Source organism: Thamnophis sirtalis, unplaced genomic scaffold (assembly GCF_051295495.1).
Source record: "Thamnophis sirtalis isolate CommonGarterSnake01/CBP01778 unplaced genomic scaffold, rThaSir2_p1.2 scaffold_3, whole genome shotgun sequence".
NCBI lineage: Eukaryota > Metazoa > Chordata > Lepidosauria > Squamata > Natricidae > Thamnophis > Thamnophis sirtalis.
In genome coordinates this window covers 169,475,868-169,620,046 of record NW_028261383.1, presented here as the reverse complement: position 1 = coordinate 169,620,046, position 144,179 = coordinate 169,475,868, and the positions used below count along the sequence as shown (strand labels likewise).

Genomic DNA, 144,179 nt, shown 5'->3' with positions numbered 1-144,179 from the left:
ATTGGGAAAGTTTATAATCTCCCCATTGACCCTGAAAAGGGCAAGAGTTACAGTTTGATTGCTCCACTTGGTCACTATGAACTCAAGAATTCATAGCCTTGTATTGGTTCTGGGAAGTCAGGGTGGGGGAAGGTTGGGGGGGTTGGGGGGGGGAGGGAGTGGAGTTTACTAAGTTGGAGTAGGGGTGTTGGATTTTAAGGTATTATGATTGTACATGTATACTGCTACTTTTTCTTTTATATATATATTGAAATGGAATTATAAATGCCATCAACACAAAAGGGAGTTTGCTCAGAAGCTGAAATACACCAAGTGAATTAGAGGAAGACTGGGAAGCAGAGGAGAGAAGAAAGATAGGAAGAGAGGGACAGGAGAGAGGGTGAGGGGGGAAGATGAGGTGTATAAGGAGGAGTTGTAAGGGGAGAGAGGAGAAGGAGAAAGGAAGGGGAAGTAGAGTAGAAAATGATGGAGGGAAGACAGGATGTAGAAAGGGGGAGGAGAGAGGGGGAAGAAAGTGTCGGATAAGGTATAAATGTGGTGTATGGAGAGCAGAAGAGCCAATAATTGGTGGGGTTTTTTTTTTCCTTTGGTAGTTGATGGTAAGATGAATTGATGTATTTACTTAATAATACAACATGATATTCACTATGTAATAGTATACATGTGATTATATGCTATGAAAATGGAAAATAAAAACTTTCTATGTGAAAAAAGAAGAAGTCTTTGACTTAATCTTGATGTCCCCAATATTCTTGCCTTGGGGTGACTCATTTGCGCAAGAAGGGGGTGAGAAGGCCAACGGATGAGAAATGTGGAAACCCAGGGTAGAAATTCGGAGACCAGAAATAAGTAATAGGAAATGGGGTTGCGAGGTGGATGATAAGTTGCCACCGAGGGAACCATAACCGGAGCTGTTTGAGTGCTGTCTTGGTTGATAAAGGCTTGGCACAGAACCTCTGTTGGTTTTAATACTGTTTGTACCAAATAAGGCAACAATATTGATATCAGAAAAACAACCATCGCATGTTAAATGGGTGAAACTAGCCTTACCATACATACACAGCTGAGCACGCATATTCTGAAGTCAGCATGCTTGAGTTTATGCCATTGCCAGAGAGCATTATGTATGCGTGCACACTGGTTGGTATTTCTATATGGGTGTTTTCAGATTGCAACTTAGGCGAAAGACTTTTATTTATTCATTCAATTTACATTCCATCTTCTCACAAAATAGTACTCTGGGAATCTACAAAAAAAACCCTTCTATGGTGCCCCTATTAGATTACAGTGCTTCTCAACCTTGGCCACTTGAAGATGGGAAGACATCAACTCCCGAGGTGGCACAGTGGTTAGAATGCATCACTGCAGCCACTTCAGCTGACTGCTAACTGCAGTTCGGCGGTTCAAATCTCACCGGCTCAAGGTTGACTCAGCCTTCCATCCTTCCGAGGTGGGTGAAATGAGGACCCAGACTTTAGGGGCGATATGCTGACTCTGTAAACCGCTTAGAGAGGGCTGAAAGCCCTATGAAGCCGTATATAAGTCTAACTGCTATTGCTATTGCTAACTCCCAGAATTCCCCAGCCAGGCAAGCTGTTTGAGGATTTCTGGGAGTTGAAGTCCACCCATCTTCAAGGGACCAAGCTTGAGAAACATTGGACTAGACCAGTGTTTCTCAACCTTGGCAACTTGAAGATGTCCAGACTTCAGCTCCCAGAATTCCTCAGCTAGCAAATGCTGGCTGGAGAATTCTGGGAGTTGAAGTCCAGACATCTTCAAGTTGCCACAGTTGAGAAACACTGGACTAGACTCTAGAGAAACCCATGGTCTGGTTCTGAATGAAGCAGCTTCCTAACTGAGTGTGTGATAAATGCACTCAATTCCAATGGACTGTGGCAGGATACGTCATCCCATTAAGTTATCTAGTTATCTGTGCAGTGATGGGCTGCACATACTTTAACGACTGGTTCGCTGAAAATGTGCGCCCATTTGAGCTAGCGCGCAACACCCAAAACAAGGCTTTTTTGATGGGGGCTACCTGCACATCTCTGAGGACAGCAACTGTTAGTAGAATGGGAGAGGCGCACAACTCAGCTAGGCTGTGCGGTGGGGAGCACAAGCAGGAAAGTAAGATATCTAGGACCGAATAGCGTTGGGTGGGCGGGGATAGTGCTCGGAGCTACCGGTTCGGCCAAACAGGTCCGAACCGGCAGCAACCCATCACTGTATCTGTGGCTCATCCTGACATCCCATTAACCACGGCAAAAAGAGGGTCTCTACCTCTTTTTTTAGAAGACATATCCCTAGTCAGCTACTACAGAATCAGTTAAATCCATCTTTACCTGTTGCGACAATCCTTCCAGGGGGTGCCACCTCCAATTAGAGACTGGGCAAGGTAGTAAATTAACCCAGCTCCACCCAGGACAGACTTCCCGGGAACTGGGGATACACGGATGGTGGCGGATAGCAAAGGTGACACCAGGTAAGGTGGCCACCTTCAACTGATGGTTTTCTGAATGCTCCCGAAAGGCCAGAAGAGCAGAAAAGTTCAGATCCTGGGGCAGGAACTGCAAGGAGCAGAACAGCCCAGCTCCCTTCATTTCAACCCATGGGACAACTGCTCTGTGGAGGTGGACCAGCCCTGTCAGTTCAGTTCCATGAATAGGATGGTGTTATAGCAATAGCAATAGCAGTTAGACTTATATACCCCTTCATAGGGCTTTCAGCCCTCTCTAAGCGGTTTACAGAGTCAACATATTGCCCCCAACAATCCGGGTCCTCATTTTACCCACCTCGGAAGGATGGAAGGCTGAGTCAACCTTGAGCCGGTGAGATTAGAACCGCTGAACTGCAGATAACAGTCAGCTGAAGTGGCCTGCAGTACTGCACCCTAACCACTGCGCCACCTCGGCTCTATCTACATCAAGCACCCAGATCCCTTGGATGAGAAGACTCCAGTCTACAGACCTTCTTCCTCGACATTGGGAAAGTTTATAATCTCCCCATTGACCCTGAAAAGGGCAAGAGTTACAGTTTGATCCATCTTTACCTGTTCCTGTTTTAAAGTAGTGTTTCCCCCGCCATCCTCTGACATATCACACCATAGAAATGAACGATAACAGCTCATTAATGATGCTGAAGATGACGTAGTCAGCAGCTGGGATCTGCCCTGTCATTTTAGGCTGTGGCAAGTATGTTCCCTTTCTTTCTGCTAGACGGCCACTGCTCTCCATGGCCATGTTAGTTCATGCTGCCTGAGAGACCAGGCACCCAGTTGCCCGCATAATGTGTCTCTCAATATTACCCAGGTTCCTTAGAGGCACGATTTCACTGCCCTTCTGCAAAAGCACTAGTCCTGGCTTCACAAACACACTAATACAAGAACATTTAATTTAAACACTTACTTGAAATCAGTCAGATTTAAAGTAGGAGAGGGTGATAGATTCTGCCAAGCGTTTATTGATATTTCTTAATGAATATACTTGCCAGTTTCCCACTGCTTCTTTCTGGCTGTACTATCTATTGATTACCAGTGGCTGATGTCATTTTTTCTTAAAATTCCCATGCCGTTTGGGCTGCTACCCAGGCTACATCCTGATGCTGGTTATCCCAGCCACTCGCTGGCAGATTGCCATTTTCTTGCCGTACTTAACAAGTAGTCCTAGCTTACCAATTCTCTCATTTAACTCATTTAATTCAGAGTTATAATAATGTGAAAGAACACCCATTTGCAACCAATCCTTGCATTTAAAACCATCGCAATGTCCCGTGGTCACCTAATCACCATTTGCTTCACAACCAACTTACAACAAGCAGAATTAATATTATTATTATTTATTAAATTTATATGCCGCCCAATCCCGAAGGACTCCGGGCGGCTTACAAAAGAAGAAAGAAAAGAAAGGAAAATAAGAAAAGGATAGTTTAAAATTCACAAAACACACATTCATTCTAATCGGGGCTGGACCTCAACAATGAGGTCAACAGCCCCAGGCCTGCCGGAACAGCCAGGTTTTAACAGCTTTCCTGAAGGCCATGAGAGTGGGGAAGGTCTGGATCTCTGGGGGTAGCTGATTCCAAAGGGTCGGAGCAGCCACAGAGAAGGCTCTCCTCCGGGGGCCCGCCAGCCGACACTGTCTGGCTGACGGCATCTGAAGGAGGCCCAATCTGTGGGATCTTACCGGCCGTTGGGAGGTATGTGGCAGCAGGCGGTCTTGCAGATACGCTGGCCCTAAGCCATGTAGGGCTTTAAAGGTAATAACCAACACCTTGAATTGCGTCCGGAGACCAATTGGTAGCCAGTGCAGCTCATGGAGGATAGGTGTAATATGAGTGTATCTCGGTACACCCAATATCGCTCGCGCAGCTGCATTCTGGACTAGCTGTAGTCTCCGAACGCTTTTCAAGGGTAGTCCCATGTAGAGCGCGTTGCAATAATCCAGCCTTGAGGTGACAAGGGATAGATAGAGAATAGAGAATGCAAAAGTAAAATTGCAAGTCGCAGTCATACAATCTCTCGCTTAATGACTGAATGGGAAGGGACATCATGTGATCTTCTGAGACTGGGGAACCTAGCTATAGAATTGCCAATTGTGAGGACTTCCCCGTATTTATTTGGAAGACATGGGAACAGGGTTGAAAACTCTACCTTGGCCTAGGTCTGTGATGACATACCTATGACATACATGTTAGAGGTGGCACACAGAGCCCTCTCTGAGGGCATACGCGCACTAGCCACCTGGTCTTTGGTGCTCTGGCATGTGCGAATACCAGCTGGCCAGCATGCATGCACCTGCCATAAACTCAAAGACCAACTGGCTGGTGCGCATATGATCAGTGATTTCAGCAACCGGTCAGAGAACCCGTTGCTGAAATTTTTGAAGCCCACCCTTGCTTACAGCCATTCAACTAATGACAGTTTGAAGTTATGACAGCACTGGAAAAAAGTAACTTACTACCAGCCCTCACACTTATGACCGTTGCAGTGTCCTTCTGGTCACATAATCAAAATTTGGCAACCAGCATGGATTTACAAGGGTTGTGGTGTCCTGGAGTCACGGGATCGGCATTGGTGACTTCCAGCAAGCATAGTCAATGAGGACAGCTGGATTTGTTCAGTGACTCTGTGATTTGGTTAATAAATGCTGCCACTTGTTTAACAATAGCAGCAAATTAAAATCAGGCCCAACTCACTTAATGACCAACTAGCCAGCAATGGATGTTCTGGTCCCAACAGCGGTTGTAAATTGAGGACTACCTGCAGTGCAGGGGTGGGTTTCTCGCCCCGTTCCAACCGGTTCGGTTGGAATGGGGCCGGCGGCGTCCTCGTGCACGCGCGCGGTGCACGCATGCGTACTAGCGTCTGCGCGATGCTCCAGCTGCTCCTGGACGATCGCGCAGGCGCTGTATGCGTCCTGCGCATGCGTGGAAGCGCAGAACTCGTCAAAACCGGGTAAGGACGGCGGGCGGGCGCGCCCTTCGCCGTTCCCGGAAGTTACTTACTTCTGGGTTCGCCGACCAACCGGTTCGCAGGGACCGCCGCGAACCGGTTGAAACCCACCCCTGCTGCAGTGGCAATATGTTAATACGGATATCACAGGCGAAGTAACTGAGCTAGAGTTATTTGCCCCAAGGCTGTCAAGAATTCCATAGTTAAACGGGGTTCTGAATCTCAGACTCTTAAGCCAGTGTTTTTCAACCTTGTCAACTTGAAGATGTCTGGACTTCAACTCCCAGAATTCCCCAGCCAGCGAATGCTGGCTGGGGAATTCTGGGAGTTGAAGTCCAGACATCTTCAAGTTGACAAGGTTGAAAAACACTGGCTTAAGCTGTATATCCAACTGAAGGCTTAATATTTTACCAGTCAGTTTAAAGGAATGTAGGCATTCAAGAGCGTAAATGGTAGGAAGTGTGATTGGTAACATTCTTTGCCATCACCAGCATGACCATATTTGCACGCTGGGAATGGCTCGAAGAATGTTTTAGGGTCACACTGGCAGACTTTACTGTAGTCCCACATTACTGCCGACATAAATCACTTTGGGATGGCTGGCCTGAGTCATTCGGCTTAAGCTACCCTTAAGCTTTTCTCCGTGTCACAGCCAGTTTGGGAATGGAGAGGATGGCCCCAGAGGAGGAAAGGAGAAAAAAGGAGGCTATATTTGAGAGATGAATGCCCAGTTCAGCTAAGTGATGTTCTACACCCAAATTGCTTTCTTTTTGGAATTATAGAAATGTGTTCTGACCACACACCCCTCCTTCACTCGTTCAAAGACGACAGGCAGACAGACTTAAAAGGAAAGAACTTTATCAGTCCTCGGCTCCCGCTGGCTGCGAGCCCAAAATAAACATAAATAAAGTCTCTGGCAAGAAGATAACAGAATGCAAAAACAAAGATCTCTTACGGCACAACCAGGTGTACAGAAAGAAAGCAAATCACTTCTCCAAGTGTCTCTTTGAATCAGGGTTACAGAAAGCAAATCACTTATCCAAGTGCCTCTCACAAAGAAGCCACGACCGATGAACCACGAAGCACGAACAAATGATGAAGGTTGACTTCTGCAACCAGGGCGCGGCACCATCAGTCCTTTTATCCCCAGAAGACGACACTAACGAGCCCCAGCTGCATTGTTATTCCTGCACCCCAACTCAACTCACAGCAAACTTCTGCTGAGTCACAACAGAAATGATTTAAAGATAATCACCTATTTTCCTTCTGGATAAAAGCAGCAAAGAATTCAATGCAGCGGCAGCAACTGAAAAACTCCTATTTTTCACAGCGGTGAGCATAAACCCCCAAACATCGATTTTCCCTGGCTCGAGGTGACTCCATCCTTCCAAGGTCGGTAAAAGGAGGACCCAGATTGTTGGGGGCAATATGCTGACTTTGAGAGGGCCATAAAGCACTAGGAAGCGATATACAAGTCTAAGTGCTATTGCTATTGCTAAACTGTGTCTTGGTCATCCATACCCCCCTGAAATCCCCTCATACATTCTTCTAGTATAGGTAGACAGTAAAGACATTGCAGCAAAGCTGCCAGCTTGACATTTCTAAATGAGGATTTGGGGACAGCTTAGCATCTATCTGAGCCCAGCTTTCATCCCACTGAGAATGCGAATCGGGCTGTTCTGCGTCATTTAACAACCATTTAAATAGGAGCCAGCAGTGTGCAGCAGCTGCCAACAAAGCCAGCACAGTTCTGGGCTGCATAAACAGAGGGATAGAATCAAGATCAAGCGAAGTGTTAATACCACTTTATAATGCCTTGGTAAGGCCACACTTGGAATACTGCATCCAGTTTTGGTCGCCACGATGTAAAAAAGATAGTTGAGACTCTAGAAAGAGTGCAGAGAAGAGCAACCAAGATGATTAGGGGACTGGAGGGTAAAACATATGAAGAACGGTTGCAGGAACTGGGTATGTCTAGTTTAATGAAAAGAAGGACTAGGGGAGACATGATAGCAGTCTTCCAATATCTCAGGGGCTGCCACAAAGAAGAGGGAGTCAAGCTATTCTCCAAAGCACCTGAGGGCAGAACAAGAAGCAATGGGTGGAAACTAATTAAGGAGAGAAGCAACCTAGAACTAAGGAGAAATTTTCTGACAGTTAGAACAATGAATCAGTGGAACAACTTGCCTCTAGAAGTTGTAAATGCTCCAACACTGGAAATTTTTAAGAAGATGTTGGATAACCATTTGTCTGAAGTGGTGTAGGGTTTCCTGCCTAAGTAGTGGGATGGACTAGAAGACCTCCAAGGTCCCTTCCAACTCTGTTAGTATATATGCTACCTCTATACATCAGAGCCTGAAGAAATACACGAATAGGGCTTCTCCAAGTTTCATACTTGATATCTTTTAGTAAAATAGGAAGGGCTCCATTTTGGCAATGAGAAGGGAAAAAAAGGAATGTTTAAGTGAGGAATTTCAGGTTAACTTCCAGAACTATTAAGGGAAACAACCCAGCCCTCCACACCCCTTCTAATAATCTAGAGTGGGGACTGGAGGTGTAGTTAGTATATTGTGACCCGAATGGAAAAGAGGCAGAAATTCATGGTGTGGGGAAAGATCTTATACCTTCATTTCTCTGCTACATCAAGTTTTATAACCGTAGCGCAATTGTGTCGGCCTGTCATTATTTCACATTGTGGCCTGCTAACAGCTACTTTATTTGTCCTGGGCTGGGCCAAAGGCAATAGTTTATGTCAGAGGTCTTCAAATTTGGCAACTTTTAAGACTTGTGGACTTCAACTCCCAGAATTCTCCAGCCAGCTGGCTGGAGAATTCTGGGAGTTGAACTCCACATGTCTTAAAGTTGCCAAGTTTGGAGACCCCGCTGGCTAGGGAATTCTGGGAGTTGAAGTCCACATGTCTTAAAGTTGCCAAGTTTGGAGACCCAGCTGGCTGAGGAATTCTGGGAGTTGAAGTCCACATGTCTTAAAGTAGCCAAGTTTGGAGACCCAGCTGGCTGGGGAATTCTGGGAGTTGAAGTCCACATGTCTTAAAGTAGCCAAGTTTGGAGACCCAGCTGGCTGGGGAATTCTGGGAGTTGAAGTCCACATGTCTTAAAGTAGCCAAGTTTGGAGACCCAGCTGGCTAGGGAATTCTGGGAGTTGAAGTCCACATGTCTTAAATTAGCCAAGTTTGGAGATCCAGCTGGCTGGGGAATTCTGGGAGTTGAAGTCCACATGTCTTAAATTAGCCAAGTTTGGAGATCCAGCTGGCTGGGGAATTCTGGGAGTTGAACTCCACATGTCTTAAAGTTGCCAAGTTTGGAGACTCAGCTGGCTAGGGAATTCTGGGAGTTGAACTCCACATGTTTTAAAGTAGCCAAGTTTGGAGACCCAGCTGGCTGGGGAATTCTGGGAGTTGAACTCCACACGTCTTAAAGTTGCCAAGTTTGGAGACCCAGCTGGCTGGGGAATTCTGGGAGTTGAACCCCACATGTCTTAAAGTTGCCAAGTTTGGAGACCCAGCTGGCTGGGGAATTCTGGGAGTTGAAGTCCACATGTCTTAAAGTAGCCAAGTTTGGAGACCCAGCTGGCTGGGGAATTCTGGGAGGTTTATGTACTTGACAGCTCCATGGAATAAGACACTGAGAGGAGAGGAGAGCAAGTAAAGGCTGATGGATCATATTCAGACTGTATCCCTTGTGCATAAGTCAACTTTCTTCCCGTGCACACAGAGTTAGATCCCTAACTTAAAATGCTTGGAGAGGGGCGGGGGTGGGTGGGAGCCAGTCAAACCTTAAGCCTCTGCAGGGATGGCCTTAACTGCCTGGGAAACTGCCAAGGGTATTCGGCCCAGCAGAGGGAACACTGCCAGTAGTTTTCGCCCCAAACCTACAGCCTTTTAAGGTGTGTGGAAGAAATTAGAGAAGAATCTCCATAGAAAGAGAATGACCTAAAATTAACTAACCAACCAAGTGCACAGAATTGTGGCCAAGCCTTCAAGGCCTCCAGAGTCCACAATTTTACACAAAGGATAGGGTGTGGTTAGGGGGGGTGAGACTTGCCTTGATATTCTGCTGTGGATCTTGATCTCGTCTTGCTGAATCACAAAGCAATCAAAAACGAATAAAGTGACTTTACAGTGGTAGAGACTAACTTGATTCTGCACCTAATAACTGCAGCAAGACTGTTGGTGGCGCAATACTGGAAGAAGGAAGACTTGCCTACAATCCAAGAATGGACATTGAAAGTCACAAACTTAGCCGAGATGGCTAAAATATCGGCATATGTTAAAGATCACTCAAACGAGAGATATAATAAACGAGACTGGAAAAAATGGATTGACTACATACAAAATAAATACGGGACCAAGAAATTCCAGTTAGCCTATGCTTAAGATCAGAAATGATTTAAACTGTTAAAAGTTAGTTCAGTAAGAAGAAGCTAAGGTCAATGTAGAATGTCATTGATTTCTTTATTTCTTTTTTTCTCAATAGATTTTAGACTGTGTTAGTTAAAAATCCATACCGTGTACGGGTTCTGGGAAGTCGAGGGGGGGGAAAGGAGGAGGGGGGTTGGGGGTGTGTGGAGGGAGGGAGGGAGGGGCATACAAAAAAAATTGTACTTCAATGTTTTAATGATTGACGAATGATGAAATATTTGTGTTTTTTAAAAGAAATAAAACCTTTTTCTTAAAAAACAACAACGAATAAAGTGAAAAGCATATAAAAAAACACAAAAGAATAGCACAATTCTGTCAGTTACCGACCTGCTGGCGTGATTTGCTGCTGTCAATGTGCAGTATCCTTTTTTTTTTCTGGATTGCCAATATGTAACACAAGAGTGAATCACTATTTTGAGGCCGAGGGACTTGTTCATGGGTGCTTTGTGCCAGGAACAGTTCTCTGGGGCAGGATCAGGAAGAAAAGCCAGTAGACCAGAGAAAAGTGGAAGCTAATCAGTTGGGATTTATTCAGAAAAAAACCCCATGACTTAATGAAATACGTGAAGCCAAAAAAAAACTTTTTTGCTGGTTCCCCCCCCCCCCTGTGATGCAATTGCGGTATTTACCTTGATGCCAAATGAAGGATGCTGCAGTTACTGCTTTTCACTTTTAATTTCCTATTCCTTCTTGCTATTTCTTCTGTGGATTTCTGCTTTCCACCAACCCAGAACTGATGGGCTTCAGCTACTTCTGCAAAAAAAAGAGAAAAAGTTATAGTCAAAATAATTCCATCTACTTTATTTCTTCTTTTTCGCTGTAGGGTTGGGTGTTAGCCGCCAACCGAGGAGCGTTGTTCCCCTTGTCACACGGCAGAAACTTTTAGAAACTTTTCTCAAACTTTCTCCGTCTGTTTTTATTTCTCACATTCATTATTTTGATGAATATCTCAAGGTGGCTCACATAACTAATATGAGTCTTTCTAACTAGTGAGCCTTTCTCCTCCTATTTTCCCTACAACAATAATCCTGTAAGGTGAGTTGGGCTGAGAGAAAGTAACCAGCTCAAAGTCACCCGGATTTCATACCTAAGACAGAACTAGAATACACCGTCTCCCAGTTTTTCTAGCCTGGTGCCTTAATCACCAGACCAAACAGGTTCTCTTCATGCCTCCAGATCAGAGGTGGGTTCCTACCAGTTCGCACCTATTCGGTAGAACTGGTTCGTCAAATCTACCGAACCGGTTAGAAGAGGTTCCACCAGTGGACCCGGAAAGCAGGCCACACCTACAGAAGAGGTTCCCAATTTTTTTGAAACCCACCACTGCTCCTTGGATATGATTATTCTACACTTTCATGCTCCTATTTATAAAACTCAGTGCCTCTGTGAAAGGTAAGGATGACTACTGCGTTTGTGGGGCAATCAGAACATTGCGTGTGTTGAAGTTGTTTTAACGCAAACCAAAGATGCCTTTTGAAAAACAAGTTTACATCCTATTCTTATGCAGGCCAGTGCTGTGTGTGAGGAAATTTAAGGTGGTTCTGACAAGTGTCGTCGGCATCTTCGTATCCGGTCACATGGGCGGCAAGCCACTCCCATCCGGTCACATGGGCGGCAAGCCACTCCCACAAAGGAAGCCACACCCACAGAGTAGGTTCGAACAATTTTTGAAACCCACCACTGCTCCAGATGTATATTAGATTTATGTCTCACCTTTCATCTAAGAAATAAGGACCCTTTCTATAAGAGTTCTAACAGATGTTTAGAGGCTTCAATGGGAACTCTAGATAGAAGGGAAAGCCAAATATTGCCCAGTGAGAGGCTGCAAATACAGAATTACAACTGCAGGACCTGTTTGCAATATTATAATTGCACCCATATGGCCGCCCACGGGATGGCCAGTAATGGTCAAAATTGTATTTTTGCCATCTAGCAGGAAAAAAAACCCCAATACCAACATAGATCTAGTTTCTTCTCTCATTGAATTTGACATTAGGCGTCTCTACAGGTAGTCCTCAATTTACAACGACAATTGAGCTCCAAATTTATGTTCCTAAGTGAGAAATTTGTTAAGTTAGTTTTGCCCCATTTCCAGATTTTTCTTGCCATGTTTGTTAAGTGCGTGACCCGACAAAAGCGCGTCGCTAAAACCGTGATGTAATCAATGCGGCAACAACAGCGTGGCGACAACAGCGCGGCGACAGAAGGGCGGTTTAAGTTAAGGTAAGGGTTAGGTTTAGGGTTAGGGTTAGGTTTAGGGTTAGGTTTAGGTTTAGGGTTAGGGTTAGGGTTAGGGTTAGGGTTAGGTTTAGGTCTAGGGTTAGGTTTAGGGTTAGGTTTAGGTTTAGGGTTAGGGTTAGGGTTAGGGTTAGGGTTAGGTCTAGGGTTAGGTTTAGGGTTAGGTTTAGGGTTAGGGTTAGGGTTAGCGTTATGTTTAGGGTTAGGTTAAGGTTTAGGTTTAGTTTTACAGCGCGCTTCTGTCGCCGCGCTGTTGTCGGCGCGATTCAGCGCTCATTCGTCGGAGCACTTTAGAACTCGCGGTTTTGTCACCACGATTTAGTCGGGCGCGGTTTTGTCGTTCGCCCTTTTGTCGGTGAACCTGTTAAGTGAGTCACTGCAGTTGTTGAGTCAGTAACACGGTTGTTAAGTGAATCTGGCTTCTCCATTGCCCTGGCTTGTCTGAATGTCTCCAAAGGGGATTATATGACCCAGAGGCCAGGCAAGCAACATAAATGTGAGTCAGTTATGAGGCATCTGAATGTAAATCATGGGGGTATTGCATCAACCCTAAGTGTGAAAAATGGTCATAAGTCACTTTTTTCAGGGCTGTTGTAACTTTTAATAGTCCCTAAGCGAACTGTTGTAAGTTGAGGACCACCTGTATTTCATTCCAAGTGTTATTCCTTAATTCCCCTTCATTTATAATTTAATACTATATTATCCATGTTTCAACCAAGCTGATTTCCAAGATGATAAAAACTTAAAACGGTTTTTAAACGTTTCTCATTTTTTTGGACATAGTAGTGCATGTGTTCTTTTTGTTTTTTCGTAACTTAAAACATTGATTTTACTATTGTTTTCAGTAAAGTGGTGGTGATCCTTTCATACTGCTAACACAGCAAAGCAGTGGGCAATCAGCGAATGCTAAAAGAGCTTAACACAGCTAGCAGTCTGTGATGTAAGCCTTGCATAATCACATTGCATGGTACTAACTGCACACTGTGGAATGATTAAGGGCCGTCAATTTCCCCCCACTATTATTAGGTACATTTTAAGATACGTACAAACTTAAGGTCATTCAGTTAAACGGTGTCATGTCGTGCCTCTTAGCCGAGTTCAGGTCCTGGTTACTAGTTACTCATAAAGACATCCATGCGATGGAAATGTCTGACCTTTGCTTTTTTTGATATATATTTTTTCCCTAAATTATACTGCTTAATCTATGACCTTGGTGGTGATCCCATGGTCTCTCATTGATAACTCCATTCCTTCATAGTTGTTTTTTTTTTTAATGAGAACTGAAATTGAAAATTGAAATTTAATGAATTTATATGCCGCCCAATCCCAAAGGACTCCGGGCGGCTTACCGAATAGAACTTTAATAGCAGTAGACTTATATACCGCTTCATAGGCCTTTCAGGCCTCTCTAAGCGGTTTACAGAGAGTCAGCATATTGCCCCCCAACAATCTGGGTCCTCATTTTACCCACCTCGGAAGGATGGAAGGCTGAGTCAACCCTGAGCCGGTGGGATTTGAACCGCTGACCTGCTGATCTAGCAGTAGCCTGCAGTGCTGCATTTAACCACTGCGCCACCTTGGCTCTTTAAAAAAGAATAAAAATTAAAAACAGAGAAGAAGAAACAGATTTAAAAGAAACACGTCATACACTCAATGTAGGCGGGGCTGGACCTCATTCATGAGGTCGACAGCCCCAGGCCTGCCGGAATAGCCAGGTTTTAGTGGCCTTTCGGAAGGCCGAGAGAGCGGGAAGGGTCTGGATCTCTGGGGGTAGTCAAGAATAGTCAATGTTGGGTAAGTGTCGCTGGGTCTATGCAGTAGATGATCATCAGAAGCCATTAGCAAATGGCTGGGTTCACCCACGTTATACGTTATATGTTTGGGTTTTATTTAGCATGAGAACACACTGCCGTTGAGATTTTCAACCATGCTAGAATTTGTTGGATTTTTTTTTTAAAGGGGTATATATTAGGCTAGACAAGAATTTGGTGGTAAACTAGAATTATTTTGACATACAAAAAAGTGTACTTCTTTTTTTTTTTTTTTAAATATATTTTATTCATTTTTCACATTCCATTTGCAATCACTTATATACAGGGTATTTACTATAAGAAAAGAAAAAAAAAGAAAAAGGGAATAAAACGAACAAATAAAAAGGAAACACAACTCATCATTCACAACCCCACCTAACCCTTCCATCCTCCATACACCCCATCTACCCCCTCCAACTTTCCTTTCTCCCTCTAACACTCCCCTCCTACTTCCCTTTCCCCTTCAATGTCTTACTGATTGAGGAATGATGAAATGTTTGCCTTAAAAGAAATAAAACTTTTGAAATGGGAAAAAAAAACCCTCAACTTTCAGAGCTGTGGATTTGTGGCCAAACTTGTAGTATCACCAGGAACAGATTTATTTATTTTTTTTAGCCAGTTTGGTCTGGGGGTTCAATATCAAGGTTAGGATAATTTTGCTTCTTATTTTTGACTCCCCAAAGGTCAAAATTACTTGGCCCATTAATCTGTAGTTCTGCTGCAGAATTAAGGAAATGCAGCCTGGAAGAATGAGACCTATAAAACTAATTAATATCCCACCTCACTGTATTCATTATTTATTTATTTGGAAAAATTTATATTGCCACCTACTCGCTCACGGAGACTACAGGAAATAAAAATACAATGTAAAAGAAATAAAAAGAATGAAAAATAATAATAATTATAACCTGCCTGCCCCGGCCACAACACACACTCATACCAGCCATTTAATGGACTCCATGTCGCTCTGGGTTCCCCAGGTCCGCTTAAGGGCCTTCCAAAAGAGTGTCAGAGTGTGGGCCAGTCTAATTTCCAGAGGGATGATGTTCCAGAGGGAGGGAGCCACCACCGAGAAGGCTCTTCTTCTGGGTCTCGCCAGATGTATCTCCTTAGGGGGTGGGACCTGCGACATTCCTTGCCTCCCCCCGCTCTAGTGGGTCAGGTGGATGTGGCCCAGCAAGAGACGGTCCTTCAGATAATGCAATGCATCCCATTGTGTGAACCCGGCCCATTGTAATCTACTCAGCAACCCACGGAAAGAAAACAATAGCTTGCTTCAATGAATTTAACTGGTTTGGCATTATGGTGCATTAAGATCAATGTTACATGACTTTGGCGACTTCTAGTCCGTGATGGCGACCTGTGGCACGCGGGACACATAGCAATAGCAGTTAGACTTATATACCGCTTCATAGGGCTTTCAGCCCTCTCTAAGCGGATTACAGAGTCAGCATATCGCCCCCAACAACCATCCAGGTCCTCATTTTATCCACCTCGGAAGGATGGGAGGCTGAGTCAACCCTGAGCCGGTGAGATTTGAACCGCTGAACTGCAGCTAACAGTCAGCTGAAGTGGCTGCAGTACAGCACTCTAACCACTGTGCCACCTCGGCTCTTGAGAAGCCATATTTGCTGGCATGGCAGCCCTCGGCAGCCCTGAGCTGCAGCTGATTTTAGGATTTCCGATGGGGTGAGGGAGGCTGTTTTCGCCCTCCCCTGGCTTCAGGAAAGCCTCCAGAGCCTAGAGAAGGCGAAAAACAGGCCCAACGGATCAACCGGAAGTTTGTTGCCGAACTTCCAGTTGCCCCGTTGGGCCTGTGTCTTGCCCTCCCAGGCTCCTGAGGCTTTCCTGAAGCCTAGGGAGGGCGAAAATGGACACCCCCGGGCCAGGGGAGACCACTTTTGCCCTCCCCAGGCATCAGGGAAGCCTCAGGAGCCTGGGGAGGGTTAAAATCCCACCCGCATGAGGGGGTCGCTCGCACATCTGCAAGTGGAGGTTGCTCGCGCATGCGCAGGTGTGTGGGCACGCCCACACACACGATAGTGCACATGCACATACTTTTGGCACACCTTTAGAAAAAGGTTAGCCATCCCTGTTTTAGGTGTATGACTTCAACTCCCAGAATTATCATCTATGGCAGCAATGGTGAACCCTTTTTTTGGTTCGCGTGCCATAAATGGCGGGAGAGCAGGGGGGGTTGTGCGCGGGCATGCCACACCCATAATGCAATGCGCGACACCCCGCCAATGCACATGCGTGCATGAGAAGCGCTCCCCCCATTTTTTTGCATGCTTTTTTCGCCCTCCGCAGGCTCCAGAGCCTCCCCTGCCCCCCCCGGAGGCCCTCCGGAGGCTTCAGGGACCTTCGGGAGTCTTCCCTGAAGCCTCCGGAGGACTAAAAAGGACCCTATGAGCAAACTGGAAGTCAATTCCTGTTTGCTCATAGGGCCGGTTTAGGTCCCTGAAGCCTCCGGAGGGCTTAAACCGACCCTACGAGCAAACCGGAGGTCCGTTCCCGAACTTCTGGTTTTCCCATAGGGCCGTTTTTTTGCGCTCCGTAGGCTTCAGGGAAGCTCCCAGAGGGCTCCGGGGAGGGGCGGGGGAGGCTCCTTTGGCCCTCCCAAGAGTCCTATAAAGCCTCCGGAGCCTGGGAAGGGCGAAAAATGCCTTTGAAAAAGGCTGAACTCCGCATGCACGCGCTGGCCAGCTGACAGGGCAACGCCTCGCGCGCCGTGACAAACGGCTCCGCGTGCCACAGGTTCGCCATCCCGGATCTATGGCCACGACGGCTATGGAATTCCGGGACAGGAAGTCCACAAAATTTGAGAATTGCCAAGGTTGGGAAAACAGTGGTTTAGATCAGTGGTTCCCAAACTTGGCAACTTTAAGACTTGTGGACTTCAACTCCCAGAATTCTCCAGCCAGCAGAGCTGGCTGGAGAATTCTGGGAATTGAAGTCCACAAGTCTTAACAGAGCTGGCTGGAGAATTCTGGGAGTTGAAGTCCACAAGTCTTAACAGAGCTGGCTGGAGAATTCTGGGAGTTGAAGTCCACAAGTCTTAACAGAGCTGGCTGGAGAATTCTGGGAGTTGAAGTCCACAAGTCTTAACAGAGCTGGCTGGAGAATTCTGGGAGTTGAAGTCCACAAGTCTTAACAGAGCTGGCTGGAGAATTCTGGGAGTTGAAGTCCACAAGTCTTAACAGAGCTGGCTGGAGAATTCTGGGAGTTGAAGTCCACAAGTCTTAAAGTTGCCAAGTTTGGGAACCCCTGGTTTAGATGATTCTGAAAATAAGAATAAAAACCAATCCAGCCAATTCCAGCGGAAGGTCAACCCACCCCCCCCCCCCAACGGCTGTTAAATAATCTCCCTTTGAGCCTAGCCATATAGCGATCCTTTGGGTTTGTGTCTCAATCCTTGGAGGCCCTGCGTCCTTCCTTTCTCTGACTCGGGAGAATATTTGTTAACCGCAGGGCTAGGGAGGGAGGGAAAGAGTCTGTTTGTACCCCATGTCCGGACAGGATGCCTTGTTAAAGAGACGTGTCACACAATAAGGCTGACCTGCGGTTGAATGTCTAGATCGAGAGGCTAAAAAAAAATAATGTTCCTTGCCCTGAAGGAAGCAGATTGCAAGGAGTGGGAGGGTGAAGTGGGGAAGGAGAAGTCCGGGGCACACCCTGCTGCAGCTGACGGAGAGAAACAGACATTTTCTGCGTGCACCCCTATTGCTCCCTGCCCCACTCCCAATCCTGCAGCCTCTGCCATTACAAATGGCCGAAGCGCCTTCTTTCTCTCTTATTGGAGGTTGGGTTCCAGCTTTCCATACAGGCAGGGCCGGATTTAGATGAAAAGAGGCCCTAGGCTATTCCACTTATGAGGCCCTTTCACCTCCCATTTTTAAGTTTGTAAATTGCATGAGAGACAATAAAATACATCATTACTGTGATAGATATCAATATATATATATCAATATATATAGCTGGCCTCCCGACGGAGGGCGGCTCTGCTCTGCGGCAAAGGCAGCGAGGCCAGCCGCCTCCCCTGCTGCGCTCAGCTGCCCGGCTCGGCCCCCCCTCGCCCTCACCTGCCTGGCCGCTGGTGGGCTCCGCGTCGACGGGGCGGCTACTGGGAGCTGCCGCACCTCTCGCCCGACCGCCGGTGCCGGGAACGTGGGCGGGCTCCCCAACTGCCGCGGCGCTGGAACGATCTTAACCAATACATTTTTATGTTTGTTTATTAGTCATATGCGTAGAATTTCTCCTTATTTTCGGTTCAGTGTTTTAGTGTTCACTGTTTTTAGAATAGTGTAATTTTAATGTTGCTAAGAATTTGAATGTAGGCCCCTCTTGATCTTGAGGCCCTAGGCTGAAGCCTAGTTAGCCTATAGGAAAATCCGGCCCTGGGACTAGTACAGAGGGGGGATTCAGCAGGTTCTCACCAGTTCTGGAGAACCGGTAGCAGAAATTTTGAGTAGTTTGGAGAACCGGTATAAATGCCACCTCTGACTGGCGCCGCCCCTGAGTCCCAGCTGATCGGGAGGAAACGGGGATTGTGCAGTAACCTTCCCCTGGAGTGGGGAAGGAATGGAGATTTTACAATATCCTTCCCCTGCCATGCCCACCAAGCAAGCCATACCCACAGAACCGGTAATAAATTTATATGTTCACTGTTTTTAGAAGAGTGTAATTTTAATTTTGCTAACAATTTGAATGTAGGCCCCTCTTGATCTTGAGGCCCTAGGCTGAAGCCTAGTTAGCCTATAGGAAAATCCGGCACTGCATACAGGTCTTGTGGCTGGAGGCCCCGTACAGAGCAGCCCAAAGAGGCTGGGGAGTTCGCCGCGTGACCTACAGACGGCTGTACTTTCCAGCCAAGTTCATCAGGGTTGAAGGGGACTGGAAAAATGGGCTGACTCCGGCGCTACTTACAGCGGCAGTGACGCTGCAAGAGCCGAGTTCTCAATTTGAGCAGACAGCAATGCTTTCCGTTTCTCGTCACCAGCCTTTGGTAACCAGCGGGCTCTCAAGGCGGCCAGCTCATCATCTTAGAAAGGCTGGAAATTGACTCACTTGAATGGTGGGAGGGGCCCGTCTCTTTTTTTTTGCTCATTTTGCTGCTGCCTTAGGCGATAGGAATCATGCTTTCCTTGGCCCTGCCTATTCCTTGCATCAAACTAGCCATGGCCTTATTTGACTTACACCCTGGTTACAGTTGTGGTTCACCTTTTCTCCAGAAGTTTAACCCGGCATTCGTGGTCTTCCTCTTTTCTCATCTGCATTTTAATTTCACGGCAAGCCGGAGAGATCGGGCCCCTGCGTTTTCTTCACTGGTGTAGGGCGTGCCCCGACAGATGTTGCTGCTTTTTCTACAAATGGCAGTTCTGGCCGTGGGGGAATTGGATCATTATTTATTTATTTATTTATTTATTTATTTATTTATTTATTGAATTTATAGGTCGCCCAATCCCAAAGGACTCCGGGCGGCTTACAAGAGGAAGAAAAAAAAAGAAAGAAAAGTAAAAAGAATAATTTAAAAATCACAACACGCATTCGTTCTAATCGGGGCTGGACCTTAACACTAAGGTCAACAGCCCCAGGCCTGCCGGAATAGCCAGGTTTTAACAGCTTTCCTGAAGGCCATGAGAGTGGGTGAGGTCCGGACCTCTGGGGGTAGCTGGTTCCAAAGGGTCGGAGCAGCCACAGAGAAGGCTCTCCTCCGGGCTCCCGCCAGCCGACATTGTCTGGCTGACGGCATCCGAAGAAGGCCCAATCTGTGGGATCTTATTGGCCGTTGCGAGGTGTGTGGCAGTAGGCGGTCTCGCAGATACGCTGGTCCTAAGCCATGTAGGGCTTTAAAGGTAATAACCAAAGGCCCTTGAGCAAGGAGGCCCACTGAAAAATGTTAAGGGTGAGGGAAGGAAAGAGGGAAGGAAGGAGAGAAGGAGAGAAGAAAGGAGGGAATATAGGAGAGAAGGAAGGAGGGAAGGAAGGAGAGGAGGAGAGAAGAAAGGAGGGAAGGAAGCAGGGAAGGAGGAGGGAAGGAGAGAAGGAGAGAAGAAAGGGGGGAGGGAAGGGGGGAAGGGGGAAGCAGGGAGGGTAGGAAGGAGGGAAGGAAGGAGAGTAGGAGAGAAGAAAGGAGGGAAGGAAGGAGGGAAGGAGAGAAGAAAGGGGGGAGGGAAGGAGGGAAGGGGGAAGGAGGGAGAGAAGGAAGGAGGGAAGGAAGGAGAGTAGGAGAGAAGAAAGGAGGGAAGGAGGAGGGAAGGAGAGAAGGAGAGAAGAAAGGGGGAGGGAAGGAGGGAAGGGGGAAGGAGGAAGGGAAGGAAGGAGGGAAGGAAGGAGAGGAGGAGAGAAGAAAGGAGGGAAGGAAGGAGGGAAGGAAGGAAGGAAGAAGAAGTAGGAATGTTGTAAGATAAGATGGATTTATGGGATGGTAAGAAAGCAATTTCAAATATATTGTCAACTGTAGGGGAAAAATTGTTATAAATACATATTATTAATAACAGTTATGAGATCATATAATTGTGAATGTATATATGAAATTAATAAAATTTTCAAAAAAAAGAAAAAAGAAAAATGTTAAGGAACAGCTAGACAAGGCAGGGAATTCTAGAGAACGACAGCCCTTGTAGAGCAGGCAGAATGTTGGTGATTAATAAATGCTGGTTTAGCGAGTGGTACAGCTTGGCTAGCTTGCACGAGTAACCTGAGTAGGAAATTCTGAAGAAAAAGGAACAGTTTGCTGCCCTTGAGGCTTACAATTGACCTGTTCTCCTGTCGGTTCCTAGAACTGTGAAGGAGAGGAGGTGCTTCAGACAGGCCTCCAACGAGTTGGCCAAAGCAAGTTTGAACAACAGCCCTTCTTAAGAGCCGAGGTGGCGCAGTGGTTAGGGTGCAGTACTGAAGGCCACTACAGCTGACTGTTATCTGCAGTTCAGCGGTTCTAATCTCACCGGCTCAAGGTTGACTCTGCCTTCCATCCTTCCGAGGTGGGTGAAATGAGGACCCAGACTGGTGGGGGCGATATGCTGACTCTGTAAACCGCTTAGAGAGGGCTGAAAGCCCTATGAAGTGGCATATAAGTCTAACTGCTATTGCTATTAAGTGCAATTGTAAGAAAGGGAAGTGGATTCCTCCGAGTGAAAGGAGAGGCTGGAGAGCATCAACAGGCTCCGTTTCCCCCCCCCTCGAGTTCTGCTTCACCGCGAATGCAGATCCCGCTGAGCGGCTTGAAGAGCGGTTGGGTCTCTTGCAAGCCTAGGGCGTTGGCTTTTGGCCCAGAGGAACTGAGAGCCGGATGCTGAAGACCAAGCTTGGCTTATTGCCGGATGATGATAGCAACAACGGGGGTGAGGAGGGCAGCCTGGCCCTCCCACTCCCCCCCCCCCCGCCTCCCACCCAGAGCCATTACCTCAGCCCCTCAGGAATCTGGCCTTGCAAGGATGAAAGCTGGGGGCGGGAGGCGGGGTGGGGTGGGTGGGGGAAATGAGAGATTGGGAGAGAGAAGGATGGAGATAGACCCAAGAGTCCTTGAGAATTCCCAGCTGGGTGGGAGATGGCGCCTCTCCCTTAGAACGGGAGGCTCGCGATACGACGCAACTTCTGGGCCCGTCCTCTAGGTCTGCTGGGGTGAGGGAGGATACAGCGGGGTGGTCTTGTTGAAGTAAAGTTGGGGTGGGGGGGGGTTGGTTGGCTGGCTAGACTTCAAGATTTCTTTCCCCTTATTGCAGAGAGAGCGATAGATCAAAGCCAACAGAAGCAGCACTTCTGGCTTTGGGAAGGAAGGCAAGCGAGCGTGACTTCAGGGACAGATGTATTTGTTGAGAATGCCTGCCAACTCCTCTTGTCCCTGAATGGCTTTCTTTCTTTGCTCGGGAAGATTGCAGCATCAATAGGAGAGACTTCCTATTAATGGGATGGGTTGTTGCCTTGGGGGGGTCAACGAAGGGTGGTTGAGCAATGGGCACTTGGAAGGGAAGGGCGGAGCAGGAGAGTCAGCTGTGCTTCAGCTCTTGCTTGCTTTCGTGATGGGGTTAGAGATCCTAAACCAGTGTTTCTCAACCTTGGCAACTTGAAGATGTCCGGACTTCAACTCCCAGAATTCCCCAGCCAGCATTCGCTGGCTGGGGAATTCTGGGAGTTGAAATCCGGACATCTTCAAGTTGCCAAGGTTGAGAAACACTGCCCTAGACCCTTAGCTGGTATTCAAAAATACAGCAAAACTAGGAAGAAATAAATAGCCATAAATCGTACACAACCAAGGGAGTTAAAAGCCTTTTAGTTACTGAAATATACTTTTTTATTTTCCATTTTCATAACATACAATCACGTGTACTATTACATAGCCAATATCCTATTGTATTAAGTAGTAATTACATCAGTTCCTCTTGCCATCAACGCCCAGAAAGATAAAAACCCATTATTAGCTCTTCTGCTCTCCATACACCTCTTTCTTCTGCCTCTCTCCTACCTCCTTTCTTCCCTCCATCATCCTTTCCTACACTACTTCCCCTTCCTTTCTCCTTCTCCTCTCTCTTCGTTCCACTCCTCCTTATCCTCCTCATCTTCCCCCCTTACCCTCTCTCCTATCCCTCTCTTCCTATCTTTCTTCTCTCCTTTCTGCCTCTCCTACCTCCTTTCTTCCCTCCACCATCCTTTCCTACTCTACTTCCCCTTTCTTTCTCCTTCTCCTCTTTCATTCCACTCCTCCTTATCCTCCTCATCTTCCCCCCTTACCCTCTCTCCTATCCCTCTCTTCCTATCTTTCTTCTCTCCTCTGCTTCCCTCTCTTCCTCTCATTCATTTGGTGTATTTCAGCTTCTGAGCAAACTCCATTCTATGTTGATGGTATTTATGCTTCCATATCAATATACTTAACATATCTTAGTTTTAAAGAAAAAAAATAAGAGAAGACAGTATACATGTGCAATCATATTACATTAAAATCTAACACCCCTCGTCAAACGTAATATAGATCCCTCTCTCCCTCTCTCCCACCCTCCCCCAACCCCCCTCCAGCCTTCCCTCCCCCTAAAGCCTTTTAATTATCAGTTACACATAGACCTGCCTCCTACACAAGGGGGCCTAATTGCCTAATTCCTGGTTTTACAGAAAAGGGAGGGAGGTAGGCTCCCCCCCCCCAACCCCAATAGCTCTTAAGATAGGAACAGGAGTGTGAAGCCAGAATGGGGGCGGGGTAAGTCCAGATCTATTCAGGCCTGTTCCTGGCTGATGGAAGCAGGGAGGGAGGGCACTGGAATCTCTCCCCTATAAGGCAGCCACTTCACTTTAGGGCTGTGTTTATACCCAGCCTAGGTGACTCAGCTCCAGGCCCGCATTCCTGAACTCTTAAATGGGGTGGATGAGATGAGGAAGTCTTGAGTTGAAAAGCTTTAAAGGGAATCACAGGAGTGGGCTTCCAAAAACAGTCAACCCCCATTGTTTTATTTTTTATTTTAGGGAGAGACAAAGAATGAAGAGCCAAGGAGAAATCTCATAACTTGCTGACCTAGGAAAGAGTTCAGGGTACAAGGGATATTTATACTGCATTAAGTTGCAACGCAAAACGAATTCTCAGTGTCTCGGCGCCCTCTGCTGGCTCAACCTGAGCAGTTGCTTTCCTTGTTGCTTCTATTGAACGATAAGATAGAAACTACATTCCTATCTGATGCGTCAGTTTCAGATTTTCTGAAAGACAGTCTATTGTTTCACAAAGATTTTTTTAAAGTGCAATTGTACTGCGTTTTATATTCATGGTTATGCTTTGTGTTTGTATTATTTCACCCCTTTTTTTTTATAACACTTAACTTTGAGGCTATATTTGGCATTTACTCTATCCAAAACAACACAAGATATTTGCTTATAGCAAACAATTATTGCATAGGCTTGTTGAAAGAAATGTCCTTCTGGGTTCAGCTCCAAGTGGGGAAAAAGACACTGGAGACACGGAGGCTGCTTGGAAAGATGGTTTATTGGTGGACAGGGCCACATGGCTTGAGCCCGGAACAGAAAAGGTGTTCACATGCTTCAATGTTGGTGGAGAGGAAGAGAAGGGCTGAGGGAGGGGCTTGCTAGGCTTTTTATAACCTGTTCAGTCCCACCTCTCTGTTTCCTGTTCCTGTGTAAGAAATGTATTCTGATTGGTTGTCAGACTCCCATGGTGCCATGCAGGGGGCTACTCTCTAGGCCAGTGATGGCGAACCTATGACACGCGTGTCAGTGCTGACACGCGTAGCCATTTGGGGTGACACGCACAGGATTTCATGCGATTCATCCTCGGCTCCTGCACGGCCGCCGAGGATGAAAGAATCTGTGCTGGAGGAATGGGGGGGGCGGGACGTGTGATCTCCCCCGCCCACACTCACTTACTGTATCGCCGCCGCCCCTTTCTGAGCGCAGGGGCTGCTGGTAAGGCGTGCGTGCCGTGCACACACACGTCATCAGCGTGGCGAGGGAGGACCCGCAGGAGAGGAGCGCGGGAACAGTGCGCGCCTCTCTCCAGTCAGGCCGGCACAGAGAGTCTACTCCTGGGACTGTCGGTTACGACCGCACCACACTTATCTCAGTTCATGGCAGGGCTGTGGAGTCTGCTGCTTCCAGCTCCACGTCCTCATCAACATGCCGCTCTGGCCCGCCCCCACTATGAATATTCATATTCTTCGCCCTTGCGTCACTAGGAATATTCATAGCAGGGGCGGGCTGGAGCAGCATGTTGATGAGGACGTGGAGCTGGAAGCAGCCGACTCCACAGCCCTGGTTCACGGTACCCCAAACAAGTTCAATAATATCAAGGGCAACATACGAAATTGACTGATGAACAAAGAAGTTACTAAGCAGGTATGATTTGTTTTTGGTTTATTAAATACAATTATATATTGCAATTATACATTTTTGTAGTTTAAACTATAAATTGCGCAAAATTATGTTTTTGTCGAAGTGACACACAATGCGAGTTATGCTCGATTTTTTGCCGATTTTTGACACACCATGCCAAAAAGGTTGCCCATCACTGCTCTAGGCTGTGATGAGTTCTCAGTTGCCTTATGGTCAGTTGAGTAATATCCCTTCCCCCTACAGCTGCAGTCTTTATTATGTAAAGTGGGCTAGCCTGGCCATCTTAATGGCCCATTAGCTGGGGATGGGCAGAAAGATATAGGCAACTATTCTGTCTTTTGAAACATGTTTCTTTTCACATCCAGAGAAATATTCTGCCTTTTCAATATTTCCTAGGATATTTCATTTTTCTGGGAGAGGGCTGGATGATAACTTCCCACGGGCTTAAAAAAAAACAAAAAAACACTGGAGAAAGTGTGAAATAAGCCACCATTTGAATCCTATTGTTCATTCATAACACACCAAATTAAGACGACGGCCCATCCGTTCTTCCTCAATGAGACCATTAGGTAAAAGGGCATACATATAAACAAAACCATACCATTCCCCATATTTCAGATTTTTAAATTAAGATTTTTTAAATTATGTCCATTCCTTCTTTTCTGGAGTTGGTGGGATTCTACCTTGGAAAACGCTGTGCCAAATGAGATATGTATATAGATGTGTGAAATTTATATTCTGCAAGTATTAGTGTACACAGCACACATTGCTTGTAAGTAGAGGATTCTTATAAACCCTGACCCTAAATATTTTCCCCACACCCAGGAGTACTTCTCCACATTCCTCCACACCCAATTATTCATTCCCGTGATTTCCTTCCTATGCTGGAATTTTAGCCACTAATACGGTGTAGGAAGTTATCATCCAGCCCTCTCCCAGAAAAATGAAATATCCTAGGAAATATTGAAAAGGCAGAATATTTCTCTGGATGTGAAACAAAGAAACATGTTTTAAAAGACAGAATAGTTGCCTGTAGCTTTCGGCACATCCCCAGTTAATGGGCCATTAAGAAGGCCAGGCTAGCCCACTTTACATAATAAAGACTTCTCTGCTGCAGCTGTAGGGGGAAGGGATATTACTCAACTCTCCACATGGCATCTGAGAACTCATCACAGCCTAGAGAGTAGCCCCCTGCATGGCCCCATGGGAGTCTGACAACCAATCAGAATACATTTCTTACACAGGAACAGGAAACAGAGAGGTGGGACTAAACAGGGTATAAAAAGCCTAGCAAGCCCCTCCCTCAGCCCTTCTCTTCTTCTCCACCAACATTGAAGCATGTGATCCCCTTTTCTGCTCAGGGCTCAAGCCATGTGGTCCTGTCCACCAATAAACCATCTTTCCAAGCAGCCTCCATGTCTCCAATGTCTTCTTCCCCACTTGGAGCTGAACCCAGAAGGACATTTCTTTCAACAACGGAAAACATTTTACATCTAGCACATTTTGATTATAAACTTTCATCCTTAGAATGTTCTATGTCTTAAACTAACAGTCCACAATCTTTGCAGCTTGGTGGCCCAGCTGGGGGGAGGGAAATCGGGCCAGGCAAGTGGTGGGCCAGGACACATGCACACACACACAAACTCGGCTGCAAGTTCAGCTGTGCGCACAGGGACATGTGTGCCAGCCTACCACTTGCATGAGTTGAGCTGCGTGCACACAGACCTGCCGCTTGCCGGACTTGAGTTGTGTGTGCATGCGTGTGCATTGGTCCACACGCGATGCCATTCATAAGATTTTTCTGAAAAGTTTTCTACTTTGTTAAACTGCAAAGTTACAGCAGTACGAATATACAATCGTCCTGTATACACCCAACCAACCAAAAATATTGCTTCTAAATGTTCTCTAGCTAGAAAAAATTACCCTGCCAGCTAGGCGAACACCGCCCGCCCCCCCTCATTATAATATTGAATTAATTCTGGAAAATTTAAAGATGAATTATAACAACCTAACAAATCCCAGCCTCACCCCATCCCCCAAGATCCAGTAACTCATTGTCCAAATCGGTACCCATATTATTCAATTAACAATCCTGTTCTTGAGGAGTACTCTGTAGTATGTGGAGCATTTAAAATCTTAAAGGTAAAGTCATGTCTGCATGAGTCAGAATATATCAGTAAGATGATGACCATTCATGGCAAACAAGAGTAAGGATATATTGGTGATATTTTTTATGTGAGGTATTACACGGCCATTTTCCTTAGCAGGAAGAATACTTTGAAGCAGGAGATTGTACAGCATCTGCACACTCCCTGTAGCCTATTGATTGCAGAAAATGTATTCAAAAGTCATGATTCCTTTAATGGGAAAAAAAAATCCTAGAGGCTGACAGTTGCTATGAGATAAGATAAAAAGCAGCAACCTACATTTAGGGAGGGCAGTATGGAAGCCATGACACGTTTTCACTGCATCTCTTTATGGACATTCTATAAAATGAAAATATAAACAGTATCACACCACTGAAGGCTTCTTAAAGACTAGCATATGTCAAAAATCTTAAGATCATTTTCCTCTTGCATAAAGTGTTTCTAAACCACACCACCAATTTGTCGGCCCTCTTCCAGCTGCATTTAAACCAAGATTTATAAACCATGTTTACAATTCCAAGACGGATACAATTCAAAACAAATTGCTTAGAAAAACGAACTCCAAATATGCTCTATTCTTCGGTTGAGCAAGCTAAAACATTCATAAAAATTAGAATTTTAGAGGCTTTCTACAATTAACTTTAGCCCTTTAATCACCTAGAGCAGGGATGTAGGTGTGTCATGTCCTGGCCATGCCCACCCCTGGTTTAGTAAAGGGGAAAAAGTCACAATAATCATGTGATGGCAATGAGACATCTCAAGTTTAACACCCCTGACCTAGAACAATGCCACTAGCCTGATATATTGATAGGAAAGAAAAAGAATAGAGCAACAATTTATTGTCCTCTCCCATTCAAATGGGCTCTGCGTTTGATCACATTGGCTCCATGATATTCACCATCCTTCGAGTCATTTACCCAAATGCTTCATTGCTCTAAGTCTAGATCACAGAAAACTCACAGGGAACTCTCATCCACTCAAGAGAAGGCAATTAGGAGCAATTATGTCAATTGTCCAAGTAATCTCCCTATTCTACAATTCAACTGGAGTTTCAACAGAATTGTACTTCAGAAGCAGGAAAATTCTCCAGAGATATTTGAAATGCTGTTCAATCCATTAACTGCACTGTTTTCATCCTGCAAAGTATTCAACAAATCAAAACATTAGGAGGTAATGATCTCTTTAGAGTAGATTGGGAATTCTAAAAAAAATGTCCTTCAAGGGATTCGGCAAAAAAAAAAAAAAAAAAAAAGGGTCTTCAGCCATACGGAAATACCTGGCATGTAGTTTTAAAGAGAGAGAGATAGGAAGTCTATTCCACAAGATGCTAGATATAGGGATGGAAATGTAGAAAAAAGGGAGAAGTGCCTTTCTGATCCAACTTGTGCTATTTGGAAACTAGAAATTAAAAGGAGATTTAAACTTGTTGAAAAGTTTAAGAGGGAAAAAACAACAAGAACCAAGAAGTGTGAGCGAGAATATTCATGCTAAAGGACTTTATTTTTTTACATTTTCACAGACGACTTCAGAAAATATATTTACATTTGGGAAAAATAATAATAAATCAGGTTCTCATGTACATCCCAGGAAGAAGCATCATTGCCTTCATCCAAAAATAATTTACAATTTGCAGTCCTTTCATCTTTAGGATCTCTGGCAGCCCTTAAGGGTGGCATGGATGGTTTTGTATTTCTGCTGCAATTCTTCAAGCTTTGAGGCTGAAAAAGTAAAAGATCAGTTTGTGAAGGTGACTTGAGAGCCTTTTGGCCTTTCATCAACATGCTCAAGCTAAACCGAAATCCTCTCTACACATTTACATGTCCTTCTCTCCTAGCTGCTCATCATCCCTAAACTTCACTCCCTGAAGAAAAGACCTCCCCCACCCCCAGGATTAAGGTAGGTCACTTAAGAAAGCCCGCAACTCATAAATCAGAAAAACCAGATGCTCTCTGAACATCTGCCTCACTAATTTTCCTCTGACTGATGAAGTTGCTGGGATGAGCAACTAAACGCCTCAAGATAAAGGAAGTTCCGGTCCAGTTGCCATTACTCAACATTTAAACGCCAGAAAGGGGAGTTTCGCAAAAAGCAGTGTAGGAAAGAGGAGCTGAGGTTTGTAGGAATTCAATTTCAATTTAATAAAATTTGTATGCCGCCCACTCCCTTGGGACTCTGGGCGGCTTACAGGCAAGATAAAAAGCATTTAAAAATTTAAAAATAAAAGACACGATTATTAAAATTACACGCCATCCATTCTGTCTAAGTGGGGCTGGATATCGATCAACAGCCCCAGGCCTGCCGGAACAGCCAGGTCTTGGTGGCTTTACGGAAGGCCGGGAGAGTGGGAAGGGTCCGGATCTCCTCGGGCAGATCGTTCCACAGGGCCGGCCCAGCTACAGAGAAGACCCTCCCCTGGGGGGCCGCCAGCCGACATTGTCCGGTCAACGGCACCCGGAGGAGGCCCAACCTGTGCGATCTTGTTGGTCGTTGGGAGGTAAGTGGCAGGAGGGGGTCTCTCAGGTAGCCAGGTCCTAAACCATGTAGGGCTTTAAAAGTAACGACTAGCACCTTGAAGCGCGGCCGGAGACCAATGGGGAGCCCGTGCAGCTCGCGGAGGATGGGTGTAACATGGGTGTATCTAGCTACACCCAATATCGCTCGCGCGGCTGCATTCTGGACCAACTGCAGTCTTCGAAGACTCTTCAGGGGCAGCCCCATGTAGAGCGCGTTACAGTAATAGACCAGGCCCAAAAGACCAGGCCAAAAAGACTGGTTCCACCACAAACCCGCGGTAGACTAAAGCGCGCTCGACGAAAGCGCGTACGTGATGTCATCACAGCGCGACGAAAACAGCATGCTGTGATCGGTAAACTTAAAATTAAAGCGTAAATCTAAACCTAACCCCCCCAAACCTAACCCTAAACCTAACCCTATACCTAACCCTTAACCTAACGCTAAACCTAACGCTAACCCTTAACCTAACCCTAAACCTAATCCTAACGCTTAACGTAACCCTAAACCTAATCCTAACCCTTAACCTAACCCTAACCCTAACCCTTACCTTTATGTGAATCGGCTTGCTTTAAAAGCGCTTTTTAAAGCGCCCTTTTTTCTCCGCGGTCGTATTTGTCGCGCTGCTGATGACGTCACGTACGCGCTTTCATCGGGCGCGCTTTAGTGGACCGCGTTTTTGACGGGTCACAAAAAGACTTACGTAACGTGGCCAGAGCGCTTTCCTTCCAGAACATTTTCTGTTCATGTCTCTGTTGCACCGTCGCCGTAATGCATTCGGTGGTTTCTGTAACCTGGGCCAGGCCTTGTAGCTCCTGCAAACGAGAATATTCATAAAACAAATGCTCCTTTAGTGCATCTTATCATCCCCCACTCTTCAAGACTTTGTGCTTCAGATGTTAATAGCTGTGAAGAGGTGGGGCAGGAAAGAGGGGAGTGAAAAGCCCATTCTGGAGGATATCTTTTTTAAAAGTTAAAAATAGGGGGGGAATTGTGTAATTAAAAACAAAACCACGAAGGACCGGAAAGCTAATAAATATATTGTAGCACAGGTTTCATGGACTATAAGACATTTCTATTCGATGGCAACTCAGTGTGCCAGAGGGCAGATTTACGTAGGAAAAATGTTGAATGTTTATTGCATTTGTATGCCACCCTATCCCGAGAGACTCAGGGCGGCTAACAAGCAAGGGGGAAGGGAAATACAAACAAAAGACAAAACAGGCAAGTTAAAAACAGAGCAACAATCACAACAGTTTCAATGGGGCTGGGAACTCATCAGCCCCAGGCCTGCCGGAACAGCCAGGTCTTAGTGGCTTTGCGGAAAGCCGGAAGGGTGGTGAGGGTCCGGATCTCCACGGGGAGATCGTTCCAGAGGGCCGGAGCAGCCACAGAGATAAGAAATAAATTCCTGAGCCTAGCAACCTGACTGCTGCCTCTTGCATTTTACAGACATTTTTGTGGTTCACTGTACACATCGTTTCATATTTGTGTGAACGCACAACCTAACCCTAAACCTAACCCTTACCTTAAGTTAAATCGGCTTTCTTTCTTTTACTAAAAATGGGTTCTAAGTCTCAAGCATTTTTGCCACAAAAGCCAAATACCCCGTTTCCCTGAAAATAAGACCTCCTCGTGTAATAAGCTCAATCGGGCTTTTGAGCGCATGCGCTAAAGTACGCCCTCTCCCCCAAAATAAGCCGCCCTTGAAAATATTTCAATACAGCAGCAGCCATGAGGTGACCATGCTTGCCGTCCCCTGCACCTCAAAAATAATAAGCCCTCCCTGAAAATAAGGCCAAGCGGTTATTTCTGGGCGCAAAAGAAAATAAGACCCTGTCTTATTTTCGGGGAAACGCAGTATATCAAAAATGTCACGTTTAAAGAAAGCTATTCTAGTTGGTAAAACACACAGGCGCAGCCAGCTACCATTATTAGAATTCCATCTGAATGTGAACATTTCGAAATATGAACCCTGCTATTTCGCATGAAACTGAGGCTCTACTTGTTCATAACGTAAAGGTTTCCTCTGTCCTTTCGTGTCCGACCCTACGGCAATGCTCATCTCCGTTTCTTAGTAGAGAGCCTTCTCTGTGGCAGCTCCGACCCTCTGGAACGAGCTCCCCGTGGAGATTCGAACCCTCACCACCCTCCAGGCCTTCTGCAAAGCCCTTAAAAACTGGCTGTTCCGACAGGCCTGGGGCTAAAGAACTTTTGCCCCCCTCCTCGAATGGTATGGTTGTTGTGTGCTTTTAAATTGTGTATTGTTATGTTTCGTCTTTTTATCCCCTGTCTGTACCCCCTTCCCTGACCGAATTGTGAGCCGCCCTGAGTCCCCTTCGGGGAAAAGGGCGGCATATAAATGAAATAAATCCTAATCCTAATCCTAGAGGGAGACAGAGTTGTCTGAAGACGCCTCATGGCCAGCATGACTATTATATGCTGAGGCAGACGGAATGCTCTGCATAATCTGCAGTTCAGCGGTTCTAATCTCACTGGCTCAAGGTTGACTCAGCCTTCCATCCTTCCAAGGTGGGTGAAATGAGGACCCAGACTGTGGGGGCGATATGCTGACCCTGTAAACCGCTTAGAGAGGGCTGAAAGCCCTATGAAGCGGTATATAAGTCTAGCTGCTATTGCTATAAGGTAGGGAATCACTAATTGTCTGGTACCCATTTCAGCCCTTCCAGAAATTATAATATCCTTATTGTCGTGTCACCTTCGAGGAAAAGGGAAATGACAAAAGTTAAAAACTGAATTAAGTCTGATATCTAATAATGGCACGATTGATAATGAAACTAGCAGGATAAATTTCTTCGATCAGTGAACACTGATCAACACTGAACATTGAAAGAGCCGAGGTGGTGCAGTGGTTAAATGCAGCACTGCAGACTACTTCATCTGACTGCAGTTCTGCAGTTCGGCTGTTCAAATCTCACCGGCTCAGGGTTGACTCAGCCTTCCATCCTTCCGAGGTGGGTGAAATGAGGACCTGGATTGTTGTTGGGGGCAATATGCTGACTCTGTAAACCGCTTAAAGAGGGCTGAAAGCTCTATGAAGCGGTATATGTCTAACTGCTATTGCTATTGCTATAAGGTAGGGAATCACTAATTGTCTGGTACCCATTTCAGCCCTTTCAGAAATTATAATATCCTTATTGTCGTGTCACCTTTGAGGAAAAGGGAAATGACAGAAGTTAAAAACTGAATTAAATTGATCAGTTTGATATCTAATAATGGCACGATTGATACTGAAACTAGCAGGCTAAATTTCTTTGATCAGTGAACACAAGTAACCAATATCTAGACCAGGGATGGCAAACCTTTTTCGCCTTGGGTGCCAAAAGCACATGTCTGTGCGCTGTCGCACTCACTCGCGTGCCGACCCCCATAATTTAATGCCCCCCCCTGCAAAGGTCATATGTCACATGACGCAATCGAGTTTGACACCCATGATCTAGACTAAAGGAAGATTGATGAACTGCCCTGTCCTTGTGAAATGTGCTCAGTGAATAAGCAATTGATTTCTTTTTTTATTAGTTCATAAAATCAAATATAAAAATACAAAAGAGAATGGTGGGGAAAGCAGAGGAGGGAAAAAGGGGAAAAAGAAAAGCCATTGACCCCCAACTCCCTTTGGTGCAGTAGAATAAGATAATAGCATCAAATCTCAACGTTTCACTTCTGCATAATAGTATAAACTAGCCATTTCTATGACAATAAACCTATCTAACTGGTAAAACTCAACACCAAAGTTTTATTTTTTCCCCCCACTTCAAGCACAAATTTCAGTGAAATACCAGTATTCATGCTGACTGCAATCATCAGTGTACACAGTTAAAAGATGTTGTTTCTATTGCAGCACTTCTATTCCTTGATGATTGCAAATCACAAAAAGATGGTACTTTATTTTCCCTGTGTGTTTTATGGTTCACCCACAAATGCGCGAACAAAACCGCGCCGACGAATGAGCGCTGAAGCGCGCCGACAGAAGCGCGCTGTAACCCTAACTTAAATCGCGCTTCTGTCGGCGCGCTTTTGTCGGCGCATTGATGACATCGCGGTTTTAGCCCCGCGGTTTTGTCGGCACGGTTTTGTCATGCGCGCATTTGTCGAGTCACGGTGTTTTATAATATTGTATACTACAGATTCAGAAATTCCAACATCTCATTTTATTTTAGCATTGCTATTGCTATTTCTATATCACATGGTTCAATTACATCACATTTGTTCTAAGGTAATAACTAAGCCTTTTTGAGCTTGCATTGTTTTCCTCTGATGGAATCTTTTTTTCCTCCATTTTGTACACATAAAGATTTAACTATCTTTAGAAATAGGGTAGAGGGGAATGATGGAGGGAAGACGGAAAGTTGGAGGGGGGTGAAAGAAAGGGTGTATGGAGGGTCGAAGAGGTACATTGGGTTTCTATTTTGGGGGGTATTATTGACAAGAGGAATGGCTGTGTTTATTGTTTAATGTTATATGGCCCCGGTTCTGTACAGTATATGTGTGACTGTACGAAAATGAAATGGAAAAATAAAACACATTTACATGGGGAAAAAAAAGATTTAACTATCTCTATACTGCAATGGTGTGCAATTAGCTGAATTTTCAGTCAGATTTCATGCAACCTGGTATCAAATTTACAATTTGCTCTAAATTGAATATTGTAGCATCCCGAACTTGGCATTAATCACAACCTAGCTCTGTATGAAAGACAAAAACAATTTTTGAAATTAACACACACACACAAAAAAAAATCTATGAGTGCGGCTGGTAGGAAGATTTAGGAAAGGGAACTACTCCATGCAAATGGACATGTGGGTAGAACTAAGAGAAAGGTAGACATTTGTGCATTCAAACGTATTAAAGACTTAAAATGTGGGTTCATTTACCTAACGTCAGGAAGGAGGAAAACATTATGCTTGCCTTTCTATAATGTATCTTAGCAATAGCAATAGCAGCTAGACTTATATACCGCTTCATAGGGCTTTCAGCCCTCTCTAAGCAGTTTACAGAGTCAGCATATTGCCCCCAACAACAATCCGGGTCCTCATTTTACCCACCTCAGAAGGATGGAAGGCTGAGTCAACCTTGAGCCGGTGAGATTTGAACAGCCGAACTGCAGAACTGCAGTCAGCTGAAGTAGCCTGCAGTGCTGCATTTAACCACTGTGCCACCTCGGCTCTCATCTTCTCCTGAAGGGTCATGTAAAGTATTCCAGTAGATGGTAATTCTACTGATAAGGAATGTAACTGGGGTAACTAAGATTTAACAGAGGAGAAACCTTTGAAATGGGAACCAGCTTTGTTTACTTTTGAGACGTTTGGATCTCTCAGGACTAGAGTGGTGGCTTTTTGCTGCCATCTGATGACCTGCAAAGATAGATTTTTTATTTCCCTGAGGAAATAAGCCTGAACTACTGCTCCCCCCTCTCCTGTCACCAAACATAGAGGTCCACCATAGCCCCAGAGAGCTCCTTCTGCTGAAATGAATCGGCTCCAAAGTGATTATCTTCCATTGACACAAGGGCTATCTTGTGCATTTATCTGGCCTTCCCTCTCCCCCACCCCCCTGACCTGCAGATTTCCTGGGATCTGGGGTGGATCCATATCTGCAGACTCGAAATGGGTAGAGTCAGATGCATGTTTTCTGACTCGGGAGAGAAAAAGAGGAGTATCAAGACATCTTTGGAGGGTTGCTAGGAAACTAACTAGCATTTCCTATTTTTATTGCCACGCTTCTCCAAACACAAAGCCAGAAGCCATGACTGAAAAACTTTAGAGAACCCTTTTCTGCATGGTTCCACCACAAAAGCGCGGTAGACAAAAGCGCGCTCGACAAAAGCGCGTACGTGACGTCATCACAGCGCAACGAAAACATCGCGCTGTGATCGATAAATGTAAAATTAAAGCGAAAACCTTACCCTAACCCCCCCAAACCTAACCCTAACCCTTAACCTAACCCTAAACCTAACCCTTAACCTAATGCTAAACCTAACGCTAACCCTTAACCTAACGCTAAACCTAACCCTAACGCTCTAAACCTAACCCTAACCCTTAACCTAACCCTAACCCTAAACCTAACCCTTACCTTTATGTGAATCGGCTTGCTTTAAATTTATTTTTATTTCAATTTTTAATTTTTTTCGTCGCGCTGTGATGACGTCACGTACGCGCTTTCGTCGAGCGCGCTTTTGTGGACCGCAGTTTTGACAGGTCACGTTTCTGCATGGCCACCATTCCCATAGAGGCTCTCGAATTCTCTGTCCACCCAATTCGCAGGCGGCCCCAAGCTCACCTGCAAACACAGCAGCAGATTGTGGTGCACGGTTTGGAAGAGGCGGTCGCAAGGGCTCAGTTGAAGAGCAGGGCGCTCACAATGCTTCTGCAGCTCGTTCTCATAGACTTGTTCAAAGGCTGTGAGCAGCTGGCGGTAGTCAGAAACGATCAGCTTGAGGGACTGAAGAGCCGTGGCGGTGTTGTCGGATGGATCGACACCAGCGGGATTCCCCTGGAGGAAAGAACACTGTTTCCCCCCCCACCCACCCCCCAAAAAACACAGTGAAAAACACCTGAATTGAAGAAGAGAGGGAATCAACTGTTTGAGGGGAGGATACATCCCGTGAAAACCAACCATTCATGCAGCATTGCGTAATGGACAGGTAATTAAAGCCAAGGACCATTTTTATTGAATTTCATTTGTATCCTGCCTTTATTATTTTTATAAATAACTCAAGGTGGCAAGCATAGCTAATAGTCCTTTCTCCTCCTATTTTCCTATGAAGTGTGATGGTTTGAGAATAAAGTGACTGGCCAAAGTTATCCAGTTGGCTTTTAGGCTTAAAAGGTGACTAGAACTCATAGTCTCCTGGTTTCTAGACCGCCACCTCCTCCACACTTACACTATAGAGCCGCGGTGGCGCACTGGTTAGAATGCAGTACTGCAGGCTGCTTCTGCTGACTGCCGGCTGACTGCAATTTGGCAATTCTCCCTCTACTCTCCAGACTACATTTTGAGTCACTGCTGTGTAGGCAGCTAAATATCAAAAGATTTTCTTATCTAGAAATTAAGTCCGTAGAAGTCTGGGAGATCTGTCTGTCAATGAGCCGAGGTGGCGCAGTGGTTAGGGTGCAGTACTGCAGGCCACTTCAGCTGACTGTTATCGGCGGTTCAGCGGTTCTAATCTCACCGGCTCAAGGTTGACTCAGCATTCCATCCTTCCGAGGTGGGTGAAATGAGGACCCAGACTGTGGGGGCGATATGCTGACTCTGTAAACTGCTTAGAGAGGGCTGAAAGCCCTATGAAGCGGTATATAAGTCTAACTGCTATTGCTATTGCTAATTGTCCCAGCATCTCCGGTCACATACAGTGAGATTCAAGCACTGGCTGAACCTCCGAATGATCATTTAGGAGCAGTGGTGGCGCAGTGGCTAGAGTGCAGTACAGCAGGCTACTTCTGCTGACCGCTAGCTGCCAGAAATTTGGCAGTTCAAATCTCACCGGCTCAAGGTTGACTCAGCCTTCCATCCTTCTGAGGTGGGTAAAATGAGGACCCAGTCAGCAATAGGCTGACTCTGTAAATTGCTTAGAGAGGGCTGTAAAAGCACTTGTGAAGCAGTATATAAGTGCTATTGCTACGTCAAACTATTTTTCTAGCTTCCTGTTCTGCTTGCCTAGAAATCCCAAGCATCAGCTCCCTGACTCCCTATGAGAAATTGAATGAAATAGCTCTTTACTGCAACTTTACTAGCCAAGATATCTCTGTTACAATTAAAATACAGGCACGTGGTACCCATTACAGCGAGAAGATGCAAATGGCTGCAATAGCTGTATAGAAAAAATAAAATAAAAAAAATAAAAGGAAAAGTGGAGGTATTGCTTTTAATATTAGGACTAGATAAGTCAATAAAGTAAGAAAGGCAGAAGAGAGAAAGGAAGAAGAATTAAAGGCAATGCAGTTGCTAGTCCAAGCTAGTCTTTCCGTGGGGAAGGCTACAGAGGTGGGTTCCTACCACTTCGCACCTATTCGGTAGAACCGGTTCGTCAAATCTACCGAACCGGTTAGAAGAGGTTCCACCAGTGGACCCGGAAAGCAGGCCACACCTACAGAAGAGGCTCCAAATTTTTTTGAAACCCACCACTGGTCCTTGGATACGATTATTCTACACTATCATGCTCATATTTATAAAACTCAGGGCCTCTGTGAAAGGTAAGGATGACTACTGCGTTTGTGGTGCAATCAGAACATTGCGTGTGTTGAAGTTGTTTTAACGCAAACCAAAGATGCCTTTTAAAAAACAAGTTTACATCCTATTCTTATGCATGCCGGTGCTGTGTGTGAGGTAATTTAAGGTGGTTCTGACAAGTGTCGTCGGCATCTTCATATCCGGTCACATGGACGGCAAGCCACTCCCATCCGGTCACATGGGCAGCAAGCCACTCCCACAAAGGAGGCCACACCCACAGAGTAGGTTTCGAACAATTTTTGAAACCCACCCCTGGAAGGCTACCATATTTTTCGCTCCATAACCCGCTCCTGACTATAAGACACACCTAGGTTGAGAGGAAAGCTAGGGGAAAAAAAAACCTGTCTCTGCCTCCCAGCATCCATCCGGTATTCATCTGGCTAGCATCCTTGCAGCAAGCAGGAAACAGCCTGGTCAGCTTCAGCGCGTTATCGCGGCATGTGGCTCCTCACGGCTCACCTTCGTTGTGCCCACCACCGGTTAAATGAGGTGAGCCGCTGCTGGGGAACCCTGGAGCTTTCGCTGCAGCTGATTTGCGGATGGATCGGCCTCCTGGATCAGCTGTTCTAGGCGACAGGCATCACTGCCACCGCCTATCGCCAACGTTGCCGTTTGTCCTGCTGTTTGGTGTCGGCAATCCCCGCCTAGAACAGCTGATCGGTGATATTCAGGGAGGCCGATCCAATTGCCAATCAGCTGCTCGGCTGTAAAGGCTCCAGCATTCCCCAGTGGTGGGGAATGGAGACAGTAGTGACACACCACCCCCCTGGCAATATTCGCTCTTTAAGACACACAGATATTTCCACCCACTTTTTTTGTGTGTTTGTGAGGGGGGGGGAGTGTGCCATAGTGCAAAAAATATGATACTTAGGGCTAGCAACTCTTCAACATTATTTTCTTGATACTTTTTGATATGGAAACTTACTAATAGACATCTACCTAACACAATTTAAGTAATTACTGTGTTACAGAACCGAGACAGATCATCAGTCTCATAAAATCAGATATTCCTTTCTGTAAATATTCCATGAGGAGCCTATAGCAATAGCAATAGCAGTTAGACTTATATACAGCTTCATAGGGCTTTCAGCCCTCTCTAAGTGGTTTACAGAGTCGGCATATCGCCCCCACAGTCTGGGTCCTCATTTTACCCACCTCGGAAGGATGGAAGGATGAGTCAACCTTGAGCCGGTGAGATTTGAACCGCCGAGCTGCAGGACTAGCAGTCAGCTGAAGTAGCCTGCAGTGCTGCATTTAACCACTGCGCCACCTCGGCTCACTATATAACTGATAAAATGAAATATCACAGACTGTTTGTAACTGCAGTAATGGGGCAAATAAACTGGAGGCGATTCAGAAAGATACTTCTAACTCAGCCGTCTCACTGTAAAACAAATGCACCCCCCCCCCCCGGTTTGGTAAAGCAGGTTTGTAAATTGCCTACCTGTGCTTTTAGGTTTTCTAAGTCTGCTGCCGTCTTCTCCAGCTCCTCTGATGCCTCCAAGAGAGTTTGCTCGTGAGAAGTCATTGGCAGCACAGCCCTTTTTTTTTCATAGAAAATTTTTTTATTTTCCATTTTCATAGCATATAATCACATGTATACTATTACATAGTCAATATCATGTTGTATTATTAAGTAAATACATCAATTCATCTTACCATCAACTACCAAAGGAAAAAAACCCAACCAATTATTGGCTCTTCTGCTCTCCATACACCATATTTATACCTTATCCGACACTTTCTTCCCCCTTTCTACATCCTTTCTTCCCTCCATCATTTTCTACTCTACTTCCCTTTCTTTCTCCTTCTCTCTCCCTTTACCACTCCTCCTTATACACCTCATCTTCCCCCTTCCCCCTCTCTCCTATCCCTCTCTTCCTTTCTTCTCTCCTCTGCTTCCCACTGTTCTACATCCTGTCTTCCCTCCATCATTTTCTACTCTACTTCCCCTTCCTTTCTCCTTCTCCTCTCCCCTTACCACTCCTCCTTATACACCTCATCTTCCCCCTTCACCCTCTCTCCTGTCCCTCTCTTCCTATCTTTCTTCTCTCCTGCTTCCCACTCTTCTACATCCTGTTTTCCCTCCATCATTTTCTACTCTACTTCCTTCCTTTCTCCTTCTCCTCTCTCCCCTTACCACTCCTCCTTATACACCTCATCTTCCCCCTTCACCCTCTCTCCTATCCCTCTCTTCCTATCTTTCTTCTCTCCTCTGCTTCCCACTCTTCTACATCCTGTCTTCCCTCCATCATTTTCTACTCTACTTCCCCTTCCTTTCTCCTCTCTCCCCTTACCACTCCTCCTTATACACCTCATCTTCCCCCCTCACCCTCTCTCCTGTCCCTCTCTTCCTATCTTTCTTCTCTCCTCTGCTTCCCACTCTTCTACATCCTGTCTTCTCTCCCATCATTTTCTACTCTACTTCCCCTTCCTTTCTCCTCTCTCCCTTTACCACTCCTCCTTATACAACTCATCTTCCCCCTTCACCCTCTCTCCTATCCCTCTCTTCCTATCTTTCTTCTCTCCTCTGCTTCCCACTCTTCTACATCCTGTCTTCCCTCCATCATTTTCTACTCTACTTCCCCTTCCTTTCTCCTTCTCCTCTCTCCCCTTACCACTCCTCCTTATACACCTCATCTTCCCCCTTCACCCTCTCTCCTATCCCTCTCTTCCTATCTTTCTTCTCTCCTCTGCTTCCCACTCTTCCTCTCATTCACTTGGTGTATTTCAGCTTCAGAGACAGCAGGGCCCTTTTATATACACAGACGAGAAAGTGGGCAGCAGGAATTCATAGCAATAGCAGTTAGACTTATATACCGCTTCATAGGGCTTTCAGCCCTCTCTAAGCGGTTTACAGAGTCAGCATATCACCCCCACAGTCTGGGTCCTCATTTCACCCACCTCGGAAGGATGGAAGGCTGAGTCAACCTTGAGCCGGTGAGATTTGAACAGCCGAACTGCAGAACTGCAGTCAGCTGAAGTAGCCTGCAGTGCTGCATTTAACCACTGCGCCACCTCGGTTTCACCATAATAGATACGGACACCGGACCTCAATGGAAAAGCAGATCTCATTTTTACACAAGTCCTTTCCTCTATTCGACACTTTTAGCGCGCCACCCGCATTGTTCTTCAATAAACTGAGGCAAAGGACTTCTTGACTCTCTTACTTTCCATAACTTAACACCAGGCACTGGAACCTTACCTTTTCTGTTTTCGTTCTTCGCCCAAAAGCAGTTGCTTTATCTCTGAGCTCCAGGGAGGGGACTCTGGATTCAGCACTTTCTGTAGATCAGGGCTAGTGAAAACCTGCTTTACGTATTCTTCGTTCTTCCTAGCTATTTCTTCACAATATTCTCCTGTGCTGCAAGAGAATGCCGGGGAATTATAAAATGCAGACTGCAGGGCAGTCTATCCTAGGAAGTAAAATTGGGATTGGTATGAAGAGAGGAAAGAGTCTAAAAATCAAAGAGGACATGATCCGTCCCCATTAAAAGACAAGTAAGTTCGATAGGAATAAAACATGGCCCCAGAGCACTTGTTTAGCAATAGCAGTTAGACTTATATACCGCTTCATAGGGCTTTCAGCCCTCTCTAAGCGGTTTACATAGTCAGCATATCGCCCCCAACAACAATCCGGGTCCTCATTTTACCCACCTCGGAAGGACGGAAGGGTGAGTCAACCTTGAGCCGGTGAGATTTGAACAGCCGAACTGCAGTCAGCTGAAGTAGCCTGCAGTGCTGCATTTAACCACTGCGCCACCTCGGCTCATAAGTTTAAAATCAGCCACCTTGAACAAGTGCTCTGCATTGCAGAAAAAGGGGCAGAGTTTCATATATTTTAGCTGTGGCTGGGTGGAAGTAATATAAAATGATGGGTTTTAAGATTCCATCATTATCGTCTTAATTCCTGTGTACTTCCCCTTTGCAATCTATCCCAAATATCTACTCTAAAACCCACACTGAAAAAAAGAACGTACCCACAAATTTGGGTTCCACCACAAAACCGCGGTAAACAATTGCACGCTCGACAAAAGCGCGTACGTGACGTCATCGCAGCGCGACGAAAACATCGCGCTGTGAGCGGTAAATTTAAAATTAAAGCGAAAACCTTACCCTAACCCCCCCAAACCTAACCCTAACCCTTAACCTAACCCTTAACCTAACCCTAAACCTAACGGTAACCCTTAACCTAACGCTAAACCTAACCCTAACGCTTAACGTAACCCTAACCCTAACCCTTACCTTTATGTGAATCGGCTTGCTTTAATTTAATTTTAATTTAATTTATTTTTTAATTTTTTTCGTCGCGCTGCTGATGACGTCAGGTACGCGCTTTCGTCGAGCGCGGTTTTGTCGAGCGTGGTTTTGACGGGTCACGCAAATTTGGACGTTTTCCAGGACAAATGATCTAGGATGGCATGCCAATTTCATCCCAAAATCCGAATCAGCATGCCATTGTAAATGGCAGAATTCCACGCCTTCTGCCAACAGTAACAATCCAGCCCTACCTGGGCAACAGCAGCGATATTCAACACCACATTAACTAAATCTAATTATTTTAGTGCACGACAGCTGCAAAGCCTAGGAATTTCTAACTGTGGGGAAGGGTACCTCTCCCTCACCTGGAATAACTACTGGAGTCTGATTTAGAGTCCGAGAGCGTAAAGTTAGTTTGAACTGGAATGATAGCCACCAGCTGCTGCAGGAAATGGAGCTGCTTCTGAACAGAGGCCTTTCCCTGTGGGGACACACACAAAAAAAGCATGCAAACTCTTAGCATCTTCCCTTCCCGCCTGCTGATGTAAACAGGCCTCCCGCTCAGATATGCTCAGCTGTCAATCTTCAGGTTACAGTGTCTGAACAATAGCAATAGCAGTTAGACTTATATACCGCTTCATAGGGCTTTCAGCCCTCTCTAAGCGGTTTACAGAGTCGGCATATTGCCCCCACAGTCTGGGTCCTCATTTTACCCACCTCGGAAGGATGGAAGGCTGAGTCAACCCTGAGCCGGTGAGATTTGAACAGCCGAACTGCAGAACTGCAGTCAGCTGAAGTAGCCTGCAGTGCTGCATTTAACCACTGCCCCACCTTGGCTCTTGAACAGGCCCGATGTTGAAAGGGAAGAAAAATATCTGAGGCCTAGAAAGAAAATTCCACCAAGAGAAACGACACAGGCTTCATTTCATTCTTTTCCTTATCACATAACCTACATTAGTTAAATGTTACTATGGAGGGGGAGCGGGGAGAGGAAGCAGCTTGTCATATCTATTGCAAGCCACTTAAGCTGCAGGAAAGCTGAGAGTAGAAGAATATCCAGGCCCAGTAGGCAACAAGGAGCCGACATCTTTGTTGAATGATGAATGAAAGGCAAGGAAATGGCAATAAAGCAGCCACGGAAGACAGGAGGCTCCTTCTGCAGATGTTTTCCTGGTGCTTACCTTGATGAGGTCCAAATCGTCAGCTCGACAAAGCATCAGGTCGTATCCCAGCTTCGCCATTCCTGCCAGGAGAGGAGGAAGTTTAGCTGCACGGGTGCTAGGGTTTCCCCACAGTTATCATTTGCTGCGGAACAAACAAGTTTCCAGGTCTCATGAGCAATTCAGCTCATGAAGTCCTTTGGGTTAAATGTTCCCGGTTTTTCCCTGCTTGCAAATGGAAGCAGGCGTCCAAACGTTGTAGAAAAACCAGGACACGCAAGCCAGCTCTTCAGGGAAGGAATAGTTTATTGGCGCAGGTTCACAGCAAAGAATAATTGGCCTGAACATTGAATGAAATTCAGGAACTTCCTTATATAGTTTATCACTTTCAGCTAAAGCCATCTGTTAGTTTTGGAAACACCCCTCAAGATTTGCCCTTGAGTTACAGCAATATTATGTCTACAGGAAGTTATAAACTATAGCATACATTTGAGGAATTAAAACGTGTCTTCCAGACAGATTTACACTCAAGCCAGCAGATACATTAAAATAGAGACTTTTGCTTCAGCAGTTTTCATGTGCATACTTCCTAAAAGCAAACCTTTGCAATTTCTATATGTGAACAGTTAAAGCTTAATATCATGAAATCCTAGTTTGGTTCAGGCTTGAGGCCTACTTTGGTTCAGGCTGCCACCTCACAAAGGGATACCTATGAAACATTTGGCATTTCAGCTTTCTATGGCTCTGCTTTGGGTGGTTTTTTTTCTTTTTAATTTGTCATGCATTGGATGACTTTCCAGCCCAGACTTACCTGTTGTGGCCCGGCAAGAGCCATTGGAGCTGCCACCAGACTCCGACAGCGAGGGGTCTTATGAGTCGGCCTTGGAGGAGGTTGAGGACCCTGGACAGGGTGTCGACTCGGAGCAGGGCGAGGAGAGACTGGTTGGCCACCAGGTGGCGGCAGAGCATCGGATCAAAGGGAATGTTCATGAAAGCATTTGGGAGTTGTATCAGGATGCATGCAGGAGAAGGGCTGACCAGCGTAAAGGACAACAGAGTAACTACAGGAGGTGATTACGAACAGCTGATGCTGATCAGGATCCCCTCCTGCTGATAAGAGACTGCTGGTGACACCCCGTTTGCAGAAGTCAACGTTCTCGTGATCGTTCCTCGTTCATATATCGAGAGAAGCTAACTTGGATAAGTGGCTGGATATATAGAATCCTGGTTGCAGTGAGTTTTGTGAGTTATAGGACTTTCTGCCAGAGTTATTATCTTTGTTTATTTGGGCTTGCAGCCAACAAGAGCTTGGACTGATTAAAAGAAACCTTTTTAGTTACGTGGCTTTTGGCTTTCGTTCCTGGACGGAGAAGGAGGGGGGTCAGAACACTTATCCATTCTGCTTTGGTGACAAAGAGAGTATAGAGGGGAGAGCTTGAGATTTTAATGCAACATACACTTACATTCCAAAGTTTTAAGTCTTAACAAAGCTTTAAAAAAAACTACAGTACTTTGATAGGTTTTTACACATCTATATCTGTAGAATGACGTCAGCATGTCTGGCTCCATTTGGTGCCAGGAGATGGCAGACGTCCGGCACGAGGCCAGGCCTGGGGAAGGCTATGGAAGCTGAATCAAACCCACAAAACAAAAGTTCTATATTCTATTTTGTTTACTTTCCCCTAATTCCTAATGACCACTCTGAGGTGGCAGGCTGAACCAAGGTAGGCCCCAAGCCTGAACCAAACTAGGGTTTCATGATATTAAGCTTTAACTGTCTCTATTTTAATGTATTTGCTGGCTTGACTGTAAATCTGTCTGGAAGACACATTTAAGTTCCTCAAAATACGAGTTACTCTGCTCTGTTAGCTGATTATGTATTATGACTTCCTGTAGACATAATATTGCTGTAACTCAAGGGCAAATCTTGAGGGGTGTATCCAAAACTAGCAGATGGCTTTAGCTGAAAGTGATAAACTATATAAGGGATTTCCTGCCTGTCACTCATGGTTCAGGCCATTTATTCTTTGCTATGAACCTGCACAAATAAACTATTCCTTCCCTGAAGAGCTGGCTTGCGTGTCCTGTTTTTTCTACAACTCCATAGCAAAAAAAATTAAAACGTTGGCCCAGAGTGGAAGGAAACTCTTCCCTGAAAGCAACATTTTATTTTTTTAAACAGCAGATTAGTAGTGCAAGACTTGGCTTCCACAAGTAATTTTGCCTTTGGTCTAGCTATTCATTTTTTTATAGAGACAGAGGAGTTTGATACCAGACCAAGATGCCCGATTCTTTCAGTGCCCACTCAAAGGTGATTCTACAAAAATATATATATATCCCCATCTGGTACTTCTTGTACAATCCCATGTACGCCAAAAACCACAGCAGAGGTTTTGAACAGAGGCTTGATTCAGTGACAGGACATTTGTTTTGCCCATCTTGGATATGATTATTCTACACTATCATGCTCCCATTTATAAAACTCAGTGCCTCTGTGAAAGGTAAGGATGACTACTGCGTTTGTGGTGCAATCAGAACATTGCGTGTGTTGAAGTTGTTTTAACGCAAACCAAAGATGCCTTTTAAAAAACAAGTTTACATCCTATTCTTATGCAGGCCAGTGCTGTGTGGGAGGTAATTTAAGGTGGTTCTGACAAGTGTCGTCGGCATCTTCATATCCGGCCACATGGGCAGCAAGCCACTCCCATCCGGTCACATGGGTGGCAAGCCACTCCCATCCGGTCACATGGGTGGCAAGCCACTCCCATCCGGTCACATGGGTGGCAAGCCACTCCCATCCGGTCACATGGGCGGCAAGCCACTCCCATCTGGTCACACGGGCGGCAAGCCACTCCCACAAAGGAGGCCACACCCACAGAGTAGGTTCGAACAATTTTTGAAACCCACCACTGCCACCAAGGGTGTCCCCAGTTCATTTTTCAGTGTCTCTTATTCAAGGGACGGGATAGCAACAAATAACTGGGAACAAAAGCACTGACTGCGATATGGAGTCCAGTGGAAAAAAGACAATTACGTTTCAGACTAAACATGTGTTACCAGTTTTGGGCCAAGAATTATACGGATAGACACAAAAGCCGATGGCCTCAGAGCAAAAGAGTATTGCATTAGGTGAAGGTTCTCCTTGCACACATGTGCTAGTCGTTCCCGACTCTAGGGGGCGGTGCTCATCTGTTTCAAAGCCAAAGAGCCAGCACTGTCCAAAGACGTCTCCATGGTCATGTGGCCGGCATGACTAAATGCCAAAGGCACATGGAACCGGTTACCACCTTCCCACCAAAGTTGGTTCCTATTTTAATACTTGCATTTATACGTGCTTTCGAACTGCTAGGTTGGCAGAAGCTGGGACAAGTAACGGGAGCTCACTCCATTGTGCGACGCTAGGGATTCGAACCGCCGAACGTTCTGACCGACAAGCTCAGCATCTTAGCCACTGCGTCTCTTTTAGTATTAAATTAAGTGCTATTAATAGGACTGCTCTCTTCACCTCCCTTTTCTTTCATATTAACAGCAGTTAGACATATACCGCTTCATAGGGCTTTCAGCCCTCTCTAAGCGGTTTACAGAGTCAACAAGAATCCGGGTCCTCATTTTACCCACCTCGGAAGGATGGAAGGCTGAGTCAGCCCTGAGCCGGTGAGATTTGAACAGCCGAACTGCAGTCAGCTGAAGTAGCCTGCAGTGCTGCATTTAACCACTGCGCCACCTCGGCTCTATTAGGGGTTAAATATTACAATTTGGTCACAAACTTATTTTACAATATTACAATTTGGTCACAAACTTTTACATTTACAATTTACATTTTGGTCATAAACTTTTAAAGGATGTCTGAGAATTCCAGGTGGCACTTGGACCCCCAGGATGTGGCACAGTGGTTAAATGCAGCACTGCAGGCTACTTCAGCTGACTGCAGTTCTGCAGTTCGGCGGTTCAAATCTCACCCGCTCAGGATTGACTCAGCCTTCCATCCTTTTGAGGTGGGTAAAATGAGGACCCGGATTTTTTGTTGGGGGCAATATGCTGACTCTGTAAACCGCTTAGAGAGGGCTGAAAGCCCTATGAAGCGGTATATAAGTCTAACTGCTATTGCTATTGCTATGTGCTCCTCTGATTCAAAAGGGCATGACCTGATGGGCCAAAAGAGAGCCAATAATATTAAAGAATAGTGAGCCAGGAGTCCCTTTCTTGAGTTGTGTAGGAAACAGCCTCAGATGCAGATTCCAAGCTTTGTGTCCCTCGTGACTGTAGACTGAGGCATATTTGCTCACATCTTCATTATCTTTCTGGAATGGGGCTCGCTCCATTAGGTAGTGTTCTGATCGAGGCTTCCCAAGAGCATGAAGCAAACTCCTTGTCCCGGCTTTTGTTAATTTACTGTGAATTCTACTCATTCACATCCAGAAAAGTCTTTCAAGGGAGGATTTACAGCCTCTGGCTTGGAGAGCTGAGAGGCCGAGATCTGCAGAACGTGGCCAGGAGCCTCCGAGAGTCATGAACTAATTAAGTGAACTAATGGTCTCCTGCAAACTCCACTCCCCTTTAGCTCCTCTTTTATTTTCTTTGGGAGGGGCCATTCATCGTCCACCTGTGCCCTTACTCCCAAGTCGACCCTTGTTCTTTAGCTGTTCCCTTCGTCTGGAAACTCTGCGCATGCACACACTGGGAACAGGCTCCAGCTGTTCATCTGCCTCACTGATGTCTGACTATGAAGACAGCTGATAACTGACATACGGCTCTGGTCCCCTCCGACACAGAGTCCTCATCAGAGCCTTCCCCAGACTCCAGGACTGGCCCCTGTTCCTCCCCAACCTCCTCACTGTCCGAATCTGCTGCCAGCTCTGCTGGCCGCTGGAGGGCCAGAACAAGGCAGCTTGCTCAGTAAAATGCAAAAACACTGGGCAGAGGTCAGGAGGGACAATGAGGCCTTTTGGTAGCCGAGTCTAGTGAAGATACACTGAACTCAACTTGTTCGCAATTTCGCAATTTAATGGGTTTCTATGCCGCCCAATCTCGGGGGACTCCGGGCGGCTTACAAATACGAAATGAAAATAAAATATGCACAGGGGGAGAATACAAACAATACGAACAATTTAAAAAAACGCAACATACAATTCGGTTTAATTGGGGGTTGAACCTGATTCGAAAATCAGCAACCCCAGGCCTGTCGGAACAGTCAGGTTTTGGTGGCTTTTTGGAAGGCCGCGAGGGTGGGAAGGGTCCGGATCTCTGCTGGTAGTTCGTTCCACAGAGCTGGAGCAGCTACAGAGAAGGCTCTCCCCCGAGTAGTCGCCAGTCGGCATTGTCCGGTCGACGGCACCCGGAGGAGGCCTAGCCTGTGGGTTCTTATCGGACATTGGGAGGTGTGTAGCAGGAGATGGTCTCTCAGATATCCAGGTCCAGTGCCATGTAGGGCTTTAAAGGTAATCACCAGCACTTTGTCGCGCGTCCGGAGACTAATGGGGAGCCAGTGCAGCTCGCGGAGGATAGGTGTAACCCGTGGCACGACAAAACCGCGCTCGACTAAAGCGCGCCCGATTAAACCGCGTCGCGGACGTCATCAACAGGGCGACAACAGCGAGCGCGGAGAAAGAAGGGCGCTTTAAATAGCGCTTTGAAAGCAAGCTGATTCAAGTTAAGGTAAGGGTTAGGTTTAGGGTTAGGTTTAGGGTTAGGTTAAGGGTTAGGATTAGGTTTATGGTTAGGTTTAGGATTAGGTTTAGGGGGGTAAGGTTTAGGGGTTAATTTTAGGTTTAGCGTTTACAGCGTGCTTCTGTCTCCGCGCTGTTGTCGCCCTGTGATGACGTCAGCTACGCGGTTTCGTCGAGCGCGCTTTAGTTGAACGCGGTTTTGTGGTGGAACCGAGGTACACCCGATATCGCTTGCGCGGCTGCATTGTTCAATTATGGAAAAACTTTGAGGAACCAGGAGAGGCAAGTTTTTTTTTTTTTAAAAGAGTTTCATAAAAACAAGAGCAATCCATCAACCAATCGTTGCACATCACATCTGCTGGGGGAAAGAAAGGGCTGTTTTCAATTGCCAAAGACAGGCATGGATTAAAATATGATTTCTAGCTTGCAAGCATTAGACAAAGGAAAATATGACCACATAATAAATTACGAGTTGATCCATTTTTATGCAGCTTCTCAAATTACGAAGATTACAGATTGATCCAAGTCACATGCTATGCACTGAAAACCTAAACCATGTTCCTTGGCAAAAACCCTGCACTGTTAGATTTAAAAAGCAACTCATACAAATGTGTTTTATGTCCGTTGGATTAGTTCTGACCCCCTTTGAGGACGGGACTTCAGAACAATCAGAATTTTGGTCCAAAAGTTCAGATTTTGCTTGGAATATTGGAAGCTTGATGGACTGAAACATGGACTGATGGAATGCCAACTAAGATGTGACTCATTTCCTGGAAACCGAGCAATTGCTTTGCAGCGCATCTGTATGCCAAGAGAAACGCCACAAATGTTAGCTGCAAAAGTTGCTTTTTCTGTTTTCTTTTAACAGTAAAGTTGCCAGTATCCCCATAAATTAACTTGATGATTTTAAAGGGTAAAAAGCAGCCTCTTTTTGTTTCTAATAAGCATCTCTTATTTTGTTAACATAAATAGCTTGAAATAGATCTATACTAGTCTCTCTTTATTTATTTATCAGCACAAATACAACACAAATGTAACAAAGGCAACAGTAAAAATATTGAGTTTCTGTCTGGATGGTGTCTTGTGATGAGCCGATAGACAGAGAAAGGAAGCAGTAGGCTTCCTCCCATATTTGGGCATACCAGGGGTTGTGACACTAAATACATACCTATTTCCCTGGCTCAGCTGATAAAGGAGGAGAACCTTGTGGCTTAGTGGTTAACATAACTGCCTAAAATGTAATACAGCACAGGTTCATATCCAAGTAAGGGTATGGCTAGCTGATGAGAGCTAAATAGCTTGAAATAGATCTATACTAGTCTCCCTTTATTTATTTATCAGCACAAATACAAAACAAAAAGATAAATGTACGTACATATCTTTTTTTTAAAAAAACACCCTCCTTTCTAAAAAATATTCCGCACTTGGGCAAAAACCGGTGGGCAGTAAGCAAATTTTTCCATCAAGAAAGATCCATTAGTGGGTGGTAGGTAGAAAAAGGTTGACTACCACTGATCTATATAGTCTTATTCTGCCCACCTTTCCACCCACAGCCCTGATAGAATGATAGAGATCATTTATTAATCCACTTAATATGACCACTGGATATACAGTATACCTTTTATCTTTAAATCTGATTGTGATTCCTTATTGAAAGATGAAAACTGCTCTCGAAGAGGTGGGTACACACTGCAAGGGAATGCAAAATAAACTTTCAAAGCAAAGCAATATACAGGAGATTGGCAAAGTGAATATAAAGATAAAACCAGAAGCTTTTCTTTTGGGTTTTAACGGATAAAAGATTTGGGGGGAAAAAATTGCAACGTTGATATTATATACGTTGACAGCAGCAAGATTACTGCGTGCACAAAAATGGAAGGATGCTTTAATCCCCACAATGGATGAATGCTTACAAAAGCTGATGCAGAGATGGCCGAATTGACTGCTTTGATTAAAGAAAAAAACACAATTACTTTAGTTTCTACCTGGAAACTGCTTCTGGACTTTGTGCTTGAGGTGAAGGAAAAAAAAACTTTGATTTTTGGGTTTTATCGATTAGATAGGCTTGTTGTTATAGAAGTGGCTGGTTTATTTTACTGCATAAAGTAAAAAATTGAAGTTTGATGCTATTACCTTATTCTAATGCACCAAAGGGAGCCAGAAGTCAATACCCTTTCTTTCTTTTTTCCCTTTGCCCTACAGTTTTCCCTTCCCTTATTTCCCCACTATTTTCTTTTGTATTTTATATTATAAACTAATAAAAAAAACTTCTAATAGCCTTGTCAGAATATTGTAAAAACTTCACACCCTTTCATAATTGAAATTAATCAGAGATAAAAAGGTACAATAATATACCTGCCTTTTCAAAGAGCAATAGCCAACCGTTTAGACATCTATTTTTGAATAGCGATGATGATCATTTCGTATAATGATTTCAAAACAAGTTATTGTAAAATCTAGTTCTACCCATGGATTTTCAATCTAACAAGGAGGAAAACCCTTAGCATAGAATGAAGAGAGCAGTCAGAGGAAGATTGGCCAGAACAAAGGGACACAGGCAATTACTCTTGTTATAAACATTCCTACAATCGAAACTCCAAATATGCACTTTTTTAAAGATTGGATTCCACCAAACTATTATAACCCCCATATAGTATCTAGGGAGAACTTACACAGGCAGAATCTGCCTTAATTTCATATATTTCTACAAGGCAAAAAAGCTATTCTGCCTCTTTAATAATTTACGGTATTTTTCAGAGTATAAGACACACCTTCTTCCTTCAAAAAAGAGGCTGAGTGCGTCTTATACACCGAATACAACATTTTTGGCCCCCTGAAACCCCGCCCCTTCACCAAAATGGCTGTGCATACCCTTATGGAGGCTTTCAGAGAGCTCCTAGGGGCTGGGAGCGGGGCAGAAATGCACAAAAAATGGGCTGTTTTTTGCCCCCCCAGTCCCTAGCAGCACTCTATAAGCCTCCATAAGGCTATGCATGCAATTCTTTTGACAAAAAATGGGCCCGTTTTTGCAAAAAAGGGACTGTTTTTGCTCGTTTTTGCCCCCCCAGGAATCCTCTGCAAGCCCCCCCCAAGGCTATTCATGCCTTTTTTTTGGGGGGGGGGAATAGCCCTTTTTCATGAAAAATGGGCTGTTTTGGGGAGGTTTGCAGAGTGCAAAAACTTTTTTCCCCTTTCGGAAAGCTCTTTAACTGATTGATGAGAATTATATTGATCAAGTGCTGTGCCAGCAGAAACTCCTACCTATCTACTGTATTTCTCTGTAGCTCTATTTGTCTCTCTGTATCCCTCTACCTACCTACCTACCTACCTACCTACCTACCTACACACACACACTCTCTCTCTCTCTCCCTACCTACCTACTGTATTTCTCTATCTCTATTTCACTCTCTAGATATCCCTTTATCTACCTACCTACCTACCTAATCTCTCTCTCCCTACCTATCTACTGTATTTTTTCTCTCTCTATCCCTCTACCTACCTACCTACACACTCTGTCTCCCTACCTCCCTACTGTATTTCTCTCTCTCTATCCCTTTATCTACCTACCTACCTAACTGCACTCTCCCTCCCTCCCTATCTACTGTATTTCTCTCTCTCTCTCTTTCTCTGTCTCTATCCCTCTACTGACCTACTCTCTCTCTCTCTCTCTCCCTCCCTAACTACTCTCTCTCCCCCTACCTACCTACTCTTTCTCTCCCTCTCTATCCCTATATCTACCTACCTACTTTTTTAAAAATTTGCCTCTTCAAAACCTTGGTGTGTCTTATACTCCGAAAAATACGGTAAATACTTCAATACCATTTAAACCTATCTATTTGTCATAGTCTCTTCCTGCCATTTCTTATCAAGAGACTTTAAATGCCAACTAACTAAAAAAAAACCCCACATAAATGGGCTAAGAGGTAGTACAAAACTTCAGTTCTTCTTTATTTCATTTACAAAAATGGGGAGATATTGGGTTTACACAGGAGCAAACTAATATTTGCCAGCTGTTTCTAAATCAAAGGGCCCAGTCAAACATGGTCCAGCAGTTCTGGTTGCTATTATTAATTTATTATCTAATTTATTTGCCATCCTATCTTATGTTTTGAAGCAACTCTATTAAGCAAAGATCTCACGTGGTTGCAATTTCCAACCTCGTGCTCCCCTTTGATTTTGTTTGTGAAAGGCCAGCCGGATCACTATAATGTTGAAATTGTGAGTCACGTGCCAAGATCCCAAGTTGTGATTACATGGCTACAGGCATGCTATAGCAGTTAGACTTATATACCGCTTCATAGGGCTTTCAGCCCTCTCTAAGCGGTTTACAGAGTCAGCTTATTGCCCCCAACAATCCGGGTCCTCATTTTACCCACCTCGGAAGGATGGAAGGCTGAGTCAACCTTGAGCCGGTGAGATTTGAACTGCTGAACTGCAGTCAGCTAAAGTAGCCTGCAGTGCTGCACTCTAACCACTGTGCCACCTCGGCTCTTCAAATGGAACTCCAAGGACCAATCATAAGGACCATTTGTTCAGCACAATCATAACTGGATGCTTGCTGAAGGAATGGTTATGAGGATTACCTGTATAGGTTTCTTGACAATATTATGGAAATGGTTGGCATTTCCTTCTTCCAATAAGTTTTCCCTTTTTTTATAGTCTAACCTATATTCATCTCCCATCCAAATAACAATCAAATCTGACCCACATAGCTTTTCAAGATCAGTCAGGGTTAGCTTAGATGCTATCACCTAGCTGGACCCAATGAAGTAAAAATTAGTGTAAATTATTTTTGATTAGCTACTCTTAATTTCTACAAACTGTTTTCTGCAAGGTGTGATTTTTTTTGCTACAGCTAATCTCAACAATTGTTACAACTCCCTAACTAACTTCCTTGCTAACATGTATAATCAAAGGAAAGTAAGCTTCAAAGGGCACACCTGTCATTTGATCAGAACTGGAAATGGAACGCATACGTGAAATGAAACTACCACCTCCCTTAAAAGTAGGTCAAATCATATAAATTTTAGGATCACAAAGAAAGAAGCAATAACGGTTTCAAGAGCTGTTTCTTTTAATATTAAAAATAAATGAATCTGGCTTGTCAGGGAAAGAAAATGCTAAAATCGCAATCTTATGATCTCCAGCAGAGCATCCTAAGAGTCACAGGATTTTTCAGTCTCCTGCTCCCAAGACTGCAGAGATAATTCTTTTATCAGCAAAGGAATCTGTGATCAGAAACTTTCTCCTTCACCTCCCAGCACTTGAAAGGCTAAAAACAGGCATGGCAAGGAAGGGGCTATAGAGGCATTGGATGTAGGGCCTCCTCAACTCTATAGTCATGTTTCTCTAAAAGGAATGATGTATTATTTGCGCCGAGGTGGTGCAGTGGTTAGAGTGCAGCACTGCAGGCCACTTCAGCTGACTGTTATCTGTAGTTCAGCGGTTCTAATCTCACCGGCTCAAGGTTGACTCAGCCTTCCATCCTTCCGAGGTGGGTAAAATGAGGACTCGGATTGTTGTTGGGGGCAATATGCTGACTCTGTAAGCTGCCTAGAGAGGGCTGAAAGCCCTATGAAGTGGTATATAAGTCTAACTGCTATTGCTATTTAGAGGCTGACAAACTTCCAGATTCTGGACATGTTATATTTTAAAAGCAAGAAATAATAAAAAGAAGAAGAAGAAAAAAGAGAAAAGCATTCTCTGTAAAGAAAACAAACCAGCATACCCCCCAAAAAATTGTCTGGGGATCAATAGATCAGATATGAAAAATCTCAATCCAGGAAGCCTGCATAATTACAGCCACCCCTTCTTGAGCCTGAGACTGTTCCTCCCAATTCAGACCTGAATAGACACAGATATTGAGACATCATCACTTGGGTCAAGTTGTATAAACAACTGAATATTATCTTATATTCATGATACGGGACTCTGAACTGGTGGATGACCTTATATAGGGGTTTTGTGGAGATATTTAACAAAGCAGGCTATAAAGAGCCGAGGTGGCGCAGTGGTTAAATGCAGCACTGCAGGCTGCTTCAGCTGACTGCAGTTCTGCAGTTCGGCTGTTCAAATCTCACCGGCTCAGGGTTGACTCAGCCTTCCATCCTTCCGAGGTGGGTAAAATGAGGAGCCGGACTGTTGTTGGGGGCAATATGCTGACTCTGTAAACCGCTTAGAGAGGGCTGAAAGCCCTATGAAGCGGTATATAAGTCTAACTGCTATTGCTATAAAGTTTTTTTCTCTGTGAAGGAGTGAAAAAAACCATCTATTTCTCCCTCCCTTGCTTCTGAGCTCGTAATGTCAGATCCTTAGATTTCACTGAGTTTGCAAAAGACATTCTGACAGTACTGCTAGAATTAACGTATCAGGGAATAAGGCTTCAATTGTAGTACCCATTACCTGACACAGATCCATTCCAATATGTCCAAGCGAAGAGATGAAGGGCTGGATAGCAATTTTTCTATGTCTTCAGCATCTGACAGGTATACACCCTCTAATGCAGGGCAGCCCAGTTCCTGAGGATAATGGAGAATAAAGTCTGGAATATTTCATTTCATTCTATGCATCCCCCTGTACTTCTTGAATTGCTGCTAGGATCTCCAACCACCAAAAATACTTTGTGTTCTCACCCTCCTTTCCCAGACTGATCTTAAGAAATTAAATTCTTTGCCTTTTCTTACTGTGTAAAAATAGGCAGAATCATAAATGGTAAATGCTTACGTAAATAGTAAGCCTCCGATTCTGCATTCACTGGCTGTTTGCCATGTCTCAGCTTCAATTAAGATTCAAGATGACTGAGGCATGACTTTTAATCATGTCAGCAGGGCAGTCATTCCCAAATCCCTCTCTTTTTGCTAGACAACTTTAAAAAAAAAAATGGGAACAAAGGCCGAGAAGAGAGACAGAGAGCTCTTTCCATCTCCTCAGCAGCCTCAGAATTAACTGACTGGGATATTCAGGGATCTGCAGGGGAAGTTCAGGAAAAACTGACAGAGGCAAATCTGTTGGTTCATGTTTTTTTATTGTTTTTAAACTTTAATAACTGCAGCAAGATTGTTGGTGGCGCAACACTGGAAGAAGGAAGACTTGCCTACAATTCAAGAATGGACATTGAAAGTCACAAATTTAGCCGAGATGGCTAAAAATATCTGCATATCTTAAGGATCACTCAAACGAGAGATATAAACGAGACTGGAAAAAATGGATTGATTATATACAAAATAAATACGGGACTAAGAAATTCCAGATAGCTTATGATTAAGATCAGGAATGATTTAAATTGTTTAAAGTTAGTTTAGCAAGGAGGAGCTAAGTTCAATGTAAAGATGTTATCAATTTTTTATTCTTTTTTCCAATATATTTTAGACTGTTTTTGTTAAAAATCTATACCATGTACGGGTTCTGGGAAGTTGGGGGAGGGATATATATCAGGTTTGACGAGACGTGTTAGATTTTAATGTAATTTGACTCCACATGTATACTGTCTTCTCTTATATTTTCATTACTACTATTATTATTATTTTTTCTTTAAAACTAGGATATGTTAAGCATATTGATATGAAGCGGAAATACACCAATGAGAGGAGGAGTGGGAAACAGAAGGGAGAAGAAAGATGGGAAGAGAAGAATAGGAGAGAGGATAAGGGGAGAGGATGAGAAGGATAAGGAGGAGTGGATTGTAGAGAGAGGAGAGGAGTAGTAGAAAGGGAGGGGAAGTAGAGTAGAAAAGGATGATGGAGGGAAGATAGAAAGTTGGAGAGAGTAGAAGAAAGAGGTGTATGGAGAGCAGAAGAGCTATAATGGGTTTTTATTTTTCTGGGCGTTGTTGACAAGAGGAACTGATGTAATTATTATTTAATACTATATGATACTGGCTATGTATAGTATACATGTGAGTGTATGTTATGAAAATGGAAATAAAAAATATTTTTTAAAAAAAACAACTTTCCATTTGCTTCCCATGGCTACAGAGTTGATTATATAGCCATTTAAAATGAATATTGTTAATACTGTAGGTAAAAAAATGTTTAGTTAGAAAGATTGTAAAGGATTTATTTTTATTTTGACTTACGGTACATACTTAAGCCTAATAATTTGTCTGTTACTTTCTCTATTCAACTAGGAATCTCTTCAAAGCAGACTTGCTTGTAAAACAAGGATCAGACCAGCATCATCTGGAGATCTGCCTAAAGCCTTATCATCTTTTAACATTTTAATGTGAAAAAATCCTTTCTGACTTACGATTGAAATAGAATTAATAGCACTATAACTCTTTGCCATTGAAGGTTTTGGCATGTGACTATTACATCTATTTAAAAAAAACAGATTTTTATATACTTTTTTCTCTTTTAAAAACTGATTTTATTTATCTCCAGTGAGATTAGTCTGTCTGCCAAAGGAGTGGAAAAGGGTGAGATTTTGGCCTCCATTCTACCCTGCCAGAAAGTGGCACTATAGATTTTTTGAAAAACTTTTTAAGAATAAAGACTACAGGAGTCCTATGTCTTTCATACCTCCCTTGAGGTACGGAAAGGACATCAGGGGAGGCTGTAGGAAGTTAGCACCCACCCCTCTCCTAGGAAAATGAGATATTTTAGGTAATATTAAAAGGGCAGAATATTTCTCCTAAAAGGGAGGCAGTAACTCCCCCCCCCCTTTGTCAATGGGTCATTAATGCCTGGGCCAGTCTGTTCTACTCAACAAAGATCTCCCTCCTTCAAGCAGAGCCATAGTAGGAATTGCCCAAAGCCCCGTCATTACATCATCACCCAGCAAGGCTCAACCAAGCCTTGGACTACAAAATTACCCTTGCATGACAGAAAGAGGAGAGAGGGTAGGAAGGGGAAGAGGAAGAGTAGGAGTAGGGGAGAGATAAAGGAAGAAGGAAAGAGAAGGAGAGGAGAAAGGAAGGGGAAGGAAGGGAGAGAAAGAGAAGGAGAGAGGGTAGGAAGGGGAAGAATAGAAGTAGGAGAAAGGGAAGAGAAGAAGGAAGGGGAAGGATTGGAGGGTGGAAGGGAGAGAAAGAGAAGGAGAGAGGGTAGGAAGGGAAAGAATAGGAGTAGGAGAAAGGGAAGAGAAGAAGGAAGGGGAAGGATTGGAGGGTGGAAGGGAGAGAAAGAGGAGGAGAGAGGGTAGGAAGGGAAAGAATAGGAGTAGGAGAAAGGGAAGAGAAGAAGGAAGGGGAAGGAGAGGAGGAAGGAAGAAAGTAGAGAAGGGAGAGAGGGTGTAAAGAAAGAGGTAAGGAGAGGAGGATGGAAAGGAGAGAAAGAGGAAGGAGAGAGGGTAAGAAGGGGAAGAGGAAGAGCAGGAGTAGGAGAAAGGTACAGGAAGAAGGAAGGGAAAGGAGAGGAGGAAGGAAGGAAGCAGAGAAGGGAGGGAGGGAGAAAAGAAAGGGAAAACAAGGTGGTGTTACAACAGGAGGAAGGGATGGTAAATAAAGCAACCCAAATTGTATATTGTAACCTATTAAATGAAATAATAAATGTTAAGAATGATAAATGTAAAGAAGAAGAACAATCATGTGAATGTATACTTAAAATGTATCTAAGAGAATTAAAAAAAAATTCTTTGAAAAAATATTCCCCTGCATGACCCCATGGAAGTCTGTCAACCAATCAGAATACAAACTCAAAATTCAAAAGCCCAGAGAGGGCATAAAACCCCCTGCACTCTCAGCATCTCCCCTTCTTTTTGCCCAGGACCTCAAACCACGAGATCCTGTTCATCATTAAACCATCATCTTTCCAAACAGCCACCATGTTTCTTTCCAGTGCCTTTCTTCCTACTTGAACTTAACCCAGAAGCATATTTCTTCCAACAGGGCACTTCCAGAAATTATGTTACAACAGCAAGAGCCATCAAATCAGTGTGATAAAGAAGGCAGGTCCAAAGTATGAAGATCTACTGGTAGATGGCTTCTAGGAGGAGGTTCAAGACTTCAACTTTTCCAACCTATGAATTTAATGACACTGATATAGTTTATCATATCTTCATGGTACTGGACCTGGGTACTTGAGAGACCACCTGCTGCCAATTACCTCCAATAGACCGATCAGATCCCACAGATTAGGCCTCCTCCGAATTCCATCCGCTGGCCAATGCCGACTGGCGACTACCCGGAGGAAGGCCTTCTCTGTGGCTGCTCCGACCCTCTGGAACGAGAGCTCCCCGTGGAGATTCAAACGCTCACCACCCTCCAGGCCTTCCGCAAAGCCCTTAAAACCTGGCTGTTCCGACAGGCCTGGGGCTAAAGAGTTTTTGCCCCCCTTCTCGAATGGTATGGTTGTTGTGTGTTTTTAAATTTTGTATTGTTATGTCTCGTCTTTTTTATCCCCGTCTGTACCTCCTTCCCTGATTGAATTGTGAGCTGCCCTGAGTCCCCTTCGGGGAAAAGGGCGGCATATAAATGTAATCAATCAATCAATCAATATCTATTTGTGTGGTAATTATTTTTAAAAAAGTATAGGGCATAGTGGAAATCTTCCATGTCACCCTCAAATTTATTGATGTTAATTCATGATGGGTAAATGTGGAAATCATTTAACCTAAAATATGCCAACACTACTCCACTGCCATTAACATTTGCTGGAATGAATTTACTCCTACAATATTGCATTCACTCCACATCTGTTTTCCAGATTTCTTAACCTCATACAGATTTTTTGCTTCCTAGGTATTTTGAAAAGACAGAGGAATTGGTCTCTAGGGTTCAATTTGTATTACAACCATTGGAAATCTTTCAATACACAGAGTCAGGATGTAAACGGTAGCAATATTAGTAGTCCAAGAACTCAGAAAACAAATATATACTGTTCTGAAATGTGAGGTCAACTTATTTTATTCTATTTATACTGAGTTGAAGTAGTGTATTGTATTCTAACAGATGCATAAAAAGAAGCAAGGTACTTTTTTCTGAAGCACAACCTTGTATTAGGGAACGCATTTGGGGTAAACAAAAAAAGAAATCTTAAACATCAATGTAGTGCAAGAAGTCTATATTAAATATAAGTTCAAGAATTCCAGGAAAGTCATGATGTCCTCCGTACAACATCTATTCTTTTTCAAGTATAAGCAGCCACACTGAGTTTTCACAGCCATAATCCAATGCTTTCTTTCTATGCATGCTTATTCAGAGGAAAGACTGTTAGGACTCTACGTACAATAAAACTCAACATTTTACTTCTAAGTAAACATGCAGAAGATCAGGTTGCAAGGCTGTTTTTTCATGGAGCAAATTTCATCACATTCAGTGGAATGTAAGAGTTACTGCAGAATAAATATACCAAAGACCATAATATAAGCACAGTAGGCAAAGAAATTAGCTCTTTTATCCAACATGGATTAATAACGTATGCCATAACTTAGAAAAGAATGATAGCTAAACTAGAACCCAGCTTTCATAACCAAGATACCTACATCTAAAAATAATTGCTCCTACCAGTGCTCCACATAAGCAGCATTTTGTGATACACTGCCTCCGAACGTGGAGGTTCGTAACGCCATCGCCATCAATCAATACTCTGGAATCTGACCTTCCTTTTTAAAGCAATCTCCAGAAAAGGGAAAATAAGGTGGTGTTACAACAGGCGCTAGGGATGGTAAACAAAGCAACCTAAACTGTATATTATAACCTTTTAAATGGAATAACAAAAAGTATAAGAACAGCAAAGAAAAAGAATAACTATGTGAATGTATACCTATAATTGTATGTAAGAGAATAAATGATAGTAAGAATATAAAGCACAATATAGGTAAATAACATTTGGTTATAAATAGCTAAGTATAAATAAATATAGAATAGTACATAAAAATGAATAACGAATAAGGAGACCATGAATGCAAGATAGAAATGTATAGAAGGGAAAACACTAACTGTCAAGAAATCGATACGGAACTGCTGTATGATATATGATGGAACTTCTTGTTCCTATGTTGTTTTAAGTTATGTGTTTGTTTTTGTTGATGTGTTTAAAATAAAAATTTAAAAATAAAATAAAGCAATCTCCAGGAAGCAAATTAGAGACGCACATTTTCCAGGGGGATCTTTTAACAAGCCAAGAACATTAGCATTTTGAAACAGTAGATCTAGTCTCCAACCTTGGCAACTTTAAGACCTGTGGACTTCAACTCCCAGAGTTCCTCAGCCAGCAAAGCCAGCAAAGCAAAGCTGGCTGAGGAACTCTGGGAGTTGAAGTCCACAAGTCTTAAAAGTTGGCAAGGTTGGAGACCACTCCAGTCCACCTACTTTGTTTGAATTTGAAATCTAAACAGGAAAACTCGCGTCTAAACGGTCGGTGTTCAAAAAAGGACGCCGCCACTGCGCATCACGATAAAAGAACCACCCAATGCACAGGCAGCTCCCAGATGCATCTAATTGCATTTGCACCATTTTGCTATTTTTTGCATTGGAATTTTTTTACACGCTGCGCAGATGGCGACTCCTGCCCGGGACCCACCTCCCCAAAGCAGGTAGCCCTTACCCCCACACCGAGGCGACACGGAGCAATATCGACGCCGGCCCCCTCCCCAATTCCTTGTACGCGAACAATTAACTCTCGCCCACCCCCGCTCTGCCAAAAACAAACCACCTTCAGCCGCCCATAGATCGCCATAACGCCGCCGGCCGCCATCTTCCCGCGCGCGGGCTAGGCCCCGCCCACACGCCGCTTTTATTGGTTGGTCGGCTCGGCGGCCTCGAAGCTGATAGGACAGAAAGGAATTCGCCGCTCTTGCAAAAGGATAGGCAGTTCTGCTGGAAGGCAAACATCTCCTTGTTTTGATTAGGGAGTCTTAGTAGGTTATGGAGGAGAGTAGGACGCTGCTAGGGATAGTAAAAGAGCGGGATAGCAGAGTGATGAAAGAAATGTCCTTCTGGGTTCAGCTCCAAGTGGGGAAAAAGACACTGGAGACATGGAGGCTGCTTGGAAAGATGGTTTATGGTTGGACAGGACCACATGGCTTGAGCCCTGACCAGAAAAGGTGATCACATGCTTCAATACTGATGGAGAAGAAGAGAAGGGCTGAGGAAGGGGCTTGCTAGGCTTTTTATACCCTGTTTAGTCCCACCTCTCTGTTTCCTGTTCCTGTGTAAGAAATGTATTTTGATTGGTTGTCAGACTCCCATGGGGCCATGCAGAGGCTACTCTCTAGGCTGTGTTTTGAATCCAGGTATGGATGAATTCTCAAATGCCATGTGCTCAGTTGAGTAAAGTTCCAACATTCCTTCCCCCTGCAGCTGCAGTGGAGAAGCCTTTATTATGTAAAGGGACTAGCTTGGCCTTCTCAATGGCCCATTGACAAAGTGGGGATGGGCAGGAAGCTACAGGCAACTATTCTGTCTTTTAAAACATGTTTCTTTCTTTTCACCTCCAGAGAAATATTCTGCCTTTTCAATATTTCCTAGGATATATCATTTTTCTGGGAGAGGGCTGGATGATAACTTCCCACAAGAGCTAGGTAGGGAGTGAGGTTGAATCCTTCGTGGCTGCAGGCTAATTTTTCCCCAGTCTCGTTTCTGTTAGAATGCATTCAGACGTGCAAGGAAAACCAGTTCCCAGATGACAAGGGTGCGCATAAAATGGGACACACAGCAGTGAAAAATTGGTTCAGTTATATTCACAAGCGCACAGTTTGTGTGTATTCTGAATGAGCTGATAACGGTACAACAACTGATGAAAGAAATGTCCTTCTGGGTTCAGCTCTAAGTGGGGAAAAAGACACTGGAGACATGGAGGCTGCTTGGAAAGATGGTTTTAATGGTGGACAGGACCACATGGCTTGAGCCCTGAACAGAAAAGGTGATCACATGCTTCAATGTTGGTGGAGAAGAAGTGAAGGGCCGAGGGAGGGGCTTGCTAGGCTTTTTATACCCTGCTTAGTCCCACCTCTCTGTGGGAGAGGGCTGGATGATAACTTCCCACACAACAGAAATAGACACACTACTGTTGGAAGAAATGTCCTCCTGGGTTCAGTTCCAAGTGGGGGGGGGAAAAAGACACTGGAAACATGGAGGCTGGTTGGAAAGATGGTTTAATGGCGGACAGGATCTCATGGCTTGAGTTCTGGAACAGAAAAGGGGGGGGTCATGTGCTTCCAAATGTTGAGTGGAGAAGAAAAGAGGCTGAGAGATCCTGGTTTTATACCCTCTCTGGCCTTTGATCTTGATCTTGTATTCTCATTGGTTGTCGGACTCCCATGGGACCATGCAGGGGCAACTCTTTAGGCTGTGCTTTGAGTTTGGTTGCCTTGCTACCTAATGTAATTTTCCCAGGTGCCTTGCGGGTGAGTTTCTGTGGAAGACTAATCCTACCTTTGTTATATAGAGTAGACTAGCCCAGGGTTTTTAATGGCCCATTGACAAAGGTGGGGGCTATTAAGAGTGAGTTTGTTTCCTACCTAAAAACATGTTTCTCCATTTCTTATCCAGGGAAATATAATATTCTGCCTTTTCAATATTTCCCAGGATATTTCATTCTTCTAGGTGCTAACTTCCTACATTACAAACTCCCCTCCCATTACAGGCAGGCCTCAAGTTATGGCCACAGCTGAGCCCAAAAATTATGTTGCTAAGTGAGAAATTTATTAAGTGAGGCGTGTCCCATTTTACGACTTTTCTTGCACACATTTGTTAAGTGAATCACTGCAGTTGTTAAGTTAGTGTAAGTAACATGGTTGTAAAGTGAATCTGGTTTCTCCGTTGACTTTGCTTGTCAGAAAATGGGTCATAAGTGTCTTTTTTCAGTGCCATTGTAACTTTGAACAGTCATTAAGTGAACTGTTGTAACTCGAGGACTAGCTGTACTGACAACTCATCATTCCTTACCAGGACCATGCTAGCTAATGTTGCTTAAAATTGTAATTATGCAACCTCAGAAAAAAAATCCAGATTTCTGTATCATGCTCTACATATATGCTCACAGACAAGGACTAGATTTTCCTGAAATTCATATATATATATATATATATTTAGCTCATTTGTCATTGTAGTTTAATTAGTAATTTAGTAATTTAATACATTTATATGCCGCCCAATCCCGTAGGACTCCAGGCGGCTTACAAAAACAAGATAAAAGATAAGAGTTAAAAATAGAAAAAGAGAAACAAATTTAAAAACAACACACCATACATTCCGTCTAGGTGGGGCTGGACCTTGTTCGTGAAGTCAACAGCCCCAGGCCTGCCGGAACAGCCAGGTTTTAGTGGCTTTTCGGAAGGCCGAGAGAGTGGGAAGGGTCCGGATCTCTACTGGTAGATCGTTCCACAGGGCCGGCTACAGAGAAGGCCCTTCCCCGAGGGGCCGCCAGCCGGCATTGTCCGGTCGACGGCACCCGGAGAAGGCCCAACCTGTGTGATCTTATCGGCCGTTGGGAGGTATGTGGCAGGAGGCGGTCTCCCAGATAGCCAGGTCCTAAGCCATGTAGGGCTTTAAAGGTGATGACCAGCACCTTGAAGCGCGTCCGGAGACCAATAGGAAGCCAGTGCAGCTCGCGGAGGATGGGTGTAACATGGGTGTATCTAGGTACACCCGATATCGCTCGCGTGGCTGCATTCTGGACCAACTGTAGTCTCTGCACACTTTTCAGGGGCAGCCCCATGTAGAGCGCATTACAGTAATCGAGCCTTGAGGTGACGAGGGCATGAGCAGGGCTGGGTTTCGACCGGTTCGCACCGGTCCCTGCGATCCGGTTGGTCGCCGAACCCAGAAGTAAGTAACTTCCGGGAACGGCGAAGCCCCCCCCCCCCCCCGCGCCCGCGCGCACACCCGCGCCCGCTCCTTACCCGTTTTTTTCGAATTTCGCGCTTTCCACGCATGCGCAGAACGCCTGCACGATCCTCCAGGAGCAGCTGGAGCATCGCGCAGACGCTAGTACGCATGCGTGTGCCGCGCACGTGCACGCACGCACCGCGTGCGTGCGTGAGGACGCCGCCGGCCTCGTTCCAACCGATTCGGTTGGAACGGGGCGAGAAACCCACCCCTGGGCATGAGTGACCATTCGAAGTGCCTTTTGGAGTCCTAATGTTGCTGACTGGCCAGCAGAGGGCACATCAAGCACACCGGTACAGCATAATATCCAATTTCAACATCTTTTCTAAATGGCGGATTTAAGACTCAGTACTGTAGAAGTGTGCAAACTCAGGATTTGGCATTTATTCAGCAGTAACTAAGTCCATCAGGAAGTTGGCTGCAGGAATTTCTCCTAAAAATGAAAAGTAGCACTTCGAAGTCAGATCAGTTACGATAAGGATGCTACTAGTCCAGAGGTGGGATCCCCCCAAAAATCTATTACCGGTTCTGTGGGTATGGCTTGGTGGGCGTGGCAGGGGAAGGATATTGTAAAATCTCCATTCCTTCCCCACTCCAGGGGAAGGTTACTGCACAATCCCCGTTTCCTCCCGATCAGCTGGGACTCAGGGGCGGCGCCAGTCAGAGGTGGCATTTATACCGGTTCTCCGAACTACTCAAAATTTCTGCTACCGGTTCTCCAGAACTGGTGAGAACCCTGCTGAATACCCCCTCTGTACTAGTCCCAGGGCCGGATTTTCCTATAGGCTAACTAGGCTTCAGCCTAGGGCCTCAAGATCAAGAGGGGCCTACATTCAAATTGTTAGCAAAATTAAAATTACACTATTCTAAAAACAGTGAACACTAAAACACTGAACCGAAAATAAGGAGAAATTCTGCGCATATGACTAATAAACAAACATAAAAATGTATTGGTTAAGATCGTTCCAGCGCTGCGGCAGTTGGGGAGCCCGCCCACGTTCCTGGCACTGGCGGTCGGGTGAGAGGCGCGGCCGCTCCCAGTAGCCGCCCCATCGACGCGGAGCCCACCAGTGGCCATGCAGGTGAGGGTGAGGGGGCCGAGCCGGGCAGCTGAGCGCAGCAGGGGAGGTGGCTGGCCTCGCTGCCTTTGCCGCAGAGCAGAGATGCCCTCCGTCGGGAGGCCAGCTATATATATTGATATATATTGATATATATCACAGTAATGATGTATTTTATTGTCTCTCATGCAATTTACAAACTTAAAAGTGGGAGGTGAAAGGGCCTCATAGGTGGAATAGCCTAGGGCCTCTTTTCATCTAAACCCGGCCCTGACTAGTCCCTTCTAAATATTGCCATCTGCCATACGCTAAATAAATAAATTGCCATCTGATGGGATCTAGGAAGCGAGCCTTTCTGTGGCAGCCCTGCCCGATGGAACACCCTATGCCCCTTGAAATTTGGCAAGCCTCTACCCTCCCAGCCTTCCAAAAAGTTTGGAAGATCTGACTTTTTTACTTTTTGGTGTGAGTTGCCAAGAGTTGGTTACAAGCAGGGGTGGGTTTCAACCGGTTCACGGCGGTCCCTGCGAACTGGTTGGTTGGCGAACCTGGAAGTAAGTAACTTCCGGGAACGGCAAAGGGTCCACCCGCCCGCCCGCGTTCCTTACCCGGTTTTGACGAGTTCTGCGCTTCCACGCATGCGCAGGACGCATACAGCGCCTGTGTGATCCTTCAGGAGCAGCTGGAGCATCGCACAGACGCTAGTACGCATGCGTGCACCGCGCACGTGCACGAGGACGCCGCCGGCCCCGTTCCAAAGGAACCGGTTGGAACGGGGCGAGAAACCCACCCCTGGTTACAAGGGGGTTGCTGTTTAAATATTTTAAATAAATAAATAGAAGACAAAGACAGGTGTTATCAGATGGTGAGAACTGTGTTTGTACAGCTGAGCCATTTCTTGTTGAAGTCACCCAACTGAACCACAAACGGCAGTTTAATTTAGTGTTTAACCCAGCCAAAATATTGCTTATCTGTCTAAAATGGAGAGAACAATTTTGTTCTTTCAGATACTCCTAACAAATGACTGGTGTTGTCATCCAAAAAAATTCTGTGAGGGCTATAGGGAAATTCATTTAATATGATTGTTTGTATATGTGCTGCCTCATGTAACCCCCTGAAGGAAGATGGAATTATTGTAAGTGAAAGTGTAATAGCAGTGAAATGGAAAGGAAAAGAAAAATCCACTTTCCCAATTCTCCTAAAGGAAGTAGATGCTGGGGCATATTTTCTCAAAAACTAGTGTTATTTCTTAGTTGGATGTTTATATAATTCCAAGAGTAGATTGTTTATGGTGGACTGCAAATCTGATTTTTTTTTTAAAAAAAGGCTTAAAATAATTACATAATTTATTTGCATGTAACATTTATACATACATATATAAAATAATGCAAAAAAACAACATAACCTAAAAATAGTAACTAATAATACCTAAATGCAATTGAACTTTTAAACTCCTGGAATGGAGGCAGGACTAATGTAATGTTTTACCATTAATCGTGAACATCAAAGCATGCTATTTTCAGTTACATATAAATACCAAAGCAAAAGATCTCGCTAGATAAGAACCCCTGCTGGGATCTTGGTTTATCTCAGAAGTGTAAGCAGGGCTGGTCTTAATTTGTCCTGGGATGGGTGGGGACAAACAGGAAAACCCAAACTTTCAATCTAGGAAGCCCAAGAGGTTTATGGAAGGACGCAATGACAAGAAAATCATACAATTTGCCAAGAAAATTACATGGAGACGGCCTCAAAACCTCTAGGAGCTTCCTTGACTAGAAGGAAACTTTTAAGCAGCATAGCGATAGTGTTAGATCAGGCAGCTCTTTCCCCTATAATTTATAGGAGAGCTTGACTTCTTCCTTCCCTTCTTTTTAAAACAGGATTGCAGCTGGTCATCATATATATCTATATCTATATATCTCTGTCTCTGTCTCTATATCTATATCTATATCATCTATATCTATGTCTATGTCTATGTCTATATCTATATCTATATCTATCTATCTATCTATCTATCTATCTATCTATCTATCTATCTATCTATCTATCTATCTATATCATCTATATCATCTCTCTCTCTCTCTCTCTCTCTCTCTCTCTCTCTCTCTCTCTCTCTCTCTATATATATATATATATATATATATATATATATATATATATATATATATATATATATCATCTCTATCATCTATATCTATATCATCTCTATATCTATATCTATATCTATATCTATATCTATATATCTATATCTCTATAACAATTATATCTACCGTATTTTCACGACCATAAGCCGCACTTAAAATCCTAAAATTTGATCAAAAACCGGCAGTGCGGCTTATAGCCCGGTGCGCTTTATGTGTGAAAAAAGATCGAAAATCTCTCCCTCCCGACGCTCAAACTTGAAGCTCGCAAGCATGCACACGTCCCTCGGGTCTCTCCCTTCAACCTCGCTACTTTCTGAGTCGGAGCAGAGAGCCACCCAGCTCCCAGCCCCTATAGACTGGGCTGTTCCGTCACCCCCGCCGCCGCAAGAAGGGACGGCAGACCGGCGCAGCCCTTCAGGATTTGCCGGCGCCGAGCACCCCATCCGCCCCGGCAGTCGCCCTGCCTAACTCCGCTCCGCGCCCCAGCCGGCTCTGCGCTGCCGGTCAAGGGCGCGCGGGTGGCCGGTGCGGCGCCGGTCTTCCCAGCACACCACGCCGGCCGGGCAAGAGCCGGGAGAGCAGCGGAGCCCGAAGCCTCCCGCGCCAGAAATGTCCCGCTAGCCGACGCCTGCCACGTGCGCCCACCCGCCCGCCTCGGGGACCGCAACCCGGGCGCCCTGCCCGCCCCCATCCCCCCCCGCCTGGCTCACCGATGCGGATGACATGGGGTATGCCGCAGCAGGCGTGCAGCCAGAGGACTCCGAGCAGGGCGGCGGCGGCGGCAGCGGAGGCGCAGGAGCGGGCCAGTGGCGGGCGCGGGGCATGGCAGTAGGTCAGCATCCTGGGCGGGCGGGCGGCGGGCAAGGCACGGGAGGCGGAGAGGACAGAGCGACCTGACTGCGGCGCCCCAGGCCCCCGCGCTGGCGATCTCCCGGGGTGGCGTGGCTGCGCGGGGCCGCTCAGCGGAGGAAGGCGGCCGCCTGGCGGGAGAGGCTCGGCCGAAAGGTGCCGGGGCTGGAGGCTGCCTCCCGAAGAAGCCGCCGGAGCGTCCCAAGCCAGAAAATGCCCCAACTCGGGCAGACGGAGTTCCAGTTGCAACCTGCGCACGTGATTCGATGAGGAACCAAGGGGAGCCGGGTCTCTGAGCGCGGCTTATAACCCGGTGCGCTTTATATGTGAAAAAAGTTAAAAAAAATAACATTAACTGATACTGCGGCTTACAATCCGGTGCGGCTTATGGTCGTGAAAATACGGTATATCTATATCTATCAGTGGTAGGATTCAGCCAGTTCACACCACTTTGGGAGAACCGGTTGGTAACTTTCTAAGCAGTTTGGTGAACTGGTTGTTGGAAGAAATCATTAGGGCAGAGAACCAGTTGTTAAATTATTTGAATCCCACCACTGATCTATATCTATATCATCTATATCTATATCTATATCATCTATATCTATATCTATATATCTATATATCTATATATCTATATATCTATATATCTATATCTCTATATCTCTATATCTCTATATCTCTATATCTCTATATCTCTATATCTCTATATCTATCTCTATCTCTATATCTATCTCTATATATCTCATCTCTATATATCTCTATATCTCTCTATATCGCTCTATCTCTCTATCTCTCTATCTCTATATATCTATACATCTATACATCTATATTTCTATATCTCTATCTCTGTCTGTCTGGTAGGTTGCAGGTGGTACGCCCCGATACGGGCATATCGGAGCCTGCCCGGAGCACCGGATATCATTCTGGTATGGTGCTCCGGTGGGCCCACCCGCCCGCCTGAGCTCCTTACCTGTCTTTTAAGGCTTCCGCGCATGGCATGTACAGTGCCTGCACGATGCTCCGTGGAGCGTCACGGAGACTCATGGAGGCGCTAAGACGCAGGTGTACTGGTTGGAACGGGATCCGGAACCCACCACTGCTATATATCTATATCTATGGAATTTTGTTGTATTTTAGTACAATGACATTAAAGATTATACTTATGCACACACACACACGCACACACACACACACACCCCTCCTAGAGAGGTTGAGTGCCTTTTCTAAAACCTTTAACTGCAAAAGTCACCAGGGAATGCTGCTCAGTGTGATTGGCAAGAGATACCGCCACTTGTTATAGACTTGAGTGGAGATCAGGCTCCTTTTCAAAGCGCACCAGCAGCTATAATGAATAGCTGGTAAACATTTGACATGCTGATTATTATTTTTTTGCGATTCTTTCACCTATACACCATTTGTCTTGGGCCTTCCCATCCCCACTCCCTTAAATTAAACTTTTTTTTTTAATTTAACTGCTTTCACCTCGCATATCCTAGGCTAAAACTCTTGTTGCTGGGCAGCCAGTGAAATGTGGACCCCAGCCCTGTGCCTATAGAGCAGTGGTGGTAGTAGTATAATGGGCTAACCAAGCTTAAAGAGAGGGGAGAATTCTGCCCACCCCCCCTTGCAGTAGGGAGGAAATGAAAAGTCAAATAACTTGGGAATGACTCTCAGTCTAGACAGAGTGCTTGGCAGTGTCACCTGTGACTCAAAAATGCCTGAAGAAAGAGGGAATGGCAGAGAATATTAATGGAAAGTGGGGTGTGGGGTGTGGAGAGAAAGGGAGCATTCCGGTCAGGAATTCCACGAGGAGCAAAATCCTAAGGAATCGACAGGCGGAGGGGGGGTCCCTAAAAGGAAGAAAATCAGAGCTAGCAAGAGCTCAGTTTGACGAAAGAAGAATGCCTTTCACACACACAACATTCTCTCCCATATAATCTCTCCTGCTAGCTGCATTTAGTCTCGCTATCTTCTGAAAAGTTGTGACTTTGCAGGGGCTTGGCTTAGAGAGAAGGTGAACAAATAGCAAAACTGTCTGTGTGCTTTAAAAAAAAAAGTTGGGGTGGGTGGGAGATACAAGAGAAAAGCTATATAGAAAGGAAATTCCGACATAAATTGGCAATTGCCAATTTAATAAATTTGTATGCCGCCCAATCCCGTAGGACTCTGGGCGGCTTACAGCAAGATAAAAATAAGAATTAAAAAATAACATGAAATATAATTTAAAAAACAGCACACCATACATTCCGTTTAAGTGGGGCTGGACCTTGTTCAACAGCCCCAGGCCTGCCGGAACAGCCAGGTTTTAGTGGCTTTTCGGAAGGCCGAGAGAGTGGGAAGGGTCCGGATCTCTACGGGTAGATCGTTCCACAGAGCCGGAGCAGCTACAGAGAAGGCCCTCCCCTGAGGAGCCACCAGCCGGCATTGTCCGGTCGACGGGACCCAGAGAAGGCCCAACCTGTGAGATCTAATTGGTCGTTGGGAGGTATGTGGCAGGAGGCGGTCTCTCAGATATCCAGGTCCTAAGCCATGTAGGGTTTTAAAAGTAATAACTAGCACCTTGAAGTGCGTTCGGAGACCAATAGGAAGCCAGTGCAGCTCGCGGAGGATAGGTGTAACATGGGTGTATCTAGGTACACCCAATATCGCTCGCGCGGCTGCATTCTGGACCAACTGTAGTCTCTGAACACTTTTCAGGGGCAGCCCCATGAAAAAAATACATTTAGGCTGATAAATCGGCCTTTGCCTATGATATGATGAGTGTAATGAATAATATTACTTAATTTTTAATTACCACTCTGTTCTGACCCCCCCTCTTCCCACACCAACACTCTCCGAGTCAAAGATACTTTCCAGAATTTATTAACAGACAGACAGGTTCTTGGCAGCAAGCCGGCACAGATAAGTCTTGGCAGCAATCCAACACAGATAAGTCTTCTCCAACATTAGTCCCTGTGTTGACTTCTGCAAGACGGGCGTGTGCACAAGCAGTCCTTATTATAGTCTGGAGAGGAGCCTAATGACCACCAGCTGAGTGCAATTACCTCCTATACTTGCGCAACTATTCCTGACGCCTATTAGCTCTTAGGTGCCGGGCATCCAGGAACAACTCACTGCTGGCGACCGGCTCACTTTCCCTTGTCTCCTCCCCATTGGTCCAAGGCTCAGGCGCCTCCTGGTGGCCAACCAGCCTCTCTGCACCCTGCTCGGAGTCGGAACCCTGTCCAGGGTCCTCCAGAGCCGACTCAGAGGGCCCCTCCCTGTTGGAGTCTGGTGGCAGCTCCAACGGCTCCTCCTGAACCACAACACACTCCATATGTTCGGTTGCTGAATTTAGACACGGATGGGAAGGTCCAGCCAAGTCTGGATCAAATTGAATCTTTACCTTACTTAGGTTGCAACTTTTGTCTATAAAGTGTTTTCTTGTCTTGCATTTTGGCAGCTTTTTGCACTATCGTAACAAAATGCCTTCCTTCGGTTGTTTTAAAGAATGCACAACTGGAGTCCTGCTAAAATTTGATTTAGTTGGTGGTTTGGAAAAACCGAAATAGAAATGCCTAGTTTATGGGCTGTAGACAAAGACTATATTCTTGTCCCAGAAGAAAAAGAGGGCTAGTTAACCCTCTAGTTTTCCCTGGACAAGTTCTACGATGGGGCGTTCAAAATTTTGGGATTTGTAAAAATGTCTGGCTTTCCCAGTGGATATCTTGTAGGCTACTAAAAATTCAAAATTACCCAGTAAATACATTAGAATCATAAAACAATACCTTTGAAAGAAATCTTGCAATGTGCGTCATTAACAAGTTTGAGGGAGAGGACATTCCTATGGTGAAACCCACATGTTCTAATATCTCGGGGGCTGCCCCAAAGAAGAGGGGTCAACTTATTCTTCAAAACACATGAAGGCAGGACAAGAAGGAATGGATGGAAACTAATCAAGGAGAGAAGCAACCTAGAACTAAAGAGGAATTTCCTGACAGTGGAACTGCTTAACTGCAGAAGTCGTGGGTGCTCCAACACTAGAAGTTTTAAAGAAGAAAATTGGACAACCATTTGTCTGAAATGGTAGGGTTTCCTGCCTACGTGACCCGTCAAAACCGCGGTCCACAAAAGCACGCTCGATGAAAGCGCGCATTTGACGTCATCACAGCGCGACGAAAAAAATTAAAAATTTAAATAAAATTAAAATTAAAGCAAGCCGATTCACATAAAGGTAAGGGTTAGGTTTAGGGTTAGGGTTAGGTTAAGGGTTAGGGTTAGGTTTAGAGCATTAGGGTTACGTTTAGCGTTAGGTTAAGGGTTAGCGTTAGGTTTAGCGTTAGGTTAACGGTTAGATTTAGGGTTAGGTTTAGGGTTAGGTTTGGGGGGGTTAGGGTAAGGTTTTCGCTTTATTTTTACATTTATCGATCAAAGCGCTATGTTTTCGTCGCGCTGTGATGACATCATATACGCGCTTTCGGCGAGCGCGCTTTTGTCTACCGCGGTTTTGTGGTGGAACCTCCTGCCTGAGCAGAGGGCTGGACTGGAAGACCTCCAAGGCCCCTTCCAACTCTGTAATTCTGCTATGTACAGCCTAGCATGTTGCACAGGTTCTATTGACATGCAGTATTTTTGAGTTAGCTGTCCCCACAGCTAATATCCATCATGCCTCTGTTCCCTATTGGCTGATTTAAACACCTTAAGGCTGTCTTTGGACAGTGCTGGAACAGGGGAGAAAACTACCTTAATATTAGTTCTTCTTTTCTTCTTTACTTCCTCTTTTACTACTTTGGATGTTGAGGGAGACACAAAGTTCTGGCTCTTCTTCTTCTGGCATCTGCAAACATTGTTAACTGATGTTGTTTTTTGTAAATGTGTTTTTTATTTTCCATTTTCATTTTCATACAGTCACATATATACTGTGCATAACCAGGGTCATATAACATTAAACAATAAACACAGCCATTCCTCTTGTCAACAAACCCCCCCCCAAATAAAGACCCAATGTACCCTTTCTTTCGCCCCCCTCCAACTTTCCATCTTCCCTCCATCATTCCCCTCTACCCTACTTCTCCTCCCCCTCTACCACTCCTCTCTCCCGGTACACTCCCTCCCTTCCTTCTCACCCTCCCTCCGGTCCTCTCTCCCACCCTCTCTCCCCCTCTTTCTTCTATCCCTCTACTCCTCCCTTCGGTGTATTTCTACTATCTATTAATATATTCAGCTTATCCTATTTTTACAGTGGAATTAAAGAGCAACAGTATACAAGTGCAGTCGCGTTACTTTAAAATCTAACTGATGTTGTTGTAGTATAGTTTTAGTGTTAGGTATTTATATTAGCTCTGCTAAAGACAATTTAAGGCTGTCTCATCCCTTGGCTGGGGACAAGCCACATAAATTAAAGAATAAAGATATGCCTCGAGCACGTTTGCATCATAGTTAAGTGTAAGGGGAGAGGAATGGCCCTTGAACTGTTGGAACCCTGTCCAACCCTTCTGCTCTTGTCCCCAGAAACAACACTGCCAAAACACATCTGCAGCTTAGAAATGTTCTAGTCCCAGGGAAATAAATTTGGCTCCACTGAGATTTCCCCTTGCTCTCTGCTCTGCAGGCTGCTTTCTCTACCTTCTCCCCTGCTAGTAAGGAGCTGGCACAGCAAGGATTAGAACATAGAATCATAGGACTGGAAGGGAACCTCAGAGGTCTTGTAGTCCAACCCTCTACTCAAGGCAAGAGACCTTATGCCATCCTAGTAAAATGGTTGTCCAGTCTATTTTTGAAAACCTCCAGTAATGGAGCACCCACAGCTCTGGGAGACAAGCTATTCCACAACTTAACAGTTCTCACTGTCAGAAAATTTCTCCTTCCTTCTAGGTTGGATCTCTCTTTAACAAGCTTCCACCCAGGGATGTGCAGGCAGGGGCACCACTGTCAATCATGAAAAGGAAAAAAAAATGTAAATGGGAAAAGGCGAGTGCTGAGGTTAGGCCAGCTAGCTGCTGCCATACCGTGAATGACCGTGGCACGACAAAACCGCGCTCGACTAAGCTGCGCCCGATTAAACCGCGTTGCTGACGTCATCAACAGGGCGACAACAGCGGGCTTCGGGGGGTGGAACTGCCGCCGTCGGGAGCTCAACAAAGCTCCTGCCAGGACTCTGGTTCGTATATCTTATAAGATCTATAGATATCTCCCCTTTCTGGCAGAAAGGGGCAGGGAGAAGGTCAGTCGTTAGGATCTCTTTGTAATTCATAGCTTTTCTTTTTGCTGTGAATGGAGAAGAGGTTCAACATTAGCTGAGCCTTTACTCCGGCCAGTTTTCCGCGCTGCCTTTTTTGCAGCCTAGGCAGATTGCCTCCCCCCCCAGGACAAAGCTAAGCTATTTAAAAGTCAATCCGGGCGGGGACCATTCCCGAGGAATTTCTTCCATTACTATTTAAAATACCAGCTTCAATTTCGCAAAAGGCTCCCTTTCTTTTTTAGCTGCGTCACAAGATGGCGATCTCGTAGCTTTTGTGTTTGATGTGACGTACTTAGTTAGCCCTACCCTCCTGAAGGCTTCTCCGTACTAGTTGCTAAAAGATTAACTGAGGGGAGCAGAGACTTTGATTTTTGGCTCGCTTGATTGCTTGTCTTTTATTTTTATTCTGGAATGGCTCCCAAATCTAAACAGAAGCGCTTCCTTAATAACATATCTCCAAAAACTGCTATGAAGTCGCTACCCTTGTCTCCTACACCCTCCACGGGAGATTTGCTAACACAAGAATTTCTTCTCAAAACGCTTAATGATTTCAGACAGGAGATTAATCAACTGATATCGGATTTATGTGATCAATTTGATGCTAAAATTGCTCAGGCAAAGCAGGATATGATCGGAGTAATGACAGTCATGACAGATTATATTGCTGAAACGGAGGACAAATTGGAACTTTTGGAAGAAACTAACCTTAATCTGATATCAAAAATTCAAACGTTGCAACAGGAAATTGAAATTGCTCAAAAAGAACTTGTCATGATAAATTATAATAAGACTGCCTTTGCAATTCGAGTTAGAGGACTGCGTGAAAACCAACAGGAGAATTTGAAACAGATCTTCTTTGAGGCTTTCAGCCGCTTGGTGGGAAGTCCGGGACTTAACTTTGATTGGCAGATTCAAAGAATTTACCGCCAGAATTCCTGGGTAGCAAAACAGCGACAGCTTCCGAGGGACATAATAATATACTTTACTACAAGGGAATCTAGAAATGAGATAATACAGAGGCTTTACGGAAAGAGGTTGAGAATTGATGGGGAGGACTTGATTGTTTTTAAAGAGATACCATTTCAAATATTAAGAACAAGGAGACAGTACGCTTTCTTAACCGAAGAACTCAGAAACTCTCAGATTCCATACAAATGGGAAGTCCCAGCTGGTATTACAGTTACATTTGGCAACCAAAAACACCGCATTAATTCTGTCTGTGAAGCCCGAAAATTTTACTACGAGACCCTGAAGGCGGGACTTCCTGATTCATCCGGACCCGGAGAGAGACAAGGAGAAGGAGAAGACAAACAGCGAGACACGTGGCTACAAGGCGGAGGGTGTTGCCCTTCTCTTCCGGAAGGGCAGAAGACTAAAGAATAAAGACTAAGCGATGTTTTTAAAGCTTTAGGATTTCCGTCTGGGATAAAATGGAAAAGTGGCATATCGATGATGAGACATGGAGACTGAAAGAAGCGTTGCTGATTGTGGACATATATTGTACATAAGTTTTGTCTGAACTCTAACTCAAATTGCGCATGAACTATTTTCTTAGGCGAGGAGAGCGGAAATTGTGATCTTTTTGAGTTGTGGTTTGGGACGAACGGAGTTGGGAGGTGCGTGGGAGAGGGAAGGGTAGCGAAAGCTTAATTAGATTACCTGGGGCTAGAACGCAAGCTGATGTTTGTTTGAGTTGCTATCTCAATATAAGGTTAAGAAAGATTGGTCGGAGAATCTTCAGGAAAGTGGAGTAAACATGGGAGGAGCAATGAATGTGGATAAAATATATATGTGGATATGGATAAAGGCAGGGTGGAAGGTTAAAAATTTATATGTGGAGGTGGGTAAGGATAGAAAGGGAGGTGTTGGAAATGAAAAATGAAAGAAGTATTTGAGTTTAATGGTGTTATAGAAAGGTTTGGATATTTGGATAAAAAAGAGATAAATTAAAGGTCTGAACAGATAGACAAAGCAATGAGACTTTTAGTTGGGGAATCCTAATTGATCAACTTACCTGGCTCTAATACAGTTTGAAACCCTGCAAATAGCAAAATAACCGAAATTTGGAATGAGCTACATTGTTTAAGATTTACAGATAATGGGAAGCTGTGTTAACGTAGTGGGTTTATTGACCCTTTTTGTTTCTTTCTTCTTTTTGTGTGTGAGTGTGTGTGTGTTTTTTTTTTTCTTTAATTTCTTATTCTCTACTATTTTTCCTTTTTCTTTTTGGCTTTACTTTTATCTTATTTTTTTAATTTTAAAGTTAGCTGGCCTTATTATTCTCAAATGCTTGTTAAAGAATTATGCCGGGTATGGGACCTGCGAAGCCGTAAGGGGGTTAGGGAGGGGGGATTATAGGGGGGAGGGGGGAGGGTGGAATTACAGTTTCAATCCTTAGAACAATAAGAATTCACTTGTATACTGCGGCTCGTGTTTCTTTTTTTTCTTTTTTTCTTTTTCTACTTTTATTTTAAAAACAAACTGAATTGTATGGATACACCAAAGTGAGGAGAAGAGGGAAAGAGAAGGGAGAAGTAAAGAGGGAGTGAGAGGGAATGTAAGGAGGGTGAGATGGAGGGAGGGGGAGATGTCTGAGGGGGTAGGGAAGTAGAAGAGGGGAATGCTGGAGGGGTGAAAGGAAAGTTGGAGGGGGAGAAGAGAGGGTGTATGGGGGAATGAAGTGTTATGTTGGGTTTTTTTTTCCTTTTTTTTTTTTTATGCACAGTATATAAGTGATTGTATAAAATGAAAGTGAAAATGAAATAAATAAAATATCTGGTCCAACAGGGCGACAACAGCGAGCGCGGAGAAAGAAGGGCGCTTTAAATAGCGCTTTGAAAGCAAGCCGATTCAACTTAAGGTAAGGGCTAGCTTTAGGGTTAGCTTTAGGGTTAGGTTAAGGGTTAGGGTTAGGGTTAGGTTAAGGGTTAGCTTTAGGGTTAGCTTTAGGGTTAGGTTAACGGTTAGGGTTAGGGTTAGGATAAGAGGGTTAGGATAAGAGGGTTAGGTTTAGGGTTAGGTTAAGGGTTAGGTTTAGGATTAGGTTTAGGATTACGTTTAGGGGGGTTAGGTTTAGGTTTAGGGATTAATTTTAGGTTTAGCGTTTACAGCGTGCTTCTGTCTCCTCGCTGTTGTCGTCCTGTGATGACGTCAGCTACGCGGTTTCGTCGTGCGCCCTTTAGTCGAACGCGGTTTTGTGGTGGAACCGTGAATGACTGCCTGTTTTAAAAAGCCTCTAAAAAAGCGCCCTCTACCATGAGGCAGGAGAACTGCATGCCTCATCTAGCCTGACTTTTTAGGCGCTCGAGCAGAGTTAAGCAAGGGTTAAAAGCCTGAAAAATCCCCAGGTAGTTGAAGCACGCAGTTCTCCTGCCTCTTAGTAGAGGGCGCATTTTTAGAGGCTTCATCTCTTGTCATTCTGTTTAAAGCTGCAGCGTCGCGCTCACTCTTCCTCCTCTCTTTCTCCGTTTCTGATGCCCCCCACCCCACGCTCCCTCTTTTCCTTCAAATTTCCTTTTTCTTTTTTCTTTAATAAATGCAATACTCAGGCATTCTCTCCTCTCCCCCGACACCCCACTGACTAAAGGACTTTCTTTCGCCCGCCTGAGCTCGCGGCAGCCCGCCCAGGGGTGGGTTTCAGGCGGTTCACGGCGGTCCCCGCGAACCGGTTGGTCGGCAAACCCGAAAGTAAGTAACTTCCGGGAATGCCGAAGGATCCGCCCGCCCGTGTTTCTTACCCGGTTTTGACGAGTTCTGTGCTTCCACGCATGCACAGAATGCATACAGCACCTGCGCGATCCTCCAGGAGCAGCTGTAGCTTCGCACAGGCGCTAGTACACATGTGTGCACTGCGCACATGCACAAGGACGCTGCCGGCCCCGTTCCAACCGAACCGGTTGGAACGGGGCGAGAAACCCACCCCTGAGCCCGCCTGAGCTCTTCCGCGAGCACAGGCGGGCGAAAGAAAGTGCTTTAGGCTCAGGAAGGGGAAAGAAAATGCTTGAGTCAGTGGGGTGTCGGGGGAGAGGACTGCCTCACCATCCATAAACCTCACCGCATGTCACTGCTTCCACCCATTACTTCCGAAGACTTTAGAAGACCCGAGGTGGCTCAGTGGTTAGAGTGCAGTACTGCAGGCCACTTCAGCTGACTGTTAGCTGCAGTTCGGCAGTTCAAATCTCACCGGCTCAGGGTTGACTCAGCCTTCCATCCTTCCGAGGTGGGTGAAATGAGGACCCGGATTGTTGTTGGGGGCGATATGCTGACTCTGTAAACCGCTTAGAGAGGGCTGAAAGCCCTATGAAGCGGTATATAAGTTCTAATTGCTATTGCTATTGCTACTTCCTATCCTGCCTTTTGGTGCTTTGGAGAATAAATAAATCCCCTCTTCTTTGCCCCTCAAGTACTAGAAGACGTCCCTCATGTCCCTCCTAATCCTTCTCTTTGATAGGGTAAACGCACCTAGTTCCCTCAACCATTCATCCTAAGCCTTCAGACCCTTTATCATCTTTGTTGCTCTTCTCTATACACCCTCTAGGGCCTCCGGATGTTGTTTGTGTCATTGTGACCAAAATTGTCTGCAGTATTCCAAGTGTGTAGTTCCACATGTTGAAAGAAATGTCCTTCTGGGTTCAGCTCCAAGTGGGGAAAAAGACACTGGAGACATGGAGGCTGCTTGGAAAGATGGTTTATTGGTGGACAGGACCACGTGGCTTGAGCCCTGAACAGGAAAGGTGATCACATGCTTCAATGTTGGTGGAGAAGAAGAGAAGGGCTGAGGGAGGGGCTTGCTAGGCTTTTTAGAACCTGTTCAGTCCCACCTCTCTGTTTCCTGTTCCTGTGTAAGAAATGTATTCTGATTGGTTGTCAGACTCCCATGGTGCCATGCAGGGGGCTACTCTCTAGGCTGTGTTTTGAATCCAGGTATAGATGAGTTCTCAGGTGCCATGTGGAGAGTTGAGTAATATCCCTTCCCCCTGCAGCTGCAGTGGGGAAGTCTTTATTATGTAAAGTGGGCTAGCCTGGCCTTCTCAATGGCCTATTGACAAAGTGGGGATGGGCAGGAAGCTACAGGCAACTATTCTGTCTTTTACAGCATGTTTCTTTCTTTTCACATCCAGAGAAACATTCTGCCTTTTCAATATTTCCTAAGATATTTCATTTTTTTCTGGGAGAGGGCTGGATGATAACTTCCCACACACATAAGCAGGATGCTTCCCAAATCGTACCTCCTAGCGACTGGTCAAAAGACATTGTGTATCTCTCCTCTTTGTTTGTAACAATTGTCTGTGCACGGCTTTTTGATGGAGAAGGAGAAGGAGGGAGGAAGTGGTAGGAAAGCATGGAAAAATTACAGAGTAGGACATAGTCTGGGACTAGGTCACTCCTATTGTTCACCCTATTCTGCTAAGGAAGAAGTGCTCCTCCCCCCCAAACATCTTTTTTCTGAAAGCACAAATAATAAAGCCATAGCAGTCATAGCATTTCCCACTATTACCACAATTCATTCTGAAGGGATAAAAAACAGATTCCTTGGGTTGCTGGAATAAAGCAGTTGACTAACTTCCTGAGAAATGTAACTAGAGAAGCCTATCGGGTTTCACGGGAGAATTGCATAAGACTTACTGGCAGAACAGCCTTTCGTGCGGTGATGCTGGGGCAGTGTTTCTCAACTTTGGCAACTTGAAGATGTCTGGACTTCAACTCCCAGAATTCCCCAGCCAGCATTCGCTGGCTGGGGAATTCTGGGAGTTGAAGTCCAGACATCTTCAAGTTGCCAAGGTTGAGAAACACTGTGCTGGGCAGTTGTGGAATTCACTGATTAAACCATGTATTACCCTTGGCTATAAGGTGGTTACTTGGGTTTGGCTTACCTATAAAGCCCTTCATGGTAGTGGGCCTGGGTATTTGAGAGACCGCCTACTGCCAATTACCTCCACTAGACCGATACGATCGCATTGATTAGGCCTCCTCCGAATTCCATCTACTAGCCAGTGCAAACTGGCAACTACCCGGAGGAGAGCCTTCTCGGTGGCTGCTCCGACCCTCTGGAACGAGCTCCCCGTGGAGATTCGGACCCTCACCACCCTCCAATCCTTCCGCGCCGCTTTGAAGATCTGGCTGTCCCGGCTGGCCTGGGGTTAAGATTCCAACCCCACCCGAATTGTGTGACTGTTGTGCTCTCTTTTAATATGTTGTATTGTTTCCATATTGGAATACTGTTTGTCTTTCCCCCCCCTCCCTTTTTGAATTGTGAGCCGCCCTGAGTCCCCCCAGGGAAAAGGGCGGCATACAAATAAAGGAAATTCAAATTCAAATTGTGTTGCATTAATCCAGCCACTGAAGTTTATTGTAACGCTCCCGTGGTTCGCCCATGAGGCCAATGTTGAGAAAAGACAAGACACAACCTTTCTCGGGATGGAGCGACCCAGATTGGGGGTCTGAGAGCCCCTTTTATTGAGATAGGACAAAGGCAGGAGGAGCAATAGCATGTGAGTAAAGACAGCCTGTAAAAGTACAATTTCTAATCTACTGCTCAGTCTATATATGGTCAAATCCTGGGCGTCATTGGTAGGGCACATCTCAGAATGTTATGTTATGCACTATCAGGATGTTATGGCGTTTTAGGAGTTTGTTTTCTCCTGTGTGGTTCAGCGTGGCTCTGCATGCCCCGTTATCCACTGGGCCATGGGTGACCGCTACGCCTACACAAGGAACTATATTTGTGAATCATGGTTTATGGTGGTGGTGAGCAGTTTGACTAACCGTTTGACACGGTAACACTTGACTGCCCTCTAGAATTGGAGTTAGGGGTTTCATTAGACATCCCTCTGGAGTATGTATGACAGTGGTGGGTTTCAAAAATTGTTGGAACCTACTCTGTGGGTGTGGCCTCCTTTGTGGGAGTGGCTTGCCACCCATGTGACCGGGTGGGAGTGGCTTGCCGCCCATGTGACCAGATATGAAATTATGAATTAGTACTTAGGTCGGTCCAAGTAGCTATTCAGAAACTCTGGAATTGAAGCATGCAAGTCTTAAAGCTGCCAAGTTAAAAGATCCTTGCATGATAGTGTAGAATAATCATATCCAAGGACCAGTGGTGGGTTTCAAAAAAAATTTGGAACCTCTTCTGTAGGTGTGGCCTGCTTTCTGGGTCCACTGGTGGAACCTCTTCTAACCGGTTCGGTAGATTTGATGAACCGGTTCTACCGAATAGGTGCGAACTGGTAGGAACCCACCTCTGATGTATGACCATATTTTTTTTTATTCTCCTAAGCTGTGGCTTTAGCATGCAGTATGAATCCAACCATGATTTAATCAACAGATCAGGGTTAAGAACACTGGCTTAGATCAATATACTTTCTTTGCAGGATAGGAGTGGAAAACATGCTAGAAAGGAAAATGAAAAATGCTTTTAAAAAAAGCAGCCTTGTCCATAATGTGCTTGCAATTGCCTTTTAATTCTAGCAAAGGCAGATGAAACCACACAGTTTCCAGAAACAGCCAATCCAGGACAGCCACTGTATCTTCTTGACACACAAAATATCACAGGCTGGGTTCAGTCATGGCTTGTTTTAATTCTAATTTGTAGAATCAAGCCATACTGGCTGGATTCAGACATCTTTCTAGGACAAAGTGATACAAACGGTGATCTTCCCAGCCAGCTTCTAACAAGCAACGTTAATGAGGGAAGCTGGGTCATTTTCCCAATGACCAAGTGATTTCCTTAAGAACTGCAGTGGTTTACTTAAAAACCCACAGCAGAAAAAGGTTGTAAAGTGAGGCACAACTCACTTAACAATTAACTGCCTTGCTTAGCACTGAAATTCTGATCCCAATTGTGGTTGTAAGTCAAAGACGGTCTTCAAATAGTTGTGGTGTTTTCAAAGATAATCTCATACATAGTAATTACAGTATTGTATTTTGGATTATACTAAAGCAGTGTTTCTCAACCTTGGCAATTTTAAAATGTGTGGGCCGACATCCAGAATTCCTAAGCCTAAGGTTGAGGCTGTAGCGGGATATAGCGCAGACTTTCCCCCTCCATGGATCCCCCAGTTGCATTGGGACTGCAGTTCCCAGAACTCCTAGTCAATATGGCATCGTTGAATAGGAACTCTGGGAGTTGCAGTTTCAACAGAGCCTTTGCTGTATGCCAGTGGTTCCCAAACTTGGCAACTTTAAGACTTGTGGACTTCAACTCCCAGAATTCTCCAGCCAGCAGAGCTGACGCTAGTCGGCCGCACACCTTAGAGGGAACAGTGGAGTGAGGGTCATCTATGAGATCATTTCTGACCAGATTGTATTTGGTGTTCTGATTTTTTTTTTTTTTGCCAATGTGTAAGACAGAGCATTGGTTGTGAATGGGGAAGTTCCAGAAAGTTTAAAATTTTCTTATTCAACAGCAGGCTTACTGAGCATGTGCAAGAAACATGAGTACGTGCTTGAAACTAAGCAGAGAACACCCACATTCGGTGAACCAAGAATATCCATATATGGTAAAGTTAGGGCAATTGTGTTGTTTGATAAGGTTTGTAACCTGCCACGTCAGGTACAGCTGACGTAGGTATAGGAGGAGTTAGGGAGGGTATAATTGCTGTTATGCTTCTGTAAGGGGTGTGGCCCTTCCTTGTGACTCTTGTGAGTGCATGGTTGAGTTCCATCACGCTTTGCAAACCGTCTTTTTCTACTAAACTTGATTTTTGATAATAAAAGAAACTTTATTCTGCTACTCCGAACCTCGTCTCTGAATTTCTTTCAAGGAATTCTACAAACAGTTGGCTGAGATTTGGAGTTGCCAATTGTTTGACCATTTTGACACATAGTCAAGGTCGGTTTGTAGGGCAGCAGCATTGCCGGTGTTTCAACTTCTTCCCTCAAGACGATGTTATAGGGCCACAGGTGGCACGCAGAGCCATTTGTAAGGACACGTGAGCTAGCTGACTTTGGCCTCCTTTTAAGGCTGTTTTTCGCTCTCCGGAGGCTTCCCCAAAGTTTCCAGAGGGCAGAAAACAGCCTTATCAGCAAACTGACTTCCAGTTTGCTCGTAGGGCGGTTTTTCACTGAATCTCTGGAGGGCGAAAAACGCCCCAAAAGCAAACCAGAAGCCTCCATTTCCAAACTTCCGGGTTGCCCATAGGGCCGTTTTTTGCCCTCCGGAGGCTTCAGGGAAGCTCCTGAATTGTCCGGAGGGTGAAAAACCGCCCTACGAGCAAACTGGAAGTCAGTTTGCTGATAAGGCTGTTTTCTGCCCTCTGGAGACTTTGGGGAAGCCTCCGGAAAGCGAAAAACAGGGAAACTCCTGAAGCCTCGCGGGGTGCTGTTTTCACCCTCCCCAGGCTCCTAGAAAGCCTCCGCAGCCTGGAGAGGGCAAAAAAAGCACACCAAAAGTAGGGGGGGGGGAGTGCTAGTCGTGCACATAGCATTATGGGTGTGGGCATGCCCATGCACAACCCCTTTGAACTCGCCCTGCTTTTGGCACGCATTGCAAAAAAGGTTCTGCTATACAACTAATTCCAACAATACTGTCTTTATGCCCTGGGATGTTAAATCACTTAGTAGGGCTGTATTACGATTATCCTGCTCAACTTTCCTATTACCTATTTCCTTAGCTTCTTATGCCTATAACTTTGTTGTTTGTATCTTATGATTTATGTTGTTGCTGTTATTAGTATCCTGTTATGATTTATCTTGATTGCTTATTTAGTATCCTATGACTATCACTGAGTGTTGTATCTTACGATTTATGATGATTGTATTTTATGATTATGATCATAATTTATCATGTATGTTCACTGAGAGCTTATACACTGGAGACAATTATTATTATTTTTTTATTATTTATTGGTTTTGCATGCCGCCCACTCTCGGAAGACTCCGGGCGGCTTACAATAAAAAAAGGGAAGGGGGATACAAAAATAAAAACAACAGTTTAAAATTAAAACAACATTCACAACCTAGGGTGGGGCTGGACAGTTCAACAGCCCCAGACCTGCCGGAACAGCCAGGTCTTCGTTGCTTTATGGAAGGCCGGAAGGGTAGTGAGGGTCCGGATCTCAGCGGGGAGATCGTTCCAGAGGGCCGGAGCAGCTACAGAGAAGGCCCTCCCCCGGTGGGACGCCAGTCTACATTGACCGGCCGATGGAATCCGGAGGAGGCCTAGTCTGTGCGATCTAATCGGTCTGTGGGAGGTAATTGTGACAAGTTCCTCTTGTGTCCTATTCTGTCTTGTCTTGTCTTGTCTTGTCTTGTCTTGTCTTGTCTTGTCTTGTCTTGTCTTGTCTTTGTCTTTGTCTTTGTCTTTGTCTTGTCTTTCTTGTCTTGTCTTGTCTTGTCTTGTATGAAGAATGTGTTCTTCTGGTCCAGGACTTTTGTCTAACAGAATACCCCAGTTAAATTAGGAGCTAGAAGTAAAATGTAGAGTTATAATTAAATAATAGCAATAGCAATAGCAATAGCAGTAGACTTATATACCGCTTCATAGGCCTTTCAGGCCTCTCTAAGCGGTTTACAGAGAGTCAGCATATTGCCCCCAACAATCTGGGTCCTCATTTTACCCACCTCGGAAGGATGGAAGGCTGAGTCAACCCTGAGCCGGTGAGATTTGAACCGCTGACCTGCTGATCTAGCAGTAGCCTGCAGTGCTGCATTTAACCACTGCGCCACCTTGGTGCCCAGTGAAATTTATGTAATGAATGGTGTACATTTCACAGTAGAAGATTTTCCTACAAGAAGTGCAGTCAAAACCAGACTGAAATTGGTCGATTTTTAAGTATTTATCCCTAAAGTGGAACATACATTTGCCATCAGCTGATGGTCTCTGACTCACAAGACCAAGAACTGAGCACACAAATGGTAGAATATGCTCCCACAAGCACCTTGGCTATAATTGTAAGCAACAACGCTTGAAACCATTTGAAGAAATATGGCCAGATATATTCTAGGCACATATATCCTAAAAATAGGATGCATGGGATTTTATCCCCAAAGTGTTTTGCAAGTGGGTCACACACAGCCTCTGGAATTCCTTAACAATGCTCAGCGGTACCATATGAATCTCACTAATACATACTAGTAAAGCCACTGTAAAGCAACGCTTCCAATTTTCAGTCTAGTCTGATGGTCCAGAAGGATACCAAGGTGACTACTATCCATAGATGCTGGATAATCCATGAGAGTCAAAAGGATCACACTCTTCTCCTAGAGATCTAATTGTTAGAATCATTGGCCAGAAAGATTAAAGTGGGTTCATTTAGAAACGGAATCTTAAACCATCCTAGAACAAATATATTTCATCAAACAGACCCAGAGTCACACACTAGCAGATGCTCAGTCATGACAATAAATAGAAGACCAGTGATAGCCAGAAATCTAGATAATTATAAGTGGGAGCTACCAAGAAATAGAAATGCTATAGGGTATGTTAGTAAGTGAAATGGCAGATATTTGTATTGTTGTCAAGAAAATTGTGAAACCACCAGTAGTTAAACTCAACGATAGGAATGTTGGGGAATCTGTGGCTTCATTGGCTGTTGATTAACTCCATTGGCTATGCTGCCAGAAGGTTCTGGAAGCCATACTTCGGGATGGGTGAGGGGTGTCATTCTAGATTCTTGAATTCTCCAGTCACTTGGCAAGTGGTGGGTTTCAAATTTTTTTCGAACCTACTCTGTGGGTGTGGCCTCCTTTGTGGGAGTGGCTTGCTGGCCATGTGACCTGGTGGGAGTGGCTTGCTGGCCATGTGTTCTCTCTCTCTCTCTCTCTCTCTCTGCTTCCTTCCTTTTGTCTCTCTCTCCCTTTTTCCTTTTTTTCTTTCATCTCTCTCTCACTTTTTCTTTCTTTCTTTCTTCCTTTCTTTCTCTTTCTCTCTCTGTCTGAGTCTGTGTGTGTGTGTGAGTGGTGGGTTTCAAAAATTTTTGGAACCTCTTCTGTAGGTGTGGCCTGCTTTCCGGGTCCACAGGTGGAACCTCTTCTAACCGGTTCGGTAGATTTGACGAACCGGTTCTACCGAACTGGTGCGAACTGGTAGGAACCCACCTCTGCACTTGCCTGGATGAGTTTTGGAATGGCTATTTCTGTTTTTGGTCATTATCTGGGGTGGGGTGTGGGGGGGAAGGCATTGCAGGAAACAAGCCGTTTTCTCTCTCTGCTCAAAAACAAGTCAAGGAGTAAATATTTAGGCTTTCCTTGGTGAAACAATTGCATAAGAAACTTTCTGGATCTTATTTGACCGTGACACTACAATGTCCCTTTTACAAAAATGTGGACATAAAAACGATGCCAGTGCTATGTAGTAGCCAGTAGCCAGTGTCATTTCTTTTTATGTTGTATTGTTGTAAATGTCTGATATCTTTAAGAACAACCATATTTACGGTATCGTTCAGCTGTCTGGATATTTCTCAATGCATCTTCTTTCCTTGATGGTTCTTTCTTCCCAGAGGGACTGTCCCCACTAGTGTTGACTGACAATTTCCCTTCCCCCTGGAAACAAGCAATTGATCACAAGCTGGGCTCATGGGCTCTTACCATTATTCTTAATGTCCCTAGGCTTTGAGCAAGCAAAGCAAGTAGTAATTAATAGAATGAAGGACATGGAGTTCCAAGAAGAACTAAATAGGTTGCCTCTCCACAGTAGGGACAGAATCAAACAGGGTCTGTGGAAATCGGCAAGATATCTAAATGACCTGATCTCCCCAAAACAAAGAATAGCTTTCTTCAGAGCCAGATTTAACATTCTTCCTTCAGCACTTCTCCAGGGCAGGTATAAGAGAACACCTACAGCAGAACGGGTTTGTATATATGGTAAAGGAGAAGTGGAAGATAATTCACCTGTTCTATTACACTGCGAGCTATACAGAGCTTGTAGGTCTGCACATATCCTCCCCTTATTAGAGAGATTGCCAGGGAGGCCAGACCATTTTTATCTAGGCTTTCTCCTCCAGGACACTAACCCGGTTACCACGTATGCAGAGGCAAAGCTCTGTGCTGCTGCAATGTCCATAAGGAAAAAATTGGCTACAGAAGTATAGTTGTCATCTGGTACCAATTATCTGGACATACCTCTAACAATCTTTGGACCATTATGTTATTATCCACTTTTAATGTCAATACTTTTTAATTATATTTCAATGTTAGTATTTTTTAATATAGTATAAAGACTAATGTATATTGCTGGTCTTTGACCGTCAAAAAGATCTTACTTACTTACCTTGATGGTTGTGGGAAGTTATCACCCAGCCCTCTCCCAGAAAAATGAAATATCCTAGGAAATATTGAAAAGGCAGAATATTTCTCTGGATGTGAAAAGAAACATGTTTTAAAAGACAGAATAGTTGCCTATAGGTTTCTGCCCATCCCCAGCTAATGGGCCATTAAGATGGCCAGGCTAGACCACTTTACATAATAAAGACTTCTCCTCACTGCAGCTGTAGGGGGAAGGGATATTACTCAACTCTCCACATGGCATCTGAGAACTCATTTATACCTGGACTCATCACAGCCTAGAGAGTAGCCCCCTGCATGGCACCATGGGAGTCTGACAACCAGTCAGAATACATTTCTTACACAGGAACAGGAAACAGAGAGGTGGGACTAAACAGGGTATAAAAAGCCTAGCAAGCCCCTCCCTCAGCCCTTCTCTTCTTCTCCACCAACATTGAAGCACGTGATCCCCTTTTCTGGTCAGGGCTCAAGCCATGTGGCCCTGTCCACCAATAAACCATCTTTCCAAGCAGCCTCCATGTCTCCAGTGTCTTTTTCCCCACTTGGAGCTGAACCCAGAAGGACATTTCTTTCAACATGGTTCTGCTGACAAAGTGTCCAATGCATTCTTATTCTACCGTACAATATTGTTTTCCCATCTTTAGAGTCTATTCAAGGGTGTTGACATTTACCCTAGACCAGTGTTTCTCAACCTTGTCAACTTGAAGATGTCTGGACTTCAACTCCCAGAATTCCCCAGCCAGCGAATGCTGGCTGGGGAATTCTGGGAGTTGAAGTCCAGACATCTTCAAGTTGACAAGGTTGAGAAACACTGCCCCTAGACAAGTAATCCCAGAGGAAGGAGAAGAGGCAAACAGCTTGCATTCTTTTTTATTCTCAGAAATGACACCATCTCAGATGAAACTTGAATTGAGCAGTCAGAAGGACAGTTGCTGATTGATTGGCATGTGTAGTCAGCAAAGGGTAGAGGAGAGAACATACATTATGAGGAAAAAATGGACATTGCAGTGCTAATCTGAATGAATGTTATGCGCTGACTTGATTGCCATTCTGAGCTGGCCTTCTGCAACGGCACTAATCTAGATATCCAGCTCCCACTGAATGGAATATGACACCAGAATATGACCTTATGCAAAGGAATGAGCAGAGGAGTGTTCTACGTTTCTCCCACATTCTTCCTGTTCTGCCTCACAATGCAATTGTATATTGTCATATACGTCTCCCTAATTATACAGGAGTAGCATTATATAGGTCCAATTCATAGGTGGGTTCCTACCAGTTCGCACCTATTCGGTAGAACCGGTTCGTCAAATCTACCGAACCGGTTAGAAGAGGTTCCACCAGTGGACCCGGAAAGCAGGACACACCTACAGAAGAGGTTCCAAAGATTTTTTGAAACCCACCACTGGTCCTTGGATATGATTATTCTACACTATCATGCTCATATTTATAAAACTCAGTGCCTCTGTGAAAGGTAAGGATGACTACTGCGTTTGTGGTGCAATCAGAACATGGCGTGTGTTGACGTTGTTTTAACGCAAACCAAAGATGCCTTTTAAAAAACAAGTTTACATCATATTCTTATGCATGCCAGTGCTGTGTGTAAGTAATTTAAGGTGGTTGTGACAAGTGTCGTCGACATCTTCATATCCGGTCACATGGGTGGCAAGCCACTCCCATCCGGTCACATGGGTGGCAAGCCACTCCCACAAAGGAGGCCACACCCACAGAGTAGGTTCGAACAAATTTTGAAACCCACCACTGGTACAATTATAGAAGAGAGGTGGGTTTTAATCTTTATATAGGCCCACAATAACTTTATGAAATGTTTTGTATTTATGTCCACAGGATTTCAGTTAATCTTGCCTAACTTACAAGTATTGCACTACAAGTTCATGTAAAATGCTGGTCTAGCATGTCTGAAGGTACCAAGAGAAAGGATGTTGCTTGAGATGCTGCCTGTCTTAAGGGAACCTAGGATACAGATTCCCAGTGCATTCATATAGCTTTGTATATTTCTCTATTTGTCCTGAGGAGTTGGTTCTCAGACCAATAAGATTAACCAACAGGTTAACCATCAGCTGCATAGGACATAGAATTATAGGTCTGGAAGGGATCTCAGAGGTCTTCTAGACCAACCCCCTGCCCAAGGCAGGACCCTTACCCGAAATAATCTTCCTGTGTTATTGGTTGAACTTCAGTGCACTGCTATGAGAAAACGAGAAAAAGCTTTCACCCTAATATTCTATTAAAATGTCAACACAACAGTATCATTTTGGCTACTTTTCTACATGATATTGCGGATTCAGCTATGCAGACCTCAAGGGATTCAGTTTCAAGTATTTTGTGGGGGGGGGGGGGGGCTGGGTTAAAGCAGAAGAGTTCTGTTGTGCAGCTCACACCACCCCAATCTTTGATCAGTTAATAGGAAGGCATTTATAAGGAGATATACTAGTTCTAAATTGAAAGTTAATTCATGTGTTGGAACTCTTAAATGACTGTTTTTCCATTTCAATAAATCTTGCTAAAGAGAATTCAGTGAATTTATACTTGGGAGGAAAAATCACTTTCAGTTCATCCAGTCTCAAAGGACTGACACCCATGTTTGCTGCCTTTGTTTACAATTTGTCTGACTCACCCAAAACCCAGAATGCTAGCTTCTGTTCTGTCTTTGATGAAAAAGAGATCGCATTTGTCTCCTGATGCCTTATCTCACAACACAACCTTGTGTGTGTGTGTGGGGGGGGGACGACACAATAAAGCTGAGAGTCCAGAATGTCCTAGTCTTGAGCCCTGGGGCAATGCCTAATGCCATGAATTTATTTGGACAAAAATTACATTGAAGCATTTTAAAACAGCTCTTTCAAGAGGCGTTGTAATGGGAACCAGCTGCCAGAGCTATGGGAAAGATGGTTTCTATCAGAAGAACAGGGTCAGGTTGAATGAAAAACAGGAAAGGGGTGGGGATTGGCTCTAAAGTCTTCTGGAACAAAGAATGATAATAAAGTTTAGCTCATTATTAATTCACCTTCCCATCGTACTTCAGATCTGTGTTACTGTCTTTGAAACAAATATTCCTCCAAGGACTAGTTGCTGTTGGCAAGAGCCCTGGGTTCAACAGGCAGGACTGTCCTTCAGAAAACCTAGCAGAAAACTTACAAAGGCTTCTCCCCCAGGCTACAGAGCTCAGAGTTGTTGATTTGGCCTGCCCTAATAAGAGAACTGGTCTAATTTATGCTTATTATACAAAATGGAACATGGCTGTCCATTGAATCGAAACTTTCTCTGTATTTTGTGAACTCATTCTCTATTGCAACCGTATATTAAAAAGTACATCCTATATTATACGTTAGGGAAAGTTGCGTATAGAAATAAATGCAAATGTCCGTGTATATTTTTATATTCCCAGTACAATGTAAGAAGCTGAAGGAAAGGCATTTACAGATGAATATTTGAATAGAATGCAGAATAGAAAGAGGCTGGGTTCAAACAACATGATAAATTATAAGCAATGGTTTTACAAAATGTGGCCAATTTAGCCTCAAAGTGGGCTAAATCCATACAATACCTTACGTTGAAATCTGGTTTCTATCCAATCTTGCACCATCTAGATCCACATTTTCCACAGCCCAAATGGCCATTGATAGCTGTAATCCAAGTTTTCTATAAGGCACCAGATTGTAGTACAGAGGAATAAACTTCTATCTGATCCATTCTATTGTTATATGCATTTGATAATAAAGTTATTGTACAAGTTAGCCATTTTGCTTCCAGTTAGGTATAAATTCACAGTTAAGAACAGTTATGGATTGGCAGGTTCTTAATAATACTCCTGGGCATGACTAGTCTAGCGACTGGGCATAATACAACTGGGCATAATACAACTGGGCATGGTTTGTCTAGTGAAGAGAAGGACCAGGGAAGACATGATAGCAGTGTTCCAATATTTGAGGGGCTGGCACTGCGAGGAGAGGGTCAAGCTATTTTCTAAGGCACCTGAAGGCCAGGCAAGGAATAATGGGTGGAAACTGAACAAGGAGAGATTCAACCTTCAAATAAGGAGAAATTTTCTGACAGTGACAACAGTCAACCAATGGGACAGGCTGCCTTCGGAAGTTTTGGGAGCTCCATCACTGGAAGCTTTCAAGAAGAGACTGGACTGCCATCTGCCATTAATGGTGTAGGGTCTGCTTGGGCATGGGGTTGGACTAAATGACCTACAAGGTCCCTTCCAACTCTGTTAATCTGTAATCCTGTTGAATAGTTTGCTAATTAATAGCCTAAAACGCTGATGGTGAACCTATGGTTTCTGAGGCACGTGAAGCGTTGTCCTGTCAGCTCCAGCGTGCAACTGATTTTCGGCCTTGATTTTGTCCGGTTTTTGCCCTCCGGAGGCTTCAGAACTTCTGGTTTGAGCATTGGGCTGTTTTCTGCCCTCCAGAGGCTTCAGGGAAGCCTCCTGAAGCCTCCGGAGGGAGAAAAATGGCCCAACGGGCAACCCAGAAGTCTGTTCTCAAACTTCTGGTTTGCGTGTTGGGCTGTTTTTCGCCCTCCCCAGGATCCTAGAAAGCCCCTGGAGCCTGGGGAGGGCAAAAAAATGGACCTACACCCCCCCCCAAATTGGAAAACGGGCCCTTTCCAGCCTCCCGAGTGGGGGCTGGGGAAACCATTTTCGGTTCCACCACAAAACCACGTTCGACTAAACCGCGCTCGACGAAACCGCGTAGCTGACATCATCAACAGGGCGACAACAGCGCAGAGACAGAAGCACGCTGTAAACGCTAAACCTAAAATTAACCCCTAAACCTAAACCTAACCCCCCTAAACCTAATCCTAAACCTAACCCTAAACCTAACCCTTAACCTAACCCTAAACCTAAACCTAACCCTTAACCTAACCCTAAACCTAATCCTAACCCTTAACCTAACCCTAAACCTAACCCTTAACCTAACCCTAAAGCTAACCCTAAAGCTAACCCTTACCTTAAGTTGAATCGGCTTGCTTTCAAAGCGCTATTTAAAGCGCCCTTCTTTCTCCGCGCTCGCTGTTGTCGCCCTGTTGATGACATCAGCGACGCGGTTTAATCAGGCGTGGCTTAGTCGTGTGTGGTTTTGTCGTGCCACTCTTCCCAGGCTCCAAGAAAGCCATGCATGCATGCACGGGGCAGCAGAGGGGGGTTGTCACATGCTCATTGGGCACAACATAGGGGGGGACATTAAATTATAGGGGTGGGCATGCAAGCGGGCGCATATGTTTTTGGCACCCGAGGTGAAAAAGGTTCGCCATCACTGGCCTAGAATATTAAGCTCACTAAGAACACAATAATTCTGCCCTGCTAAGCTACTATTTGCTGTACCACACAAGTGGTACATACTAAATCATAAGCAAGCAAAGTTATATTATGGTTTGGCAAGTATGTCAGCTCAGTCAAAGAAATTGAGCGTTACTGAAATCCCTGAGCTTGGCTCAGAATAAAAGCTTGTTTTTAAAAAAAGAAAATCCTTGCTTTTTATAGACCTGCAGCCTTGTCAAATGGAACGTGCCAAAACTCACTTCAAAATAAAGATACATACAACTGAGCTACACACTTCAAATATAAACTTTAAAAAGGAATATATATATATTTTGCTGTTAGGCAAGGCAAATTATTTCCAAGAGTAGGTAGTTTTTGTGACTAGATAAATTGTACAGATTAAGCTAACACCACAGTTTATGCTACTTTGCAGAATGTAATAGATACGCTTACTAATCTCAACATAAACTGACTTTTTTCTAGTATACAAGGTGAACAAGGACCCCTGGAGGTACCAAAAATCTACCCTGGCCGAAGAGGATCTTAGCAAGTTTCTAAGATCAGCAGGCACAGCCTTAGTTTACATGTCATACTATATTTTTAAGTTTTTCTTTAAAAAAATGGACCACCATTGGCTAAACTCGCTCATCAAGCTAAACTGTAACCCAGACTTTCTAACTTAGATTATATTCTGTCTCAGTGCAATATTTGAAACTCAACTGCAGGGAATTTAACACTTGCATTCTCTCTCTTTTTCTGAAATGGAAAAGCCCAGATCCCGTAAATTCTCTGTCCAATGATGCTGTTGAAAGAAATGTCCTTCTGGGTTCAGCTCCAAGTGGGGAAAAAGACACTGGAGACATGGAGGCTGCTTGGAAAGATGGTTTATTGGTGGACAGGACCACATGGCTTGAGCCCGGAACAGAAAAGGTGATCACATGCTTCAATGTTGGTGGAGAGGAAGAGAAGGGCTGAGGGAGGGGCTTGCTAGGCTTTTTATAACCTGTTCAGTCCCACCTCTCTGTGTTCCTGTTCCTGTGTAAGAAATGAATTCTGATTGGTTGTCAGACTCCTATGGGGCCATGCAGGGGCTACTCTCTAGGCTGTGTTTTGAATCCAGGTATGGATGAATTCTCAGATGCCATGTGCTCAGTTGAGTAAAGTTCCAACATTCCTCCCCCCTGCAGCTGCAGTGGAGAAGCCTTTATTATGTAAAGGGACTAGCTTGGCCTTCTCAATGGCCCATTGACAAAGTGGGGATGGGCAGGAAGCTACAGGCAACTATTCTGTCTTTTAAAACATGTTTCTTTCTCCTCACATCCAGAGAAATATTCTGCCTTTTCAATATTTCCTAGGATATTTCATTTTTCTGGGAGAGGGCTGGATGATAACTTCCCACAATGCGTTGCACAATCTTCTTGCATTCTGTGGAACAATGGCATACTGTATATGTTGAACTAATCCTAATTTTTCAGTACGGTGCCTTCTGAAGGCTGGACTAAAGAACACACACATGTACTGTAAGCCTGGTTCCCCCCCCCACCCAAAGTTCTCCATATAATTGTGGGGGGGGGTAGGGTTGGAAGATTGCTTTGTCATGTGTATATTATAATTCTTCCTTTTTGCAACATCATGGTTTTAATGTGCTGTGCCTACTAATCTTCAGTGATTTGTACCTTCCTAGCACTGGGCCCATCTTAATCCTGGCACAGAGTCCAACTTCTGTGGCTGAGGATGAGTAAGAAGCCTTTTAAGCAGCACGTTGCAAACTTTTGGCAGCCGTGTGATCACCTCCTCCAAAGATTTGTTCTGTTCCCTCCCAGACTCCAACTTTGCTCTACACACATACATACACACACGCCAGCAATTAGGAAACAGGGGAAAAAGCAGGCTCCCTCAGTCAGCTGATTCTGAACTTTGGATTTTGGAGCCATCAGAAGAATCGGAAGCCAAGACTGGAATTGTTTAAAAGCCAGTAACAGGATATGATGAAAGGTGGAGTTTCTTTAAAGTGCGGTGGAGGTCCCCCAAGACCCTCTCAGGGGTCCACAAAATCAGAATTATTTGCCAGAGATTGAAGTTGTTTGCAACAAAATTAAAGCAATGCCATGCTTCTCATTATTATTTTTATTTCTTAAAAAAATATATATGGCTTTTTAATGGGGAAAAAACGTGTTTGTGTTAATATCAAATAGCTTAACATTGTTATCTTTACATAATTCATTAAACATTTTACAATTTTTAAACATTTAATACAGTAAATGTTTAATAATACAGTAAGTATTTAATAAATGTAAACAAAATGCAAACAAAAATTCTTTCGCCACAATTTTTAAAAGTGTGAAGGGATCCCGAAAGCAAAAGGTTTAAACAACACTGTTGTAAAGGATTTCTTAAACCCGCGTTTCCCAACCTCAGCAACTTTAAGGACTTCAACCCCCAGAATTTTCCAGGCTACACATCTTCCAGTGGCCAAAGTTGAGAAACATTGCCTTAAAAGTAATGATCACTATCATCCAGTTAAGATCTAACTAGGATGCACGTGTATGTGTAAAAATATTTTCCCTATATTCCTGATAAAAATTCACGGAGCAGTTGATATTTGTTCTGCAAGACAAAGGAAATGGGCCTAATAATGTCAAACTTCATGTTTAGCTTGGAATGACATATTGTGCTGAACCATGGTGGGTATAATTATGGTGTCTGAATCAATCATAGCTGGCTGGGCTTCCACAACATACAAAGCTAGAGTTTACAAACTCTAATGGTTAAGTCCAGTGGTGGGATTCAAATAATTTACCAACCAGTTCTCTGCCCTAATGACCAGCTGGGTAGGCGGGGCTTGGTGGTCATGTGATCATGTGGGCGTGGCCAAGTCAATGTCACTCAGGTCGATGGGCGCTTCGCCTTAGTTGTTACAATGGTAATCAGGGTTAACCGGAGAGGCAGTTTCTGTAAGCAGGGCAATAAAGATGAGGCTAGAAACAACACCAGAAAGTTTCCTTCCTGCCTTCCTTACAGGATTAGCCCTGTAAAGTGGGAAAAAACAAAAGGAGATTTCTTCCAACAACCGGTTCTCTGAACTGCTTAGAAAGTTACCAACCGGTTCTCTCGAATAGCTGCGAACTGGCTGAATCCCACCACTGGTTAAGTCCCTATAACACATTAAACCAAAACCAAACTAATCCTATTAGGACTTAGGGTGTTTATAAGGACAGCCATAACATGGAGACAGTTGAATATCATATTGCCGAGTCCTTCACACAAAGCCAGAAATATGTTACATTTATTTGTGCTAAGGGCCTCTTTAGAGTTAGAATGATTTCATGAGGATGGCAGTCCACAGGTTCAATAAATAGCAACCTATAATCCATTTAGATATAAGTTCTTAATTGTATGAACTCAATCATATGTTGGGTTTGTAGGAGGAGAACCATGCTAGTCTATGGTGGCAAAAAATTCAGGAGACTGGTATCTTTTCTGACTATTAATTTTTTATAAAAGGCATAAGCTTTCATGATGCATGAAATGCCCAAATTAGATGTAGAATTAAAATGGGATGAAAGTAGGAAGATGAAGACATGTTGGTTATGCAGATGTATGTTATACTGGGTTTATACTGAGCTGAAAAGGTGTGGGATAACCTGTTGGATTGGATGTAATAATCCAGAGGGTTTTCTAAACCTTGACTGACGGCTTTTTGTATTATAGCGGTACCTCGGTATTCATCATCCTTAATTGGTTCCAGGAGGCATGTTCAGTACCAAAAATGATGAGTACCGAACAAAATTTTTCCCATAAGGAATAATGTACCCAGTGAGTTGCAAGGCAGCCCAAACCAACACGTTTTAGCTTGTGCGTCGAATACCAAACAAATGACGAGTACCGAGACAAATTTTTTTTGCATCAAAATGCATTGAGTACCAAAGTCAATAAGTTTCAAAGCAGTTGAGTACCAAGATACCACTGTATTGGTTTGATTCTGTAAATCATAATTAACCTTAAGTCTATTGTACGAACGTGGTTAATGTACAGTATTGGACAAATGAAAGAAAATGCCTAAGCTTTAGGACTTTCCTATTCCATTTTCCCCATTCAGTTCAGCCCTTCATGGTATTGGACCTGGGTACTTGAGAGACCGCCTGCTGCCAATTACCTCCACCAGACCGATTAGATCCCACAGACTAGGCCTCCTCCGAATTCCATCCGCTGGCCAGTGTCGACTGGCGACTACCCAGAGGAGAGCCTTCTCTGTGGCTGCTCCGACCCTCTGGAACGAACTCCCCGTGGAGATTCGCACCCTCACCACCCTCCAGGCCTTCCGCAAAGCCCTCAAAACCTGGCTGTTCCGACAGGCCTGGGGCTAAAGAACCGTGCCCCTATCTCGAATGGTATGATTGTTGCGCTTTTAAATTATGTATTGTTTTGTGTTGTTTGTCAAATTGTTTGTATCCCCCCTTCCCTTGTTTTGAGTTGTGAGCCGCCCTGAGTCCCCCTCGGGGGAAAAGGGCGGCATACAAATGAAATAAACAGTTAAACAGTTAAACAGATATGAGGAGGAAGTTCTGTAGGAGAAAAATGCTTGGAATGACAGATGGCAAGAAGAAAAGGCATTATTATTTCTGTAATTTAATCCCTCAAAGCCAGTCCCTTTTCCTCTTTCCATGGGTTCTGCAGAATGAGAAGGACTGAGATATGCTTCCTCCTCTGGGATCAGCAGCATGGGACCTGGGGGGAAAGTGCCCTAGTTATATTTGACTTTGTTATGAATACATTCAAGAAGCAGCAACCTGTGGCTTTGTCTCTAGTAAGTATGCTTAAAAGTGTTGGATAACAACCCATCATGTCTAGTTTGATCTGGGAAAAATCCACTTGATACTTCTTTCTTAATACCATTTGGGGATGCAAATATTGTTTGTTGGTTTGCTTGATTGATTGATTTGCCACCCATCTCACCTCAAGGAGTAAAAGCAGGTGTAAATGGATTGGTTATACAATTTGGTTCCCAGTTTCATGGGAAAATTGTGGTAGCCCAAGGTTACATACAATCCAATTGTGCCAATCCAACGTTCATGGTTGTTGTTTTTTTATTAAGTAAGAGGAAGTCATGGTTAGGATGAGAGCAAACCAAGCAAATATTTGTTGCAAAGGCAACCATTTTAATATTTAGCTGTATCAGGGGTGGGCAACGATGGCCTCTTTATGATTTGTGGACTTCAATTCCTAGAATTCCTGAACCAGCCAAGGGCGTACCTCAAGGATGTCTTGGACTATGTTGGAATAGGGGGGAAATCCTACTTTAATGCCAAAACAGGTAAGGACAACCTAAGAACTTCTCAATAGGTTGGAGCTGCTTCAGTTGGATATCTGTTCTGACACACACACCCCTCGTCCTACACCAAAGCACGCCGAGACAAAGATACTTCAAGGATTTATTAACACACAGACTAGCCCTTGGCAGCAACCCAGCACAGACCAGACCTTGGCAGCAATCCAGCACAGACCAGACCTTGGCAGCAATCCAGCACATACCAGACCTTGGCAGCAATCCAGCACAGACTAGACCTTGGCAGCAATCCAGCACAGACTAACCTTGGCAGCAATCCAGCCTGCCAAGCTAGCCACGAGAGTTCTCCAGCACTAGTGAATATGTTGACTCCTGCAACGAGCGTGTGCACAATCATTCCTTTTATAGTCTTGAGAGGAGCCTAATTACCACCAGCTGAGTGCAATTATCTCCTGTAACTGCATAACTGTTCTTTACACCTATTAGCTCTCCGTTGTCGGGCATCCAGGACCAACTCCCTTGTCTCCTCCCCACTGCTCCAATGCATGACGTCAGGATCACACTCCCTTGTCTAGTGGAGAAAGAATCTCCCATACGGACATAATATATTGATGAAAGAAATGTCCTTCTGGGTTCGGCTCCAAGTGGGGAAAAGGTCCAAGGCTCAGGCGCCTCCTGGTGGCCAACCAGCCTCTCTGCGCCCTGCTCGGAGTTGGAACCCTGTCCAGGGTCCTCCACTTCCTCCAGAGCCAACTCATAGGGCCCCTCGCTGTCGGAGTCTGGTGGCAGCTCCAACGGCTCCTGCTAGGCCACAACAGATGTCCTAATGTAATTCTCGCTTAATGCAAAAGGTGGTATATTACATTACACCATTCCTCTGAAGAATGTGACAAATATTGACTTAATGTTCTCTGAAATACTAGAACAACAGGAATAAGGAAGGGTGGAAACTTGGTGTGCATCAAAGGAATTATTACGTGTGCTACACGGGGGACCCCCAACCTTGGTTCCATCCAGGAGACTTCATTGCTTTCCTAATCACATCAGTTTTCCTTTTTTTCCCTTTTATCCTTCCAGACAGCCATATAAATAGGAAAATCCTGGACAGGAAATATTTGAAAAGATTCCACCAACTAAAACTTAATGATGGATTGAACGATCAAACAGATTGGAAGTCATCCATCTTTCTTATGATGGGAGGTTTCTTGTTGTGGTAAATAATTAAAAGCCATGAAGTCTATTGGTTAAGCCAAACTAGACAGTCAAGAAATGGAAACTGCTCAGACTGTTTCTCATCTGCAATCTTTGCTACAGAAGCAGAGGTAGATTGCCTGTATTTCTACTGCTGCTGTTAAGATGACATGTGTTCTAATCTCTCCTTTCCAAATTAAGCAATGGAACTCAATGATGGCTTAGAAGTTTCTAGGAAAACAAGTCAAGGAAAACTGTTGTGGCCCAGCAGGAGCTGCTGGAGCTGCCACCAGACTCCAACAGCGAGGGGCCCTATGAGTCAGCTTTGAAGGATGTGGAGGACCCTGGACAGGGTTCCAACTCCGAGAAGGGTGCAGAGAGGCTGGTTGGCCACCAGGAGGCGCCTGAGCCTTGGACCAGTGGGGAGGAGACAAGGGAGAGTGAGCCGGACGCCAGTAGTGAGTTGTTCTTGGATGCACGGCATCAAAGAGCTAATAGGCGTCAGGAACAGTTGCGCAGTTACAGGAGGTAATTGCACTCAGCTGGTGGTCATTAGGCTCCTCTCCAGACTATAAAAAGACTACTTGTGCACACGCCTGCGATTTCTCCGCGGGTCGCCCATGAAGCCAATGATGAAAGAAGACTCGGAGGCAGGTCTCTCTCGGGATAAGCCGACCTGGAACAGAGTCCGGAGGTCTCTTTTATTGAGCATACACAAGGAAAGGGTGGATTCACATGGTCTATGTGGACCAATCATGGTTGTACAAGTCTATGGTATATGGTAACTCATTTACTTCCATGTAGACCTAAAGAATGCCCATAGTCAGCAAATAAATCTTTTACAAGCATGCAAACTTCTAATCCTTAATTAACGTTTGAGAGTTAATCAGTTGTAACCTCTGACCTACTTAATGCTTAGAGTTAAGAGTCTGTGATTACTGATCTACTTAATGCTTAGAGTTAAGAGTTTGTGTTACTGATCTTATGGTATGGTTAATCATTACTGCTGTTGTATACGTGTTCCAGCACAGCTATGCATGTCTACACTTATGCTACAACACACGCCCCTCTTTGCAGAAGTCAACGCAGGATCGAAAGTCGGAGAACAGAATTATGAGCTTGGCAGGCCGGATTGCTGCCAAGCCTTATCTGTGTTTATTGCTGCCCAAGCTTGTCTGCTGGTTTGCTGCCAAGGACCTGTCTGTCTGTTAATTAAATGCCACAACTTATCTTTGACTCGGAATGTGCTTGGGTGTGGAATGAGGGGGGTCAGAACAGAAAACCATACCTTTTTTTCCCCATTTGGATACCAGATGCCAAGCAAAATCATGGTTTGGTGTCTCCTGGCTTCAGGAGATACAGATGGATTGACCTTTATATGTTACGTCCGTATGGGCGATTCCTTCAAGGGGACCTCCACTAGATGTTCAATGCCCAACACCAAGCAGAGCATGAACGCCCCACCTCCTGCACGAGGCTTGACCAATAACCATCACCGGTGCTTGGTAAGACAGATGCTGACGTCAGCAGTCACAGCCTTGGCCCTGTGCAGACACAGGCTGGTTTAGCTCTGGGAATATCATGTCTCCTTCTTGACAGAAACAGTTCATGGGTTTCTGGACAGTAGCTGGCTGTGTGCACTCACAGAAGCAAGCATTCATGAATGTGTGAGACTTCAGAGCCTGGCCAAAGACTAATAGAGAAAGTCCCCTGTATTAGGCAGGTCGGGTTCCCAAACGTTGGTAACTGGCCGAGTGCCCTCTGGATTGCCAGAGTGTTTGCTCCATTAGCTTGGCTTCCACTTTCCTCCCCCCCTCATCAAAGTTGAGGGGAAGAAGAATATAAAACCACTCACTGTACAGGATGGTATGTGGAGTTTGAGAGATCCCAACCTAGAGAATAGCAGGCTTCCGTTGAGAAGGGTCGAGGCATGATGAGGTCCTTCTCCCTTGGCCTCTTCGTTGTGGTCCTCTGGGCTCCCACTTCCCGGGCTGTCAGGCCCAAGCCCAACCATCCAGTCGTGGATCTGAGTTCCTCATTCTCTCCTGGTCTAAAGGCGTCAGCCCATGCAGTGGAAAGCCAAAGGCAGCTGACGGAGAATGAGCTAAACCTGGGAAAGGATGTGGAGGAAGGTGAGTCATGGAAAAGGTTGGGCTGGATGGTAGGAACTTTATAAGGGAAGGGCTTCAGGCGGAAAAAAAAAACTTGTGAGAAAAATAATGGGGAGGTGAGATAGGTCAGTGGTCTCCAACCTTGGCAACTTTAAGACTTTGTGGACTTCAACTCCCAGCTTAGCAATAGCAATAGCAGTTAGACTTGTATACCGCTTCATAGGGCTTTCAGCCCTCTCTAAGCGGTTTACAGAGTCAGCATATTGCCCCCAACAACAATCCGGGTCCTCATTTTACCCACCTCGGAAGGATGAAAGGCTGAGTCAACCCTGAGCCGGTGAGATTTGAACAGCCGAACTGCAGAACTGCAGTCAGCTGAAGTAGCCTGCAGTGCTGCATTTAACCACTGCGCCACCTCGGCTCTACCAGCTTGCTGAGGAACTCTGGGAGTTGAAGTCCACAAGTCTTAAAGTTCCCAAGGTTGGAGACCACTGAAATAAGGTGACCGTGAAGCTACTTCAGCATATCACTTCCAACCACCATTTCTAGATAAAGCTACCTTTAAAAGCTACTCTGTTTTCTACTCTGTCCATCCTTCCCGCTCCTCCTCTTTCCTACTCTGGATGTGACCATCCACACTGTTCCTTGCCTATTTATCTGTTAAATCTAACAATTAAGACAGCTATATGGTAACAAATGGGAGAGAGATTCCACTTGGAACATAGGGTTAGTTCGGTTCCACCACAAAACCGCGTTCGACTAAAGGGCGCTCGACGAAACCGCGTAGCTGATGTCATCACAGGGCGACAACAGCGCGGAGACAGAAGCACGCTGTAAACGCTAAACCTAAAATTAACCCCTAAACCTAAACCTAACCCCCCTAAACCTAATCCTAAACCTAACCCTAAACCTAACCCGTAACCTAACCCTAAACCTAACCCTTAACCTAACCCTAAACCTAATCCTAACCCTTAACCTAACCCTAACCCTAACCCTAACCCTTAACCTAACCCTAAACCTAACACTAACCCTTAACCTAACCCTAAACCTAACCCTTACCTTAATTTGAATCGGCTTGCTTTCAAAGCGCTATTTGAAGCACCCTTCTTTCTCCGTGCTCGCTGTTGTCGCCCTGTTGATGACGTCAGCGACGCGGTTTAATCGGGCGCGCTTTAGTCAAGCGTGGTTTTGTCGTGCCACGGGTTAGCTCTACATGTTGCAGCTGGAGGCTTCACAGAATTCCCATGACTTTAATTAAAATGTTCATATTTTCTAGCTTTAACTTTAATGGCAGGTGAAAATTTGTGAAAAACTGCCTGCTAATTGCTTTGTGAACAGCATAATTATTAGGCTGAAATTTTAAACACATTTATTTATTAATTACTTACTTACTTACTTAATTAATTAAACCAATTTATATAGCTGGCCAACCCCCACGCAGTGACTTCATTTAGGATGGAGTAAAATGCATAAAACAGTGTGGCAGTTACTCCTGAGCAAACGTATATAGAATCACACTGTCGCTTTCTACTAGTCACATAGGTTTTATTTCTCTAATTATTAGGTTGTTTTTTTTCCATTATATTTTCCTAAGTAAAAAGGTCACATGAAATGAAATGCAAGAAAATGTGTAACCACAAGGAAAAAGAAACTGATGTCGAAGCAATTAAGGAAAGCTATTCGTGGTGTTAGAAACACACTATTCATTAGTTAAATCCCCAGCCCTGGGCAAAGAAAGTAGAAAACATTTTTAAAGAATTTAATTGTTGGCAAATTTTGCTGAATAGAATTTACTTGTTACTAAATAATATGCAAAGATATTAGCCAGTTCAGCATGCCGGACGCTGTTGGTTCATAGCTCTATATTATGTGGTATATGAGTGCTTCTATTTTAATTTTGCATTCAGTAAATCCGTGACCCGTCAAAACCGCGGTCCACTAAAGCACGCCCGATTAAAGCGCGTACCTGACGTCCTCAGCAGCGCGATGAAAAAAATTAAAAATAAATTAAATTAAAATTAAAATTAAATTAAAGCAAGCCGATTCACATAAAGGTAAGGGTTAGGGTTAGGGTTAGGGTTAGGGTTAGGTTAAGGGTTAGGTTTAGGGTTACGTTAAGCGTTAGGGTTAGATTTAGGGTTAGGTTAAGAGTTAGCGTTAGGTTTAGCGTTAGGTTAAGGGTTAGGTTTAGGGATAGGTTAAGGGTTAGGTTTAGGGTTAGGTTTAGGGTTAGGTTTAGGGTTAGGTTTAGGGTTAGGTTTGGGGGGGTTAGGGTAAGGTTTTCGCTTTAATTTTAAATTTACTGCTCACAGCGCGATGTTTTCGTCGCGCTGTGATGATGTCACGTACGTGCTTTCATCGAGCGCGCTTTAGTCTACCGCGGTTTTGTGGTGGAACCCAGTAAATCATGGGGAAACAATCAGCATTGAGCAACAGCTGAGCACAGAACCAACGAATACTACAACTCTGGATTTGCTAATCTAATTTTTTTGTTTGTTTTAGAACAAACATCCCCTTCCAATCAGTGCCTGGCTTGGATTGTTTCTGGATCAGTCCCATCATATGCAGGACTAATTTAGTAAATAAAGACCAGAAACTTCTTGGGATCAAGATTAGTGGAAAGGTTACAATTTTTGGCCATCAAGTCCAACCTCCACTCAATTCAGAAATCAAATTCAAAGCTTCCCAGACAAATGGCTCGCTAGTCTCTACTTTATTCAGCAAAGAGGATAATTGTCTGGATAATAGAGTCTATTGCCAATAAAAGTCCAGGAGTAAGTTTACGAGATCTTTTTAATCCAAATTATATTTTCTTCTAGATCATCTATCCCCAAAATGGCACCATCCTAACTGGGTAGTGGAAAATCAGAAAAGGCTCTTCTGGAGATTATTTGCAATGTCCATGTTCTTCCAAATAAGGACGCTTCAAGTTTTCTTAAAATTCCTGGGATAATTTTGTGTAGGCAGATCCCTTATGTAAAAAGGAATGATGGGTCTGATGGCATTTTTGAAAGATTCAGGGTTTTTTCTTTGAGAGAATTGAAGAATAGCAAGTTCCTCCAGCAATCAGCATAACTGTCTCTCCACTCAGAAAAGCAGCACAGCCCCTGATCCAGCTCCCAATTTTTGTGACCATTTTTAGGGATGTCAAAACAGTTATTTCCTCTTTATTCGCGTGGCACGACAAAACCGCGCTCGTCAAAATCACGGTGATAAAATCGCGGCGCTAAAGCCGCGATGTCATCATCGCGCGTCATCACCGCCGCGACAACAGCGCGGCAACAGAAGGGCGCTTTAAAACGGCGCCGCGGCAGAAAGCCGACTTCAATTAAGGTAAGGGTTAGGATTAGGTTTAGGGGTTTGTTTTAGGGTTAGGTTTAGGGTTAGGTTTAGGGTTAGGGTTAGGGTTAGGGTTAGGTTTAGGATTAGGGTTAGGTTTAGGGTTAGGTTTAGCGTTAGGTTTAGCGTTAAGTTTAGGGTTAGGGTTAGGGTTAGGTTTAGGGTTAGGGTTAGGTTTAGGGTACTGAGTGCTTGGGAATGCGCGAATTTGCCCTCCGCGATTATGTCATCGCGGTAGGGTCGCGTTTTTCCTTAGCGCTTAGAACGGCGCGAATTAGTCTTCGCGCTTATGTCTCTGCGGATAAGGGCTTCGCGGATTTGTGGTGGAACCCTTTATTCGTACATTATGTGAAACCAAAACGTGTTTTGATAAGTTTCGATTTAATATGTCTGAATCAAAGCAACTGTGTCTTTTAAACCATTATTAACTGTTTGGTTATTTTATTTTTTTAATCCATTTGATTTCTACAGCCACCCACCTCAACAAGTGATTCTGGGTGGCATACATCAATAAATATAAACACAATTACTGTAACTATTAAAACAGTGCAAGATAAATATACTGTATATGATGCCAAGTAAAGCTGTTACTATGGATGTTAAGACAGCCAGGTAACAGGGCCCTTAACATACACAGGACCCCAGGCCGAGGCACACAACCAAGTCTTCATGGCCTTATGAAAGGCCAACAGGATTGGGCTTATCTTGATATCTGAAGGGTGAATAATTTAGAGCAGGGGTCTCCAACCTTGGCAACTTTAAGACTTGTGGACTACAACTCCCAGAGTTCCTCAGCCAGCTGGCTGAGGAACTCTGGGAGTTGTAGTCCACAAGTCTTAAAGTTGCCAAGGTTGGAGACCCCTGATCTAGAGGGCAGGGGCTATAGCAGAGGAGCCATGTCTCCTGGTTCCCACCAGCTGACATTCCTTGACTGAAGGACCTGCAGCATGTCTAACCTCACTGGATAGGTTGAACAGCTGGAAGGGCAGTCTCCCTTAGTTAACCAGGCCTCAAGCCATTAAGGCTTTAGAGGTGCTCACCAGCACTTTGAATTGAATTGTACCTAGAAACGCACTGTCAACCACACTGTTCATGAAGTAGTGGAGCAGAGGTGGGTTCCTAGCAGTTCGCACCTATTCGGTAGAACCGGTTCGTCAAATCTACCGAACCGGTTAGAAGAGGTTCCACCAGTGGACCCGGAAAGCAGGCCACACCTACAGAAGAGGTTCCAAAAGTTTTTGAAACCCACCACTGGTCCTTGGGTATGATTATTCTACACTATCATGCTCCTATTTATAAAACTCAGTGCCTCTGTGAAAGGTAAGGATGACTACTGCGTTTGTGGTGCAATCAGAACATTGCGTGTGTTGAAGTTGTTTTAACGCAAACCAAAGATGCCTTTTAAAAAACAAGTTTACATCTTATTCTTATGCATGCCAGTGCTGTGTGTGGGGTAATTTAAGGTGGTTCTGACAAGTGTCGTCGGCATCTTCATATCCGGTCACATGGGCAAGCCACTCCCATCCGGTCACATGGGCGGCAAGCCACTCCCACAAAGGAGGCCACACCCACAGAGTAGGTTCGAACAATTTTTGAAACCCACCACTGTAGTGGAGTTATATATACCCAATGCTTTTTATAACACATTCTCCATCGGTTGAAGTTTCCCAATGCTCTTCAAGATCAGCCCCATGTAGAGCACATTACAGTTGTCCAGACAAGAGGTCACGAGGGGGAAGAGGAACTGTGAGCAAAGTTATGGCTAAGTGTGATAAGTGAACCCAGTGTCAATGTCCCGTAGACAAGATTCACATGTTGGAGTCCCACTTCAAACCAGTAATGACCAAATTATGTTTTACCAGATGATATTTTATTGCAATACTTGAGTTAGCATAGATACATCATCCTGAGGGCAAGATGCCGGTCTTTTTCTCAGCAAACTGAATGTATGCGTAACATCTAGTGGCTAACAGCGTGACAAGCATGTTTTGCTTTCCCCATTGAAGTGGGAAAGAAAAAGGTGATTTTAAGAGCAGCCATATTTTCAGAAGTAAAATCAGCTTCCTGCCTCTAATTTCTGTTCCTCTCTGCATAATCAGGTTATTGTTCTGACCCCCTCCTCCGTCCAGTAACGAAAGCCAAGATGAGCTTAATTAGAATGTCCTTTAATAACAAGACTAGAGTCTCGGTGGCTGAAAGCCAAGCAAACGAACAGATCAGGACCTTGGCAGCAAGTCCAACAAACCTTGGCAGCAATTCAGACAAACCTTGGCAGCAATCCAGCCTGCCAAGTTAGTTACGTTCTCTTTAGTCAATGCGTTGACTTCTGCAAGAAGGGCGTGTCACAAGCAGCCTTTTTTATAGTCTGGAGAGGAGCCTAATGACCATCAGCTGAGCGCAATTACCTCCTGTAATTGCGTAATTGTTCCTGACACCGAGTAGCTCTTCGATGGTGTGCATCCAGGAACAACTCACTGCTGGCTTCTGAATCACTCTCTCTTGTCTCCACCCCACTGGTCCAAGGCTCAGGCGCCACTTGGTGGCCAACCAGTCTCTCTGCGCCCTGCTCGGAGTTGGAACCCTGTCCAGGGTCCTCCACCTCCTCCAGAGCCGACTTATAGGGCCCCTCGCTGTTGGAGTCTGGTGGCAGCTCCAACGGCACCTGCTGGGCCACAATAGGTTACTATTTGTTCTGAGCCATTCAGGTTAGGGATGGTGGCGCTTGTAATCCAACACACATAGAGGACACGAGGGTATATTAATAGAAAGAAAGAAAAAGAACCTTAACTAAGTCACATTTCCTTGCTCCTTTTTCTAGAAGTCTCCAGATCTGCTGCCACTAAAGTGAAACTTCCAGGTGGAGGGAAGGAGCTGAGAAGAAGGAAGCTTCCCATCCTGAAGAACAGTGCCTTAAAGAGAAAGGTGCCAATTCACCTGCGTCAAGATGACCAAACATGGAAAAAAGGAGACAGAGCTAAGAAGGTGGCAGAGTCTGTCGGATTTGAGAAGAAAGTACCAGGTGTTAAGAAAACAGAGAGCAGGAACGTATTGCATGCTATACCAGAAGCTACTGGCCTGGAGACTAACAGGAGCCTCACCCAAGCAAGAAACAGATGTGAGCCAGAAGGTATGAGTGAAATACAAGCTGTTAAAGCAAAAGAAAAATCAGCCTCTCAGTTAACCTGCAGAACTTCTGTTTTCAGCTTGACCTCCTAAATTTAAGATACAAGCAAGCTTATCAGAGGAATAAACGCAACACAATTTAGCGAGATTCAATTCTGAGAAGTTATTGCTAAAGGTGATTCCCCCCTGGGATTTCCCCCTTATCTGTAAAGGGGTTCATTTATTATTCAAGACAATGAATTTAGAGAGCCAGTTTTGGGTGGTGATCAAGGCACCAGGCTAGAAACTAGGCGACCGTGAGTTCTAGTCCTACCTTAAGACACAAAGCTAGCTAGGTGACTTTGGGCCAGTAACTCTCTCTCAGCTCTAGGAAGCAGGCAAAGGCAAACCGCTTCTGAAACCTTGCCAAGGAAACTGCAGGGACTCATCTAGGCAGTTGCCAGGAGTCAGTCAGTCAGTCAGTCAGTCAGTCAGTCTGTCTGTCTGTCTGTCTGTCAGGCCCGCAATTATATTCCTCTTAGAATTTTGGCCTGCCACACTTTCTCTTATTTCATTATGCTGTTTCTTTAGTATAGTTGATGGGAGGGGGGAATAGACAGGAGTGGGGTTGTGGAGTGTATTGTTTTTCATTCTTTACTAGAAGACCAAGGTCATCCTTTGTCTCCGCACCAGTACACCTGACCGGAAGCAGCTGGGTGTGGATGCCAGGGTGGAGGAAGAAGATTGGACCATGGGATGGATTGTGGGTGTGGGGACAAGATCATGAACTTTTAACTGGGTGGAATTCTGATGTCATTTCCAGAATTGGGATTCCATAGCACGATGCCAACGTGCCTCGTCTTATTAAATTGGAACTTTAAGGATAGTTTTGCCTTTGACTCTGATTTAATTCTGCATGGTATTTGGAACGCTGACACTGTCAGTCTCTCTCTCTCTCTCTCTCTCTCTCTCTCTCTCACACACACACACACGGACACACACACACACATTAACACCCTGGCATATGATACCTTATGTTCTCACACATTTGGAACATCAAAAGATTGCATGTTGTGGTCACCCACTCTCTGAATGGCTCTTACTGTTTACAATTAAGATGCTGCCGGATTTCTAATCTGCTTTAATTATTGTGCTTGAATACAAAATCAAAGACTCTTGGTTCTTTGGGATCAATTAGTTGGGAAAGGGGAAATGATTTCATATATCAAGAGTTGCCAGTTGCCTGGCAAGTGGGCAGCTATGTAAATGGAACAAACTAACAAATAAATTAATGAGGCAGGCTTGTTTGTACATGAATCAGAAATAAATTCAACATGGAACCATCACAGCAATGCCTACTTTCTAATGAGAATTTTGCAAGTTATGTTTTCTATGAAAAAAAAAACTACCCAGCCAGCAGATACTTTTTCTTGGAAGAGCCATTTCCTTGTGGCTGATAGTAAATTGGCAAAGGTTATTTATATATCTATTTTTTCTCCAAGGGCTTTAAGGAGGCATACATAGCTTGCCTTCTGCCATTCTTTTTCCACAGCAAACCTGTGGGGTTTATTGGCTCAATTGAGTGGGGCGTGGAACCTAAATTTCCCTTCATAGCCCCTCAGGTCAGTTGTTAATGTCAGCAACTTTAAGATGTGTGCATTTAATCTCCCAGAATATTCCCACAACTGGTCGCTGGAAAATTCTGGGAATTGAAATCCGCACATCTTAAATATGAGGAGATTGAGAAACGCTGTTCTAAATGCGCATGGCCAATTATTCATCCGCAAACATGTCTTGATTTTAATAGATGGCTCAGCCTGCATCTCCCAGAAATAATTACTGTGTGCATAACACTTGGTTACAATTCATATCAATTAGCCCGCACCATTTTGGTAACGGTTAAAGCAGCCCAATTAAGTCCAAATCCTTTGGAAAACAAGCTGGAAATAATCTGTGCAGATCACAGAAATTTAACGGCGCATGAAGCAGCTCTAAGACTTCAGGGCCATTTAGAGTAGCTGAGTGGGAAGACTGAATTGAGGAGGTTCATCTGAGCAGGTTTCACTGGGATTCTTCAAGAGCCATGCTGGGCTCATAGAGGAGAATGCCTGTTTAATTACACTTCTATGTCCAGGTTGAATAAGGATGACAGTATTTAATTAGCTCTGAGGTCGTTCATTAAGTGCTAGGCCAGTGGTGGGTTTCAAAAATTGTTCGAACCTACTCTGTGGGTGTGGCCTCCTTTGTGGGAGTGGCTTGCCGCCCATGTGACCGGATGGGAGTGGCTTGCCACCCATGTGACCGGATATGAAGATGCCGACGACACTTGTCAAAACCACCTTAAATTACCTCTCACACAGCACTGGCATGCATAAGAATATGATGTACACTTGTTTTTTAAAAGGCATCTTTGGTTTGCGTTAAAACAACTTCAACACACGCAATGTTCCGATTGCACCACAAACGCAGTAGTCATCCTTACCTTTCACAGAGGCACTGAGTTTTATAAACATGAGCATGATAGTGTAGAATAATCATATCCAAGGACCAGGGGTGGGTTTCAAAAAATTTTGGAACCTCTTCTGTAGGTGTGGCCTGCTTTCCGGGTCCACTGGTGGAACCTCTTCTAACCGGTTCGGTATATTTGACGAACCGGTTCTACCGAATAGGTGCGAACTGGTAGGAACCCACCTCTGTGCTAGGCTCTGTGTCAGCCGGGAAGGGGTTCCAAAATATTGCGATCTGGCTCTGCCTTTCAACGTGTGTTTCCTTTTCTGCAGGCTTGGTTTTGAATCACACCACAACAGCATCAGTGCAGGGGGACATTGCCACTCACAAGAAAAAGGCAAGAGAAGGAGATGCCTGCAAATATAAGACTGTGCCTCAGATGGAAACGGGGCAAGCTCTAGACCCTCGGCGTAGAAGTGAAAACTGGACATCCTCTTTTCCTGTCGATAGATGTGTCATTCAGACAAAAGAAAGAAATGCCAGTTGGATATTGTTGCAAAAGCAGAACCGCTCCACACCAAGGAAGACCAACAGGCCACCCACAGAAAATGCCCACGGCACTTTCAAGAGAAATGACAACCTCACAGTGACCTGGAAGGAACGTGACCCTCGCGCGAGGAACAGCACTCATGCTCCAAGAGAGAAAGAGGTTAGGCTTCTCCACAAACATGCCAGCCCAGCCCCAAAGGGGAAGTTGCAGGGAATGCCCTCTGCCAATATCACCGTGAGGCTTCCTGGAGAAAAGCAGGGAGCCTTCCAGAAGATGGGCAAAAAGAGAACTGGCATTCAGGTAGAGCTGGCAAAAGGACTGGTTACTACTCTGTGTAGCCAGGCTGAAGACAGGAAGGATTCCACAACTTCCTTACGAAATGCTAGTCAGTCCCTTCTGCAGGAAGAACTCACTTCATGTCTTAAGGTGGCAAGTGGAGCATCCCCAGGAAAAAGACTCATCAGCAAGCCAAGGAATGCCAGCTGGGCAGCAGAAGACAATCCCCAGAGCCCTTGCCACAGGAACTCAAGCAGGTCATTACCCAGCCAGGAGCCAGGGACTCCCCATAGAGATGTCACACGGGCCCTGAGCAGAACTCAACATGTTCTGCGAAGCAAGAATACTGTCCAGGCTCAGCTGGGGAATATCACTCAGTCAAAACCTAGGAGAGGACAAAGACCCCGTGCAAATATCTCCCAAGGAAGGATAGACTCACCACGAAAGCAGCCTGCAAAGCCCAAAGAGAGGAAGAAGCCCATCATGCCATCCTTACCTCCCACTTGCTTGCTGTCTGAACACGCCATCGCCTGTGGGAACGCTCACTTGGAACGTGTGCCCAAACTGACCGATCCTGTTCTGAAAACCCTCTACCTGGCAGGTGAATCACTGAATCGTGCATGTACCCAAATTTCAAATGTTGACTCTTGTCGAGGTGGCGCAGTGGTTAAATGCAGCACTGCAGGCTACTTCAGCTGACTGCAGTTCTGCAGTTCGGCTGTTCAAATCTCACCGGCTCAAGGTTGACTCAGCCTTCCATCCTTCCGAGGTGGGTAAAATGAGCACCCGGATTGTTGTTGGGGGCAATATGCTGACTCTGTAAACCGCTTAGAGAGGGCTGAAAGCCCTATGAAGCGGTATATAAGTCTAACTGCTATTCTAAGTGCTCCTGCTGGATGGAGTCACATATTTAAGCCTGGTTGTGCTAAGTTATAAAAGTTTTATGCAAAGTGTCCCAAAGGTGCTTTTTCTCCATTCCCCACCATCCAGCCAGAACTGAAGAAGCTTCTTGGATGAGAAGCGAAACGTCTTCCAAGAAAAAACAGAAGGTCCAGTTGCTTCTTGAAAAAGCACCTTTGGGACAACCAGGACCTGGATGACTGAGAAGCTCCGTAGACATTGATGCAAAGTGGGTTCAGCATATTGTGGGTACCTAGCAGTGGTGGGTTTCAAATTGTTTTAGAACCTCTTCTGTAGGTGTGGCCGGCTTTGTGGGAGTGGCTCGCCAGCCATGTGACCGTGTGGGAGTGGCTTGCCAGCCATGTGACTGGGTGGGAGTGGCTTGCCGGCCATGTGACCAAGTGGGAGTGGCTTGCCAGCCATGTGACTGGGTGGGAGTGGCCAACTTGTAAAATGTGGTGAAACTCACTTAACAACGCTCTTGCTTAGCAACCAAAATGTTGGCTCAGAAACTCTGGCATTTGAAGCACGCAAGACTTAAAGCTGTCAAGTTACAAGACCCTTGCACCCCTAACCCTTTAGAAAAAAAAACCCCAGGGGTGTTCAAACTTGACAGCTTTAAGACTTGTGGACTTCAACTCCAGAATTCCTGCTCCAGTCATGTTGGCTCAGGAACTCTGGCATTGAAGTGTGCAAGTCTTAAAGCTGTCAAGTTACAAGAGCCTTGCACCCCTAACCCTTTAGAAAAAAATCCCCAGGGGTGTTCAAACTTGACAGCTTTAAGACTTGTGGACTTCAACTCCCAGAATTCCTCCTCTCGCTCTTCATCTTGATGATGTGCGGACGGGCGGGAGGGGAGGGAGCTGGAACCGGTTCTAAACAGCACAATAGATTTGTGGAACCTCTTCTATAGAAGAGGTTGGAAATGGCAGGAACCCACCCCTGGTACCTAGCTACTGTGTTTTAGAAAGCCTATAGGTCATCGTTTCAGAGATATTTCCTTACCTAAACAGAGAAACACCATATGTTTACCATATGTAGGTAAAAAAAAAAAAAGCACAGTGAGAGTGACTTTCAACTTTCCCTCGGCTTCCCCATTGAGTTTCCTTGAGCATCTGGTTAAAGGTTAAAATAGCACTGTCTCTTGAATTTTAACACCGTCCAGAAGTAGCTCCAAGTATCTAAATGCTAGACTTCTCACCACTTCTGACAACGTAAGACAGGTGGCCAGTGGTTAGGGTGCAGTATTGCAGGCCACTTCAGCTGACTGTGATCTGCAGTTCAGCGGTTCAAATCTCACCGGCTCAAGGTCGACTCAGCCTTCCATCCTTCCGAGGTGGGTGAAATGAGGACCCAGACTGTGGGGGCAAGTTGCTGACTCAATTTGCTAAAAAAAATCTGTAAACCGCTTAGAGAGGGCTGAAAGCCCTATGAAGCGGTATATAAGTCTAATAAATAAATAAAATAAATAAATAAATAGGGAAAATGCATCAAAGAGACATTTATTGGAAAATTGACTCTGATGTGTACACTGACTCTTCCATTGTCATTCTGCTATTCAATGCTTAAAGAGTGGGTGGTGTATCACACAAAATGTTGGGAAAACTACCAACAATAGGATGCCATTGGGGCGGGAATCATGGAGTAATGGAATAGGCTTGTAACAGCTTAACAGTGAAATTCCATTGGATTGCCCCAAAAGTTAGTCTCAACCAATAAAATTCTACACATGATTCTAAAGAAAAAGAAAACAAAGGAAACAATCCCGAATAAAAGAAAATAAACCCTGAATAAAAGAATTTCCCCCTCGGGAGATGGCGCCGAGGTGGCGCAGTGGGTAGAGTGCACTACTGCAGGGCACTTCAGCTGACTGCTAGTTTGGCAGTTCGGCGGTTCAAATCTCACCGGCTCAGGGTTGACTCAGCCTTCCAACCTTCCGAGGTGGGTAAAATGAGGACCCAGACTGTGGGGGCGATATGCTGACTCTGTAAACCGCTTAGAGAGGGCTGAAAGCCCTATGAAGCGGTATATAAGTCTAACTGCTATTGCTAACTGCTATTGCTATGTTGGCAGGAACTCAATTTTCTTATTATGATGATTTTTTGGGGGTGGGAGGAGGGGGGATGTCACAATTGATTGAACTTGCGAGGTGAGAGAATGGAGAATGGAGTGTAAGGAATGGGCCAGCCCAAGCATCCGTGACCCGTCAAAACCGCGTTCCACAAAAGCGCGGTCGACGAAAGCGCGTATGTGACGTCATCACAGCGCGACGAAAAAGATCGAAAAATTGAAATAAAAATTAAATTACAGCAAGCCGATTCACATAAAGGTAAGGGTTAGGTTTAGGGTTAGGGTTAGGGTTAGGTTAAGGGTTAGGGTTAGGTTTAGAGCGTTAGCGTTACGTTTAGCGTTAGGTTAAGGGTTAGCGTTAGGTTTTTCGTTAGGTTAAGGGTTAGGTTTAGGGTTAGGTTTAGGGTTAGGTTAAGGGTTAGGTTTAGGGTTAGGTTTAGGGTTAGGTTTGGGGGGGTTAGGGTAAGGTTTTCGCTTTATTTTTACATTTTTCGATCTTTTTCGTCGCGCTGTGATGACGTCACATACGTGCTTTCGTCGACCGCGCTTTTGTCTACCGCGCTTTTGTGGTGGAACCTAAGCATCAGACAGTTGGTATCAGGCACAACCTGTTCCCAGTGCAGTGCAGTGATTGGCAGATGTTTTTCCTGCTGGCTGGTGACAGGGAGGGCAGCAAAGCCGGAAGAACCAACCAATCACTTTGCCAAGTCATGCACTGCATGAACCCAATCAGGGTCGGAGCAGAAAAGAGATCAGCGATGGGGGCAACTCATTTAGTGCCAGTAGAGGTCAAGGATGAGTGAATAGCATCTTCTGCTCAGCCGCAGGAAAAAGCTGAAGGTTGTTCTTGTGAGTTGCTGCATGTGAGTTTGATGGTTAAAAAAACCTCCAACCCTCTCCCATGAAACTCATACACAGTCACCCTCCTTTGGAATCAAATGCTTCCTGACTGTAACATGTAGTTCAAGAATTCAAACTCTCCCTAATTAAGACAGTAACCTTTCACATTTCCCTCTCCCGCTCCCCCAGAGAATGAAATCAACAACATCCCATCTGGAGTTTTCTTGGGATTACCTAATCTGGAATGGTTGGATCTCAGCAAGAACAAGCTAAAATCGACCCGCCTGCATCCAGAAGCCTTCAAGGTAATTGGAAAGGAAGGGCTATCTGAAATGGAAAGGGGGAAATGCCAGGGAGGAGTGGATTTAAGGATTCTTGTATCAAGCGTAGAAAACCCATATGAAGAAATGCAATGGGCAAAGTAAAAGCAGAAATTATAGTTAATAGGTAGGTAACAGTTATAGATAAAGAAAATTTGGTAATTTCCCCAGATTGTCTTTCTCTCTGCGGTCCCATTTCTCTCTCACTCCCTGCCATCTCATATCTCTCCGTCTCCCTTGCTACGGTATCTCTTCAACCTGTGTGAAATTAGCTCTGCATGAAATGAGGCTGAAGTTTGCAGGCAATGCAGCGTTTAGGCCAGAGATTTAGGTATGTGTTTAATTTATATAGCTACCCATTTCAAACATATGACTCTGCATGGCTAACAGAAAATCAAAACAAGACAAACATGGAAAAACAATAAATAGCAATTATAGGAGCTGACATAGAACCAAGAATGCAGTCAACTTAACCAAGAGATGGAACTCAGGCACACATCTTGGGCCCTGGATTCGGCAACAAAACCAGGTTTTTATGGGGTGTTACATTACAAAAGGACAGCAGGGTCGGAGCACGGCTAATCTCTGGGGCAATGATGTTCCAGAGGGCAGGCATCACAACAAAAAAAGGCTCTTGTCTGGGGATGCACCAAGTGACACTCCCTAACAGTCTGGATCTGGAACATGCCTTTCCTGCTGCATCTCACAAGAGGTAGATACAACAGCAGTGGTGGGATTCAGCCAGTTTGCACCTATTCGGGAGAACCGGTTGTTAACTTTCTAAGCAGTTCGGAGAACCGGTTGTTGGAAGAACTTTTATTTTGGTTTTTTTTCCACTTTACAAGGCTAATCCTGTAAGGAAGGCAGGAAGGAAACATTCTGGTGTTGTTTCTAGACTAATTTTTATTGCCTTGCTTACAGAAACTGCCTCTCCGGTTAACCCTTATTACATTCTAACAGCTAAGGTGAAGCACCCATCGATGTGAGTGACGTTGAGTTAGCCACGCCCAGCCAGTCACATGGCCACCGAGCCCCGCCTACCAAGCTGGTCATTAGGGCAGAGAACCGGTTGTTAAATTATTTGAATCCCACCACTGTACAACAGGAAAGATGGACCACAAGTAATCCGATCCCATGGCCCAGTGCTCTGCTCCCTGTTTACATTCAGAGCGAGTCTACTGCTACTGAACCTTATCTTGTCTGTTTGCAGTACAGCAATATTGGAATGTTTATTACTTACTTCTCCGCCACTATCTTCCCACGCAGAATCTCACCAAGCTGAAGCGTCTGAATCTGGATGGGAACCAGCTCACTTCAATCCCAGCCTTGCCAAGTTCATTACACGAACTTAAACTGAATGACAATAATTTAGCAGGACTTCAGAGACAGAGCCTCAGAGGTAGGAGACCTCTCACAAACTGTCTTTTCCTAGGATAGCAAAAAGAGCAAAAAAGTCTTGGGACATGGACAAACTCTGGGTGTAATTGGGAGCCTTCATTTCAAAATGCTAGAACTTTTGTTAGCCAGAAAAGTTAGTGTACTAATCCACTTATCTGAGAGATTTGTGTAATACTGCCATGTCTTAGACATAATAATGTTTTCTGTTCTCCAAAATAATGCACTGCACTAAAAAAACAATAGGGGTTACAATCAGTGGTGGGTTTCAAAAAATTTTCGAACCTACTCTATGGGTGTGGCCTCCTTTGTGGGAGTGGCTTGCCAGCCATGTGACTTGGTGGGAGTGGCTTGCCGGCCATGTGTTTTCTCTCTCTCTCCCTCTCTCCCTCTCTCTCTCTCTCCTTCCTTTTGCCTGTCCCTTTTTCCTTTTTTTCTTTCATCTCTCTCTCACTTTTTCTTTCTTTTTTCTTTTTTATTTCTTTCTTTCTTCCTTCCTTTCTCTTTCTCTTTCTCTCTCTGTGTGAGTCTGTGTGTGTGTGTGTGTGTGTGTGAGTGGTGGGTTTCAAAAATTTTTGGAACCTCTTCTGTAGGTGTGGCCTGCTTTCCGGATCCACTGGTGGAACCTCTTCTAACTGGTTCGGTAGATTTGACGAACCGGTTCTACCAAACCGGTAGGAACCCACCTCTGGTTACAATGGTGTTTCATATATTTTGCTAAAAGTATGCCCCTTAAAATTGCTCAGTTCCTTCACCCCCAGGTTATAAAAAGGAGTGCTGGGACACATGGAACATGTACCAGTTATGTATTAACTCATGCTTTTTAACCATGTTTGACAAATCCATAATTGATTGAATTAACACAAGACATTAATTCCTAAATAAATCATTTACAAACCATAAGTAGGGGCTAGGTTTACATATTAGGTAAGCCACGTTAAGGAAATCAGATTATGAATTAGCTTCATGTGGGGATCCAGCCAGCATTTAGCTTCAAACTCTGGTTGTTGTTGATTTTGAGTTTTTGAAGTATAAAGAAATACAGAAGCAGTGACCCATCCTTGCATCCATCTATCTATTTTCTAGATGTATTTGAACTACAATGACCAGAATGCCTAGTTACATTAAAGATGTGATAGGGGACAAATGACAACGTGGGTATGACAGTATCACTACACTGTTGCTATAAATTGCATCAGGCATTGGGAGCAAGTACATAATGGTGACCATAATTTTTGGTAGATGCTGCTGTTTGATGATAGGTTATGTAGTTCGATGCATCTGGAGGGTAGGACGTTAAGGAAAAAAAATAACTGTTCTGCAGTTTTACACATTACGCAAGACATGTGCTACCAAGATGTAGACAGTAGAACAATTATATAACAGGACTTGCCATTAATATACATGAACTCATTTTGCTAACAGCATCCATGTGTCTAAATATCTGAAACCGCTGAACAGTCAAATAAAACTCTTGAGTAAAATGAGTAGAATGCCGTTGACTTGGGCAGGCACACAAAAAGGTATTTCCTCAATTGAAAGTTGAAAGCCAGAATAAGGACTTATCTGGTAGACATATTTATTTATGACATTTCTTTGTTATTGTGTTCCGTGACCTGACAAATGTGCGCACGACAAAAGCACGCTGACAAAACCACGGCGCTAAAACTGTGACGTTATCAACGCGCCGACAACAGCGCGCTGACAACAGCGCGCCGACGGAAGCACGATTTAAGTTAAGGTAAGGGTTAGGTTTAGGGTTAGGTTTAGGGTTAGGGTTAGGGTTAGGTTTAGGGTTAGGGTTCGGTTTAGGGTTCGGTTTAGGGTTCGGTTTAGGTTTACGGTTAGGGTTAGGGCTCGGGTTAGGGTTAGGGTTAGGGTTAGGTTTAGGGTTAGGTTTAGGTTTAGGTTTAGGGTTAGGGTTAGGTTTAGGGTTCGGGTTAGGGTTAGGGTTAGGGTTAGGGTTAGGTTAGGGTTAGGGTTAGGTTTAGGGTTAGGTTTAGGGTTAGGTTTACGTTTACAGCGCGCTTCTGTCGGCACGCTGTTGTCGGCGTGCTTCAGCGCTCATTCGTCGGCGCGGTTTAGAACTCGCAATTTTGTCACCGCGGTTTAGTCAGGCGCGCTTTTGTCGGTCGACCTTTTGTTGGTGAATCATTATGTTCCACATCTACAGTATGATACAGTATGATAGGCTCAGAGACAGTGACTTGAAGTTGGGTCCTTGTGGCCTTAGTCCAATGCTTTAATCACAAAGTCCTGTTGTCTGTCTTTTTATTACAATGTACCCTTTCACCCAAGCAGTGTTAAGCAGGGGTTTCCAGTCAATCCAGAATTAAGACATCATTTGCTTTCTTCTTCTTCTTCTATGACCTCCCATGTTGGATGTGCAGCTTGGTTTCTGAGCAGCTTGTTACCAGTTGATAAATAGTATGTAAACAGGAAGCTGACACATACACTAGACCTACTGTAAGCAAATTATGTTATGTTTGCACTTAACAGAGGCCCCTTGTTTCTATCTTCTCTCTGAGGATAAAATATGGTCGAATAGTTCCTATTTCATATTTCCTTCTGGGAATGGGGCTTATGTACACAACAAGATTGCCGTTTGCAGGACTTAGATTTTTTTTCCCCGTTTCTTGCTTAAAATTGCCAGGTCCTTTGTTACAAAATTGGAGTTACCAAGACCAGGAATGTTAGCTTTTCCTTTTTAACCTTCTTCTAAAAGATTTTCCAGTTGTGGGTTAAGTAACAGTTGAGTAGTTTTTCCCCTCTCTTTGCCAATTTTTTGTAGGTTACATAGAAAATGATGTACGCAAAAGCAGGGGCCATGAAGAGCTATAGGCCATCCAGTCCAACCCTTGGAATCCAGTGCAGAAACTTAAAATTAAAGCATCACTAATAAATGGCTTCTAGCTTCCACTTAAACACATCAGATGAAGGAGAATTTATTATGTCTGAACATTTTGTCCCGGTGCTGAATTGCTATTGTTTCCCTTTCAAAATCTGCCTCTCTATAGCTTTAATCTATTATCCCATGTCTGGAAAGATGGAGAATAAGATTTGACTTTCTTCCATTTGAAGTCTTCTAAGACATTTACAGGCCTATCATCTCCTCTCTAAGTCCTTTCTTCTAAAATAAGGGGGAAAGATACCAATTCTTTTATAAAACCTACTTCAAATTGACTGTCTCAAGGGTGCTTTTTGAAAAGGACTATGTTTTTTCCTTGAGGAACAAGATTTTCACTTCTCATCTGAAGACCTTCATCAGTTGGAACTGATGAAGCTTCTTGGATGAGAAGCGAAATGTCTTCTTCAAGGGGAAAAAACCCCATTCTAGCTGCCTTTTGAAAAAAAGCACCCTTGAGACAGCCATGACCTGGCTTGAGAGCATCTCTTTGAGGCTTCATGAGCACATCTATTTTCTTGGCAGCAATACTGAAGTGATTGGCCACAGCCTGCTTCCAACAGGCTGTAGGTTAAATTAGAAAGTGCTTTTTGCATTTCCCAATTTAACCTACAGCTCAAAACTTTTCTTGCTGTTTTTTTACACTAATCTGGCTCGACTCCGCTAAGCTTTTCAAAACGGGCGAAAGCTGCCTAGTAATGATATGTAAATTTTACCATTTAGCTGGACCAACTTTTTATAATTGGTGTATAGCCATGCAATGCTTGAATTACAACCTTACCTTTTGTGTTAGCCTTTTAAGTTGCTGATTTCAGGAGGCTGTGGGACAGTGGTGGGATTCAGCCAGTTCGCACCTATTCGGGAGAACCGGTTGTTAACTTTCTAAGCAGTTCAGAGAACCAATTGTTGGAAGAAATCTCCTTTTGTTTTTTCCCACTTTACAGGGCTAATCCTGTAAGGAAGGCAGGAAGGAAACATTCTGGTGTTGTTTCTAGCCTCATCTTTATTGCCCTGCTTACAGAAACTGCCTCTCCAGTTAACCCTTATTACATTGTAACAGCTAAGGCGAAGCGCCCATCTATGTGAGTGATGTTGAGTTGGCCACGCCCACCCAGTCACATGACCACCAAGCCCCACCTACCCAGATGGTCATTAGGGCAGAGAACCGGTTGTTAAATTATTTGAATCCCACCACTGATATGGGAGCATGGAATTTGATTTGGCTTAATGTGGAGGTTGGGAATCAGCAATGTGTTTTATACCGTATTCTATTTATCACCGCCATTCTAGCACTGAGCAGCATTTTGTAAAATAGCAATAGCATTAGCACTTAGACTTATATACCGCTTCATAGTGCTTTGCAGCCCTCTCTAAGGAGTTTACAGAGTCAGCCTATGGCCCCCAACAATCTGGATCCTCATTTGATCCACCTCGGAAGGATGGAAGGCCGAGTCAGCCTTGAGCCTGGTGAGATTCGAACTGCCAAACTGCTGGCAGCCAGTGATCAGCAGCGTGACCCGTCAAAAGCGCAGTCCACAAAAGCGCGCTCGACGAAAGCGCGCATTTGACGTCATCACAGCGCGACGAAAAAAATTAAAAATGGAAATAAAAATAAAATTAAAGCAAGCCGATTCACATAAAGGTAAGGGTTAGGTTTAGGGTTAGGGTTAGGTTAAGGGTTAGGGTTAGGTTTAGAGCGTTAGGGTTACGTTTAGCGTTAGGTTAAAGGTTAGGGTTAGGTTTAGCATTAGGTTAAGGGTTAGGTTTAGGGTTAGATTTAGGCTTAGGTTAAGGGTTAGGTTTAGGGTTAGGTTTGGGGGGGTTAGGGTAAGGTTTTCGCTTTATTTTTACATTTATCGATCACAGCGCAATGTTTTCGTCGCGCTGTGATGACGTCACGTACGCGCTTTCATCGAGCGCGCTTTTGTCTACCGCGGTTTTGTGGTGGAACCATCAGCAGAAGTAGCCTGCAGTACTGCACTCTAACCACTGCGCCACCACGGCTCCATATTACAGCTTGTTTCCCACCTTGATCTGTGTATTTTCAAAAAAGTGGTTCTACCTAGTCCCGAGAGACATTCATCGTCTCTGTCCCTTTCTTCCACAGGCCTCTTCAAGCTGCTCACCTTGGAGCTAGAAGGAAACCAGCTGCATGATGGCAATGTCCCCCCTGTTGCTTTCAGGGCCCTGGGCAGGCTTATCTATCTGAGACTAGACCGGAATAATTTTCGGACTATCCCATCAGGTTTGCCTGCATCTTTGCAGGTGAGCAGAACACCGTTCATTTAAATCAGAATGTAACTCCTGACGCAGACTTTCCCAAGCTGGTATGCTTCCAGATGTGCAGAACCTGCAATCTCCATTGTCCAGGTTGGAGGTGATAGGAGTTGTAGCCCAACAGCTGTAATTGATGTACTGCCAACTCTTGGTTTGGAAAATATTGGCCACCTAGACCAGGCTGGAAACAGAATCTGGAGGTTCAGTGGTTCATTATGTCAGCTCTGAAAAGCTGGAGATGGTTGTTCGGGAAATTGTTGGTAATTATTAAGGCTGTCCTTCTCACTTGTAAGCTGCCAGGGCACATCTTCATACTCCTCTGTTTGATTAAAAAAACTTACCCAAATCTGATTTAAAGAAAGAGAGCAATAAGAGGATAAATCAGGGAGATAGCAATAGCAATAGCAGTTAGACTTATATACCACTTCATAGGGCTTTCAGCCCTCTCTAAGCGGTTTACAGAGTCAGCATATTGCCCCCAACAACAATCTGGGTCCTCATTTCACCCAACTCGGAAGGATGGAAGGCTGAGTCAACCCTGAGCCGGTGAGATTAGAACCGCTGAACTGCAGATAGCAGTCAGCTGAAGTGGCCTGCAGTACTGCACCCTAACCATTGCGCCGCCTCGGCTCTTGGCTCATGTTGTGGTCCACTGGTGGTTTGCAGAGCTGGCAGAAGAGTCGGACAGTGAGGAGGTTGGGGAGAAGCATGGGCCAGTCCTGGAGTCTGTTCAAATCTCACCGGCTTAGGGTTGACTCAGCCTTCCATCCTTCCGAGGTGGGTAAAATGAGGACCCGGATTGTTGTTGGGGGCGATATGCTGACTCTGTAAACCGCTTAGAGAGGGCTGAAAGCCCTATGAAGCGGTATATAAGTCTAACTGCTATTGCTATTGCTATAGAAGGCTTGGATGAGGGCTCTGCATCGGAAGCAGAGACGGGGCCAGGGCCATCTGGGAGTTATGTCCAGAGCCTCCAGAGCTGGACATCAGCAAGCAGAGGAACAAGGGAACCTGTTCCCAGTGTGCGCATGTGCAGAGCTGCCAGAAGGCAAGAACAGTTAAGACAGAAGGGATGACTTGGGATTAAGGCTTGGAAGTGATTGGCCCCTCCCATAGGACATAAAGGAGGAGCAAAGGCATGTGAGCCTTTGCAGAAAACAACTTCGTTCGTGCTGGTCGGTTTACATTCTGAAGCTCCATTTTGACTCTTTGCTCCATGTGGCTTTGCTAAGCTAATTGCCAGTTAAGTCTTTGGCAGCATTTCAAGGAAGATAAAGGCGAGTGCTTATCAGCCTTATCCCAAAAGCTTACTGTCGGACTCTTTACAAACTATTTGGGACTCCTTACGGGCTGTGAATGAACCTAATTCACAGCCCTTGAAATAAAAAGAGGATTTTGGGGACTGAGTGTTCGCTTTTTACTGTATCAGGAAGCCTCGGTCGGAACAGGGGAGGACTTTGTGTTACCGCCTGCATTCCTATCTATACATCACTTTGAGCTCCCTTCAGAAATAGATCGATGCTAGCCTCATTTAACCTGTCTCCCTCTGTGCTTGATAGCTGGCAAGGTGGTGGAGGTGATCTCTATGGATTCTACCTCAATGACATATCTATGTCAGCTAAGGAGGCAGAGCAGATTGGGAAGCAGGATAGGAGAGTGTTGTGACTCAGCAGAAGTTTGCTGTGAGTTGAGTCGGGATGCAGGAATAACAATGCAGCTGGGGCTCGTTAGTGTCGTCTTCTGGAGATAAAAGAACTGATGGTGCCACGCCCCGGTTGCAGAAGTCAACGTTCATTCATTCGTTCATGGTTCGTTGTTCATCGGTCGTGGTTTGTTTGTGAGAGGCACTTGGATAAGTGATTTGCTTTCTGTTACCCTGATTCAAAGAGACACTTGGAGAAGTGATTTGCTTTCTTTCTGTAAACCTGGTGTTGCTGTAATAGCTCTTTGTTTTTGCATTCTGCTGCGTAACCTTTTTGCCAGAGACATTATTTATGTTTATTTTGGGCTCGCAGCCAGCGTGAGCCAGGACTGATAAAGTTATTTCCTTTTAAGTCTGTCTGACTGTCGTCTGTGATCGAGCGAGGAAGGGGGGGTCAGAACAGGAGAGTCAGGGGGAAGATGCTGGCTGAGATGCTTCTGGTTGTGTCTGGATTATCCCATCTGCTTCCAGGAGCTGCATCTAGATTCCAATCACATTGAGGAGGTGACTGAGGGTGTCCTCAACAGAACCCTGAATCTCACTGTGCTGGTTTTGAGCAACAATAAGCTGGAAGAGCATCGCATTGCTCCACGTGCCTGGATTGACCTCCTGTGAGTAACACTGTATTTCCATTCCTAGGAAACAGCTTTTGGGTTAAGATTGCCAATCATGCCCACTTGCAAGTGTGACGATAATCAGAAATTCAAGACTGTCTGTTCTTTTTCTTTGATGTACCAGTAGGCAAAAGTAACTACTGTGAATTTCTGCCTGTTCTACAGCTATTAAAGGCCTCGGTGTCCTGCCAGGAAAAGAACAGCTAATGCACACACTTTTTGTCAAGATCCACCAGGAAACTTTTCCCCATAAGAATGACTCAGTTTCTTCCAGTATAACATGGATAAAAGAGATGTTGCATCATTAGTCTGAGGAGGAGGGGCATTAAGGAAGGGGATGACAAAAGCAGTGTTACATTACTCCTTTTCTATATGGGGACTTTGGATTTGGATTGGATTGGATTTATTAAATTTATAGGCCGCCCAATCCCGAAGGACTCCGGGCGACTTACAGAAGATAAAATTTTAAAAGAAAGGTTAAAAAACAAACAAGAGAAAGCAGATTAAAAGAAACACATCATGCACCCAGTCTAATCGGGGCTGGACCTCAGTTGAGAGGTCAACAGCCCCAGGCCTGCTGGAATAGCCAGGTTTTGATAGCTTTTCAGAAGGCCATGAGAGTGGGTAGGGTCCGGATCTCTGGGGATAGTTCATTCCATAGGGCCGGGGCGGCTACAGAGAAGGCCTTCCCCCGAGGGGCTGCCAGCCGACATTGTCTAGCTGATGGCACCTGGAGAAGGCCCACCCTGTGCGATCTTATCAGTCGTAGGGAGGTGTGCGGCAGAAGACGGTCTCGTAGATATCTGGGTCCTAAGCCATGTAGGGCTTTAAATGTGATAACCAGCACCTTGAATCGTGCTCGGAGACCGATAGGGTGACACTTTACGCACTTTACGACTTGTGACACTTTACGCATGTATACGAGTGGCTGAGCTTCTGTGACGCAGATGTCGTCATTTTGACAAAAGCTCATTTGGGTAAAAGCTTTGGATGTTGCAGAAGCAGAATAAACATTTGTGAAAATGGGGCTTGCCAGCAATCCCCCTTTTTATCCCCTACATGGCATCGGACCTAGGTACCTGAGAGACCGCCTCCTGCCGATTACCTCCCATAGACCGATTAGATCTCACAGGTTAGGTCTCCTCCGGATTCCATCTGCCAGCCAATGTCGGTTGGCAACTCCCCGGGGGAGAGCCTTCTCTGTTGCAGCTCCGGCCCTCTGGAACGACCTCCCCGGGGAGATCCAGACCCTTACTACGGGCCCTTGTGACCTCTAGGCTGGAATACTGCAATGTGCTCTACATGGGGCTGCCCTTGAAGAGCATCCGGCGACTTCAGCTAGTCCAGAATGCGGCCGCGCGAGTGATTGTGGGTGCACCTCGGTTCGCCCACATAACACCTATCCTCCGCGAGCTGCGCTGGCTACCTGTTGATCTCCGGGTGCGCTTCAAGGTGCTACTTACCACCTACAAAGCCCTTCATGGTAGTGGATCTAGGTACTTGAGAGACCGCCTCCTGCCAATTACCTCCTCACGACCCATTAGATCGCACAGATTAGGCCTCCTCCAAGTCCCATCTGCCAGTCAGTGCCGACTGGCAACTACGCGGAGGAGAGCCTTTTCAGTAGCAGCTCCGACCCTTTGGAACGATCTCCCCGTGGAGATTCGTACCCTCACCACCCTCCAGACCTTCCGCACAGCCCTCAAGACCTGGCTATCCCGTCAGGCCTGGGGTTAAAGATTATATTCCATCCCCGCCCGAATGTTGAATGAATGTTGCTTTACTCTTTTAATTATGTATTGTCCTATATGTCTTTGTATGTTTCCCCTTCCTATATAAGTTGTAAGCCGCCCTGAGTCCCCTCAGGGAAAAGGGCGGCCTATAAATAATCTTAACCTAACCTAATCTAACTACCCTCCCAGCCTTCCGCAAAGCCACCAAGTCCTGGCTGCTCCAGCAGGCCGGGGGGCTTGTGAAATATCCAGCCCTACGGAAATTGTGAATGTTGTGTTTTTTAAAGTGTTGTTTTGTTTATTTATCCCCTTCCCTTGTTTATTGTAAGCCGTCCGGAGTCCTTCGGGAGTGGGCGGCATACAAGACCAAATAAACTAAACTAAACTAAACTAAACTGTGCAAAGGAAATGGGGGGGGGGAGCTCATTACTCCAAGAGTAGGAACCAGAGGTGGGTTGCTCCCAGTTTGGCCCAGATTGGCTAAACCGGTAGTGGTAGTGGGGGGAGGCTCCGACCACCTGCCCGGAAGCTTCTGCGCATGTGCAGGAGCGTTGTGCAGACGAGCAAACCGGTGGTGCCGGGATTTGAAACCCACCTCTGGTAGGAACAGTTCAGGACAGAACCTTGACCAAGTGATAGTCTCGGTACCCTCTTCTGGGTCAACTGGAGGAAATGCAGCTCGGGCTCCTAACACTTGATGAAATGCACAAACATCTCCACTTTGAGATCAGCAGAAGTTTGTACATTGATGGCAGGATGACTTTTGAAGGATGGAGCAGTGGTGGAAATGGGAGCAGCCTGCAAGCAATAGCAATAGCAATAGCAGTTAGACTTATATACCGCTTCATAGGGCTTTCAGCCCTCTCTAAGCGGTTTACAGAGTCAGCATATTGCCCCCCAACAACAATCCGGGTCCTCATTTGACCCACCTCGGAAGGATGGAAGGCTGAGTCAACCCTGAGCCTGGTGAGATTTGAACAGCCGAACTGCAGAACTGCAGTCAGCTGAAGCAGCCTGCAGTGCTGCGTTTAACCACTGCGCCACCTCGGCTCCGATTTAAATTCACTACCTTTCTTTCAAGAGAGGATCATGTAAAATAGTCATGCATTTTCTGAATTGACAATTAGAATGAAAAATTACACTAGATTTAATAACACAACGTGACAGGAGACATAGCATAACATAGCTTCACAACATGACACATTACAACAAGAGTACTCCATCGCGTTATGCTACATTACGTCATGTTACATTATGTTATGTTTGAACTAAACATAAAAGATGCGAGCCTTGCTAGCAGGTAGGTGGGTTATTGCCCTTCTCACTTGTTGCACTGAGTAAAATGGTGCTGGTTTTTTTCACTTGATAGCTCTGCTCAATTAAGTCTGACCTTAGACAGCAATGTTTTTTGTGTGGATCATATGTTTTAATTTAATTTTAATTTAAAGTTTAATTCAACATATAAGCTGCCTAACTCTGGGTGGCATACCATATTCAAAATTTAAAATGAAACATTCCATAGAATGAGAAGAATGTCTGGCAAACACACACACCCCTCGTCATACAAACTAGGCATCCCAGAGAGATCAAAGCCAAAAGAGCTGGCTCTTAAGGACTCCACTAAATAAGATCAGGGAGAGCCATATGAATCTCTGGAGGGATATTATTCCAGAGGGTAGGTGGCTATGATGGGGAAGGCCTGCTTTATGGATCCCATCAGGAGGCATTGCTTCGTTGATGGGCCCCAGAGCATGCAGAATCTGCTAGGGTGGCCAGTAGCTGTGGAAGACAGGTTCTGGGCTCTGAAGAAACCAGACCTTCTGCCATGAAGGTGTTCTGACCCCCCTCGTCCTACACCAAAACACTCCAAGCCAAAGATAAGTTACGGCATTTAATGAACAGACAGACAGGTCCTTGGCAGCAAACCGGCACAGACAAGCTTGGGCAGCAATCCAGCACAGATAAGCCGTGGCAGCAATCCGGCCTGCCAAGCTCACAATAATGTTCTCCAACATTCATTCCTGCGTTGACTTTTGCAAAAGGGGCGTGTGCACAAGCAGTCCTTTTATAGTCTGGAGAGGAGCCTAATGACCACCAGCTGAGTACAATTACCTCCTGTACCTGCACAACTGTTCCTGACGCCTATTAGCTCTTTGGTGCCGGGCATGCAGGAACAACTCATTACTGCCGTCCGGCTCACTCTCCCTTGTCTCCTCCCCACTGGTCCAAGGCTCAGGCGCCTCCTGGTGGCCAACCAGCCTCTCTGCTCCCTGCTTGGAGTCGGAACCCTGTCCAGGGTCCTCCACCTCCTCCAGAGCCGACTCATAGGGCCCCTCGCTGTCGGAGTCCGGTGGCAGCTCCAACGGCTCCTGCTGGGCCACAACAGAAGGGCTATATAGGTGATGACCAGCACCTTAAATTTCACCCTGAAGCCTACCAGGGGCCAGTGCGGTTCTTAGACAGAGATGTTACTCTGATGCCTACTGAGGCATAACTACCCCATGTCCCCTACTCTGAACCAGCTGCTGTTTCTGAAAGGTCTTCAGGGCAGTGCCATGTAAAACATCACAACAATCCAAAAGTGAGATGATTAAAACACGTTGTTCTACAAAAACAAATTACAACTCATATTGTAGCACGCATCACCAAGATGTGTGTGTGTGTTTTGGCAACGCTTGGGGTGTGTGTGTGTGTGTGTGTTCTCTGATACAGTTTTTGTGCCAGCAGCCTCCCTTAGCTTATTTGGCCACATGGTCCTGCTGTCAGAAAGCATAATTAAAGCTATTTCACTCTGCCTGCTTTCACTCTGCCTTGATTTTGTAAAGCAGCACCACATGGCCAGATTTGATTGCCTGCATTATGATGTCACATCATCAGCCCAGTGTGCAGGACGGGACTGTGCTAATGGAAGGAGGCTTACTTTTGTAAGAAAAATAAAAAATAAATATTTCCCTTACACAGAATGCTGTATACCGCATATTGCAACCCAGCTGCAGATCAGCTACAAAGAGACAATAAGCAGCATTCAAGAAAAGCAAGTGAGAGGGTTTAGCTTAGCAGTTTACATAAACACTCCCATCCCTTTTTTTTTAACCGCTGCTTGTAGACATCAAATCAGCATAACTCTGTTTTGTCTCGACTGAGCAGAGAACTGGCTGGGATTCGACGGATAGTTCATTTTAAAGTCGCCAAAAGTCCATTGTTGCGATGCAGCAGGCTGCCTCTCGAAAGGGCGCTATGTCGCAATGACTGTGGAAAAGAGCTTTTGCAATGCATCTCCGTAAACTCTAATGGCCGTGCCAGATGTGGCTCCGAATCCACTTGGGAAGCTGACTGACCCCCCTCACCCCCACCCCACCCAGGAAACGTTGGGTGTTTTCCATAGCCTCGGGAAAACTGGCCAGGATGCAGGGGACAGAGTTTGGTTTCTGTTCTTTGCTTTTTATTTTGTCCCTTTGAGGATGAGTAAAATCCTCATATATGTAAAATCATATGTACAGGATAGAGAAAAGCAACCCCCTCCCTAAGGCAGATTTTAAAAGATCTTGCTCTCTGCATCTAATAGTGCCAGTGTCCGTTCTGCCTTGCTTCTAGTTGCGCAGATCAGAGGTGGGTTCAGCCCGGTTTGGTCAAACCGGTAGTGGAATTCAGGCCTGGGTTGCAGGATCACCAGCAACCCAGGCCTGCTACTCCCCCAAACGGTTCACCGACAAAAGGGCGCCCGACAAAAGTGCGCCTGACTAAACCGCGGTGACAAAACCGCGAGTTCTGAACCGCGCCGATGAATGAGCGCTGAATCGCGCCGACAACAACGACAGAAGCACGCTGTAAACCTAACCCTAACCCTAAACCTAACGCTAACCCTAATGCTAACCCTAACCCTAAACCTAACCCTAACCCTAACCCTAACCCTAAATGTAACCCTAACCTTAACCCTAACCCTAAACCTAACCCTTACCTTAACTTAAATGCCCTTCTGTCGACGCGCTGTTGTCGACGCGCTGTTGTCGGCGCGTTGATGACGTCGCAATTTTAGCGACGCGGTTTTGTCGGCACACTTTTGCCGTGCGCGCTTTTGTTGGGTCATGCCCCCGAACAGGTTCCCTCGCCATCGCTGATTTCACTGCCATGTTGGATTTTAGGGACTGCGCCTGCAGTCACTAAAGGTTGCAAACTGGTGGTAAAACCAGCAGAAACCCACTCCTGGCACAGACCCATCTCAAGCTCTTCTTCTCGGTCATAGAGCGTGACTAAATATCTGGGTATGGTTCTTATTTCCAGAGAAATGTGGTTTACAATCCTGATGGACCGTTGTGCTTGTTTCACTTCCAGGAAACTGGAGGCCCTCGATTTGTCTCACAACCGCTTAGTACACGTGCCCTCATTTCTGCCTCGATGTTTGAAACAGCTGGCTTTGCATCACAACCGCATTGAACGTATCCCCGGCTATGTTTTCGCCCATATGAAGCCTGGCCTGGAATTCCTGCATCTCTCCCACAACGTCCTGCAGGATGAGGGCGTCCATGCCGTCTCTTTCTTAGGGCTACACCATTCGCTTGCCGAGCTGCTCTTGGACAACAATCAGTTCCAGGCCATCCCGCGTGGCATCGTCAAGTTAAAGGGCTTGCAAGTTCTACGGCTGAGCCACAACCGCATCCGGTAAAGGGATTCTGTTCTGCTCTTGTTCACCTTTGAGGAAGGGTAATCAGAGTACTGAAGGAAGAGCTTGTGTCTTGCATGCCTCTACCCTTCCAGTAGAAGGAGCTCTTGGGCAGAGGCAATTGGGTTTGATTCCATGGTCCAGGACCAGTGGTGGGTTTCAAAATTTTTTTGAACCTACTCTGTGGGTGTGGCCTCTTTTGTGGGAGTGGCTTGCCAGCCATGTGACCTGGTGGGAGTGGCTTGCCGGCCATGTGTTTTCTCTCTCTCTCTTTCTCTCTCTCTCTCTCTCTCCTATCTTTTGTCTCTCTGACATTTTTTCCTTTTTTTCTTTCATCTCTCTCTCACTTTTTCTTTCTTTTTTCTTTTTTCTTTATTTATTTCTTCCTTTCTTTCTCTTTCTCTCTCTGTGTGAGTGTGTGTGTGTCAGTGGTGGGTTTCAAATTTTTTTGGAACCTCTTCTGTAGGTGTGGCCTGCTTTCCGGGTCCACTGGTGGAACCTCTTCTAACCGGTTCGGTAGATTTGACGAACCGGTTCTACCGAATAGGTGTGAACTGGTAGGAACCCACCTCTGTCCAGGACCATATGGCCCAATACTCATTATTAGCCTTGGCTGAGGGAGGTCGAGACCCCTAAAGCAGTGGTTCTTAAATTGGAGGTTAATTGAACTGGAGCTAATTACAAGATTCTTAAACAAGGGGGTAATTTGGGCATATTTTTTTGTGGGGGGAGGGTGTTATTGTTTGTAAGTCAAGAACCTGGTTTGGGGCTGGAGCTGCCAAGATGTTTCTGTAATACAAGGATCCTTTTTTTGTGGGGGAAATCATGTAGAGCCGAGGTGGCGCAGTGGTTAGAGTGCAGCACTGCAGGCTACTTCAGCTGACTGCAGTTCTGCAGTTTGGCTGTTCAAATCTCACCGGCTCAAAGTTGACTCAGCCTTCCATCCTTTCCGAGGTGGGTGAAATGAGGACCCAGACTGTGGGGGCGATATGCTGACTCTGTAAACCGCTTAGAGAGGGCTGAAAGCCCTATGAAGCGGTATATAAGTCTAACTGCTATTGCTATTGCTACTGCTATGTTATTGGAGTCTAGGAAAAAGGCAGTTGAGAGAGACAGTGGAAGAAATATTGCCTTAGACCAGGGTTGTCAAACTGGCGGCCCGTGGGCCGGATGAGTCCTGCGCAGGCCACGCCCACCTCAGCTCCATGAATGGGAAAACGCTGTGAAATGTCACATGATGGCAACGCAACATGGCGAGTTTGACATCCGTGCCTTAGGAAAAAAAACAGCAAGCATTCATCTCAATATTAGATTCCTTCAAAAGATTGAATCCTTTCTTATCATTCGCAAGGAAGGCTGTGTTTGCAAGCATGTTTACCCAACTCTTTCCCTGAATGCAAAAAGAAACAGATGGAGAAAAAATGAAAATGAAAAATGAAGGGGGCTATACAGCTCTCCGCTGGCCATCCCTGTTTTATGCCGCCTCCTATTCCCAAATGCTGGGGAATCCCAGGTTAACTCTTAACCAAGGTCACTTCTCTATAGGAAAGAATGCTGGTGATTGGACACTTCTGCTTCACATCGATTTATTTACGAATGCATCCAGTAAGCAAGTTGTATACAAAGTACTTTTCGAGCAGCATCGGCCTCCTCAAAATCTTAAGTGGGTGCTCAAGCAGTTCCAAGCCTGTATTATACCTACGAGGCATAAACAAAACAGCTCTTGTTAAATCCTTCCAAAGTTTATTGCTGCAGCAAACTCAATTTGCAGGCAGGAAATGTGCTCATTCTTTCTTACTTAGCAAGAGGTCCCAAGGAAAAGAGATGAAGTTGTTAATGCTGGACTTCCTAATTCTTTGCTGCAATATAATCTTGCTTGCCTCTCTCTTGTTGGTATCCGGGTGGTCACAGTGGAAAGTTTGGCCTAATCCAGGAAGAGTTAAAGGGAGCCTTATGCAGAAAAACTCAAAAGTAGCATCTTATGGAGAAGTAGATTCTCAGCAGCTGGATCTTGTTCTAAGATGAGCCAGGATGTGTCAGCCAGTCCAGTCTCATTAACTTGTGATTAAGAGGCCTTATCTTATCCAGTCTTCCAATTTTTGAAAAAGGCTTTAAACTTGCTCCACATTAAAGGACTAGCAGCAATAGCAGTTAGACTTATATACCGCTTCATAGGGCTTTCAGCCCTCTCTAAGCGGTTTACAGAGTCAGCATATTGCCCCCAACAACAATCCGGGTCCTCATTTTACCCACCTCGGAAGGATGGAAGGCTGAGTCAACCCTGAGCCGGTGAGATTTGAACCGCCGAGCTGCAGAACTACTGAAGTAGCCTACAGTGCTGCATTTAACCACTGCGCCACCTCGGCTCTACGGAGATAAGTGTTGTGGCCCACCAGATTCAGACTCTGAGGAGGTGGGGGAAGAACATGGTCAATCCTGGAGTCTGGAGAAGGCTGAGGAGTGCTCTGCATCAGAGGCAGAGATGGGGCCAGGGCTGTCTTGACAGTTACCAGCTGCCTTCAGAGTCAGACATCAGTGAGGCAGACGAACAGCTGGAGCCTGTTCCCGGTGTGCGCATGCGCAGGGTTGCCAGACGAAGGGAACAGCTAAGGAACAAGGATCGACTTGGGAGTAAGGCCACAGGTGGATGACGAATGGCCCCTCCCATAGGGAATAAAAGAGGAGCGAAAGGGGAGGGGTCTTTGCAGGGGACAATTAGTTCGTTCCTGCATTCTTGCCAATTATTGTGGCATCTGAAAGATATCGGCCTGGCCACTCTCCAAGCCTGATAAAGGTTGGTAATTGTGGAACTATATATTTTTTTTAATTGAAAATTTTTGAAGAAAAAAACTTTTAAAAATGTTTACCTCCCTTCCCCTACCCTCCCCCCAACCCCTCCCCCAACCTCCCCTCCTCCCCCCCCCCGACTTCCCAGAACTACTACAGGGTGAAAATCTTTAACAAAGATTTTCTAAAATAAACTTAAAGATAGTTAATATCATCTTTCATTTGAGCTTTAACTCCTCTTTGCTAGGCTAGCTCTAAACAGATTATATCATTCCTTGTTTCTTCAGTCATAAACTATCTGGAATTTCTTAGTCCCATATTTATTTTGAGTATAGTCAATCCATCTTCTCCACTCCAGCTTATATCTCTCATTTGAGTGATCCTTGAGATATGCTGATATTTTAGCCATCTCTGCTAAGTTTGTGACTTTTAATGTCCATTCTTGAATAGTAGGCAAATCTTCCTTCTTCCAGTACTGCGCCGCCAACAGTCTCGCTGCCGTTATTAAGTTCAAAATCAAACTAGCCTCTATAACAGAACAATCAGTGGTGATAATTGTGGAACTATCTTGAAAGACTGCGGGGCGGGATTTTGCTGGAGAGGAATTCACCGTAAATTAAATAAAAGGGTTTTATCGAGATGAGGGCTCAGCTTCGTGCTGCTGTGGAAGCCTAGGTCAAAACAATAAGTTACAGAAAGTACTGTGAAACTCTCAACGAGTCCTTTTTATATTTTTTTATGTATTCTTATTCTTTCCTCCTGATAGGCATGTGCCGCTGAACTCAGTCTGTGATACAAGAGTGTCAGAAGACTCGAACATTGTTTCTGTGCACTTGGAGAACAATTTGATTGATCGCCGCCTCATCCCTCCCACAGCTTTCTCCTGCATCAAAGCCTATCACAGTGTGATACTGAGACCACAACAGAATGAAGAGGATTACTAAGCTAGTGAGAATTAGACCAACAGCATTGAAGTAGCCTCAGATTTAGTATGGGAAGAAAGCCCCCCCCCCCTTAACCTGAAGGTGGGCGATGACTAGAGAAGTTCAGGATTATTATGTTACTAAAATAATAAGAAAAGATGCATCTTAAATAATTTTAATAAGGAAGTAATTAAAAATTGGTATATATATGAAGTGACTATTTAGAATACCTTGTTGAAAAATGAAGGAATAACATCTCTGTTTGAATGTATGATGTACAAGGACAATAATGAACATCAGCATACTCGATAGTTGATTGGTGGGATTATACCTAATTGAAAACAGTGATATACAAATAGAAATGGTTGGTAAATCTTTTTCATATCGGGATATGTGATTATGTAACGTGGCACGACAAAACCGCGCTCGACTAAGCCGCGCCCGATTAAACTGCGTCGCTGACGTCGTCAACAGGGCGACAACAGCAAGCGCGGAGAAAGAAGGGCGCTTTAAATAGCGCTTTGAAAGCAAGCCGATTCAAGTTAAGGTAAGGGTTAGGTTTAGGGTTAGGTTAAGGGTTAGGGTTAGGTTTAGGGTTAGGTTTAGGGTTAGGTTAAGGGTTAGGGTTAGGTTTAGGGTTAGGTTTAGGGTTAGGTTAAGGGTTAGGTTTAGGGGGGTTAGGTTTAGGTTTAGGGGTTAATTTTAGGTTTAGCGTTTACAGCGTGTTTTTTTCTCCGTGCTGTTGTCGCGCTGTGATGACATCAGCTATGCGGTTTCGTCGAGCGCCCTTTAGTTGAACGCGGTTTTGTGGTGGAACCATTATATAAAGGTATATTGTTATTAAACAGACAATCAAGAATGTAAGGGAATTAGGTTTATTGAAAAAAAGTATTAATTGTAATTGAATATACGTTGTACAATGAAAGTGAGGTATCTAGTTATATTAGATGAAAAATCTGTGATTGTAAATGTAATTGAGAATATGGATGCAAAGATACTTGTAATCAAACGACATGCTGTATGTTAATGGATGAGAATTTTTTTATGTTGATATTTTATGTTTAAAAATAAAAACAAATTGCAAAAAAGAAAAGAAAAGATGCATCTACCTACATCTCCTCTTCTTTACAATCAATTTTACATGCCTCCCACTCCCACTATTCTATTTTGTTTTTAAATCCAATTTATTGGATTATAAAAACCTTTTTTTGTGAGTCCTGGGAATATAGTTTTTTTTAAAAAAAGAAACCCATTATTTGCAAACATATAAAAGACCAGACAAGCATTCAGGTATCCTAGATCTTTTTCTTTATGTTTATAATGAAACAGATACCCTTCCGTGATAAAATAATAAACAATAATAAAGGATACCAAGAAAAGAACATTTGAGATCCAGAAAAGGGACAGATAGACAAAAAGCAAGCTATTACAAAATAATTTGATAATAATCACATTAAAATAATCAGATTAAAATAACAGCCAATCTGTTAATAAAACAATCTATGATTGATAGAGGCACCAAGGCTCTTTAATGCTAATTTCTCAGAGAATGCAATTTGCCACTTTTTGAAATACTTTGATCCAAAGAAAAATGCATTCCCAGTTTAACAAGAATAAATGTGACAGGTAAAGATAAGAAATCGAATTAATTCCTTGCTATTGCAGTTGTTTATGTTTAATCCAGTTTGCACAAGGATTTGTTTTGATTTATCATTTGTATGCTGCTGATTTTTTTTTTAAAAAAAGATTAACTATCTGAGGCTTATGGAAGAGAAACCTACAATAGGAATAATTGTCCAAGATGATTTAATTGTTTTCCCACTTTTCTTTTAAAACAAAATCAGTGGTGGGATTCAAATAATTTAACAACCGGTTCTCTGCCCTAATGACTATCTGGGTAGGTGGGGCTCGGTGGTCATGTGACTGGGTGGGCGTGGCCAACTCAAGGTCACTCAGGTCGATGGACGCTTCGCCTTAGCTGTGACAATGGTAATAAGGGTTAACCGGAGAGGCAGTTTCTGTAAGCAGGGCAACAAAGATTAGGCTAGAAACAACACCAGAATGTTTCCTTCCTGCCTTCCTTACAGGATTAGCCCTGTAAAGTGGGGGAAAAACAAAAGGAGATTTCTTCCAACAATCGGTTCTCTGAACTACTTAGAAAGTTATCAACCGGTTCTCCCGAATAGGCACGAACTGGCTGAATCCCACCACTGAACAATATATATAGTTAAACCTATTACCAGCAATTTGACAGACTTTGGTTTAAGCAACCTTTGGATGAATTTCTCAAAATGTGTTGAAATCAGAAAGCTGCTGCTGTTGGCACAGCCTGGTGCCCAATATGCTGCTTATTCTACCCTCTCTTTGTTGGCATTGATAGCTCCTCCAATCCATGGAACAGCTCAATTGTGTAATCGTCCCAGCTCTGGTGCTTCTAGGTACTGATCCTCACTCAACATATGGCCTCTTGGCTACAGTTCATTTTTGGCATGCTACCCTGCCACATGTGTGATCAGCCATGCTGCCTCTTGCTCTCCAGCTGCAACTCAAATCCACCCCCCTTTCTTCTTCTTCTTTTAAATATACCCATGTCCTTTTTGGGGCCCCCAAATTAACATTTAATGGACATTTGGTTTCAATGGACATCTCTCCTCACACCCCACCCCATTAGTCCATTACATCAAGGGCCTGGTTGTAATGTAATTTGAATGGGAGTAATATAATCTGTGAATTGTTTTTTTATGGCTCATTCTTGATGAATCATCGAAACAGATTAGAAGGGACTTTCACGCTCGAAAGAGTTCCAAGCTGATTCATTCAAGTTCAGTTCCCAAATCCTCTTTTCGTACTTTTTGCAGACTTTCAAGGCAGCCTGTCATACTTGATATAAGATTTCTGCATGACGCCAAATGTTCCCTTTGATTTGAAAAGGTGGCCATAGGCCACTCACACAGAGTCTGTTTTGCTGACTGCGTTCCAATAGCAGTTTGCGCAAGGATTTGTTTTGATTTATCATTTGTATGCTGCTGATTTCTTTAAAAAAAACATTAACTATTTGTTGCTTATTCATTTTCACTTCACCCCAAGTTTTTTTGTCAGAAGCTCTAGAATTCTATTGCCTTGTTCACTCAAATCTATATGTATACACATAAAAGTTGAATTCCCTTTTTTATTTTCTCCATGCAAACAGATTTTTATAATTAAATGCTTGATGTCTACTTTACTAGCCTAGTAATAGAACGTGTTTAATAGAAATAATATGTCTATGGAGCTTCTCAGTCATCCAGGTCATGGCTGCCCCAAAGATGCTTTTTCAAGAGGCAACTGGACTTTCTGGATTTTCCTTGAAGATGTTTCACTTCTCATCCAAGAAGCTTCTTCAGCTCTGAAGAAAAATCAGAAAGTCCAGCTGCCTCTTGAAAAAGCACATTTGCCGAGAAAAAATGGATTGACTATATACAAAACAAATACGGGACTAAGAAATTCCAGATAGCCAATGCTTAAGATCAGGAATGATTTAAATTGTTTAAAGTTAGCTTAGCAAGAAGAAGCTAAGTTCAATGTAGAGATGTTATTAACCTTTATTTTTTATTTTTATTTTCTCAATATATTTTAGACTGTGTTTGTTAAAAATCTATACCATGTACGGGCTCTGGGAAGTCGGGGGGGGGGAGGGAGGTGGGGGGTTGGGGGGAGGGTGGGGGGAGGGAGGGATATATACTAGGTTAGATTTCAATGTAATATGACTTCACATGTATACTGTTTTTCTATAATTTCTCTGTAAAAATAGGATAAGTTAAGTACACTGACATATAGTGGAAATGCACTAAGGGGAGGAGGAGTGGGATAGAAGAAAGACGGGTAGAGAGGGACGGGAGAGAGGATGGGAGGGAGGGTGAGAAGGAAGGGAGGGAGTGGAGAGAGGAGTGATAGAGGGGGAGGGGAAGTAGGGTAGAGGATGATGATGGAGGGAAGATAGAAAGTTGGAGGGAGGTGGAAGAAAGAGGTGTATGGAGAGGGGAAGAGGTATATTGGGTTTGGGGTATTGTTGACAAGAGGAATTGCTACGATTATTGTTTAATGTTGTATGGCGCCGGCTATGCACAGTATATATGTGAGTGTATGAAAATGATAAAATGGAAAATAAAAACTTTTAAACCACAGAAAAAGCACATTTGCGATGTATAACTGTTGTTACTCTACAAATAGACTGGCCATTGCAACTAAGTGGCTTTCAGAGGTATTGGACAATTTTGCTCATCAACAGCTAACAAGATGCAAGTTATGATCTAACAGCCTCAATTTGCAAACATTCAATTAATTTGAAATTCGGTTTGGAAAAAGCCGAGATAGACCATATTAGATGCTAGTGTTAATGTTAGTGAATAGGAAGTGAATGAAGTGTGTGGGTATGTGCCTGCGCATGTGTATATTCAGGTACACTTTATCTTGAAAGATCAAAGATGTTTGGAAGTCAATGGTTTGGTTTAATTTAATGTTAGCAACATTCCCACAAGACGTTTTTGCTCAAAACAGCAATCATTTTGAATAATTGTTCATATAGCAATAGCAATAGCAGTTAGACTTATATACCGCTTCATAGGGCTTTCAGCCCGCTCTAAGCGGTTTACAGAGTCAGCATATTGCCCCCAACAACAATCCAGGTCCTCATTTCACCCACCTCGGAAGGATGGAAGGCTGAGTCAACCTTGAACCGGTGAGATTTGAACAGCCGAACTGCAGAACTGCAGTCAGCTGAAGTAGCCTGCAGTGCTGCACTCTAACCACTGTGCCACCTCGGCTCTTTATGATGTGTGGGTGACTTTAGATGGAAGGAGAGCAAACCTGGTTCCACAAGCGTGAAAGGCATCCGCATTGAATCGTGCAATCAAGCCAGAAATCCTTGTTCAGGGCCTCCTGCTTGAGGGTTGGACTAGAAGACCTCCAAGGCCCCTTCCAACTCTGTTACTTTGCTGTTCTCAGAAAGCAGGCAAAGGACACATTTTAGGCTGTTTCAGCTTTCTTCTGCGGGTGAGCAGGAGGAGCAACTGCTTCGTGACGTAGCCTCCCAAGCTGGTTCCAATTTACATCGCTCAGGGTTAGGTCAATGCAGCTCAAGGGCTGGAGAGAACAGCAAAACCCCAGCCAAAGCCAACATTTAGTGCTGGCCCCCTGACCTTTCCAAAACAGGAAGTGCCTTTGTTATGATCCAGATCAGAAGAAGATTGTAGCAGCAAGCTGGGTTTGATGGAGCCCTCTGGGGGCCTAGCGATGGGGGAGGGATGCAACATAGGCAGCTTAGAGCAGTGTTTCCCAACCTTGGCAACTTGAAGATGTCCGGACTTCAACTCCCAGAATTCCCCAGCCAGCGAATGCTGGCTGGGGAATTCTGGGAGTTGAAGTCCGGACGTCTTCAAGTTGCCAAGGTTGGGAAACACTGGCTTAGAGAACACGTTGCATTAAAAGAGTGAGTAAGGGATAAAGGAGGAAGACAATCCATTTCCATCACTCCCAGAAGTGAGTCATTGGATGACTACAAGCACTTTTTTTTCACACTGACATGTTCTTGCATGATGTGGAAGGAGAGAGAGAGAGAGAGAAGAAGGGAGGGAGGGAGGGAGGGAGAGAGAGAGAGAGAGAGACCTTCCCTCCATACTTTTGAGAATAAACAGGCATGTTTCAAAGAGGTGATAACATGAACATTTTTTTATAGGTTGCAGGTAGGGAAGGAACCATCAATGTAGATGTTACTAGGTATATGTACTGATTTTACAGTGGTAGAGATTAACTTGATTCTGCACCTAATAATGGCAGCAAGACTGTTGGTGGTGCAATACTGGAAGAAGGAAGACTTGCCTACAACTCAAGAATGGACATTGAAAGTTACAAACTTAGCCGAGATGGCTAAAATATCGGCATATCTTAAAGATCACTCAAATGAGAGATATAAACGAGACTGGAAAAAATGGATTGACTATATACAAAACAAATACGGGACTAAGAAATTACAGATAGCCTATGCTTAAGATTAGGAATAATCTCAACTGCTTAAAGTTAGTTCAGCAAGAAGAAGCTAAGGTCAATGTAGAATGTCATTAATTTCTTTATTTCTTTTTTTCAATAGATTTTAGACTGTGTTAGTTAAAAATCCATACCGTGTACGGGTTCTGGGAAGTCGGGGGGGGGGAGGAGGAGGTGGGTGGAGGGGGAGGGTGGAGGGAGGGAGGGGTATACATTAGGCTAAACTAGAACTATTTTGACACACAAAAAAATTGTATTTCGATGTCTTACTGATTGAGGAATGATGAAATGTCTTAAAAGAAATAAAACTTTTGAACCAGAAAAAAAAGAGTGAATAAGGGATAAAGGAGGAAGACAATCCATTTCCATCACTCCCAGAAGTGACTCATTGGATGAATACAAGCACTTTCTTTTCACACTGACATGTTCTTGCATGATGTGGAAAGAGAGAGAGAGAGAAGGAGGGAGGGAGGGAGAGATAGACACAGAGAGAGAGAGAGACCTTCCCTCCATACTTTTGAAAATAAACAGGCATGTTTCAAAGAGCTGATAAAATGAACATTTTTTATATTGATTGATTTTGATTGATTTTTTTTTCCATTTATATGCCGCCCTTTTCCCCGAAGAGGACTCAGGGCGGCTCACAATTCAAATCAGGGAAGGGGGGGGTACAGACAGAAAATAAAAAGACGAAACATAACAATACATAATTTAAAAACACACAACAGTCATACCATTCGAGATGGGGGCAAAAGCTCTTTAGCCCCAGGCCTGTCGGAACAGCCAGGTTTTAAGGGCTTTGCGGAAGGCCTGGAGGGTGGTGAGGGTTCAAATCTCCACGGGGAGCTCGTTCCAGAGGGTCGGAGCAGCCACAGAGAAGGCCCTCCTCCGGGTAGTCGCCAGTCGGCATTGGCCGGCGGATGGAATTCGGAGGAGGCCTAATCTGTGGGATCTAATAGGTCTGTTGGAGGTAATTGGCAGCAGGCGGTCTCTCAAGTACCCAGGTCCAATACCATGAAGGGCTTTATAAGTGACGACTAGCGCCTTGAAGTGTATTCGAAGACCAATAGGCAGTCAGTGCAGCTCGCGGAGGATAGGTGTGACGTTATAGGTTGCAGGTAGGGAAGGAACCATCAATGTAGATGTTTTCTCAAAGGAGACTTAACACAGTTTTAGGGGAGAGATACAATCCTGGTCTTCACAACTCCATATGGTCTCCAACAAGGGAAGGACGTCTGCTCTGAAGACAATACCAATGAGGTCTTAGCCTTCAGATTATTTGTGAGTTTCCTGGATTGATCTGGTTGACAATAAAAGCTTGAGATATAGCAATAGCAATAGCAGTTAGACTTATATACCACTTCATAGGGCTTTCAGCCCTCTCTAAGTGCTTTACAGAGTCAGCATATCGCCCCCACAGTCTGGGTCCTCATTTCACCCACCTCGGAAGGATGGAAGGCTGAGTCAACCTTGAGCCGGTGAGATTAGAACCGCTGAACTGCAGATAACAGTCAGCTGAAGTGGCCTGCAGTACTGCACCCTAACCACTGCACCACCTTGGCTAGATATGGAGAGGGGGAACAATGTATGTATGATATACATTATATACTTGACCTAAGGGACACAATTAATAGAATATAGAATAGAACTAGACGGGACCTGGGAAGTCTTCTAGTCCAGCCCCTGCTCAGTTAAGTGGCTGTCTAGTTTCTTCTTAAAAAACCTCCGGTGATGGAGCGCCTGCAATTTCTGAAAGCAAGCTGTTCCATTGGTTAATAGTTCTCACTGTTACGAAGTTTCTCCTTGATTCCAGATTGCTTCGTTGATTAGCTTCTGTTGTGGCTGCCACCAGACTCCGACAGCGAGGGGCCCTTTGAGTCGGCTCTGGAGGATGTGGAGGACCCTGGACAGGGTTCCGACTCCGAGCAGGGAGCAGAGAGGCTGGTTGGCCACCAGGGGGCCCCTGAGCCTTGGACCAGTGGGGAGGAGACAAGGGAGAGTGAACCGGACACCAGCAGTGAGTTGTTCCTGGATGCCCGGCACCGAAGAGCTAATAGGCGTCAGGAACAGTTGCGCAAATACAGGAGGTAATTGCACTCAGCTGGTGGTCATTAGGCTCCTCTCCAGACTATAAAAAGACTGCTTGTGCTCACGCCCCTCTTGCAGAAGTCAACACAGGAACTAATGTTGGAGAACATTATTGTGAGCTTGGCAGGCTGGATTGCTGCCATGGCTTATCTGTGCTGGATTGCTGCCCAAGGGTTGTCAAACCCACATTGTCATCATGTGACGTATCGGGACTTTTCCACCCTTTGCTAAACTGGGGGTAGACGTGGCCAGCATGTGACACATCTGGCCCATGGACCATGAGTTTGACAAAAACCCTCTTGACGGAGGAAGGGCTCATAGCTAAGAGACTGAATACAACCTTGAAATGTAGAAGGGTTCAGTATCTTAATTTAAAAAAAGCTCAGACGGGAGAGTTGGGTAAGACTGCCCATCTCATCTGAGATGCTGACAATCTGCAATCAATCAATCAAGCTGTGGGCAATTTCAGGGCCGATATACAAAAGCTATGATAACCAAAGCTGTATACATAGGAAACATTTACACAATATATTGAACCCAATCATTGAATTAGTCCATTTTTTTCCCCTGAGCTAGTTCAGTAGTTAAAAGCCACAAATTGTCCAAGAACCTTAAACTAACCATGATTGGACCCCAATGAATACAAGAACGTTGTGAATTGTCTTTTTATTTCTGTTGGACCTGGGCAGAAGAAAGCAGGTTGTCCCTGGTGTCATTATTCTGATGGGCATATTGTTGAGTCTTTCCTCTTTAGCCAGGTCAGCTGAGTTCAAAACGATTCTGACAAATATCTTAGCTCAGTGTTTCTCAACCTTGACAACTTGAAGTCCTGTGGCTGGGGGATTCTGGGAGTGGCAGTCCACAGGACTTCAAGTTGTCAAGGTTGAGAAACACTGTCTTAGCTAATAGAGGCTGAAATTTCTTCCTCATGGCTGAGTTAAAATGCTATTCACCAGTCCTTGAACCAGCATAAAACTATACATTAGTATAAGATTTGCTGCCCCTGTGGATAATCCCTAGCTTGCTGCGGGCACAATGCCAGCAGTTGTTGTGTCCTTATTTACAGTTCTCCATAATGTAGGACGGGGCTATGGAGCAAACCAATAGTGACAGATTGGCAGTTCAGCCAACTGTGAAAACTTACTCTGTTTGGGGTGTGTGGGGGGGGTAGATGTTTTGCATGGATATGTTCAAAAGGAGCCCAAACTTGAGCTAATACCATTTGATAGTTGAACTCCTTTTAGCCATGAGATATTCTGGAAGAGCGATGCTTTAGAAAAAAGCACTGAGCCCCTGTTCAAAAGCAGCCTAAACAATAGTTGACAAGCAGG

General features: G+C 44.7%; 2 protein-coding genes across 2 annotated transcripts; one reads left to right on the top strand and one right to left on the bottom strand.

The window, feature by feature from the left end:
- Positions 1–28,378: 28,378 nt before the first annotated feature.
- On the bottom strand, positions 28,379–61,417 carry HAUS7 (HAUS augmin like complex subunit 7). Its single transcript, XM_087710878.1, has 10 exons — positions 61,349–61,417; positions 55,161–55,276; positions 50,377–50,447; positions 43,114–43,175; positions 42,298–42,413; positions 40,878–41,036; positions 39,117–39,213; positions 35,723–35,950; positions 30,126–30,237; positions 28,379–28,629 (listed from the first exon to the last, which is right to left on the bottom strand). Exons 1-10 carry the CDS (start codon positions 61,388–61,390, stop codon positions 28,556–28,558), a joined length of 1,077 nt encoding a protein of 358 aa, XP_087567004.1. The 5' UTR covers positions 61,391–61,417; the 3' UTR covers positions 28,379–28,555.
- A 39,698-nt stretch (positions 61,418–101,115) lies between these two features.
- On the top strand, positions 101,116–134,856 carry LOC148048360 (uncharacterized). Its single transcript, XM_087708284.1, has 10 exons — positions 101,116–101,292; positions 101,844–101,919; positions 108,056–108,364; positions 111,120–112,214; positions 115,613–115,728; positions 117,010–117,142; positions 122,151–122,308; positions 124,494–124,633; positions 130,702–131,028; positions 134,583–134,856. The coding sequence occupies exons 1-10, from the start codon at positions 101,116–101,118 to the stop codon at positions 134,758–134,760; spliced, it is 2,709 nt and encodes a 902-aa protein (XP_087564410.1). The 3' UTR covers positions 134,761–134,856.
- The last annotated feature ends 9,323 nt before the right edge of the window (positions 134,857–144,179 follow it).

Excerpts from the sequence above, each read along its gene's own strand:
- LOC148048360 (XM_087708284.1), top strand. The coding sequence starts at position 101,116 with ATGGTTTGGTGTCTCCTGGCTTCAGGAGATACAGATGGATTGACCTTT. Across the intron at positions 115,729-117,009 it reads TGCATCCAGAAGCCTTCAAG|AATCTCACCAAGCTGAAGCG; the intron begins GTAATTGGAAAG and ends CTTCCCACGCAG. Across the intron at positions 124,634-130,701 it reads CGTGCCTGGATTGACCTCCT|GAAACTGGAGGCCCTCGATT; the intron begins GTGAGTAACACT and ends TTTCACTTCCAG.
- HAUS7 (XM_087710878.1), bottom strand. The coding sequence starts at position 61,390 with ATGGCGGCCGGCGGCGTTATGGCGATCTATGGGCGGCTGAAG. Across the intron at positions 50,448-55,160 it reads TTGGAATGGATCTGTGTCAG|TGTGTACCCACCTCTTCGAG; the intron begins GTAATGGGTACT and ends ATTCCCTTGCAG. Across the intron at positions 28,630-30,125 it reads AAGCGCTCTGGCCACGTTAC|CCTCAAAGCTTGAAGAATTG; the intron begins GTAAGTCTTTTT and ends TTACTTTTTCAG.